The 144,179-nt window shown below is 39.6% G+C and overlaps 1 protein-coding gene across 6 annotated transcripts; it reads right to left on the reverse strand.

The window, feature by feature from the left end:
- Positions 1 to 1,698: 1,698 nt before the first annotated feature.
- TP63 (tumor protein p63) lies at positions 1,699 to 105,047 on the reverse strand. Of its 6 annotated transcripts, XM_077754385.1 has the most exons (13): positions 104,881 to 105,047; positions 104,408 to 104,462; positions 85,695 to 85,949; positions 34,797 to 34,983; positions 32,180 to 32,295; positions 31,116 to 31,225; positions 30,310 to 30,446; positions 28,346 to 28,428; positions 25,712 to 25,848; positions 11,618 to 11,775; positions 9,254 to 9,398; positions 7,838 to 7,931; positions 1,699 to 4,861 (listed from the first exon to the last, which is right to left on the reverse strand). In XM_077754385.1, exons 3-13 carry the CDS (start codon positions 85,914 to 85,916, stop codon positions 4,565 to 4,567), a joined length of 1,686 nt encoding a protein of 561 aa, XP_077610511.1. In that variant the 5' UTR covers positions 85,917 to 85,949; positions 104,408 to 104,462; positions 104,881 to 105,047; the 3' UTR covers positions 1,699 to 4,564. The 6 variants fall into 6 exon arrangements, with proteins under 6 accessions (XP_077610511.1, XP_077610510.1, XP_077610509.1 ...); XM_077754384.1 differs by lacking the exon at positions 104,408 to 104,462 and having other exon boundaries at positions 30,322 to 30,446; XM_077754383.1 differs by lacking the exon at positions 104,408 to 104,462.
- Between the last annotated feature and the right edge of the window lie 39,132 nt (positions 105,048 to 144,179).

The raw sequence follows: 144,179 nt of genomic DNA on the forward strand, positions 1-144,179 counted from the left end.
TTGCTGATGGGAAAGCAAAATGGTACAGCCACTTTGGAAGACAGTTTGGCAGTTTCTTACAAAACTAAACATATTCTTACCATGCAGTCCACCTATCATACTGCTTGGGATTACCCAAACGAGTTGAAAACTTATGCCCACGCAGAAACTTGCACACTAGATGTGTATAGAGGCTTTACTCACAATTGCCCAAACTTGGAAGTTAACCAAGATGTCCTCCAGAAAGTGAAAGGACAAAAAACCTGGTACATCCAGACAATGGAGTATTATTCAGCCCTAAAAAGAAATGAGCTATTAAGCCATGAAAAAGCATGGAGAAAATTTAAACACCTATGACGAAGTGAAAGAAGAAGTCCATCTGAAAAGACTCCATGCTATTGGATTCTAGCTATATGACACTCTGGGAGAGGCAAAACCATGCAGACTGCAAAAGGATCACCAGACAGTAAGAGTGGTTGCCAGGAGTTTAGGGGTAGGAGGAATTTCAGGGAAGTGAAATTACTTTGTATGATCCTATAATGGTGGACACATGTCACTGCATATTTGTCCAAACCCATAGCAAATCAGCACCGAGTGTGAACCCTAGTGGAACCCATGGACTTTGGGTGATTACCTTGGGTCAATGCAGGTTCCTCATTGTAACACATGAACCGCTCTGGTGGTGGTAAGGAGGGAGGCTGTCCATGTGTGAGGTCAGAGGCTACAAGGGAAAGCTATGCTATCCTCTCAATTTTACTATGAAGCTAAAACTACCCTAAAAATGTCTTAAAGTGTTTCTATAAAGTTTTGTTTTGCACTTCAGAAGACCTCTAAGAGACAATAAAAGGCATGAAGTAGAAGTCCACATGAACGGCTAGAACTCCTCAAAAAAGTAAACAACAGTTGATTCCAAGGTGCTTTAATGGCATATCAAGAATTAACCATTTTCTTAGCTTTTTATTAGAACATTATATCATCAATCATTTCATTTGGGGGGCTCTATCACCTAGATTTTAAGGAATAAGAATTTTTTACCTTTTGATACCCCTAATTTAAGCTGAATCTGCTTTGCCTATATGAATGTACATATAAGTAATGTGATTCTCTAAGCAGGAAAACAAATCGATATTTTTAAGTACTATATATTATATACAATGTTATTCCATAGTCATTTATAAATCTAAGGTATTAAATTGTGTTCATGCCATCTAATGTTAGCCCATAAAAGAACACAATTTATTTCTTTAGTAACAATCATTAAACCATTTTGATAGTAGATATTTTATTAGCTGAATCAATGTATATAATTGAAAGGTGATATTAGCACAGAGTTTAAAGGGGAACATGCCCAGAGCCCACCACCTGCAGTGCTGTTGCCACATACAACCAGGTAATTTGCGCTTGAGGTCATTGCCATGGGAAAGTCACTAAATAGACATTAGAAATATATCTACAGTTCTTGTTCCAAAGCAAACTCGTTCTGATTTCAACCAAAGTATTAAACCTATGAGTATATCATCATATACCAAGTGAGGATATCTTCCTGGTCTTCTCTACCTCATAGATTGGCACAAATAAGAAAAAAATAACAACAACTATTTGGTCTCAGATGAGAAACATCAATATTTGAACCTCTGTACTGTTTCTTTCAGTGTCTCCTTCCTCTTCCTCAATGATAAAAATAAAGCCAAAGGACAGACAGACACACACACTATCAACACCATTTCTCGATGCATTTTTATTTATTTTTTAATTTTATTGCATGTCCTGGCAAACAGGTGGCTTGTAGATTTGCCTCTGGCTCACCAAAAGCCCGTTACACAAAATACCAAAAGACAAGCAACCACAGCTTAAAAAAAAAAGTATCATCACATCTATAAGAAAGAAACTTTCGAAAACATTAATAAAGCATATAAAACATTTGACATTTAATTTTTGTACAATTATAAAAATAATAAAAAAAAACACAACCTTTAACATTCAACATCCCACATACTGTATTTTAGGAGAATATCAAGAAAACAAGAGGTGAATGGATTTAATGAAGAAAACTCTATTCTGCTTTTCTGTTTCTAATCCCCTCCAAACGAAAACCTATCAATCATCTACTCCTCAGCTAACTGCTTTGAGCTGAGGCCACCCGAACTCCATTAAGCCCACTGCCACTTGTCTGTCCCTAATACTCTTTCACCCCTTATCCTAGCTACTCATGCACTCAAAGAGCGGAAGTTGCCACCAGGACATGAGGCCAGTATTTGTGTTTAGCCTTGGCTAGTGCCAAACACATGATACAGTACAGGGATCTCTGAGTCCTTAGTGCTACCTGAACAGTGCTGAAATAGCTCAGAAGTCGTCCTCGGTTTGTTCAAACACTCAGGACAGTAGAGGAAGCTATTTCCCTGCTAGCATTGCCAATGCACAGCTTTTATTCTTCCCCTTAGTAGGTTTTCAAAGCTGCATACTTATTCCACAAACTAACAGTGCCCATATGCCCATAACCGTTTAAGCACAATAAAACTTTGAAATCAAGGACTTGCTCTTTAACATACAAAATAAAAATAATAATAAAAAACAACTTTCCCATCCCCCTATATTACAGTTATGACATTGATTTTCTTATTTTACCTTGCCGTCTTACTGAGTGGTATTTCCATGAAAATATAAAAACAATAATAATAATAAAAAGTTTCAACTGTGGTTCTGGAAAACCCACTATCCCAAGAAGAAAATAAAAATCGAAACACAAAGTATGCAATATCACACACAAAACATATATATACTTTTCAGATGAAACTCATACATATTTTTGAGCCAGGTTAGCCCTTTTGCACTTTAAAACAAAAATGGAAGCTTGTGTGCACTCATGGCCCTTTACTAGAATGCACAGAAGGATTTTAGAGCTCATTAGCATATGTACAAAATTTTGGTTTTAGAGTTTGAAGAAAAAAAGCATCTTTCTGAAAGATCTACAGGCATATTTCATTTACACATTTTCCCAAAGTCTGAAGACAATTGTGTGTTTACGTGGTTCAAGCAACACCTCCCTTGGAAGGCTTATCCCCACATCTGTGGGGATGTTTTTATGTCTATGACAGTCCAGAAGAGAGATGGACAGGAAATTGGATTCTCAGTTATTTTCAAAGAAAGTCAAACGCTTAGTGATCAAAAATGAAAAGTTAGTTATATCGTGATGTAACTGATGCCACAGGAAAGCTGAGCTCATAATTTTATGGTTTCCAAATCACTACTGTTTTAATCCTTGGAGAAAGAAAGATAAACAAGCCTTTGCTTGCAGAATTTTACATAACTGGAGGAGTTCCAAAAGAAACCTTTACCAAATAATATTATCTGTGTTTCAAAAGGTCTTCTAAGAATTTCAAATCATGGCTCACTGATTGCTTACCATTTAGTGGAGATTCAGTATTTCCGTATGATTCTGGTTTTTGCTGGATATGCTTAATAGACAATATGACTTCAGTGTAAGAGATAGATGGCATTCATTCCAATCGAATCAAACTTAATTCTAACAATGGTAGCAAATGTGTAATTAACTTACTTAGTCAACCTAGTACTGAAACTTACTTAGTTTTAAGGCTTCTCTAATGGCCACAAATGTTTTCCCAATAAATACTAAGAGATAAGGCATCTAGTATTAAATGTAAGTGGGTTGCTGATATACCCAGATACATATCAGCTCTTTTTGAACTGGTTGCCATAGACCTTTTATGAATTTTAGCCATGACCTACATTCCCAACCAACAGCAAGAGAGGATATTTCCTTTCTTCAAGTGTCACACTTCTGTGACAGTGCGAACACGGATTTTTTTTTTCTTGTACTTGGACTAAATAACTCCAAAGTGAACTACCATCACTAGTAGCAATGCCAGTAACATAAAGTAAAGTACTCCAACACAGAGAACTGTGTATGTATGTATACAGTCTCACCCATATAATAAGCAATGGTAAATACAACTGGATCCATCCAAAGGTTTGATGTGGCAATTGTTTAACATCAAAATAAGCAAAGGGACATTTTTGTCACTCACATGTACCGTCAAGCTCTAGATATCTATTACCATACGTGACACCCCTTGAAATAAAGGGTATAGATAGTCCATCCAAACAAGTAAATTAAAAAAATAAGTTGATAAGTGCAACTCAATTTCCTTTCCTTTAAATTACATTTAAACAAAACTCAATGTCCCCCACCCAAAAATATATACTGTATATTTATATATTTATATATATAGTCTTAGACTATAAGGGTGAAAATGCTTTATAAAAGTCAATGAGAAATCTTTGCAGCTTAAGGAGACACCCACTGCTCTTTTGCTCACTTCCACCTAGCCATGATAACTTCAGTCCTGCAAGCAATAGATTTGAAGGCTTAAAGCCAGAATTAGAATCAGATGCCAGGTTGGACATTAACTCAAAGGGAGCCTCTTACTTCTTCTTCCTTTAAGAAACCAGACTGAGAAGAGGAAGGAGAAGAGCTAGGGAGAACGCTTTGAAGGTCAAGCACTAGTGCCTTGTAGGGCGGCAGACACACATGGGGAGAGGATGGGAAGAGTTCACAGGGTGATGCTCACTCCCCCTCTTCTTTGATGCGCTGTTGCTTGTTGCGGCGAGCATCCATGTCGAAGTTGAAGTCATTCCACTCATCGCGGGGCGGGAAGGAGATGGTCTGGCGCAGGGTAAAGCGGACGGCGTCAATAACGCGCTCGCCCCGGGTCTCACTGGAGCCCACGCTGACGGTAGAGGCACCGCTTGGGGTCCTCAGGAGGTGGGGAGGGGAGGAGAAGTCGTGGAGCTGCCGGTGATCCAGGATGCCCTTCCAGATGGCGTGTCTGAATTGCTCAGGGATTTTTAGACTTGCCAAATCCTGTGCAATAGGGAAGGGAAGCGAAGCAGGGAGACTTAGGACCACTGGGAAGCACTGACAAGTTAGTCCGCATCACTTAATCATTCCCCAGTGTTCTGAGGTAACTGTCCTGAATTCATTGATCTCTAAATTGGAAAATCAAATTAACTCTCCGACAACCTTTGCCATTATTTGTAACTAAGCAAAAGGCACAGCCTTGAGGTGCCATTTCTGCTTGTGGATAAACCCCCACTTGCTCTCTACTATTCTGTTTTTTTTTTTTTTTTTACTGGTAAAGTAGGGACAGTTAGATCAGAGGGCAAAAATGCTAAAAAACATGAGACAAAGGTACTGTCCAATGATTAAATCTACCTGCTAGACACTAGAAGAAGAAATATCAATGGAACATCACCACTGCTCAAATGAGTAGATGAGAAGAAAAGTTTACTAATAGGTAATGAAGATTCTCTATATACCAGGCACTGAACTAATTATTTTACATACGTGATCTCATTTAATGTTCACATTAGTGGCAGATAGTATTGTACCTGCCTTATAGGTCGCAAAGCGGAAGATCAGAGAGGTTAAGTCTGAAGTTACACAGCTAAGTAAATGAAATGGGGACTCAGGACAGCTTCCAACCCTAAAACTGCCCTAATGGCCAGAAGGTCTCTTGGTGTTTGGATAAACCAGGGTATCCAAAATGCAGAGTATGCATCCATGCTCTATGAATGGGGGTAGATACGCTCAAGCTTAACTATCTATCTGTGTTGACATTTCTTACATTTATCTGCATGATCTCTTCATTAGCTTGTTTCAGTGATGGCTCATGTTTTTGTTTTTTGTCTGTCTGTTTTACAGAACCGCATGGTATGTAGAAAGAGCACTTTGGAGTAAGAAGACCTTGACAGAGGTTCTTATTCTGTCACTGAATGGCTCTAGACCTTCATCAAGTCACTTTTTCCCTACTGGCCTCAGTTTCTTCATTGGTAAAATGGGATCAAACTCCTTTTTACATCAACACACGTTGTGGGCTCATGTGTGATTATGGATGTGAAAGTGCTTGGCCAATTATAAGGAACACTATCTAAATCTTAACTATTTGCATTATTGCCATACTATTATTAACCCATCTCGGCATCTTAGAGGGGATACTTATGAAAACTCCCAAATGGAACCACATTCTTTTTCCAGGAAGAGATGCCAAATGACTCAGACAGGTATTGAGAGACAAGCTGGAAAAGAAGTTTCTACTTCCAGTAATGAGATGGAAGAAGCTGAGGCAAGGATGCAGAAATGAGATAGCTTCCCAACTACTTCCCAGTTTGGAAGTTTCCAGTATGGGCACTCTGATTTCTCATTCTGGCAGAAGACTACACCATAAAGAAGGCAATCCACATGGAGATGAGTAAGTCTAACTCTTTATGCTTCTGGAGCTCTCAACAAGTCCCGAACTTTATAAACTGGACTCCCTCAATTTCCATGATTCTCCAGGTAGGTTTTAACTTATGACAGGTGAGGAAGTTGTGGTCCAGAGACTGGCACAAGACCTAGCCAACACCAGCAGAGATGGACTTGTGGAGAACATATGCAGATCATAATAGCCAAGGGAGAGTCTTGACATACTTCCCAAGGGGGACAGGGAGCAAGTGGATGGCATAACTTTAAAAAAAAAAAATGGGGAAGGGACAAACTCCCTGTTCTATCATGTAGGACTGTCCAAGACAGGGCAACCCTCTTCTCCTCAATGGATGGGCTTCATTGTAAAGTTACCCGAAACCTGTTGAAACTCACTACTAAAGCTTTATAGTTTGCACTTATAACATATTCCATCAGGGAGCAGCAGCCAGAGTGACGTGTGGGGTGGAGAGGGGTGGGCACATGGGGCAGTGCAGCATACACCTGTCATCACAAGGGCTGGGGCATTCTCATGCTGCAAGGGCATCTCTGGCATCGGTGCTCAAGGAGGGGAAAGAAGAGATCCCAACTACACAAGCAGCAGCAGAGGCAGAGAGTTTCTTCTTCCACTAATCCAGAAGGCCCTTTGGAAGCTGGAAGAGAGGACAGTAAACCCCAAAGAGAGCGGCATGAAGAGAAGCCTGGAAGGAAAATCAGATTGCTGTAAGCCAGAACAATGCAAGCTCCCATGTGAGCAGTCCAAGAGGTGGTGTAGGAAGCACGTGCACAAACACACGTCCTCTTCCATCAGCTTGCTCCAAAAGACAAAGAGTATCAAGGCCAAGGGGAGTGATTTTGAACCCAGTTTAATAAACTGAGGCTCAGAGAGGCAAAGTGTTAACCCAAAGTCTCATTATTCCTAAAAAGCACGGATGGTACTTGAACCATGACCAGTGATTTTTCTCAATCATCAGGGATGGCTTGGCCCTATTTTAATAGAATTGAAAATGAGAGAACATATGGTTCTAAGTAAGAGGAACGGATGAAGCCTCCTTAAGGTCCTACTTTAAGGGAAGGCAGAAGAAGCCAGTTAACAGAGTTAAAGACCAGAAGCTTCCACCTTAGGACTCTATCCCTAGTTCTGTCATCAGCTCATCATACAAATGATTATAGTGTTGTCTCTCCATGATTTAAAGCGAGGATAATATCACCTGATTCCTGCTAGCTTCCCTGGGGTCTCATACTGATGATTAATAAAAATATATAAAAAGTTCTGAGTTCTTTTGAGATTATAAATTTCTTGGAGGTGGGAATTAGATCTCCTCTTTCCCACTATGAATGAATATCGTATGTGTGCAATAGACAATTACTGGCTGATCTGACAAGTTGAGGAAGACTGATTGATTGCTAAACTTGTCATGTATGTAGGCTGAGGCCTGGGAATCTTTCTAATATGGTAATTTGGCTTCCACCAAATTTGGGGATTGAGGGTATGATAACAAATTTTAAAACCAGGGGGAACTGAACTACAAGGTGGCTGTCACCAAAGGGAGGAAATGAAGAAATAAAACTCGAGAGAAAAGTCTAACAGTTACTTACATCCATGGAGTAATGCTCAATCTGATAGATGGTGGTCAGCCCCTGGGTCGTGAAATAGTCCAGACATGATGAACAGCCCAACCTCGCTAAGAAACTGCAGAGGGAGGAGGGAAGAGGAAGGAGGAAACAGAAACAGAAAGTTCACCCCAACTGCATTGGCGAGATAAAGGAAAACCCAACATCATTGCCCTGGGATGCCCTCCAGGAGAGACTAGGGGCAGATGAAACCTACGGAGGCCTTGGATTTGAGGGTTGGGGATGGTTAGTGGCTTGAGCTTTAGGTCTACAGAAGTTAAAATCAACTCAGAAGATTCCTGAAGAGCGGGTATTGTCAAAAGGTGATTGGGGGGATTCTAGGGGTTCACTGTAGATAAGTGTCTTATGAGCCATTGCAGGGGGTGAAAGGAAGGAGCCCAGTGGTCAGGTTCCCAGTGCTGTTGCCTCCTGCCTCTTCACCTCAAAAAGAGCCTCTGTACTTGAATTGCTTTAAGTTTTCAGAGAATGGGTCACGTGGCTGAGAAAAAACGGAGGCTACTCACTAGGAAGTCTTTCATGCTTTCTGATTTTTGTCCTACTCAGAATACAGACCCCTCCTTTCTGGTGCTGGACTCAGAATGGTGAGGACACCATCACAGAGCCACAGGCGGGGTGGCATGAGCCACACGCCTTGCCATCTTTCTGACACCGCTCAGGACTGGCCGCATCAATCACATGGTGGTCAACACACATTGTTCCAGCAGCCAAATGAGAGTCCTTCTGCACATGAAGCAGGGGCAGATGATGTGCACTAGGCGTGGATTGGCACCCACTCTCGCCTCGGTGGGAAAAGATCTTTCAGGCTTCATACATTTCTTTCTTCTGGCTATCAGAACCCCCTTGGCTCGAGTGAGCCTGCTTTGCATATAGCAAAGGAGTAGTGGCCATCGGCCTCTTGAAAGTCCCTGTCGTCTTTGCGTTTAAACATTACAACTTTTTTATGAACATCCCACTCCGACATAACGAGACCATGGTGGCTGAGAGCTAAGAGTCCTGGAGAATGGGAAAGGGAGCGAGATAGCAAGTTTCCTGCCCTTCTTGGATCCCCAGCCCTGAGCACCACTTTGAAGGCCACAGCTGACCGTATAAAACTGTGAGGGAGGAGGAAGCGGGTAAGTGAAGATGCGGGGAAACAGGCATGGAAAGTGATATGCCTAGAAGCTCACATTTTCATTTTCCCCCGTACGGATTAGAGTGCTTTTCCTTAGAGAAACACTGCTGACCACTCCACAGATCAGAGATGACAGGGCTGACCGTCCACCATAGGAAGGGCTGCTTGCTTTTTCCCCCAGCTGTGTAATGAACTCTGAGAGTGTCCGCCCTCCACCACCCAGAGTTACTGAGGACAGGCCCCCCGGGGGGCACATGCCATGGACTCACCTGACAAGGCTGCAATCTGTGGGGTACGGAGGTGGGGGAGTGCAGTGGGAGGTGGATGGCATGGAGAGTGGGGGAGGGAGGGCCTGGGTGGGGCTGAGTCCATTCATGTCTCCAGCCATTGGCATGTGGGTGCCCATCATAGGAACTGAACAGAAGCAGGAGGAACAGAGAGGGTTACTGCCGTCATCAGTATCAGCTTCTCAGTGGTCCATCTTGCCTGGTGTGCTGTTACCAAGGGCCTAGTCCACCTGCCTGCCTTTTCAGTCTTCTCTCTCACCGCACCCCTTAAGCACCCTATGCCTCATCCAACAGAACGAAACGTTCACCAAACTCCAAATTAATTACCTACTTCTTGACCTCTGCACGTTCGCACGTCCTCTTAGGACAATCTCCCCCCCACTTCTTTCTCTACTTCTAATGCTCTGTCCAGCTGCACATTACTCCTGAGGTTAATATAGTCCTCTCTGTATTGGCCTTCATGGGTTATATTTCTGTCTCCCTCATTAGGCTAACGCCTTAAGCACGGACTTTAGACCTCGTACATGTCCTGATGCCCACAGACTCTAGCACAGTGTCCGGCCCAGATCATGTGCTCAGTAAACCAAGGTTCCGTGAACAAATGAACAGAGCTGTGAAGGAGAATGACCTCTGGAATGCTGGTTTGGGGACCGGAGGATTTATTGGAGTATTTGGGAACCATAAGCCTATTAAGCAAGAATGAAATGAAAGGTTCCAGCTCTTTCTCATGGTCCATTTCCGGATTGTATTCAGGGACACCGGCCCCACTGATGGGTTCTTTACTAACCTACAAACTGCAAACATCCACCTACAGAGAAGAAAAGCTTACTATGGACAATATTTACGAATCAAATTTTGTCTTAGGTCAAAAAAGAGAGGAATATATCTACAAAAAGATTAACACAATTCGCTTTTCTTTTAGTGAAGAGCAATAGCCCCAAAAGCAAAGGCCTCTGCCACGAACTAGCTCCCTAAAGAGCATAGGCTTATTATATTCTATCAACTTCTCCTCTGACGTTGCTGACGATAGCAAAGAAAAATTGTGAAGGATAAAGAAAAAGCACGCAAACTATAAATTACACAAACATAAAGGGACAAACAGACTCTAAGAGGTCACAGAGAGAAAATAAAGTAAAAAAAAAAAAAGTCACATTTTCTTTTCACCATCAGGGTAGCAGACCTGTTAGCAGGTGAGGTTTGGAGCCTTAGGATGAATTTATGACCAGTGAGACAGCAGGTTAGCTCTGAAGTCTTTGTTACCAAACCAGGCAACCATACCACATACACCTCGATCTCATTTAAATCTGAATGTGTGCTATCAGACCACAGACAGTCACAACTGTAGCTTCTCCTAACTTTACAAAACAAAAACCAAACCAAACCAAACCCAAAAACCCCCAAACCACAAAAACCCTAGTCTCTTCAAGGTCATACTGAAATGCAGATTTAAAGGCTTGCTCAGAATAATGAAGGATTTCAAAGGACAGACTGAGGCATTATTTTATGAGGGGCATTATAGGATACATGCATAGCATTTAGGCTTCTGCGTCCTTATTATACATCCTTCTGCATTTTTATCATCCTTTTGATTTTCTCTGGTTTGGATATCCACTTTGCTAAATATAGTTCTGGTGGATAATTCTATTTACAGCAAAGCTATATAGCAATCATCATTCATTTGGAGGCCCAACTTCCACATTGCCTCTCACAGTTATACTTAGTTGATGTGAATAATCTGTGCGTGAATAAGTAAAAGCGAGACTCCTTTCTCTATGTCAGTTCCTTAATGACTGTATATAGGATGGAGCAGACAAAACGAGAAAGCCAAGATCACAGGGACACACAATCATAGGACATTAAATGTGCAGAGATACTTTTACGAACGGAAACGGAGCATCAGAGCAGAGAGGTGACCTGTCCATAGTTGCACAGCTAGTACCGCCATAGAGCCCAGAGGGCAATCTATTTCTCTAGACTTGCAGGCTACCACACCATGCTACTTCCCACATGTTGGATATACTTCCTTTTTACTACCTCAGAGGATGTAGGAGGTGGCTCCCCAACCAGGTTGGCGGGAAGTGCACGGTGGTTTTTCCAGAGATCCTTTTCCCTACTGAAGGGACAGCCTCCTCTGTCTCTACCAATGTGCTTTGTAAAGAACCATACACTCTGAGAGCGATGGAAAGTTCACCATGAAGAACTCAAGCCATTAGGCTGTGATCTGTTCGGTCCCACTGTGCCTTTCCTCAGCTTGAGAGCAAGCCTCTCCCCTCACCCCAGAGTGCAGTCTTCCCCGACACCAGCCCTGTGGACCCCTAAGGTGCAGCTAAACGGAGATGCTCTTACTGTTGGCTCCCATGCCGTCAGGGATGGTGGTAGGAGTGAGGGCGTTGCGCTGCTGAGGGTTGATAAGCTGGCTCACGGAAGGCAGCTTGTTCATGCTGTTCATTTTGTTGAGGGGTGGAGAGCTGTTACCATACGAAGACTGAGACTGCATCGAGGTCCTGGGAACACAAACAGAGCAATGACCGTGAGCGGGTGCTAATGAACAGGGCGAACTGGTCAGATCCCACAGGTCTCAGACTGAAATGTGGCCTCGAACTACACAGTTGTAAAAATATTCCTCCAGGACCTATTGCAAGAAGTTATTTGTTGCCATCTGAGAACTTTTTCTTTTTTTTTTTAGACTAGGGAGAGATTGCAAAGCTGTCATCAAGTCCTATTTCTTCTGAATTTATAGACCGCGGAGCTGCATATCTCCCTAAAGAATCTCTTTTGTGAGAGGGAAAATAATTGCATCTTCCTTTTACCTCTATTATCTTTTTTTTCTCCATCCCCTTCCACTCTCTGGGCCTTCAATTCAAACAAGTTTGAAAATCAATAAAGGAAAAGAAGTCAGTGAAGACCCATGGCTTAGGAAAGACATGAAGACGCCAATTTCAAATTGCAGCGGAGTCCCGTGGTGGGTAGCTTCCTAGGCCAGTTGGGAGATACAGAAAATAACTACAAAGACCATCAAAGCAGGAATTTGGCAGCACCACCTGCTGTCCGGCAGAGACCCCAACGTGGAAATGTGCTTTCTCAGCTTAGGTGTTCATGGGTCATGAGAACCCATGGGGGTGCCAACAGCCTCTCTACACAGGAGAAGCCTGGAGCCCAGACAATCCTTCTGTTGATTTTTGACAGGTCTCCTAGGAGACGAAGACCAACACAAAATTCCACTTAGCAAAACTTCAATTTGGAAATCTACTGGGACTGGCTTGTCATCCAATGCATCTTATTACATATGATATTCCCTATCCAGCTGTCATTCCTCACTCTTTCTCTGATGGTAGCACTAGTGATATCTGTGACCATCAGAGCAGGATATAGCATCGGAAAACCAAAGTTTAAGACTTCCTCTAGCATATGCGAGAATCTATAGGTCCCTGTGTGGGCCACTCAACATGTTGGCTTTTGTTTTCTCACAAGAAAACTATGCAAATTGAATACAGACACACTTGCTCAAACTGGATGTTAGAGGTAGAAAAATAGTAAGAAACAGTCCCATCTGTGAGAAGCTTAGACAGTAGTGGATACATGAGGATAATAATCAAACCTACCTTATGAGGCTGTGGTGGGAACTGGAAAAGATAAGAGGAGGAAGAACTTTACAGGCTGTATGGCATTAACAGTGAGTAATTATTATGACCACAGAATGAAGTTTGGGCTTAAGCATGTTTCGAAACTATGGTGGAAAAACGCCCCTTTTACAATCTTCAAGCAAAGTGCATTATTTTTCCTGTATGTCTCCTTCCTGCAGCCATATTTATTATAGTAGAGAAGGAAATAAAAGTTTCTCTATATTTTACTATATATGTACATATAATTCTCTCTATATATGTATTTATATATTTATAAAAGCATTATATATATATATATATATANCCTTTAGGAAACACACACACACACACACACACACGCACACACACACACAATTTTGAAGGCTCTACAAATGTACCCAACTTCCAAACAAACATATACAATAATGTTTGAAAGAGTAATGAAAGGTGGCTCTAGCACCTGAGTGCTATAGTAGTCCTACACTTGGTATTTGAAGCCACCACTCTGCATTCTCCATAATTCCACAAACAGGGGAGGCTCCATTCCTCATCTGTGAAGAGGCACAGCTAGAGGAATTCAAATAGCAGGCTGTATGCATGTTTGCATACATAAGTATGACAATTGCTGCACAATTAACACTTCAGCTGTGTTCTACAATTACTGACTTTATGGTAGGAGGGCACTGTTTGTTTTTCTCTCTAGAGCTTTTCAAGAACTCACAGTTATAGGTCCATGTTGTATAAACAGGTGTTTATATAACAAACCCACCCAACTGCAAGGCACTTCAGGTTACTAAGCTCTCCTTTATCCATTTTCTGAATGATTTTCACATCCCTCTGGGGGAGAACATGGTCTGGCAGGGCAGGGATGGGCAGAACTTACTATGCTTATTTTACATATGTATAATACAAGGTTCTAAGAATAAAAGGGCACAAGGCACACATTACCAAATGGTGAGCTGAGAGGTCTCCTGCTTCCTAGTCCAAGAGTTTCTTTTTTTTATTCTGTGGTAACTTACCAGAAATAAGACAGTAGTCTGCAAGGGATATAGCAAAGCCAGTCCCCACAACTATCATCGTATCCATTCCATCCCTGTGTGGAAGCCTTGCATTAAGAGTTAGCCCTTTGGATATACTTAGGAATGTTTGTAAATCCGTAACAAAGTGCAGAAAGGCACAGGGCAAAGTAGCCCAAGAGATCCTTTGCCAGGTGCTTTTTCTATTTTTTCCCACAACAAAGTACTTAAGAGTGTTCAGACTCCAGAGGTAGGTTGGGCTTCTGTAGCCTAAAGAGATCTCTCTCTCTCTCTCTCTCTCTCAATGCCCCCAAATAAGTCAAATGCCAAGCAAGAGCTAATGGAGGCATTGCCTGAACCATTAATGTCCACGTTTAGGATGATAAAAATATTTTTCAAAGCTTTGCATTTTTTCCTGGACGTTCTAGTATAATAAATTCCTTCTTACAAACCTTATTACATTTCCCTTCTCTATTTCTTTTTGAGGTCTTTATGTTTGAGCATTGTATTAGGTCACTTATTATGAGCAGCCTAAACTATTTTAGGAAGGTAGCTCAAAAACCATAGACGAACAAGGAAGGAACATGAATTTTGGAATCAACCAAAACATCTAAGTTTATCTTATAGATCTGACAAATTAATTGATTTTGGATGTTATGCAGCTCTCTTGAGTCTTATTTTCTTTATCTGTAGAACAGGCATTATACTCATTCTAGAAGAGCTGCTATGAAGACTAACATGGAATAATATGGAAACAACCTAAGAGTCCATCGATATACAAGCGGATAAAGATTTGGCATATATACAGACATAAAAAAGAATGAGATCTTGCCATTTGTGACAACATGAATGGACCTAGAGGGTATTATGCTGAGTGAAATAAGTCAGATAGGAAAATAAAATGTATGATCTTACTTATATGTGGAATCCAGAAGTGAAATAAATGAAAAAACAAACCAAACCAGACTCTTAAGTCCAGAGAACAAACTGGTAGTTGCCAGAGGGGACAAGGATTGGAGGAATGAGCTAAGTAGGTATAGGGGGTTAAAAGGTACTAACTTCCAGTTGTAAGATTAATGTCACATGGATGCAAAGTACAGCATAGGGAACACAATCAATAATACTGTAATAACTTTGTATAGTGACAGATGGTAACTACACTTAATGTATATAAGTGTCAAGTCACTATGTTATACCCTGAAACTAGTATAATATGTCAACTATACTTTGATTTATAAAATAACAGAGGGGCGCCAGAGTGGCAGAGTGATTCAGTCGGTTGAGCATCTGACTCATGATTTTGGCTCAGGTCATGATCCCAGAATGTCAGGATTGAGTCCCTCATGGGGCTCTTCCCTGAGGGTGGAGTCTGCTTAAGACTCTCTCTCGATCTCTTGATCTCTCTCTCTCTCTCTCTCTCTCTTTCTGTCTCTCTCTCTCCCCCACCCCGACTCCTTTCCCTCTCTCATGCATTCTCTCTCTTTATCAAACAATAAAAATAATAATAGGTTTGTTTCTTTTAAGTTTATTTATTTATTTTGAGAGAGAGAGAGTGAGCCCATGCATGCAAGAGGGGAGGGGCAGAGAGAGAGGGAGGGAGAGAATTTCAAGCAGGCTCCACACTGTCAGTGCAGAGCCCGACACAGTGCTCAAGTCCATGAACCCTGCCAAAATCAAGTGTTAGACCCTTCACCAACTGAGCCATCCAGATGCCCCAGTAATAACAGATTTGCAAAAATAATTTAAAAAATAAAATAGAATAATAAAATCTATTATATTCTTTTAAAAAGATTAAATTAGATTATGTAAGAGCCCTGGACACTGTAGAGTGCTCAAGAAACTTTGGTTCTTTTTGCTCTTACCCTCAGGACCAAATGTTTAATACCCTAGGGCTTGGTCAAGGGAATGACCAGTTTAAGAATTAACAGGAGGAAATGGCAAGGATTGTTACTTGAACAAATCCAGGAATTAGAGTGAGTGGATACATGGGGATAAGAGAGTGTGAAAGTCCAAAATTCTGATTCCCTCTCGTTTACTGTGGAAGAGAGTGTTAAAGCCACAGAGAGCAAGGTCACAGCAGTCTGTTTATTAATAAGTTTTCAATGTGTGACATACAATGAAATACAAAGAATATTCTGACAAGCTCTATGTGCTGTGGAAAAGGGAAAAAGGCTGAATAAATTTGTGACCAATTTAAAGGCCTTGAAGAACTATCTCCACCCCCACCACCCCCACCGACCTTTACACATTATGATGTCACAGTCACTGAGTGGAAAGTCCCAAGAATTATTGAGGAATCTGAAGAGATGGAAAAAGTTTACAAGGACAATGGGATCGGTGACATGATGGGTTTCTTACCCTCCCCCATCTCCCCAACACATGCGCGCGCGCACGCGCACACACACACACACACACACACACACACACACACACCCCAAAACACAAAAAAGCGAGAATGTAGCAATCCTCAGGAAAACAACCAGGCATAAGTCTCAAGCTGTTTTCTCTATATTTCTCTAGATTTTTGCAGGAATCCAACATAACAGATATAGAAAGGCATGTTTCACATAATTCTCGTTTTGAGGAGAAATTCTGGAAAAGTCAAGTCCTAGTCCTTAACTTTAAGAACTCAGGCTTCTCTGTACATTGCTAAGAATACAATTCAGTACCTCAGAGCTGTTAAGTGACTTTAAATCATCCAGGATGAAAAACACAGGTTTCCTGAGTACAAGCCTAGTGCCTATGTCGATGGCAGAGTCCAAAATCGTCTTCTCCATCTTGATGGAAATACCTAGAATTCCACCAAATGATTCCTTTTTTTTTTTTTTGCCCTAAATCTTTCACTGTTGGTTAAAAAGCAACTCTCCAGTAGAATTTGGTGAGGGTAAATTTAGTTGAGCAAACCATTTCTGGAGTGCAGAGTTTGAAAAGGGAAAGAAATGGTGAAGATAAAACAAAACACCCCCTATCTGAGGAAGTCAACAAAAGGGAAGTCATGTAACATCAGAAAAGGAAGTGTTCGTCCTTGAAAATCTGCCCACCAGCCCCCTGCCTGGAAACTTACCCTCCAGCTGGGTAATCCTGCTTCTAAAGATAAAAGGTAGCATTGATGCTCTAGACAGAGCAACTGGAATTGCACCATATTTTCCATTAGTTCAAATGTATAAATTTATATAAATATGTAAGTAGATGTAAATTCATATAAATTTATATACATGCATTAAAAACTTGCATAAAAATGGAGTGGAAATAAACTTGTGAAAGAAAAAGCAAATGTAAAAATAAAAAACTAAACATACTCGTTAGCCCTTTCAGGGATTTGTGAACCCCTTAAAAGGGGACTGGAAAGTTATTTGAAAAGACCTGCCAACTAATATGCTCATCTGATTTTACTAATATACTTTTGTCTCAAATATAATTTTTTTCTTAAGTATGTTTTAAGTGACTAGATTACTTATTTGTATTCAGAACAAGGGTTTTTGAAGCTTTTAAAACGAATTATTCAGAGATTAGAACATAGTGTAACTAAAAAGAATCGGACAACTGATTCCACTACAGACTTCCGGATGGAGATTTGCTAATGCCCATGTCACAGAAGCCAAATTATTTAACAGATTGGGATTTGAATCTGGTTTAAGTTTGGCGATTTCAGATATAGCTCAAGAGCTGTTCAGAGAGGCAGACAAATGATATTACAGTACTTGACTCCTTATGGTGAAATTAAACACCCACAGGGCTAAAATGTATTTCAAGTTGGTTTTGACATTGAAATTTGTTTGTAGGACTGTTGCCCTTAGTTCAGATCATCTTAAATAAAAACTCCACATACTGACAGACATGGAGACAAACCAAAGAGACTATTCTATTATTCTTGTTCTTTAAACCCACACATGGAACTTCAAGCACGTGTGTGAAGATGTTCTAGGAGTAAGGAGTCAAGAAGCAAGAGAGACAGAAAAGAAAAACTGCCAGATGAACCAAGATGCAAAAGTTTATTGAAAATTAAAATCACACATCCATAAAGCAACAGCCTCAATAACAAGAAATCATTGCTGTGATAACACAGACGAAAGGGCTGGTGACCTGGTATGGGGAGAAGTGGGGGGAGATTTTTCAAGTCTTTTTACTCTTCTTTTAAAACACATTTGTAAAATGGAAAAGAATAGAGCCTCTAAACGCTTTGAGCCAAAAAAAAAAAAAAAAAAAGGCATCTACTCTTTCTATCTTTAAGTTTCAGGCCGGGAGTGCTGATTTTCACATTGTCTACTTGGACATCATTTAAATAAAATGTAAGTGTCCTGGACAAAGGAGTTTGAACAGGATTAGCAACATGGCTAGTTTTAGGGAAGGACAGAGAGGTAGGGGCTCCAATGAACAAATTAGTCATAGATTTGGTGAGAGGACTTTGAACTTCATTTTGTCCATCGAAATATGGTCTTTAACTGCCTGGAATAGTATTACTGAGGTGGTTTTACCCTCCTATTAAAATGACGTGATAGGTTTCTCTGCCTTGGGATCTTAACAACAGCTTTGGGGGTAGGGCCCCAGGGTGTCCATGAGCAAGGAAGACTGTCAGATCAGATGCCAACAAGGTGGCAGAGGTAGAATCTGACACAGTGTTAATGAACTTCCTATCTACATACTGAGGGGAGGGTAGTCATGATGCAAACTCTCAAACAGAAGAAAAGAACACCCCCCACATCGGCTACTTACAGTAATTACTATCTCTCTGCCCAGCAGTACACTTGACACCTTAGTGTGTTCCTATTTGCAATATTATTGCATGACCAGCATTAAAAGGGCCTGAGGCATTCAGTCACCTACAATTTTCTTAGGCACAGACAATAACAACTTTTTTCTCCTTTTCTGAAAAAGACGTCTTAAGTTTGAGACCTGCTCAAAAGCTTCTTTATGAGTTTCAGAAACACAACAGAAGGTAACAAAAGGGTTCCAATAAACATCTTAATGCCCCTCTTTCCAACCTGAGCCCCTCCCTTCTAAGAAAAACACAAAGCTCACAGACAAACACAGGGGTTCCTGACTGCCCAGTGCTAGATCTAAGGATGCAGAATCTGCGGAGAATGACCTTTCTTGGAAAGTTTTGAGTCCCTTCAAAAGATTTTCTCACTAGTGGCTGTATGCCTTTGAGCAGTTGGGTCTCTGAGCCAGTGTCTTCAAGTCCTGCTTATGGGGGGCTGGGCGCACGCGCGCGCGCACACACACACACGCACACACACACACACACACAGGTACATGGAAACACACGCTCAAAATACAGATACAGGGGGAGGGGTCTATGGGTACACTGATCGGTTTGGAGGGCTGGAATGTCTAAAGAAGACGTCAGACTGTTTCGGGGTTTCTCTCCGGGGCTCCCCAAGCTCATTCCTGAAGCAGGCTGAAAGGAGACTGCAGAGAGGAACCAGAGAAAAGAAGAAGTGAAGGCTTAGGACTTCATGTATTCACAGCAACTGAACACAGAAATACCCTCCTACCTTCATGACCACAGTAAGGCAGAACAGAATGGCCTACAAAACTATTTTTGCTCCTTCCTCCTTATCCCCCTCTAAACTTTCTCAGAGGTGACTTCTCAAGATTTTTTCTTAATGTTTTTATTTGTTTCTGAGAGAGAGAGACAGCATGAGCAGGGGAGGGGCAAAGAGAGAGGGAGACACAGAATCTGAAGCAGGCTCCAAGCTGTCAGCACAGAGTCCAACGCGGGGCTCGAACCCACAAACTATGAGATCATGACCTGAGCCGAAGTCAGACGCTCAACTGACTGAGCCACCCGGGCACCCCTCAAGATTTTTGTGAAGAAATGAGATAAAGCAGTGGTGGTTGGCCAGAATTATGAGAATCACCTGTAGAACTTTAAAAAAACAAAGAAACAAAAAAAACACAATTTCCCAGATCCCTCAGAGACCAGGCTGGAGCCCAGACATATATATTTTTAAGAAGTTCTGCAAATGATTCAGCTCAGGACTAAGATGTCAGGGTAGATCCAGGTACTTAGCACAGTGCTTGGCCCACGGACTCGATGAATTGAAAAAGGGAACAGAGATAAGAATTCACGTTAACCTTTTATAAAGTGTCATTGGCCCAATTATGATACCTCATTTTTGTTCTTGTGTAGCCTAACTATGAAGGATGGAGAAATACGATCTTATCAGTCTGGGGACTGCATCGCATGTATTTGTAAAGAACTATTAATGAGCATTTTGTATGTGCTCAGATTGAAGTGGATAAATATCTTAATCCTCTCAGTCATAAACTTGGCCTACAAATGCACGTATCAAACTCATGAAAGCAACTTTTACATAATTAAGAAATCAATTATGCCACAAGGATGCCAGGAACAAATCCTTTTACTTTGCTCAAGATTGTGCAACCCTATGAACTGTTTGGGAATTATTTCCCAGATGGCTTTGAGTCACATTTGGTTATTCCTTACAAAGGAACAAAGCCATTTTTATTTGGTTAGGGCCGGGATTCAGTAAACCATCTCGCCAGCAAGAATTGAGATCATCTTAAAGAATATGCCAGAATATGAATTAGGAGGGATGTAATGTACTCCCAATAAAGAACTGTAACTGCCTTCTTGTTAGGAGATTCCATTTTGGGGCTTCTCTTGGATCAAGGACTGAATAGGACAACATGCAGGAATCGTGTTTTAGTTATGATAAGAGTATATGGACCACGGAGGTTCAAAGTTTGAGATCTAGAACCGAGATTAGTGGTGCAATGAATTGTGAGAACTCAGAAAAGTGATTTAATCTATCTGAATTTAATTAGGCAGAGTTTTTTCCTCATTACCAGTTCAGGGATAATAAATCTCTGTCCTGACAACTTTCTAACAGAACTGTGAAGTTCAAAAAGTAACCCTGTGTAAACTGTAAAGGCTGTGCAGTTCCTTAACCTAGAAGGTGGAACCAAATGAAATTGTCAATATCCACCCGTTTTTTTTTTCTCTATAAGACTAGCAATTGCAAACAAATATTCTGAACGTGTGAAGGATTTCTAAATCAAACTTAGAAATATGGTCTAAATCACGCCTATCAACGAGACAGATTTGTGTATTCTCCTCTCTCCTATATTGATAACACTGAAAATATTGCTTGCTTCTCCCTCAGCTATGTAATCTGAGGAAAAATTATCAATACGCTTGGAGAAAGCAACAGCCAAATGAGCTTAAAGACGTAAGGCTTCACACTGAAACCACAAGGATACATACCAACTGACTGGTACAGAGATATAAAAGTGGGCACAGATGTTTATTTTAGTTTAATTATTATAACTTTCTTAACCAATGAAGCAGACAAAACACTTCAAAGAGTTGTGTCTTCCAAATCTGATTCTCATCTTACCTTGATTACGAACTGGCTATAAAATCACAGGCACAGTTCATTGGGCCTCAGTTTCCCCAACTATGGTAGGGCGAGATTAGAACCATGACCTTCAAGATCCCACTAGGCTCCACTATTCTCTGACCTGTATTGTTGATAATCTATAATCGTCAAGGGATCATCAAGGCATTCCGCAGGATGCCACATATTTTTATTACAATTAAAATAAATCCATCCTGTAGAACCTCAAAAATAAATTCCCAGGAGAAAACAAGAGTAAGGCTAAGTACAATTTTAACAAAATGATGTTGGTCTGAGATCAGGATAGAAGCCAAGATGGAGGATAAACTACAGAAAAATAATGAAAAAAGCTATACTACTGGTCTGAAGCGCACACATCAAAAGATTGCTAAAAAGGTCTCAAGCAGGTTCTGCAAAGCTGTCTGAAGAGTTCATGTCCCTTGAAGTGCCTGAGTGGCTCAGATGGTGAAGTGTCTGACTCTTGATCTCAGCTCAGGTCATAATCTCACAGTTCCTGAGATCGAGCCCCATGCCGGGCCCCACACTAACAGCGCGAAGCCTGCTTGAGGTTCTCTTTCTCCCTCACTCTCTCTCTCTCTGCACCTCCCAGCTCATGCTCTTTCTTTCTCTCTCTCTCTCTCTCAAATAAATAAATAAACTTTAAAAAAGAACCATAGTTTCTTTGTTAAAAAAAAAAAAAAACAGTTAAGAAAATAGGAAGGCAGAGTCCAGTGTCAAGAATGGGTCCAATCTGTCCTCCAATGAGATTCTGGTTTCCATAAACATAACCCCAGAATGTTTATTTCAATGTGAACAAATCAACTGAAATCAAATTTCTTTGCAAATGCGTATAAAGCCTAGTTATATCTATAACAATCTGATTCACAGAAACTCAATGTAAAATTTATCTTCCATAAAGCCTATGATCATGAAGGTAACTATGAAGGAATTTTTGAAAAAAAAAAACATGCACAAATGAAACGCAAGCAGAGTAAAAACATACAGTCATACACTAACAGAAGTAATTCAGCTGAAAATATTTTATTGCCACTTAGTGGAAACTGTGTATCTTCTTTCCACTAATTTTCCCTCTGCTAAAAAGAAAAGCACAAAATTGATCCCTTACCAGCATAAAATTGCTACTGTATTTTTGGAAAGGAAATCACAGGCTATTATAGGCATTTTCCAAGCAGATTTTTTCTTTTCAAATGATTGCCAGGGAATCAGATTTCCATTTTTCTTTGTCTAGTCATTCATACTCTTTCTTGGAGATTTGCACGTAAACAAGAATGCTGAGAGAAACCCAGTGGAAAAACAGAGCAACTGGAGGATTTATACAGATGGATATTACTCATTGGAGACCCATGTATATATAATACAATAAAGGCAAAATGAGACCGAACATCTGTATTGCAAAGATTTCATTTGCAGTCTGATATACTTCCATGCAAAAGGCACCACACTGTGGTTAGCTCTTACACACCGTGAGATAGTAACTCAAAAACATGCAATGATGTTTTTAAATGGACACCCCAGGGAATGGGGAGGCTACTATTTCCTCACTATTTATCTCTGCCCACACATGCAACAAAGGGATGATATGATTTTAATGTCTTCTGGGCTTTTAAAAATGACACAATTTTAATACGCATTTTCTCTTTGGTGAAATAGATTGCTTTATGAAATAGGAGTTAAAAAATAATTTCCCTTCAGAGCAATGCCAGCCAGTCAGGCACAGGCACTGGATAACTCATCACGTGGAAACACAGGGTTATGCACGCTCATGTACACCATGTAAACAAACACAAACTGCCTATGCCCCCAGCTGGCTAAGCTGACACTATTTCTTTTCTATTGTCCAATCTAGAGAAGCTGTTTAAAATTGTCCTATGAACTTACACAATGTTCAGCATAAATTCCTAGAGCTTTCTTATGATTCAAACGGTGATCTGGTTAGGAATTCACCACTAACTTGTAAACTATGGGAAGGTGGGAACTTTCTCCTCTGTCCTTCAAGCTTTCCCATAACAGATCTTCAATGAACGTCTATTACATGAATCAACTCAACTGTTCCAGTCTTAGCTGATGATAAGGTTACAACATTAACCACATTTTGTGTCTGGATGGGCATCACTAACTTTCTCAGACAAAAGAGATCTCTGTTAGAGGCTGTCGTTTTGAATAGATACCGAAATAGCACTTTAAAAAATCACTGGAGGCTTTCCTAAAATGTTTTTTCATACCTCTCTACTTTAGGATACACGTATTATCTTCCAAATATATCCAGCAAAAAAATCTGAGCCTTGAGAGGCAAGGAAGGAAGATCCCACTCATTTATCTAGAACAAGAACGGGAAAACTATAGTGGATGGACCAAATCTGGGCCATAGGCTAAGAATGGTTTTTACATTGTTAAAAGGTGTGAAAACTCAAAAGAAGAAGAATTATATCATGATCTGAAAATTGTATGGAATTCAAGCTTCAGTGTCCGTAAAAATTACACTCTCATTCATTGATACAATGTCTGTGGTTGCTTTCATGCTACAGAGAGAACTGGTAGCTAGCTGCAAGAGACCATATGGGCCAGAAAGCTGAAGATGTTTACTATTGGTGTTTTGCAGAAAAACAAAAAACAAAAAACAAAAAACATTAGCCAACCTCTGTGCTAGATGGTCAGGCTTTTTAAAACCACATTATTTAATAAGTATCAATGTGGCCTGACAGTACTTTTCCTGTTAACTGGAAAAAAAGACAGGAAAGACAATCACAGAGTAACTAGCTCAGCATGATGTGCTACTATGTAATTTTTCTGAGGCGGTTTTGGCTGAGCCAAACATTACCAGAGTGAACTGGAGGCAATTTGGGAGGGTGCTTTTTTTTTTTTTAATTACGATGGCATGCATATTTGGCATAAGGTACTTCGCCTCTCTGGGTCTGTAAATGATGTTATGGGTCTGTCTCTGATCCTTGCTCTATGATTTAACATGAACTAAATGGGTTTTTCACTTGAACATATTAACATATATTTTCTTCGGATATCCTAAAGAATATATAAGATTGGCAATGGGAGTTCTGTCAGCAGCCCTGATTTCTCATTCTCCTTTGGACTATTCTGTGTCCCCAAGAAAACTCCTGATTAGACTTCCCACTCAGCCTTACTATAAAACTTTATGATTGGCAAAACTTTCATGCTCAAAGTAAATGGTGAGATCCCTTCTAGGCAAAAAAGGTCTTAAATGCTCAACAAGCCTGAAGTCTTTTAAGAGAGAGCACATTTCTTTTCTGCTTCTCTGCTGCCCACATCACACGCCATAGGCAGGGCCGCTCAGAGAATGGCTTCTGACCATCCCAGATGCAGCCCGACTCCACAGCTGCATTTATGTTGATTTAAAAAAAAGAAGAATGAGAGCTCTCTTTCTTACATTTCCCATAGCTCTCTATAGCAGCTAATAATATATCAGAAAGTAACTATTATTTATTGTTCATTTACTGTAAAAGACAAAACTTGCCTGAGGCAAGATGGTTTTGGCTTCATTTCTTTTTGTCTGAAGAGTAAAGTCAAATGTCTGCATTACTTAAATAGGCCCCAAATGGAGACATTCTACATTACCTACAGAGACTCTGGCAATATTTTCAGAATAGAAAACTGAAGCTAACAAGTGATTATTCTTAACCACAGAAGGGTAAGAAGTATCAACAGGGTCTTGATCTGACCACTTGCCTTTCTCCCATAAGAGCTATTCTATTCTGATTAGTCATCAAACAACAGTGTCATTAAAAGATCCAAGAGTCAAGGTAAAAAATAACATAAAAGTAGGCTGCATGTGTATTCTAATATGGTTGCAAAAGCTGGCCCATTTTATGTAACACTGTATTGCTGGAAGACAACCTAGAACAGAAATGCTGAAACATAAGATGCTACTTTGCCCTTCTGCATCCAGACAGTTTCCCAATGAGCATGCGCTAAGTCTCAGAATCCTCAAAGTGTTCAAAGAAGTCACTCAGAGTAAAACCTACGTGCTAACCCCAGTCTACAATGGTTTTCCCAAAAGCGGATTGTTTGCATCCCAGGGAAGATAAAGGACAATCCCCCGAGATAAGGGAAGATTACATATTTTAAAATATACACGTTGTTACTAGAATAGAGCGTATACTCAAAATTCTCCTATTGATAGAGGTATATGGTTGAGGGGTAGAGAGAACAAACGCTCTCTGTATAAGTCTCTGTAACTCACTTGAAATGGTTTAGCTTTACTTCAGAAGCTGGGTGGAACTTCTAAAGGTAGGGCAAGAAACTCTGAAGGTTGTTGAAACTAAAAAGGGGGCCCTGTACCAGCTCATGCAAACCTGTTATGTTCTGCTGTCTCACGGCCTCTTCTATACCCATTGCCCTATTTCTGACCCAAACAAAGAGCCACTTCTACTCACACCTCTTAAAATGACATGACAACACACTCACTGTTTCTGAAGTAAATGTTGGTGCTGCTGCTGCTGCTGCTGCCTGTACGTCTCGATTGTGTGCTGAGGAAGGTACTGCATGAGTTCCAGGGACTCTTTGATCTTCAACAGCATTTCATAGGTCTCACGGCCCCTCACCTACATGAAGGACACAGGAAAGAGAAGGGCCCGTGAAGAAGTCTAGAACAATTAACAGCACGGTCAATCCTTATCTGTGGATTCTGCACTGACGACTTTGCCTGCTCGCTAACATTCACATGTGACGGGAACATCACTACTGGCAGTGCCCTGTGGTCGTTCATGGACATGTGCAGAGTGACACACTTCGGTTGCTCAGGCGTGTCCCCAGCTCAGGTGGACAAGGGCATGCTCCGCCATCTTGTTTCAGCATTCATGCTGCAAACAAGTATCCTTTCCATGGTCTCTTTAGCGCCACATTTCTGTAGGTGTTGTTGGGGAACCCGTTCTCTAAAGTGGTCCCCAAGGGTAGTGCTGAAGTGCTGTCTAATATTCCAGGTGCCAGAAGGCTGTGGTGGGCCTTAGGGAGAAAACCTGTTAGATCAGCTTCCTCCAGCCATGAGTTAAGTGCTGTTGGTCATGAGTTCAGTGTTAATGAATCAAGAGGTATATATTAAATAAGGTGTCTTTAAGCAGAAACACATACCAAACCAGGTTATGTACTGATTGGCTGCTGAAAATGTTGTGACCAGAGGCTCATGGGAACTTAATCCTGTACTTCCCCAGGAGCGATGACTCGTATTTGTCAGGACGGCATTTGCAGTGATTTTAGAAGACACAACTACCCAAAATAATGGGAATTAGCTGTAATTAAATATCTCTGGAAGGACATTCAGCTGAGGCAAAATAGGCTTCTCTTTAAGGGAGTCTCTGAAAAGTGTTTAAAAGTATAAGCAGGACCAAGATGGAGCAAGGCAAGCAGAGCACGTGAGCACTTGCAGGGCCCTGAGAGCAAGCGCTTATTTAAATTCTGCACCCTAGGCATTTCACTTACCTCACCCCAGGCCCCTCCCTGAGTGAGAGAGGCAGGGTTTGTCAGAAGTCAGAAATGGGAAGGTTTCCTCTACCTTAACTCCTACTTGCCCCAGCTCTGTGATCACCTCTGTGAAGCTCCCCCCCACCTCAGTCTTTTGATGAGAGCTCTGTCCTTTCTTTGTGTTCCTTCAGCATCATGCCAAACTCTACTGAGGCAATTATTTCATTATATTACAACTGTATTCTTGCTAGAAGGCAAGCTCTTTGAAGGTAAGTGTATTCTACTGACTTCTAAATTCATGTGAAATTAAAGGTTTCCTTTTTTCTTTAATTCACACAATCCACTCTAGTTAATTCTTCACTACACATTCAAGATGTAATTGAATGTGTACAGTTCAGTACAAACTGAAATTTCATTAAAAACAGCTTCTCAAGTGGTTCCCATCTCAGCAACTGAAAACACATTAGGTCTTTTGGGATATGTGGTATGTCAGGATAATGTTAAACTTAAGGTTCACAAGTCAGTTTCCATATGTAGCCTGAGAAACAAGACACCGAGAATCTTGGCTAACTCACTGTCTGATTGTTTTACAGCAAGCAGTCTATTGCCCTGAAGGTCAGGGCCCAAAGAAGGTAGGGAAGCAGGTGTGGCACACCCAAACCTGTTGGTTTGCTTTAGCTTCCATACCAGGGCGGCAGCTCCCAGTCAGATCTCGTGGTCCTCCTTGCCTGGTTCTCAGGCCAGTTAAGATGGCGTCAAGGGCTATACTGGTTACCATGACTTGGCTGCCACTCTAGATGGCCAAAACCTAAGGTGATAAGAATCCAACAAACCACAACCATAGTCTAAGACAGGGAGCCTCAGTGACCTTGAGAAGACTCATGTTCCTTGTAGGAATGAACAGTGCTATTCCACAGCAACTGGGCTGAGTCTTGTGGTCATTCACATGTAACTGAGGATTCTCTCTTGATTGGCCTTCTTTATAGTACTTCCTAAAAGAAATCGCAGTCAAGTCTGGAATTGTTGTACTGTCAAATCTGTGAACTCTATCTGGCAAAATTTCAGTCTTGGCGATCATACGGTATGACCATGCTGTCTAGGGTAATCTTATGATTCTTTGTTTTTTTTTTTTTAAAACTTTGATGTTTATTTATTTTTGAGAGAGACACACACAGAGTATGAGTGGGGGAGGGGCAGAGAGCGAGAGAGAGGGAGACACAGAATCTGAAACAGGGTCCAGGTCCTGAGCTATCACCACAGAGCCCGACGTGGGGCTCAAACTCACAGACTGTGAGATCATGACCTGAGCCAAAGTCAGATGCCCAACCCACTGAGCCACCCAGACACCCTGGTAATCTGAGATTCTTAAATAATAAACTGTAAATTAATTTTAAGTATTTGGGTAAGAAAAATTATATTAGAACAGTAGCTTTGTCCGGATGAGTATCAGGTAGAGGAGCCTGTGCTATTGACATATTTCAACACTGGGGAAGAAAGGGATCATTTCCTGATTTTTCAAACAATAGCTTCTCCCTGTTTTATCTCCCCAGTCACCACCACCCCTTTCTCATTGTCACAGAGGAAAAGCTCATTCAGAGAAGGTAAATAGAAGCAATCATGAATACTCAAAAGGAGACTCACTGGTAAATATAACAGCTCATCATCCGGGGATCTCCGTTTTTTGATGGATGTCATCTGGATGCCGTGTGTGTTCTGACGAAAAGCTAGTGGAGGGAAAATGCAAGTTTCATCCTGGGAACATTTCCGAAGCACTAATACATTTATTAAACAGACAGTAGTCTCCGCAAGACCTGTGAGCTTTGAGTTGCCACTCTTACGCCTCCATCTACTTGGTGATCATCGCATTTACATTAAGGGTGCACCTTACAATAATGAGGTGGGGGAGGGGAATAAGAAGAAGGAAGACATAGGTGGCTTGAGTCATGCTGCAGGAATCCCTGTGTCTTGCTGGCATGCGTCTGTGAACAGCTGTTAAGGAAAGGAAGATAAATTGGTTTGGTGCTTTATGTTTCAGATCATTTGTCTTCCAAGGAGGGAAATGTGTGTGGTAGAAGCAGTCCTGGCCATGCGTTCGGTTGGTATGTTCAGCCCTCTCATGGTAGCGCATACATCACGGAACTTCAGACATGTGGTCTCGTTTCCAGGACTGTTTTCCCTTTGGTAAAGTGAGTGAATGCAGCTCGTAAATCCCTAAGGTTTCCAAAATTAGAAACTACACCTGGGATCCAGGATATAGAGATGATCCTTTTACCAAAGTGCAGATCATCTATTACTAAAACTTATTAAGTTGTAGGTAACTGAGGTGCTCGGGGAAGCATATAGAAGCTATACCACAAGACAGACTCAAGAGAAAATTAGGCTGCGGATATGACTATCTACATGTCATATATGTGTGTATCACATACATATTTTTACTTTATACACACACACACACACACACACACACATATACTTTTATAAGGAATACTCAGGGAGAGAAGGAGCTTAACAAAAGGACAAATAGTACCATATACAAGTATATGCATATACACACACACACTATTTTGAGCAATAATCAGGGAAATAAGGAACATAACAGGAAGGCAAATCATACTGAACAGTTAGAAGTTGACGATGAGTAGCTGTTATAACACAGTGCAATTTATATTTCTTCTGAATACTAATCCATAATAAGGTTAAAACATTTTTTCATGATATAAGTCATAGTGCGGTGTATTTTAAAATACTTGCTGTAGTGATAACAGGCTTACGTGGGGCACCTCCCTAGAATCAACATCACAGTCAGATGGGCGTGTGGATCAGTGGTTTGCACACTTTGCTACCCAGAGGTCTGGGCCCCTCTGGGGCTGTATTGCATGGACAAGGAGTGGTTATGAACCGAGCATGGAGCCACAGACCACCCTCTACTCCTGCCCCCTTCTTTAGAGTCACTCTGCTTTAATCTATATGCATTATAGGCTTTTTGAAATATTTCATTTACAAAAAGCTTTTAATGATTAACAAAAGAAGTTTGAAAACAACAGACCGAAATCATTAGCCTCACTATAAATGAGGTAACTAAGGCCCCAAGAGGGTCATACATGTCAAAATTCAATGAAACCCAGATCTTCATATTCCCCAGACTGTGCTTTGTGAAAGACAGTCTTAAATCTCACTATTCCCAGTAATTCATAAGGTAGGTAGATGCTATTTTCAGCCCTGATGCTCAATTACAGAAAGGTCAACTGGTATCAGTAGCTCACATGCAGGGTTTCTGATTCATTAAGTCTGGGAACTAAGAATTTACAGTCTACCCAGTTTCAAGATCATGCTGATGCTACTGGTCTGAGAGTCACAGTTTTAGGATCCCTGGACTAAGAAATCCTCACAATGACAATTTCCTTTTGCAAAGCTGTGGTGCACAGCTGGAGTCCATTTCAGCACCCCCATTAATGGGACAGCAGTTTGAACCGGCTGTGGGGCCTCAAGTCATACTTGTCCCTGAAGCCTTGTGGTCTTCCTCTGCAGCTTCCCAAATATCGCTCCTAGCTCCCATATCTGGAGAAATTTTAGCCCTGCCCCATTTGGCTACTACAGCTACTTACGGCGCTTCGTACCGTCACCGTTCTTTGCGCTGTCCGAGACTTGCTGCTTCCTGATGCTGTCTTCATCCGCCTTCCTGTCTCTCCCTGGGCAAGCACAGATCCGGGCCTCAAAGCAGCGTCGGCCCAGGACTTGCCCACTAGGAATCAGAGAAGAGGGAGAGAAAGGGTGAAATTGAAAAGAATCTTAAAAGTCCCTTAAATTCTCTCATTTCCATTTCTGATGCCAGCCATCACCCATCCACCATGACCACCAGCTCACTCGTGGCTGCTCTGAGGGTGGACCCAGAAGCACTTGGCAGAACACAAAAGTGCTTGCATGCCCCAAACAATATTAGCAAATATCATTCCATTTGTCCTGCAAAGAACCCCCAAGCCATTAACTGAACAGCTGTATTTAGCTACAGATTTTGAAGGACAGTTGAGTTAAGCTTGTGGATGTCTCTGGATAAAACCCCCTTAGGCAGCCCAGACTTACTCAAAGAAACTGTTAGCTGCCTTGGGAGCCACTTGGAAACAAACACTGTCTAATCAGAAACTAGTGTAGTCAAATGTCAAGAATTCAGGTATAAAGTGACTTGGATGCCTTCCTGGTTCTTTTCTCCCCTCTACCTTAACGCACCCTGTTCTGTCTCCACCTTCTTAGATCTTTTATGTCAGTGTTTGCAGCTAGGATTTAAAGCACAAAGCACAAAATCAAGGCTAGCTCTTTGCTGTACATGGGAAGTTAATGACAGAACAAACACAATTTCACTTTGCCCTCTGCCCACGGTGTTTTCTAGAACGACAATTCTGCAGATGCCACTTACTCTCTGGTTTCCAGAGTAACAATGATTAAAATTGGACGGCGGTTCATCCCTCCAACACAACTGCTGTTACACATGAAATTGTACAGGACTGTCGTGAATTCAGTGCCAACCTGGACATAGGAAGAAAAAGAATCCGGGTTAACGATGTTCTTCCTTCTCAGTTCTTCTATTTAACCAACTCACTCCTGATGAGGTGATATTCTTTCCTCTAGGGAGAAAAGCTCTAAAACCCAATCTAGATTCCTTTTTGCCTTGCCCTTTGTGAAGCTTAAAGCTAATGTTTGCAACAATGGACACTACACTAGGTGAAATAGGCTTTTAAAAATAATACTTTTTGATCCTATTCATTTGTAAGATAATCCCTATCACCCAATTCAAACAGGGGGAGATATGAAAAAACTATCAAAAATAGCAGCAACACCCCAGGGGTATTTCCCCTATGTGGATAAAACAGTGCCACACAGATTTAACTGTATACTTCCATCAATAACACTCTGGAGCTGAAAAGGTCCTCAGGATTGAAAATCATCTAGTCAAAGTGGTCATTTATGGGTGAGTCAACTGAAGTTTAGAGAGAGAAAGTCCCAGGCTAAAGGTCCACACAGCAAGCCAGCAAACCAATGACTCTGGTTTCACTGCTCCAGTGTTCTTCCCACAGAACCGGTCTGCTTTTCTAATCTGCCATCTGTTCATTCAAACTTAAGCTAAGAGGTCCTTCTTAGAGTCTCCCATTTGCAGGCTAGCATGAGTGTACTTGGCATTCAGTGCACATTCACCACCAGTTCAATTGCCAGTTAGATTCCCTAGATGAGACAAGGTCATGTATTTACCCCATTGCAAGTTCAATTATTATCAGACTTTAAGATGGCAACATGGGCACATAGCAATGTTACCAAGTTACCTTAGTACAAATTTAGGAGTTCTGAAGGAGATAGGCACTCTACAATAAAGTGGAAGAGGAGAAACACAAAAACTTTTGTATTTGATGAGAAAGACTACAGCCGAAGTAGACGTTCAAAACACCCTAATGCTCTCCTAAGTTAGCCCAGGACTTATCTTTTTACCTGGGGTGGTTCATAAGGTACCAACACACTCTGTCTTCCTGTGATGGGGTCTTCAACATACTGGGCATGGCTGTTCCCTTCTACTCGAATCAAATGACTAGGAGGAGCAATCTGTCCTGCAGAACAGAGAAAGACAAAATAGTTAGTTATTTGGCTTCAAACTTAAAAAAAATGAAGCTGCATGGACAGCTAAAACTAAAATAGTTTGTTTAATAGAGAAAATACACATCCTTGAAAAAGGGAACAGATTTCATTGCCAGATATCTAATAAGTGAAGGTGTACCTTTCGAGCAATAGAAATGGCTGGAATGCTCATCTATATTTAAAGACATAGTCCTTTGTTCCTAGTGCTTAAGGTAAATGATTCAAACTTTCATGGTACTCCATGACTATGTCTCTGCCCTGATCCATAGAGAGGATTCTGTTAACTTCTATGGGAAATGGAAGAAAAAGGAATAATTGAAAAAAAGACAACTCAGCTTGAGAAAAGATGCTTTCCTCAAACTGACTAGCAAAAATATTAAATAAGGATGTACATTTCATTGTCTATTCTTTCCTCTGGTACAAATTCTCAATCTTTACACCTGCCTTTTCTCCCCCTCTTCTTTTCTTTCTTTCTTTTTTAAAGATCTATACTCAACGCAGGGCTTGAACTCATGATCCTGAGACTAACAGTTGCATACCCTACTGATTGAACCAACCAGACATGCCTGGTTTTACACTTGCTTTGGACATAAAGATGAGAAACTCATTGGCTTTGTGGTGCTGAAAAGAGCTGCAGGTAGGAGAATTAGAAGAGGGAAGCATGCTTTTAAAGGAGTATAGGCCAGGGGCCCTTGGGTGGCTCAGTCAGTTAAGCAGCCAACTTTTGATTTTGGCTCAAGTCATGATCGTACAGTTTGTCGGATCAAGCCCGGCATCAGACTCTTTGCAGACAGTGTGAAGCCTTCTTGGGATTCTCTCTCTCCCATTCTCTCTTCCCCTCCCCCATTAATGCTCCCTCTCCCCCCTCCCCCTCCCTTCCTCTTAAAATTTAAAAAAAAAAAAAAGAGAATAAGCCAGATTTCACAAAATTAAGATACCTGACAGAGCTGCAAGGAAAGAAACTGATATGAGAATTGTGAGCCATAAGGGTGTTCGTAACCTTTGGGTACCTGTTACCATTCTATAAAAATTCATACTCAATAAATGTCAGACATTAAGTATGAAAATGCTCTCTGAGGAATCATCTATTTGGCAAAAACAGTTATCATGTCAAACAATGAGAAAGCAAAATGAAACATAGTTGTATCATCTTGATGGATCAAGGGCAGTTATAGAAACCTATAATGGAGTCCAGCTATAAGGAATAATCTTTAAGGCATATTGTTAAGTGAAAGATAAGATAAAAAGGTATTGAGGGGAGCCTGGGTGGCTGAGTCTGTTAAGCCTCTGACTCTCGATTATGGCTTCGGTCATGATCTTATGGCGTGTGAGATCTAACCCTGCTTGGAATATTCATTCATTCTCTCTCTCTCTCTCTCTCTGCTTCTCCCCCACTGGCATACATGTGCATGTACTCTCTCCCTCTCTCAAAATAAATACTTCTTTTTTTTTAAAGAAAGGCATTGAAAATGAGGCCATGTAGACAAGGACTGGAAATTCATTTGTAAAAAGTAGTTAAGGTGGGAGGGTTTTAATTTTCTCTTTTGAAATTTCTACCTACTCTCTTTCTTCCTCCACTAACTTTTCTCTACTATCTATCCCTATATTCACACTAGATACCTATCAATATTCCTATTTTTAAAATATTTTCTATATAAAGTGTCCTAACTTGCAAGCCTCTGCCCCCAGATCACTCTTTGATGAATACTTACGTGTTCTCTTGCCTTCCTTTCCACTTTCCTCTGCTCCTTACTTAGCCTTTCATAGAACCATAGAATATCCAATGTAAAAGAACCCATGGAAATAGTGACTTCCTTTATAAAGCCCTTATTGGATCTGAGGTTCAGAATATGGTGCCTGACATATCTATGGACACAAAACTTAAAGGAGACCCCAAGATACCTGCTCTGTGACTCATAGTCCTTTACTTTGCTATTCTCCCTCCCAGCTTACATCCTATCTTCTATTTACTCCTCTTATCTATTATTCATCTTCATTCTCTTTTCTTCTTACCCACTTTCCTCTTCTGGTTTTTTTTTTTTTTTTCTCACCTTTTATGCTCCCCCAACTTACCCTTCCTGCTCTCAATTGGTATAGACTTGATCATCACTCTAGCAAAGGCACTAAAGCCGAGGGTTACTATTGCCTGGGCCAAAGAAACCCTATGTCAGGTTGTCCCTTCTACACCCTCTCATTTAAAGAAAAAAAAAAAAAAGAAAAAGGAAGGAAGCAGTAGGGACTGGAGAGACAAGTCCAGGTCACCTCGTAATTACCAATAGGAAACAGTCCAATTATTATGAAAGCCACAAATTTATTTATCATTATTCTCAAACACTCCATTAGACAAAAGGTAGACTGAGCTGCCATCAGATTGCACAGACTGTAACCAGGCTGATGGTCGCCAGAGAAAAATCTTCACAGGACCTCTATTTTCAAAGAGCTTAGCTGACCAGCCACTGCTCCTAATTCTTACCCTCATTGAATTCACGGCTCAGTTCGTGGTTGGGGCACCGTTTCACCACCTCGGTGACATGTTCAGCCTTCTTGTAGACAGGCATGGCACGGATGACAGCGCCCTGCGGAGGTGGGGTCATCACCTTGATCTGGATGGGACATGTCTTGGCAATTTGGCAGTAGAGTTTCTTCAGTTCGGTGGAATACTGCTTAGAGATGGGCCGGTGGTGGCGGGAGGGAAAGAGCCAACAGAAGATACCATTACTTTTCAAATCAGAATCAGGACAGCATGTCCGCTTTGTGTAGATGCATGTTTACGATTACCTACTACATACATGACAGCGAGCAATCGTGGTTTATCGATACCATGGAATACTACATGGCAATGAGAAGGAATGAAATCTGGCCATGTGTAGCAACATGGATGGACCTTGAGGGTGTTATGCTGAGCGAAATAAGTCAGGCAGAGAAGGACAGATACCGTATGTTTGCACGTATAGGAGGATTAGGAGGAACTTAACGCAGGACCGTGGGGGAGATGAAGGGCGGAAATGGTGGGGGAGAGGGAGAGAGGCAAACCATGAGAGACTCTTGAATGCTGAGAACAAACTGAGGACTGATGGATGTGAGGGGGAGGGGGGAGATGGGCATGGAGGAGGGCACTTGTGGGGATGAGCACTGGGTGTTATATGGAAACCAACTTGACAATAAACTATTTGTAAAAAAAAAAAAAAAAAAGAAGTTGTATTCATTAATCAAACTAATCATTTTTCCTACTTTAAATACCGTCCTGTGTCGACAAGAGTTCACATTTGTCAAAACACATTTATGCCATGATGTTACCTTTTCTTTTGGATAAAGAAATTGAGTCTCAGAGGGGTTTAAATAATGAATACCACAAACACCTTTATAGAGTTCCAGAAACTAAATGGAAAAAAACCCAGTGTTGCCATGCACTGAGTAACATTTCACAGATTATAATTTATCCTGCCCTTACAAGACTCTAGAAAGACTCAGAGGAAATAGGATTTATGGGAAAAAATTAAGATGGAATGGAATATCTGGCAGAGAGTAAAGAGATTTAACCCAAGGTTAGCCAACTAGAAAATTGCAAAGCAAAAGTTCTACCAAACTACTGTACTTGTGTTGTCCTGCCATAGCCTGAAACCATGAGAAAGCTGACAGGGGACATTTGGTCCTAGACTCTCATGAAAAAGGACAGGCCTGTTGTAATGCCGCAAATCATGATGGCAAGAGCCATAAAGATACAGAACTCTTCCCTCGTAAGTGGCTGAGACGTTTCCTCCCCATACTTCCTTCTGCAGGGACAGGAGCTTCAGCGGTTGGCTGGTTGACTGGTTGGAGAATGGCCAAAAGAGGGAAGAAAGCATGAGACTTAGAACCAAATAGAAGAGGGGGCGCCTGGGTGGCTCATTCGGTTAGGCGTCCAACTTCGGCTCAGGTCATGATCTCATGGTTCGTGGGTTTGAGCCCCCCCTCGGGCTGTGTGCTGACAGCCAGCTCAGAGCCTGGAGCCTATTTCAGATTCTGTAACTCCCTCTCTCTCTGACCCTCCCCGCTCACGCTCTCTCTCTCTCTCTCTCTCTCTCTCAGAAATAGATAAAATGTTAAAAAATTAAAAAAAAAAGAACCAAATAGAAGGAAAAAAAGGCCCTATCCTGTGCTTCTTCCCCTCCATCTCTGAACCAACGTAGAAGTCTCCATTCTAATCCTTACATTCTATTAAACCTTAGCATCCCAATCTTCTGCGTCAATTCCCCATCAAGGCATTCCTTCTCATTCTGCTGCTGAAGTGAAACCACCCAGCACCAGAATTGCCAGCCAAGAATGGGGCACCTAGTAACACTTACCCAAACAAAGGTAAACACACACACACATTACAATCATAAGTTGGTAGCAATATTCTTCCAGGGGAAAGACACCAGAACAGCAAAACGACTTATTACTGATATGTTTCAACCCAACTCCAACTAAAGGCAAATGCCTGCTAAAAAGTACATTTAAAATAATCACTTTACCTTTTTCCTTTTGAAATATATTTTATTTAAGTAATCCTTCATTTCATCCTAAGCATTTTAGTATATGAAATTTTCAGTTAAGAATTTCCTAATGCTAGAAATGTGTTGCATAATCAGCTCTCCATGCCCACAGGTCAAGGATTAAACATGGCAAAAGGGTTTTATACAGCTTGACGAAGTGGGGAGCATGCCACAAATTGACCACAAAAATAAAATTCTACTCGGGAGACACTGAATGGAATCTAGAAGAATGTTTTTGTGCTAGTGTTTTTGAACCAATGACTTTACAAAACAAAGGCGCTGCCTTAGGACATGTTAAGAACTCACTTTTATTGAGGACTCTCAGAGAAGAGGCATAGCTGTTGTGTTTTAGTTAGGAGACATATAATCTAACCATTAGTTTCATAAGATTTACCTTAGGAAAAAGGACTGAAAAATGTTTGTCACCTGAAGGCAAATAAGATACCTATCCAAGTATGTACAGATTCCAAAAAGAAAAAAGAAGAATAGCACAGTTAAAAAAATTAGTGTGTGTGTATATACACATATATATATGGCATTTCAATAATTGATATACTATAAATAAAACTTGACAGACCAAAATGTGAAAGTACTAAAAACAAACATAGGCATCATCAGGTGTTAATCCTCCCTTGTTTTCAGGGATGGGAGAGGGAAATCTAATTTCTGAGTCTGAATAATGATAAATAATAATAGCTTTGCCTTTTCCTGAGTTCTGTTGTCAGAAAGGCAATCCTCACACAAGCCTATGAGGAAGGTATTACAGGTGGAGAATCTCTTATCTGAAACCCTTGGGGCCAGATATTTTAGAATCCAGAACCGTTCTGATTTTAGAAAGGCAGTAGAGTTCACACAGCATATATTAGAAACACCTCCAGCAGCATTTAGGTCAGCGCCCCATCATCAAATCTTAGCGTTACTTCAGAACTGATGAAAAGTCCTATCAACTGAGAAATAACTAGAAGGCCTCAGAGTTGAGGCCAGATTTCACCACCGAATGAGTCTGCCACAAACCCCATGAAATTAAAACCAAACCAAACCAACTTTGGGTTTTCAGAGCTCTTGAGATTTCAGAATTGCAGATAACAGAAAATGAAACAGATTATCCCCATTTTATAGATAAGAAAATTGAGGCATGGAGGGGACTAGCCTGAGGTCACTGAGAAGAGCTGGTCAGCAACCAGTATAGGAAGAGTCCTAGTCCTGGGCTTTGAACAACAGTTCCTTGTTTCTATTTCTCTTGGCTCAGCAGTGCCAATTCATGTACTTTTACATTTTTCTATCTCCCAGCAGCATGGCTATTGTCTGAATCAACTTAAAAGGTATACAATCTTCTCTAACACTAAAATGGTCTCAAAAGCAGTTGACTCACCATCAACCATTCCTCTTTATTTCTCAGCCCAATAACATTTGCTCATGGAACTGCAGAGAAAGGTAGCAAATGACAGAGCTGAAAAAATCCTGGGTGAAGAGGAGGCCGACCTTGGAAGCCAGTACCAGCTGTCTGTTAGCACTCCTCTCATAGCTCAGGGGACTTCATGAATGAGGCCCTGATCAGTCACATGGTTTATTAAGGTCTTTTTGTGTTCTGACCCCATCGCTCTCAGTCCCTTCCCTTATCCTTCAAACACACTCACCCTCCCACATGTTCTACTCATGCAAACATCCTAATGCGTCAAACCCACCATACGCTCATCACCCACAATTCAATCATGCCACTCTGTCTGGAACAACTCATGTTTTTCCTCCGTTCTCTACACCAAGCTAGGAGAGTTTAGATACCAGCCCTTTGCTGGGACTACATCTCGTACTAGAGACCACATTTTCCAATTTTAATGATGAAGGTTTCATATTGACTAAATCTGACTCTAAATCTAAATATCAGACCAGGGCCAAGATCCCTTTGATTACGACTTCTGGCTAAACTACCAGGCCTGCTGTTCAGTAACGAGAGGGGCAGAAGCTGAAGTGGCCTGGTATGTTCGGTTCTTTACAAGGCCAAGCTTCTGCTACTCTATTTCCTTCACTGGTGGCAAATCCAATCTGTGATGATGTTTAATATTTTTCCAGCACTAAGCTGAGGCTCCCTGGCCTATGGTGTATTCATAATTCTTTACACTGGCCCATTTCCCTTACCCTCTACCAAACAGCCCACTGTCACCAGATTTTCAGTCTTCTGCAGGACCGCAAAAAATGGGAATCTGCTCTATGCCAGGATTTTAGAATACGCAGGTAATATAAGTCGGTACACAGTGAAAACTGGAATATGTCTGGCTTCTCTTAATGTCTCTCTCTCTCTCCCTGGGACTTCTAAAATCTACCACTAAACTGCTCCCAACATTGACTTGACATTCCTGAATCCTACGGTCTAATTTCTTCTTTTGGGTAGGTATTCTTTGTTTTAATTGGCTTTGAAGTATAACTTACCACAAAGTACTCTAATTTTAAGTATACAAGTTGATGACTTTGAAAAACGGTCACAGTTGTGTAACCCCCACCCCCACACACCCCATTCATCAAGTTGATCTTTTGCCCTTTTACAGTTAATCCTCTCCCTGATCCCTTCCAAAGCAATGATGTGCTTTCTCTCTTGCACTTTGTCAGAATTTTACAGAAATGGAATGATACAGTATATAATCCCAGGTGCCTGGCTTCTTTTCACTTAGCACAATGCTTTTGAGGCTCATCTACGTTTTTGCATGCATCAGCATTTCATATTTAATGGAATTCCATCATTTACCAATTCATCATTTATTTCCATTTTGTATTTACCATGAATAAAACTCTTACAAACATTCATATACAAATCTTGGTAAGGACACATGTTCTCATTTCTCTGGATAGGGACGTAGACTATGATTGCTCAGTACGTGTATGATTAACTTTATAAGAAACCACCAAACTGTTTTACAAAGAGACCGAGACACTTTACATTGCCACCAGCAATGTATGAAGGTGTCATATCCTTGTCAGCGCTTGTTATTGTCTGTTTTAATGCCATTCTAGCAGGTAGATATGGTTCTCATTGTGGTTTAAAGTCACATTTCCCTGATGATTAGTGATGTTGAGTATCTTTTCATATATTTATTTCATGTACTTCATTTATATTTTTATATAATAAAAATTTTAAATATAGATAGTTTATATAAAGAAATGAAAGTATAAATTGAAAATATAAATATGTTCATATTTATTTTATACTATTTCATATACTTATTTACTATTCTTTTTTAAAGTGTTTGTTTAAAATCTTTCATACTTCTCAATTTTAATTTTTTTAAGTTTATTTATTTATTTTGAGAGAGAGAGAGAGAGAGAGAGTGCAAGTGGGGAAGGGGTAGAGAGAGAAGTAGAGAGAGAATCCCAAGCAGGCTCCATTGTGTGCAGAGCCTGACACGGGGCTTGAGCTCACTGTGAGAATATGACCTAACCTGAAATCAGGGGTCGACACTTAACCATTTTAGCCATCCGGCATCCCTTAAATTTTAATTGTTTAATTGGGTTGCTTGTGTTCTTAATTTAAGTTGAAAAAGTTATTTACATATTCTGGATACAAGTCCTTTATCAGATATGTTTTTAAAATATGTTTTCTCCCAGTCTGTAGCTTCTCTCTCTTTTCTGACCCATTTTGTGTCCTTTTCCAAACACAGTTAATTTTGAGGAATTATCAATACTTTGCCTTTAAAACTCATTTCCCTTTGTGTCCTAAGAAATTTTGGCCCAGCCCAACGTTGAGAAGGATTTTGTATGTTTGCATGTAGAGGATGTATAGTCTTAGCTGTTGTATGTGGTCCTATATCTATGTTCAGTCAATTCTCCCCTCTTCCTCTTCTTCTTTTTAATAACTCTCTAATTGCTTCAGAAACACTCTGGAGCTCTATTCAATAGCCTTGGCATCTTTTTGGAAAATTAGCTGACCAATTGCATTCACATTTTTATCTGACAGTGCTCGTCTCTATTGATCTATGTGTCTATTCATACATCACTGTCACACTCTTTGGATTATTCTAACTTTATAGGAAGTCATGAAATCAGGTAATCTGCATCCTCCAATTTTGTTCTTTTTCAAAATTGTTTTGGCTGTTTTAGGCCCTCTGAATTTCCATTTAAAATTCACAGGCAATTTAACTGCCCAGCTAGCTCAGTTGGTAGAGCATGAGACTCTTAAAATTCAGAAGCAACTCTGTCGATTATCACAAAACTACCTGGTAAAATTTTGGACAAAATTGTTTCTAATATATAGGTCATCTTGAAAGAAGTCATATATTAGTAACATTATTTTAATCTATGAACATGGTACATATATCCATAGTTTCTTTCAGAAATGTTCCATCATTTTCAGTATGCAAATCTTGCATATATTTATTAGACAGCTCCTTTGGTATTTTTTAAAATTGTTTAAATGGCACTTTAAAAATTTGAATTTCTAATTTTATTTTTTAAGTATATGAAAACATAGTTGATCTTTGCATACTGACTATGTATTCTGTGGCCTTGCTAGATTTATTACTTCTAGTAATTTTTTATAGCTATCTTATGATTTTCTACAAAGATGATTATATTAGCTGTGAGTAAAGACAGTTTAACTCTTTTGCAATATGCATGACTTTTAATTTTCATTCTTGCCTAGTTACAAGAATTGAACCATGGTCCAATTTGCTATTGTCTTATTTTTCTTTTTTAAATTTGATATCTTAGACCATTGATTTTAGACTTAGTTCTCTAATATAAGCATTTAATTCTACAAAGGTCTGTCTAAAGCACCCCTTCAGCTATATCTATAACATTTTGATATATTCTTAATATGGAGGAATATATAAGCATTTCTTTTGGAGGTTGGATTATCCAATATAATTTGATATCCAATTATAATTTCTTTTGGAGTCGTCATATCCAATATAATAAAGGACCATACTTACATTCCTGAGAAAAATAATTCTTTCTCTAAGACTCCTGTTTATTTAGTGGGTTCTGTTTCTGGCTTTAACCTATTTCCCCTTTGCACCACTTTTTTATCATTCCAAATGGGTTTTTTTCATTGCTGTTCTAAGGTTATTTTTATCTCTAGCTAGTATTTTCTACATACAGGTATCAAAGGAAGAACCCAGTTGAATCTATATCTGAAAAGAGAGTCTCCTGTATCTAAGAACTTCCTTGGTGATGCAAGTCCATTGCACTGAATCTCCAGTAGCTTTTTGCGTAGATATCAAACATTTCAACTTTTATGTTTAAAGGTATAACATATCTCTCCCCACAGTGCTGTCGCTGTTAGAAGCAGTTATGAAGGATTAAAGACTTATAAATTTCTCAACTTCTCTTTTTCCATAAATGTGTCTGTTTTATCATAACTATAACGTGCACACAGAAATTCTGAAAGCCAGAAATATATGGCATATTTCCCCTACCGAGAGATACACACCATTAACATGTTAGGCTTTTTCCTATTCATATAAACACATACATATACACAAATACTCTTTCACAAACACATATACCCTTTTACAAACTGGAATGCACCCTAAAAAAATTGGTATCTTTATTTAACATATCACAAATGTGTTCTAATTTAAAAATATATTTTAATATTATATTATATAATATATATTTATATATAATATAAAATTAAAATATAATTTTAAGGTTTTCTAATTATAGTATTAAAAAGAGACAAACCATGATTTATTTAATCATGCCTTTCTTACAGAATATGAATTTTGTTATAATTCAAAAATAAAAATAATGCTGCTGCACACAATTAAAAAAGTTTGTTTATTTATTTATTTCTGAGAGAGACAGAGGTGGTGTGAATGGGGGAGGGGCAGAAAGACAGGGAGAGAGGGAATCCCAAGCAGGTTCCATGCTGTCAGTGCAGAGCCTGATGTAGGACTTCAACTCACAAAACTGAGAGTCAGATGCTTAGCCAACAGAGCCACCCAGGTGCCCCATGCTGTGCACATTTTTAATTCACAAATTATTTGTACATGAATTAGTTGTAGTTGGATCTCTTAGAAACAGATAATCGAGTCAATGCACATGTTGGTATTGTAGAGAAGTCTAAGGTCAATTTGAATTTCCTTCCTTTAAATTAAGTAGGCTGCTTGTTTTCCCCTAGATCCTTGCAGGATTTTGTTTCCTTCCTTATTTTTATTTTCTTTTAAGTGAGAATGTTTCTAATATTTTTTTTCTTGAAGTTATTTGGGAATTGGTGAGCTCTTTCAACTTATGTACTATAACTCAATATAATTTACTTCTCTTGTTTTACTTATTACATATTTCTACTCATTAACTTTCAGAAACATGGAAGTCTTATTTTGGATCCGCATTTCCTATCTATCATACATTTTATATACTCAAACATGAATTGTTAGCATCTTTTCCTTTGTTCTGCATTCAGAGAAAGTTTGTCAAAGTCGTGTTTCAGACCGTGTGTAGGGTTTTCTAGGGCTAGTTCCATTCAGTTTTACTACAAGGAATTGTAAATCTCCTATTACATTTAAATGTTGTTCCTTACCTTGCTTAATCTCCTTTTTTACCTTATACAGTCATCTTTCCATCACAGTATGTTGTTCTAGGTATGTTATTTTCTTCACCAATTTATAGTACTTATGTTTTATTGCTTTGCACTGAAGCAATCTTCTATTTTTTTTTTTTTTTCGTTGCTAGGATGCTTTTGCTTCCTTTGGTTCATTAACATACTCTTCCCTTATACTTAAAGTTCTTTTACTTCTTCCTCCCCACTCCTTCTTTCCCTCCCCTTCCATCTCCTCCGCCTCCTTTTACTTCCTGGCCTTTTTTTGATATAGGTTTCTAATTGCTTTTATAGTTATCTGTGAACATAATAAGATATAACTAGAGCTAGTATTTGCATCCCTCATGTCTCTGGCAATTTTCAATTTGTTTATATAAGTCTTTTAAAAAATAAAAATTATTGCAGTACTATCAATAGCATGAGTGTCCAATTTAGTTGGCCTTTTTCTTATAATTCATAATATTTTAGTGGAAATATTCTATATAGGAATCTGCTAATCAACTGCCACTGTAAGCTAGGCATGAGATCTATTTACTATCATTCAATAATTACCAAACATTTACTAAGCACATACTACATAAGGTGAGGTACTTTGTTCTGTACAAGGAACATAGAGAAATAAGATGAAAACTCTGGAATGCAGGAACTTCTGAATTCTTGCTGTGTAGACAGTCTTTGAAACATAAAATAAATGGAAAGAAAAGCTTTCAGTCTTACCTCAAGTTGATCACAGTTTAGAGGCAGAGTGAAACACAATCCACTGAGCAGAGCAGAGGTATATAGAACGTATTATGGAATTACAGAGGAGAGGGCAATAACCTACTTGTTAATAAATTTGCTATTTATTTATTTAGTACTATATTCAAGGCTCTGTTTTAGGTCTGGAATTTTAGCGATAAACAAAAGCAAAGTCCATACTCTAAAGGTGTCAATATTCTAGAATAAACAAATAAATACTACGTCAGATGGTGATATGTGCTATAAAGAAAATAAAGTCAGGGTAAAATTAAACGTGATAGACAGTCAAGAGCCAAGAGTTGGGGAGTATGGTGTGAGGGGGATATTATTTTATCAGGGAAGAATTCTTTGATCTATTGATATGTAAAGACAGATCTGAAGGAAACACACTGTCGTGAGCCATGCATACATCCAAGGAAATTATATTTCATTTCCTGGAAATAGCAAATGCTAAGGTCTGTCAAGGAGACTGATGAGCAAAGGCTACAGTGGTAAGTGATAAGATCTGAATCAGACAGAATTTGGGACCCAGGTCGCGTAAGGTGTTACAGGCCAGGGAATGACTTCAACTTGATGTGAGCTAGGAAGTCATTGGAGAGGTCTGAGAAGGTGACATGATATATTTTCCACTTGAATAGTATTTTGGCTGTTATGTGAAAAACAGACTTTACAGGTGGAACAGAGAGATCAGTAAAGAAGCTACTGCAAATAATTCAAGTAAAAAAACACAGTGGCTTAGACCAGAAGTAGAGTTGGTGAGAAGCAGCTGCTTTTTGGAAATATTTTAACCAGATTTGCTGACAGATTAGTTGGAGATAAGAGAGAAATAGACAAGTAAATGTATTCTACTGGAAAGGAACAATTTCGTGGTCGTAGAGATATTTAAACTAGGTCATAGAAGGCAAGTTATTCACCAACTATGGGGTGTACCCAGGAATGCAAGGATGGGAGATCCAAGAGACAGAGAGCAGGCTTTCCATGGAGAGAGAATATCATGGATATAAGCAGAGAGATATTAACTATGGCTGAACTATAGATGGGGGCAGCCAGGAGGGGTGGGTCAGGAGGCAGAGGGGCAGAGCAGAAAGTAATAAGGCTAAGCCAGGAAGGCAGTTACCAGACTCTGAGGATCCCTGGATGTCAGGGGAAACAGCTGGACTCTACCAGCAGGCAAAGAAGAGTCACTAAGGATTGCATCTCAAGGGAAGGACCCAACCAGTTCTATGTATTAAATAAAGCAAAGAAGTAGGAGCAAGATTGGAACAAGTAAGAGGAAGGAGACCTGTCAGGAGGTAGTCAGGCAAGAAAGGAGGAGGGCCCAAACCAGGGTAGTAGAAATGGCTAAAAACGTGGCGAGACAGAGGACAATCTTAGGACTTACTAAAATTCAGTCTTCTAGTTTTCATCATGACAGCACCAAAACAGACTGAGAACTGCTTTTCATTGGAACAAAAGACGCGTGCAAAACTAATACCAGTTATTTGCTTATCCCTTTTCTAAAATCAAAAACTGAATGAGAGTTAGTTTAGGGCTACCAGCAGTCAGTAGTAAAATAAGGCCTGGCTTAGTCAATGGACTCTTCAAGAAATAGAGAAAACAAAAGATAATTAGTTTGAATTCTGGACAAAGAAAATAAAATAACATGAGGTAACACTGGAATTCATAGGCCAATTTTGTTGTGAAAGAAGTAAGGGCTTAGTTCTCAAAGCCAAGAGCATTAGGGAAGGACTCTTACCCAACCCCATCAATGTAAGCAACAGTCACAGAGCTAGGGGTCAAGAGCCAAGATTTAAAACTTCTGCCTCCTCTACTCATTCCCTGGGTCTTTATGCAATCACTTCACTTCTCACCAACATAAAATTTAAATACACATATATTTAATATATACATATTAAACTTATAATTTATAGACCTTAGGGTGGAGGGGGAAATCATGGATGGATATGAGAAGCCTTAGTCAACTGCAAAGACCAACATAAAAGTTGTGAGTTATGATTATTACTGAAGCCTCATATTTCTAAGGTCTTCCGCATAAAGTGTTTAATGTAGCTTAAGTAATTTGGGGAGCATTGTAAAAACATTGCTTCAACCCAGTGAGGGGATAATAAAAATAGTGCTGTCAGGTAATAAAAATCCGTTAAAGTTTGAATATTGACCGCTTACAATGAAATCACACAATTAATATTTACCTGGTAGTAATCATTAAGTTCTAAACAATGTCAAGTTACTGGGTTCATGTGTTTAAGAAGATTAATAAATTTGGTTTATCTGCTTCCATACACTCTTAAATACACATGTATAGATTCATAAGTACAATATAATTTTATGTGACCTTAAAATTTACTTAAGCTGCATTGACCAAAATTTAATCTCAGCGATCTGTTTTCATTTCTCTTGTTTTCAACATTTATCTATGTTCTTACATACAGACATGTTCATTCACTTTAATAGATGGAAGAAGAGAGGGTAATGAGATAGATTAGGGGAGACCTTCTGGCTTCATCTGTAATATTTTATTTAAAAATAATATTTGAGGGGAGCCTGGGTGGCTCAGTTGGTTAGGCATCCGACTTCAGCTTGGGTCATGATCTTGTGGTACGTGAGTTTGAGCCCTGTGTTGGGCTCTGTGCTGACAGCTCACAGCCTGGAATCTGCTTCAGATTCTGTGTCTCCTCTCTCTGCCCCTCCCCCACTTATGCCTCTTTCTCTTTCTCTCAAAAGTAAATAAACATTAAAAAAAAATTTTTAAAACAGTATTTGAAGCAATACGAATTTTTTAGTATTTTGGTAGATACTCAGGTATCTAAATTTATTTGCTGTTTTTGTAGTCTTGAAATATTTCCTAATAAAAACTTTAATAAATAAATTTAATATGGGCAGTCCCTGAAAATCTGTTACAGACTTATACTTTTAGAAGACAGAGAATATAGAAATAAGATGTTAAAACCCAGAAGGAACATTATAGCATGTCTTGTCCAAACTTTACTCTCCCCTTAATTTTCAGATATAAAACTCAGTGAAGTTGGTTCATTAATTTAACAAATATTTATTGGACACCTACTTCATGGCAGGCTCTCTCCTGAATTCCAGGGAACTGGCAGTATCCCTTGCCCTAATGGAGATAGCTTAGAGGAAGAAGAACTGAGATTAAAGAAATTATCTCTAAAAGTGTGATCTGTGTTCTAAAGAAAAAGCAGAGGGACACAAGGCAAAATGTGAAGCTCTATATAGTTTGGAGAGTCAGGAGGGAATCCCTGAAGAAATGATTTCTAAAGGTTGTACTAAATCTAGGCAATGTGGGGATGAACTCAGATATCCTTACTTCTGGAAAACTAATACTTTTAAAACTACATTATACCCTGATGACTGAGTTTCCATATAAAACCCAACTGACACTGTAAGCCAAGGACTTGGTTTTCTGTTCCTGTTATCAAACCACTTGTTTCAAGACAGTTTTAGTTTACAATACCATGGCTAAGCTTTTCTTACAAAGTTAGATCAGGAAAAGCTTAGAGATGATTTGGCTCAGCCACTTTAGTTACAGAGGAAGGATCCAAGAGGAAACGAGACTTGCCCAAACATACTCAGCAACAAGGACCATTTTACACACAGGCCCCTGTCCCTTCCCATGCACCACGCAGTCTAACACGAGTGGTGTGGGGCCCAAGTGGAACCCGTGTATTTCATACCAGAGTTAATTTACATAGACATTCAATATGATTAGAAAAACAAGTATAAAGCTCAGAGTTCATCTAAAAAATAAAATATGATCACCACTTCCCTGCAAAATTACAAGGATATTCCATACTCCTATTGGGCTCAATATCACATGCTTTTTAGTTTAGTAAATAAGTTTGTCTAGGAATTGCAATTTTCTTCCCTAAAATGTAAGTGTACTTTCAGAATGGGATCTTGAACGTAAGAATAACAGGAAATGCCCACCAACTGTTACAAGAACCCATTCTACCGCATCTGCTCTTAGATTTAATAAGTCAGCAGTGGATTGTATTAATCTTTTTATAGACCGTATTTGGGGAAAATGCCACATGAACTTGTAGCTCTTAAAATTAGGCAAATCTTAGTGTCAAATTAGAAAATAAAATATTGTGATAGAGAAAAAGAAAAAAAAAAAACAAGGGAAAAAAAGCAGGCCTATGTGAAAGGGTTTCTTCCAAAGATAAAGTAATTGATCTCTCAAAGAAAGTCATACATAGCCTTTGGCCACTCAGTCACTGAGGAATTTCAGGCAACTCACAGGATCTCCCTGAACACTAAGCTAATAATCACCCATAGGGGGAAAACGAGGGAACTTCATGAGATGATTTGTGTTTCTTTTGTTTTGAGTATTTTATGATCTGAGGCAATTCTGTCAGAGAATCCAGTCCACACTGGCAAGGTACCTCTTTAAAAAGAATCTGGAAAGCAGAGTGTTGATAATCTTTCTGATCAGAAATCCATTAGAAGAGAAGGAATCAATGTGTATGCTGATGTAGATGTATGCAGATCCAACTGTGTGTTTATTCCTCGGGATTACTAGCCTATGAGTAAGAATGAAGAGCCACATTTTTTGTTGGGCCTCAACCCAATTTCCTCTCTCACAGTCCTGAACATCCACATGAACTAAGTATTTCTGCAGTGTCATGGAACAGAGGTGCCTCAAAACTGACAAGTGAACTAACTTCTTTCTTGCTATACAATATCCCTGACAAAATGGGAAAGCAAGCTTTGCCTAAGCTTTGTTTTGCTTTGTGAAGGAGGAGGGGGAGGCTTGGCATATTGAGGAGTGAACTCCACAAAGCCAAATATCATGTTCAAATAAAATAACTCCAGGGGATTTTGGAAAACAAGAGTAAATTCAGCTCCTTTACTAATAATATGTTGCAAAGAGAAGTGGGGAGAAAAGCATTCCAGTAACTACGACCCCACCATCACCACCTGCCTCAGTAGACATACTAGATTACATGCCCTCGGCTGCCAGACTGGTAATTCAGTATCACAACGCAGTGAGATGCCAGCTAATATCAGCACACACCTGCATAATTTTTCAACAGCTCCCTTGCCTAAAGGTGCAACACAGATCCTCCCTCCCCACTCCAGCAAAAAGCAAAACAAAACAAAACACTTTATTCTTTCAACCTCTCCCAGAAGAAATACCGCACCATATGAAAATCCCAAATCGCAAGGCTAACTTCACCTACAAAACTCCAAGAATATGGAAGGAATAAACGTCATTGGAATAGACAGATCAATAATCACATAACCCAGCCCATTACTTCATCCATCCTCAAGCGAAGCAGCAGTATAGGACAGTGTCAAAGCCATGCTGATGCTATGGTGCCAGCTTGCAGATAAATCCACATCTGGCAAGCTACTGTGCTAAAAGAGAATGTCTTAATTTTTTTTCTAATTTATTTTTTTAAAGTTTTATTTATTTTGAGAGACAGAGAGAATAGAGGAGGGGCAGAGAGAATCCCAGGCAGGCTCTGTGCTACCCGCACGGAGCACTACGCGGGGCTCAAACTCACAAACCCTGAGTATATGACCTGAGCCGAAACCAAGAATTGGACGCTTAACTGACTGAGTCACCCAGATGCCCCTTTTGCTAATTTAATACTATGTGAATTAAAATACATAGGGCTTAAATGTATGGGGCTCAGCTGATTGAGGGTCTGAGTCTTGATTTCAGCTCAGGTCATGATCTCACAGTTCATGAGATGGAGCTCTTCATCAGGCTCGGTGCTAACAGTGCAGAGCCTGGTTTGGATTCTCTCTCTCCCTGTCTCTCTGCCCCTCTACCCAATTATATTCTCTCTCTCTCTCTCTTTCTCTCTCTCAAAATAAATAAACATTTTTTCAAAAAAAGAAATGTGAGTTTTGAAAATAAGAATGTAACGGTCAAAACATAATTTTCAATCAAGAGGCTTTGGAAAATGAAATACAACTATCTAATTCACTAAAATGCAAAAACAGCCTTAGCTAGAAAGACCCAGACATAGCTCCGGTATGATCTGCTTGAAAGCGATTCAATAATCTTTTCCACATATAATTGTATGGGGTAATTATATACTATATCCCAGGTCTCTCCCCTATGAATAAACTCACTTGAGAAATACTATAAATTTCACATTTAGGAAGAGAGGTTCGTACATTTTTTAATAATTAAAAGGTGATCACTTTAAAGGTTTTAGTTAAGTAAATACATTCTGAACAAACATCAGGTGAATGTCTTGTCATGGCAATGATGAATTATGGATCCAAATACCAAAAGCAAAACCAGCAAGTGAATGCATGTATATCATTTAGGGGCAGGTTCGGGTATTTTCGTGAGAAACTGACTTTAAAAGATTTGGTGAAAAACCAAAATACCATTCAATAACCAACTGATTATTTTCCTGGGACTTCATCACAGTTTTCTCACTTCATTTCTAAACTGCACAGGTACAACGGGGTGGTAAATATTGCCCAAAGACTCAAGGAAGGCAGAAGGGCAAGACTCTAGTTATCCACGTGGCCACGGACTTCCTGCATCATCTTGGGGAAATCATTTCCCCTTCCGGGCTTCAACTTCTCCATTCACAACGAAGCCATCCCACTTAGGACCGCATCGACTTCAGAGGAAGGGGAAATCTGCAAAGCGAGCTTGCCAACCCATCCCGGGCCACCATCTCCTACTGAATCTAGCATCATGATCGGGCAGGAAGAGATCCCCAAATGGGCCCCCTCGTCCTCTGGCAAGGCAGTCGACTTCTCCATGTCTCCCTTCCTGCCACAGTCGTCTATCTGCCAGACATGTATGAATTGTGTGCTTGATAGTTAAAAAAAAAAAAAAAAAAAATTCCTTCCTCCAAGCACTTTTCCCGATGGCCCCAGCCAAAGGACCGCCTGTTGCCACCTGTCAGTTGTGGGGATTAATTACCTGAGCCCAGGCTGGGAGCGGCACATTCTTCTCAGGGCCGCGCCCACAGATGTTGACATCAAGCAGGTGGGCTGTCTGCTACCTGCTTACCGTGAAGACCAGCCGGGAGCCCACCGGGCCTGGCAGGTGGAGGGGGGTGGGCCATTCAGACTGCACCACAGAGCAGCAAAGCCATGGCAGGGAGGGATGCACCCTGATCCCTCTCTTTTGGAAGCCCCAGGCGGCTCTGTGGCTAGCCCTGGGCACTGGCCTGGCTGGGAAACAGCTGCAGCCTCCCTTTCTGGAGGACAGCGGGTTGGCACAGGCCTTGGGAAGGGGTGGGGGTGGAGCCCGCCAGCCGGGTTCCAGATGCCTGAGGGTATGATTTTGGAAAGCCAGTTTAAAAAGATGTGACAGACCTGATTGGTAATTTTGCAACTCTATCTCCCCAGGAGGGTAAAATGACCTTTCATGTAGAGTCCCCTGTTGGGGCCACCCCTGCCAGCCCAGCCTGACCAGTAATACCATCTGCAGCTACCTTCCCAAGGCAGACACCGGAGGGCATTCGTCAGAGGGACTAGTATACAGCAGGTGCTCAAAAAATGGTAGCTTACCTTCAGTGTTTCCTGAGGTCACAACAACCCTGAGAACTCTCAAGGGGTGAGGTGACTCTCCTGTTTTACAGGTGCAGAAATGGGGGCTCAAATGCTTAAAGCCACACTCCAATAAATGCTAGAGCTGAGCATGGAATTTGAGGTGATTTGTCTTCTTCACAGTGCTGATTAAATGCCTGCAAACAACCCTCGTGACTACGCATCATGCATACTGCATGGGCCCTCCGTAAAACAAACCTGGACATTCCCTAGCAATATGGGATGATACAATTATCTGTGGAGTAAAACTTCTACCAATGAGAACGCAGGTAAGCAGAAACGCTGGGGGACAGGGCACCCCATCGGACAATACCTCGTTTAACCTCCCAGTGTCTAAATAAGAGAATGAACTCAGGGAAGAAGGCACCGCAAGTGTCAGCGATAGGACAGGATTAGAACCTATGACTCCCAACTTCCAACCCCGTGATCTTTTCACTGTAAAACTTCCCCATACCACTTCCCTCAGAAAAGGTGTTATCTTGCGGCGGGGGGGCATGTTGGTGGGTAGATCGGGGGAGCTTCCTGGGGGTGCACACACACTCTGGACAAGAAACGATCTATGCCAACTGTCGCTTCCCCTTCACTGCAGCAGGAGCATGTCTGGCTAACCAGGCTGCCCTCCAGGGCAGTGCTCTGCATTTTAGCCCTTATTTGCCCTTAAGGGAGAGAGAATGTCTTCCTCTCCCCTCAGGGTGACTCACTGTTCCTGGCACCCAGGAAAGCCCTGGAATCCTATACCTGTTATTTCTCTCAACCTCAGGGTCCAAACCTAATGCCCCCCCCCCCTTCCTTACCCCTTACATTAGCATATGGAGAAGGCAGCCTCAGGTCACAACGATGCTAGTCTTGTTCAGAGATCAAGTCACTGCCTACCAAGAATGTCCCCTGTCCCTGGTCCAGGGCAATGCTTCATGCTGTGGCCCTCAAACCGGCAGGAATCCATTCCAGGGCTATTCTTCTCCAACCCCTGGATGCTAGAGCTGAAGGTCACTGTCTACACTTCCACGGACTCTTGTGCTCTCATTCAAAATGACACCCAAGAGTATACAGTTCCTAAACCTCTAGTCCTCGCTGAAGACTACGTCTTTCCAGCAAAGAAAAACACACTTAGAAACTTGTCATTGCCGGACACACTCACAGTCCTAAACCTATATAATGGCCCAGGTACCCTTTGCAAGATAATGCCAAGCCTATCAGTTCCCTTTCATTAGATTCACGGCTTGTTGTGAAGTTTCATCTGCATATTAACCTTAAAAGTAAACTCTCTATTCCAAGTGTGGTAACTTGTTTGGATCTGAACGATACTCTTTTTACTTGAAGGCTAGGTGGGCCGGGCTTATGAGAAGAGATGTGGGGCTGTATCTTGACAGTGTGGAGGGTAAGAGCATCTATTGATTTCCAGAAATGACACTGTCACTCACCATCTCTGGAGTTGTTAACTGTTTACAGAGCATTTTCATACATGCTACTCATTTAATTTTCAGCTAACTCTGTGAGTAAATCATTCTTCTCCACTTTTTGTTAATGAAGCATCAGGGGCTCAAGTAAATGAACTAGTTTGCCCAAAACAAAAACAGGGGTAGAAGACAAGGTCAAGCTCTAATCTAGGTTTAAACTTCAAATCCAGGACACCTACTGTACACGCATACACACCACCTGATACATTGTATGATATCTCCCTGTGCACTGATGGGATCCTTGCTGTGTTCAAGTCACAGTTCTACATGTTAGGACACGAAGGGGTGGGGATCAAGGCCCTACTCTCCAGAAACTTGTCATTTAGGAAAGATTAATATAAGTAAATAATGCCGACAAACAATAGGCTATAAAATGGAGACACAAATGTAATGAAACATGAGTACCAAAGTGCTTTCTGGCTTCAAAGTCCCAGAAAGTTATTGAGCCTCTGAAAAATTGTTACCGTCTCTCAAGAATGGAGGCTTGTAAACGCTGCAACAAATATTCTCTAACCCCTTAATATATGGGCTCACAATCTCTCACTTCTCTCTCCCTCCCTTTCTCCAACACACACACACACACACACACACACACACACACACACGAGTTAAGCTCTCTTTAAAACAAAAGAGGTTAGCAGTTTTTCTTTTCCGAAGGAAAAAAAAAAGACAACTCAGTTCATTCCTAAAATATTTGTATAGCTTCCAAACTCAGGTTTCAATCAGTAGACTGAATTATGAATAGATATCTACAGTTCTGAGGATGACTGCATGATAAAGAAAACCATTTAGAATCTGTACCTTTCAATGAACCCCAGCGTTTGCCATCCCTAATTTCCTAATGCATGCTCAAATATTCAAATAGCTGAATATTCTGGTGATACAGTTGTACAAAGTAGGACTCACACTTGCTGTAATTTAAACACACACACACACACACACACACACACACACACAAATACTTATTGAGCATGATTTAATCTAGATGCTTTGCTAAACTCTTGTGTCTTAATATAGTCTTCACAGTAGCCTGTGAAGTAGATACTATGACTCTCCTTTGCCAGATAAGTGAACTGAGACTTAGAAAGATTTAATACATTGCCCCATCTTTCACAGCTACTAAGCAGGGGGGCCAGATTCAACTCTAAGCCCCCCTGATGGCAGCTCCTAAGCCCCTTGCTCCCGGCTGCAGGGCGCAGCTCAGGGTGCCAGGGGAGAAACAGTCCGACCCGCTTCCAATCCTTATGTGACTTTACAGGGTGTTTAGCCTGCTGGAGCTGCAGATACCTCATCTCCAAGACAGATAATACCACTAACCTCCTTGAACTTGTTGTGAGGGTTGAATGGATGGGGAAACCAGGCAGTGTTTACCATCCACTGGTGGATCCGGGTAAGCGCGTGAAGAACCGCAACTCTCATCATGGTACCAGCATGTTCAGCCTCAATACTTGTTTCCACTGGGCATGCTTATTGCTAGGCCAGCGGCCGGCAACATCATTCTAGTGACACAAAATATTTTCAAAACAAACTTCCAAAGATTACTCTTTGACTCACGGTACGTTTCTGGGGTGAATCAGGAAACAGAGAAGAAAAAGTAAAGACAGGAAGAAAGGCTATTGGAAGGCTAGTTTTACCACTGTGACTGACATCTAGGCAACTGTATTCTTAACTCTCTTTCTGAGGTTCTTAATAATGCATCTTGTTTTATGATTTTCTCTGTATGGCAGAGGCGCGGTACTTCTGTGTACTTCTGCCTACAATATCTACACTGTAATCCGAATGCACTGTCCTTCTGACAGAAACTCAGTTTAGCAAAGAGTTTTAGGTCTGTCCATGAAAGAGTACCAGCAATGGTGGAGAATCGTTATTATTTCTGATATTTTATATCCTTCATCCCTTTTGCCACAGGGAAGTAGATACCTGGTGTAAATATAATGGGCCTAAAAAATAAGGGAGACGGATAGCAAATGGATTTCAAAACATAAACAGAGGTCATACTTGCTGATCTCCTTCGACTCACTCCATTTTTGTTTATTACACTTAAGAAACCAGGGGCTTTTAAGTGTGCTACCGTGAATTTGTGAAAATTTTAACAGACTTGCAGGTTGCTTCAGCTACAGGGCTCCCTACGATTCCAAGTGAACAACGACAAGATGAATTTCTTCCACTACACCATCATATAAGCAAGCCGTGGAGTCTCCTTACAACAGATAAGTACAGGAAATCACCACGTGGAAACACTGAGATCCTAGGAGCACTGCTAAGAGACTGCCAAGCAAAGGTGTAACTCAATAAATTAGATCAGATTTGTTGCTTAATACCTTTAAGCCAAGTCTTAAACTTTTGGTCTCCATCCCCTTTTTAAATAAATCCGTAAGAACTAAAATAATTTTGAGACGTCTATTTCCATGGTTGATAATTAGGGACTGTGTGGCCAACTAATTCACATGTGTCTGTGTTTGCTGGGGACGGGGAAGGAGGCAGAGGGAGTGGAGAGACGTAAACAAACCCTTTCCTCTACCTGCAACACCTCTTAAAAGCTTATCATAATGTTACTTCCTATTTCTTTACAGTTCATTTGTTTAAGATGAAAACATGCCTCATCTTGCTGGGGGGTTTTTTATTCTTTTTTTTTTTTTTCATTCTTTATAAACTTAACATTCTAAGTAGCCCCAATGGGGAAAAGAATGCTGTGCAACAGTCTTAGTGATGCTACGGAGTTAGAGTAGACCTATTACAAAGTTTTCGCAGTAATAAGAAAAAGAATCAAGCCAACGTGGTAAGAACAGTTGTCTTTGCTAATAAACTTGAAAGAGTATCAGGAAGGGAAAGAGGAAGGGAAACAGATATGACACAAAAGAAAAAAGAGGAAAGGGAGGGTAGGAGGCCCCAAAGCTATGGAAGAGAAGAGTGCTAGGTTAGCATGTGTTTAAAAGCCCGTGCAAACTTTTTGTCACCTCACAAATGCTGAATTTGCTATCACGAGAGGAATGAACAATTCACTTGTGCTTAAAGAGCTATTGTTTGAGTGAGAAATAGGATTGCCAGATACACCCAGTTAAAATTTAATCTCACAACCAACGATTTGTTTGTTAGCGTAAGTATACTCCATGCACTTATGGGATGTACTTATGCTAAAATTTTTGTTGTTTACCTGAAATTCCTATTTAACTGGATATCTTGGATCTTTTTGCTAAGTCTGACAGCCCCCACTGGAAAAGACATACAGAAATTTACTTAATTTCTGTTACTGACATTTTCAAATTTATCAAACCCCACACGCCCACCACCTATCATCAACAGTTATTAACATCTTGCTAATCTTACTTCAGGATAGAGGGGAGTCTGACAGGTAGGAATGAGAAGATAGATAGGGCAATATTTTGGACAGAGGGGTTAGCAGGAGACCAGGCACAGGGGTGAGGAAACAAAACCAAAATCGTCTTCTGATGACTGTGAAATATCACTCCTGGCGGCCGGGCAGAGTATATTTTTGGAATCACAGCATGCTGTGAGGCGGCACAGTACTCACAGAGGCGGAAGGCTCGCTTCCCTACGCACCAAATTGGTGTCAAATCTCTAGAAAAGTTACATAACTCTCCATGTGAGAACTGAGGGTAATAACTGCCAACGTGACAGGTTTGTTATAAGGATTAAACATGATAGTATATACGTGTGTGGGTTGAAAAATATAAGACATTTTACAAACAGAATGAGATTATTGTTATTAGTGGGAGTTTGGGCCAAAAAGGAACACTTTGATCAGAGCATGATGTGCTCGGAGGTCAGTGTGCAGTCACGGACAACGGGCATCAATGATCCTCGATCTGAGGTGTGTGTTAGAGTGATCCCTTCACCTGACACTGAAGAGGGAAGAGTGAGGGAGATGGGGGGTAGAGCCAATTGCACCAGCTGACCCAGAGGTGTAGGGGCTCCCGGTAGAACAGGGATGATAAGCAGAGGTAGGAGATGCTGCTGAAACCAAATTAGCAGGGTGCCTCTGAGTCCAGGTTTCTAGGGGGCCACGCCATGAGATGGTGACATCATTTGAGTGATCAATGTCATTATTTCTACAGGCATGAGGCAAAACCTTTTTGGTTTGCTGAACCCCAGAAGAGGTCTACTTTCCAACTGTCTACTAGTCTTAATGCTAGCAAGTACCTTCCTACATAATTCCATTCTCCTTAGGTAGGACTACCATTAATAAATGTTGATGATTCTTGTAAACCTCCAACACTTCGGGCTCATTCAGTTTCATACCATGTGCCAACTGAAAGAACAAAATCTACTCTCAGAAGAGGGATTCCTTGACATTCTAAGTTGTACATGTGTATTTGACTTATCTCCTTAGAAGATCCAAGTTAAAAAAAAATCTTCTCCAAACACTGACATTTTCTTGAATGTGGATTATGGATAGAACCAAAAATGAAATCTCTCAAAAACAGCAAATACTCATGGAAAAAAACCACTATCCAGTCAATCAAAGGAATGCGCGTTCTGAGCACCTGCTTCAAAGACAGACATGCTGATGATAACACCTGACTAGTAAGTCAAATCTCCCCTAACCCACTTCTATGGACCATCTCATCGTGGCCTGAACTTAGGTTGCCACTGGCTACAGACAAATGGCTGCAAACAGAACAGGGATTAAGCATGCAGAATGAATGCACTGCCATACCTTCCTTATGCTCTTTATATCTGAGACATCAGGAGGCTGGTATACACACATCACAGTCAGTATTTCCACTCATTTACCTGACTGGCCACCTGATTCACTTCTACTTAGGACTTAGATTTAAAAAAAAAAGATACTCAAGGTATTCCTGATCAGAAAACTCAGGAGAGAGCTGGCAAAGGTCTCTTATTTTAAAGGCCTCATAACCTATAATTTATCCTTCCCTCCTTCAGTCTCTTAGCAGTAGGAGTTGAAGTTTATCAACATTAACCATCCCTCTGCAAGTCACCCTGTGTGTAGCTTCATAAGCTATACAGAATCTGAGAAACAAAGCCCCAAGGGATTTAATTCTCAAACCCTGTGTGTGTGGGATCCTAATCTGGGCACAAGACGGGACTTCACCGAGGCCACAGGGAATCAGGGACATATCAGATTAAGGCTCTTTTCATGGGACCAGACCACCCAACTCAATCACAATCAAGATTAAAATACTTAGAAATGAATGATCCAGCTGTCAGTCCTCAAACTTCAGAAGTGTGTGTCCTTTAACAATTTAGAAAACCACCAGAAATGAAAAACAAATTTATGAAATTCACATCTAATGACTCTATCTGAACAAAGTATCAAAATATACACGTTCCCTTGCCAAACCGACCTCTTCAAAGCACAGATTCAGGTGCAGACATTTAGGAATTGTGTTCTGGATGGGGAAAAAAAAGGTGTGTGTGTGTGTGTGTGTGCGCGCGCGCGCTCTTTGGTGCAGTAAACTCTCTCATCAAACCAGCTGGATTATGGTCTTAATCACCATCATAGATGAAAGCAACCTGCAAGTTTGGGAACCTACAGCCCAAGTGCTAGGAGAAATCTGTTCTGTGGGAACAGCAGCAGAGTGACTGGGGAGACACATGCACAGAAAGTATATAGAACCGACGGTCATGTATTTTTGTTGATTTTCGGCAGAAATCCCTAATGGAAACTCCCTGATTTAGACATTATTGGGAGAAGAAGCAACCTCATGAAATCTGAATGGCACAAAGCCCACTTTTTCTCTCCCTCGCCAACATGCTTAAGAATCTGTGTTTTCCAAATAGAATATTAATAAATTCCCCCAAGTCTCTCATCTCCAAAACTTAAAAAAAAAAAAAAAAAAAAAAAAAANGTCAGTGCCAGTAAAACACATCATTAAGGTGAGTAATTTTCCTGTTTACTTCAAACACTTTTTTTCCCAAACTCGAACCTGGGCAGGTCTGATCAGGTAAGGCTTTGGAACGAGTAAAAGCGTCCCCAATTTCTACATAAACGCTGCAGGCCATGGGGCAAAGACAAGTCCCAACCAGCACTCCACAGTAGTCCAGCTTCTCGGCGCCTCTGGTCTTGTCTCCTCATATCTTACAAGTATCGTCATGTCTCCTAGCCCTCAAATTCTATTTTATCTGCAACACACACATACACACATTTGCACACACATCCATGTGTCTTATTCCTTTTACCTGTAGTTAATATACACACATATTTGGGACAAACCGTATAACTATTCTTTCTTTCCTGTGCACCTTTCAAAATAAAATATTTTCCACTCTGAATTCATGGGCTCTTCATGTGCAGACAAATGGCAAAATGCAAAAGAATAAGCTTTCCTAACTGTTAAAACTGCTCTAGTTTTTAAGTGCGGTGGAGCAGAGATCTGCCTTCTCTCTCTTTCTCTCTCTTTTAGGGAAATAGGTATTTATTGTCTTCATAAAACAATATTTTTAAGGCCTACCCTGTATGCAACTATAACTACTTTGTAATTTGTGTTTCCCTTCTTAAAAAAACAAATGATATTAGAGAAAACTGCTATCTTTGTCGTCAGAGGAATCTTTCAGTGTGGTCTACTTCTTTTTTTTTAATGTTTTATTTATTTTTAGGAGAGAGAGAGAGACAGCGTGAGCAGGGGAGGGTCAGAGAGAGAGGGAGTCACAGGCTGAAACAGGCTTCAGGCTCTGAGCTGGCAGTCAGCACAGAGCCCGACGCGGGGCTCGAACCCACAAACCACGAGATCATGACCCAAGCGAAAGTCGGACGCTTAACCGACTAAGCCACCCAGGCGCCCCCAGTGTGGTCTACTTCTGAGGAGACAGGAAGTTGGAATTCAAGTTTAGTCCTAGATCTCCCTGGTCTATATATGAACAGATCAGTGCATCTTCTGAGCTGACTTCCCAGGCTACGAAATAGGGCATTAAAAAAAAAAAAAAGGTCCTAAATCACAGGGGTGTTGTGAGTCCTACTGTCTGCAAAACACTTTGCATTCTTTGGGTGAGAGGTGCTGCCCTTGTTATGAAGACACTGCACTTACATAATCCAAAACATGCTCACAAATTGGGAAGGCAGTCCTCAAGCCAAAAGTATAGTTTTGTTCTGGGGGTTTTGTTTTCTTTGTACACTAGAGATGAACTTATATGCATACTCCTCTGAAGTTATCTGTTTGCCCCTATCATTTACCCTGTTCCCTCCCTGATGCCATCACTGCCATCACTTCTGCCTCCCCCACTATACTTACTTTGTTTTAGGCAGAACAGGGAAATGAAAAGGAAATTAAACAATGAGCGAGATAGAGCTGAACCTGAGTGGAAGCTCATATTATGTCCCTGCCCTTGGGGCAGGGACGTGGGAGCCAAGTAAAGGAGCCAGGAGTGAGGGGAGGGGCCTCAGCAAATCTGGTCCTATTTATTGCTTGCCGACCGGAAACAAGAGAGGACCCAGCTCACCTCTGCCCTGGCTTTCTTGATCTCATTAGAAGAACTTACATTTGAGCAGGCAAAAGGGTGACAGACACAGAAGAGTGAAAGTCCAGATACCAGTAAAAAGGGCCTTTCATTCAAGGGTCATCCATTCCTGAATTTATGAGGATAGCTTGGCTATTTATTTGCTAGGCGACTTTAAGCCTAGAGAGGCAAGTAGCTCTGTATCCGTAAACCGCGAGTCTTAATTACTTACCTTGAAGAATTGTTGCATGAATCAGTTACCGTAATATGACCTGTCTTGTGGAGTTCTCGGCCTGATGCTCAATAAATGGTAACTACCAATTTCATCCCCATCATCTAAATCTTGAAGTTGGTCATCAGATGCCAAACTCTGACACCATAATGCCATATACAGAAGAACAAGGATAATTAACTCTACCGCCAGAGGCAAAATGTAAGTCAAACATATTTTATTAGAAAATAAAGGAAGGGGCAAAAAGAGCTTTTTATTTTAGCCTTCCTTGCTAAATCATTACTTCTGGCTTTAGCTGGAAAGCGTTGTCCGGCTCTGACTGTTGGACCTGAGTCAGACCAGAGCTACGGGACCTGAGCTCTACCCTCTGGAAAGCTGGGCCTGAGCAACCTCCTTAGATTCGGGATGTTGACGCTAATAGCTGTCCATCTGCTAGTCCCTGGGGTTGATGACAATAAAAATAGTTTAGGCCATCAAGCCCTTTGCAGAGAAGTCAAAGCTGACGTTCGTTAGCTAACCACTTAGTAAAACCCAATGACAAGAAGAAATATGAACCTTCATATTGTCTGAGGACTTATATCCCCTAATGAGACCATGATAACGTGCAGGGCACACCAAGTTCCGGGGCCCAAATTAAAACGCCAGACCTATATGTTGTAACTTGAAACCTACCATGTAGAGGCTAAATGCCTGCTTCTTTAATTACAGTGTTCCTGTAATAAAAAAATAAGATTAGGAAGGGGGAGGGGGCTCAAACAGTGCAGACAAGGAGGGCCTAACATCGCTATTGTAAACTGAGGACATGACCATATCAAAGTCCTAACTCCACCATCTGGCCGCCTACAGATTCAGGCTCCTCACTGCATCTGCAAACTTCTGTGCCCCGATCCTCAACAAGAAGTTGAACCCCGATGCTGAACCCGGATGCTGTTGTGAGGCCCCAATGATATCATGGAAATGAAAATGACCTGCACATTCCGAGTGAACAGATAAAACCATTACTTAAATAATGTAAGAAATACCCTCGAAAAGAACTTTCTGGAAAGTGTGGAACTCTCTGACTACTTAGACTGCTTTCTGTGCCAGTTTTATATTTAAAAAATACAATCAATTCAAGTTGAAATATTTAATAGGCACAGAAAGAAGTCAGGAGCCAAGGAATCTGAAACAGCAGATTTAAATAACCATCCTCCACTTGGAAATTATAAGGGTTTTGTTGTGGTCGTCGTCACGGAGGGCACAAGCCTGTTCTCACCTAACTAGGCTCCGGAGCCCCTATCGGTTTTCATTTCAGGGCAAGTTGGCAGCATTGGCATTGGGCAAGGAAACCACGGAGAAAACACAAGGGCAGGCTGTTCCTCTGACAGAGCACTTCTGGCCCACCTCATCCAGGAAAAGCGGGTGCAGAAACTGCGAGTTTCCTTCCATTTCGCTAGTACTTTCATAGAACAATCACACACGATGTTTTAACCCTTACAGAGTTCTACATGAATGTTTTGTGTTTCAGCTGTGCCGGATCTCATAAGCCATGCCCATCCCACTTTTACACACTTACTCCTTTATCCTGACAGTATTTACTGATTGTCCATAGCCTCCTTACTCCTTCAAAGCCCAGAGAAAAATGGATCTTTATTTTTTCTTGTGACACATACTAATTTGTCTTTTGTTATAATTATAGGTCTTCATTTGTCTTCCTGGCCAGAAGACTCTGAACTTCTAGACAGAGACCTTACCTTATGCCTCTTTCACTCAGGTGGTAAGCATAAGCAAACCAGAACAAAACTGCATGCTATGTAAGGGAAATTACACATGTAAAACAAGTAAAAAAAAAAAAAACTCATTTGAGATGAAGAACTGTATCACTGAGTTCTGAGATACAGACTCACTATTATGAAAAGGAATGATGCTCATGATTTTTCAATCCCAACTACTAAACTGAAGTTTCTCGCTCTAGCAAAATAAATGCTGATATCCAATTTCCAGAGGAGTTCAGAATATTTTTTTAATGAGATGAAATGAACTTTGTCTCTAACCCTTGCCATGAAAATGGGAGGTACTATAAATCAAACTGAAAGGTACATAGTTTTTTGTTTTGTTTTGTTTCTCAAAGCCACATGTTATCAATCTTTTGTATCAAGAACTGTGACAGACTATTAAAGGGGCAGCTCTTCACTATAGTCTGTAAAGTGTCTAGCTTTCTTTAGCACCCAGATTCTCTTTGTCAGATCTGAAATCTGAACCCTAGATAGGCCAAACTATCTTTGTGTCAATAATAGTTTGATACTCGCTCATCAACATCCCCATCCCAGTCTAATCAGACTGAATAGCCATTTGCCTTTCTTTCCAGAGTCCAAGAAAATGAAGCCTGACAATGCAGCTGATACTTAATCAGTATTAACAATTCCCAAATTGTATAAAGGGAGATTGTAGATCAGGTGAGGTATGCCTGTGAAATGAATATAAATTTACCCCGGAAAAAAAATAGTGTATTTGGTTGAAAAAAGTGAAGGTTACACTTTGGCTTATTAACTAAAGGAAAGAAAGGGCAAATATTTGAAGAAAACTGTGAGAGAAGTGTGGGAGTCACTGACACTGAAGTTAGCTGAGAAGTGAGATGAACTAATTTTCAAAGAAGCTACTCCAAAGACTGTCTAGTTATACCTTTAAAATAATACATGAGCTCTTCCATTCCCTCCATTAATATCTGGAAGCAGGCCCGAAAGGAGAAGGAAGCATGTAACTGATTTCCCGACGATTCTTTTCAGATGCTTGGGTCTCCAGGCAGGTGATTTACAAAATCTCTCCTGGTCCAATTTCTATAGCTAGACTTAGAAATATGGTACCTGTAAAGAATTTTGAATCCTTTTTTGGTGGGGGGTTCCAGTAAAAATAAAAATTAAAAAATGTCATAAAATGTATGATCTCTAACATTCCATACAAAGAATGAAGGGACTTTATAACTCAATTCACTGAGCACTCATTGAGGGCCAGCCATGGGTCAAAACACAAATATATTTTTCTAGTGACTGTGTGAAGTAACATTGCTATTTTTAATAGCATATTTTTCCCTATCATGCCCAAAATGGAAGTAAAAGATGCTACCGTTTTCTTTGCACTACTATTAAATATACTATTTTTACCCAGTAAAAGGCCAATGGTGTTATTTATTGTATCTAGCATAGGAAACAGGAATAAGGCTTAAATTTTTTATCTAGCATCTACATTTCTTTCGCAGATAAGAAAATTGAAGCCCAAAATAGCAAAATGGCCCGGCCAAGGCCATCAAGTCAGTGAATGAATCCCCGACCAGAGCGCTTCCTTCTTCAGTCTATGAAACTTCCTCCTGTCTATCTCCAATGCAAGGCAGAAGCAGAGTGAACACACAGCGTTTCTTCATCCAGCCACTACACACATGTAGGTAACTTCTCACACACACAAAGCAGTAGGATAAACAGCCAAGAGGAGTCCTAAGAGGAAAACAGTAAAGCAGAGCACCAAAAACTTCCCAAATGCGTGAGGAATAAATCATTGACTTCGTTATCATAGTCCTGATTAAAATAAAATAAAAAAAAAAGCTCTAAAACAACTGTGTGCAGAAAATGCGGCGTTAGGAGTCAAAAACAACCCCAATTGTGGAGAGCGTGTTTCTGTCTCTGGAATATATACTGCAAATCCTCTCCAACCCCCACACTGACCTGAGGTTCCCCCATGTACTTATCTCTTATCTGATTATTGCAACAGCTTCCCAATCAGTGTCTCTGCCTTCAGTCTTCCAGCCTCTATACTGCTGCCAGTTACCTTCTTCCGAAAGACTTTAACGTCATCTCCCCCACTCACAGTCCTTCGATATCTACTCAATGCCTGCAAGACTGAAGCCAAACTCCAAAAGATGATTCAGAGCCCCCCTCTATGTGGCTATGCGGACTCTTCTCCAGCCTCCATTTTCTGCTCCTCCCTTACCCCCCTCCAGCCCATGGCTCTTCCAAACATCGCATGGTCCAGGTATACCAGACTACTCCCTCCTCTGAGACTTACAGAGCATGTTCATCCCCATGCTTTGACTCACCTGGAGCCTCCTCTATCCGGCATGTCCTTTCTCTCTTTCTCTACAGCAAGACCCTGCACCTCTTTAGAGAGCCAACTTTAAGTGTTAAGTCCTCTGTGAAGCTGGGCAAATTAGTTTGTTTTCTGTGCTGTATCACATTTTGTTCAGACAAGAAATACGATCAGGCCTGTATCTGTTGAGAGCCATTATATGTGCCAGCACTAGGATACAGAGACCAAAAGAAAAAGATAGCGCCTCTGAGTTCACATGATCATCGCGAGGCAGACATACCCTACATTGGGATTTTGAATATGTGTACAAAGTGTGATGAACGTAAGAGAAGAAAATCCCGAGTGAGGGAGTGTCAGTGTGAGCGTGTGTGTGTGTGTGTGTGTGTGCGCGCGCGCGCGTGTGGTGTCAGGGGGAGGGACAGGGCAAGGAAAGGCTTCATCTACAATTACAGCTTTCAGTGAATTTTAAAGGATGAGCAGGAGTCTGCCTGGCAGACAAAGAGGGTGGTGGGTAGGGGGACATTCCAGACAGATTATAGCACCTGTCACACTGAATTACAGTTAGGTTTATCAGTTTGCCTGGCAGACGGTGGGCTCTTTGAAGAAGGCTAACTCACCTATCTATTAATCAGCTAGATGCTGATTACCCTACAGCATCTAGCTTTAATAATAAAAAGGCTGATTTATCAAGGGCCTGCTCAGTGCCAGGTACCGCACCACGGGCTTCACACGCTGCATTCTCAACAACGGGCAAGCAAGGTCATTTACACTCCAAAGAGGAAGGCTCTGGTAACTAGCTTCATCCCCCCTACTAAACTGTGGAGTATGTATGTTTTTCTTCAGAGCGTACCTTCTGGTGCTCAGGAAATGCACCTTACAACCAACGGTGTGGTTAGTGAATTGGAACGACGGAGACCTATTGATAAGGGACCTTCGATGTAGCTTCAACAAAAGTACTTGGGGACATGAGTGCACATGCATACAGTAGAAAATGTATGAAGCATAAGATGCAGAATGCTCTAAGTGTGTGGTTGGTCATCCCAGGCTGGGTGAGTAATTACTCTGAAGCTTCTGATAACACTGTATATATTGCAAGAAAATAAATCAACACTGCGTTTTTCACATAATTACTGAGCTGCCCACATAGCTGGTGTTTCTTAAAACTTACTGATTAAAAAAATCCTCTTTATCTTTTTACTTGGGGGCATTTCACTCAGATCCTTACTTCTCTATAGGTCCTTCACATTGTATTTTATTAATATTTCCCCTCAAAATAAAACCATGTCTTGATATACCAAGAAAAGTAAACAATAGAAAAAGGACACAATACTGAGGGAAAAAATTATGTAGTTTCATTTCTTAGAGAAACTCACTGTTAACATTTTGATGTACAAAACCATCATTTTAAAAGTATGTATGAACAGAAGAGAAATTAAGTGTCTGGATGTGAAATAATGCCTTTTCCAAGAAACAGATCAAACATAATTGAAATTGAAGTGACAGAAGTGAAGCATTTTGCCCCTTAGAAAGTTCTAAGACAGAGGGCCACACCTGTCCTTCATGCATACAGTATTTATAGATGCCTCAAAAAGTATGAAAAAATTCAGTTTTGTGGGTAAGAAAACTTTCATTACACAAATTTCCCTTTTGGAAACTAAAAATATTCATCTAACTAAAAAGAACCACTACACTTCACCTGTGGGCACTTTCCTTACTCTTTTTCTTCCTGCTCCCTTTCTTTTTCTTGCTTTCTTTGCCCTTTTCTCCATGTAGCTCATTTCCTTGACAGGATAAAAAAAAGTGAACCAGAAGGAAAACACGGGAAAATAGGAGGGCCTGCCAGACTCATGGGGAAGAGCCGTCTTTCTTATGAATTCGGAGTATTTAAGAAATGACGGTACATACCCCAACCTTCTTCCCAAAAGGTGTCAAGAAGCAGATCACCGTCACAAAATGTCATTCCTTTTTAAAGGTACACAATACGCATTAAACAAAACAAAAAAGCAAGTAGGCTTCTCGCTCAGTCTCTCAAAAGGTATTATTTATTTATACATACACATACAACACACACACACATACATACATACACATACAACACACACAGTAACACACATATGTATGTATGTGTGTATGCACACACATATATGTGTACACACATACATAAACACATATATGTGATAAAGACAAACCATGGAGACAGGTAAAGACAATTAAAAATCGTGTTGTTTAATTGATATTGATAGCATTTAACCTTATTCCCCCTGCGCCCACCGGCTCCATCTCCCCACTTCTGTTATTTTCTTTTTCATTGAGTTTTGAGCAATACATCTGAGTACTTGGAGCAAAAATATCCAGCTATTTCTCTTATTATGTTTTGCACAGAATCTCTATCATAACCATTAAAAAATTTGGAAAGCCTAATTCCTTTGTGCCTATTGCTAGCTTAATAGGTAGGTTCATAAGCGAGTCCTGACATTCCTAATATTTTTATATCCACTTCATGCTGGCAACTATTTTTACACCACTCAGCTCCATGTTGGCACTGCCTACACACCACATTTTAACCACCAGGCTATTAATGCACGTACTTGTTCCATGAAGAAATGATATTTTGCGGAGAATCCTCTAAAACTTTATAAATCTTGTAAAAACTCGACATGTTTGAACAGGCACTAAAGCACAAACAAGCCTTGGCCCTGCCTCATGCAGAATGGGTTGGTTACAGATGTTCTCTTGCAAGCTATATCTTGCCTAGTACAAGAACGTTCATCTCCCAAACACATCATTTCACCTACGTTGCCTAAAGCAAAACAAAACGCACACAAAAATCAGAGGATTTCTGAAATAGAACCATTAACTCTTAAAGTCTTTGGCTGATTTATGTGCTCGCAGAGAAGACTGAATATCTGATTTCCAAGATGCCATCGTACGACGACTGCCTGCTGTCCACATGCAAACTAATGGCAAGAGGGGCGTCTCGGTTGGCATGTTCATTTTTCTGACCTACAAAACTGATGCCTGGGCCAGCAGTGACTCATAAAGCTGGAGACATTAGCTCATGGCAATGATTCAGTCATGAGAATTCTGACGAGGGCCTCTCCCCTCACTGGTGCTTCAAGGGGGAAGTCGGTCCCTGGAAGGTACGGCTTAGGACCTAGGCACAAATGTTAATGTATCTGTGGTCAAGCACCCCGAGGAGAAGCAAGGCTTTCTGTGTGACAGCAGCCGCCCTAGGGAGAAAATAACTCCATAAGCTAACGCCTGCAGCACACTCCAGTTGGAAGAGCCTTACAAAGATGTTCTTAAACCCCACAGCCAGCCATTTCAATCAGCCCAAGAGAGCAGTGTGAATTCTATTCTAGAGACTACTTGGCTTTCTCCTCATGGAGAGAGGGAAGGCATTGGGTCAAGTGTCTGGAGGCTAGTAGGCTTTGGCTTTTATTACTAGGGGTGACAGAGAACATGGTAGGAAGTTTTGAAATAGGCTGGATAATAATCATCTCATTCAAGCAGAGCCTTCAGCTTGGACATCAGTAAAAGGATGCGAATATTAATTTTGCAAGACAGGAAGCTGTAAGCCTTACCTGCTGTCTCCATCTCAAGGTAGCAGTGACAGTTTGCACGAGGAGAGACTTCCAAGTTTTCAAACCACTGGCACCTCGCTACCTCACTTGACCCTCAGAGCAACCCTGGAGAGTAGGTGCCGGTATCCTTGTTCAAAAGAGGAGAAAACTAAGGCACTAAGGAGGTTAAGTGATTTGCTAAGGCCCCAGCTAGAAAATGGCTGCCAATCCTTTCCGAACATCTCTCTCCTGGTAAGACAGTTAATCATTTCAGCTCCTTCTTTGGCTCCCCATTCCTCCTCCCTTCCTTCCTATGTAGTCCCTGGAAGCAGTCACAGCCACGGCTGACTCTTGTGCTCTCTCAACACCTGCCCTTCCCATCTCAAGTGCACCGTATCAGTGAGTGAGTGGTAGGCCCCACCATCAAGTGTCCGCACAACTGTAGCGTTTTTCACACCGTTTCCCTCATTTCAGTCTCTCTTCAATCACCCTCCATACACTGCTGTGTTAATGGGCTTTCCATATGGATCAGAGCATGATACTTCCTACGCTCAAAAAAGTATTCCTATGCCTATGGGATGGAGTCCAAATGCCCTGATCTTCATAGGCTGGCCTCATTCTACCTTTCAAGGCTTAACTTTCACAGTTTCCCACACGTGACCCCAGCTTCAGGCAGAAGAGAGGAACCACCGTCCTGGAAAGGGCACAGCAGTCTTGCCTCTGTGTCTCTACTCCAGCGCCTGTCTGTAAAGTCCACTCTCTTCCCCACCTAATCAAAACCTGGCACAGAATAGGTCATCCATTGCTGTATTCCTCTTTCCTTCCAGCCACAAAAGCCTTCTCTGGATGCATAGAATTTTTAATTCAAAGTAACTTCAGAGGCCCCTTAATTGATTCTCTCATCTAAAACTTGAGTCGAGGGTCTCATCTGTTTTTACACACTGTGGTAGCTGAGCTCGCTACCACTGGAGGCAGTGCATTCCATCCGTATGGAATCCGGACCATTCTTCACTTTGAGCTGGAATCTGCAGCCCAGTGACTTCCTCTCTTTGGTGGAAATGGGGCCCTCTGTGGCCACCCAAACAGGCATAGAAAGTGGCTAGTTCCAGGAAAGCTGACAGTAAGAAAGAGCTCAGTGCGACTGGTTAAAAATATCCCTCTTTCATAGCATGGGTCTTAGTTCTTTTTGGGTTGAGGCTGACCCCCCTTTCACAGTATGGGACTTAGTTCTTTTTGGGTTGAAGCTGTAAAAATAATTCCTCCTCAGTGCTCTCTTTCAGAGTACATTAACCATTAATTTATCTCAAAACGGTTCTTATTGAATAATTGTTCAAGGGACTTCCACATCAGAAACATACATGTCAGTGTGTCTGGGTGTAACTGAAAGCCATAAATAAATAAATGTTATTCACATTCCTGGAGCTTCAATTTTAAAGATTTTTTTTTTTAGATAAGGAGAAGAAATACTTATTTTAAAGTTATATTCATATTAAAAATTTTAAAATGAAACGTTTTACAGAAACAAAACAAAACAAAAACCCAGAAAGTATATGTCTTCTAAGAATCAGGACCAACTTAGATTATATCCTCAGGATGCCCAAGATGGAGATTCATTTTTCTCTCCTCCTAATTGTGATGAAAGTTTTAAAGTATTGTTGTAGTATCATCTCCACCACAAGGTGGAAGAAGTTAGAGGTACCCCTAGAGAGGATTCCCGATTATAGTTCCCAAGGCGGCTTAGTCTAAATTCTAATTCTAATTATCCAATTATGAGCCATCCAATTAAAATCACCAGTGACTAGCCACAGTGTTAGGCACTTTCCATTGGGTGTATTTAATCCTATCAGTAAAGTGCTACCTAAAGATGTATTATTCCCATTTTATAGATGAGGAAGCTGCCTTAGGGATAGTGTCTTGCCCAAGCCTGCACAGATAGAGGGAGGCAGAATTCAACTCCAGGTCTATCAACTTACAGAGACTGAATACTTTCCACTCAACACTTTGACTCCTTAGGTACTGCGGTTTATCTTCACTTTAGCAAAAGAGCCACAGTCCTTGTTTTCAGGAAGAGGTGAAGATGTGCTAGATATCTACTAGGATGGTCACAGTACTTGTAACCATGAGATAACTAAAAATGATATTCTGTAAGCCCTCTTCCATATCTTGTAGGATTACATGTGTCATATCACATCTCATTGTAAGGTAGCAGTTGACAGAGCATTTTCATCTTAAATTGAGAATTTACAGAAAAGAGATAATCCCCTATTCTGTTTAAATGTTTCAAAGTATTACATTTTCTGCTTCTGAAGTCTAAATTCTGATGTCAAACAAATTCAGAATGCAATAAATTAGGAGCTAATCTATGCCCCACAACCATATGTCCAAGTGACAGCTTCAAAACAAATTTTCATACCATTTAAAAAAAGAAAATCTGTTAGTTTGGGAACGCTGGTAAGCAAGTTTTAGAAGGATGTAACCTCTCATGCTGCTCATATAACAGCGTGGGCAGTACCCAGGCAAAATATATCCATTCTAATCTGCTCCACTTCTAATTTATTTTGTCGTGATGCTTTATCCATGTGGTGAGCACAACTGACCCACTATTGAGACCAGTGACGAAAGATATCCAACATTTCTGGTCATTGAATATGTGGATACTCACTAGGAGCCCCAAAGGCAGATACTATGAAGGTCAGATTCAAATTAAGCTCTGTGAAGTTAGGTTGTGTTTCTGAAGGAAAGCATAATTTTAATAGTAATTATAATAAAAGAATATTTCTAACATGTAGAAAGAATATATAAAATTTTTAAAAATGCATCTAAGTTAAAATATTGCTTCAGTTACATCATGGCAGGAACTAGACTGAAGCATCACAACTACCAAAGTCAAACCGTCACTACTGCACACAGAAAATGGGACTTAAAATTGTATTGCTTGTCTTTGTTTCAATAAATTACCAGCAAATTATAATGGAGACCTTCCTTTCTGGAAATTTCAAAGCATTTAGAGAAGCATATGGAATGACATATTTACCGTATTCATTGACTAAGACCACCAACTCTTAGGTATAAAATGCATATTTCTCAAAAAGGAACTACACTTGCTAGGTAAAAGAAAATAAGTCCCATTTCCTCACCTTTCCTCAAATAGCTCAGTCAACTAAGAAGAAAACAGAAGGAAATAAAGGGTATGTTCCTATAGTTTGAAGCAACATCCAATAGATTACATGGAATGCATTCATCAAGGACGTCAAGATTTTAGATTAAATTTCAACATTCAATTTCAATTCCTTTGGCTTTCTCCTCATTTTAGAAATCCAGATTATGAAAATGTACCATAAAAGCATCTTAGAAAACATTCAATCAACACACTTAAAGGGTACACACCATACTTTTACAGAAGTACCGACTTTCTATTTTCTAACAAACCGTTCTCCCTTCTGCTCTCTGCTCTTCTTCCTTTTGATTAGCCTTTCTCCTCCCTGCTCCCAATCCCAAAATATCCAAGATGATGATTACACTTGGGTAGAGGCTGAAAGGAGATGCTATAAACACAAAAAATGTAATAAAAATTTCTCAGCACAATTTTTACACACATGTCTACACTACTGTGTGAAGAGAAGCATTATAACAGAGAACCATGGGGCGCTAGGCAAGACATGGATTCTGAAATATGAGTACATTACAGAAACTTCTACAAATGACTATCAATTTAATGCTTCTTGAGTAGAAAAGAGGTCTACATTTCCTTCTAGTTCTGCTCAGTGAAGCATTGTCTTTTCTCTAAACCTCAAGTGCCCCATCATTTGCCACTGTAGCTTTTACACCAAAAAAGTACATAGATGTGTCACGGCTTGTTAAATTATGTGATGACTTTCAGATGTAAAATATAAATATCTGCAAAATATGCCTTTCTGGGGCGCCTGGGTGGATTAGTCAATTACGTGTCTACTCTTGTTTTAGGCTCAGATCATGATCTCACGGTTGTGAGATGGAGCGCAACACTGGGCATGGAGCCTGCTTGGAATTCTCTCTTTCTCTCTCTCTCTCAGTCTCTCTCTCTCTGCCCCTCCCCTATACTCTCTCTCTCTCTCTCTCAAAGTGAATAAACATTTAAAAAGTATGCTTTTGTTACACCTATATACCAAAGTGTAAGCTATAGTCTTTGAAGATAGACATGAGATATGATCCATTATCAGTGAATATAATGCAAGAACAATATAAGCCTAAAGAAGGAGTTATCTATGGCAACCCTGNCTCTGCCCCTCCCCTATACTCCCTCTCTCTCTCTCTCAAAGTGAATAAACATTTAAAAAGTATGCTTTTGTTACACCTATATACCAAAGTGTAAGCTATAGTCTTTGAAGATAGACATGAGATATGATCCATTATCAGTGAATATAATGCAAGAACAATATAAGCCTAAAGAAGGAGTTATCTATGGCAACCCTGAGAGATTGATGATATAGTTTTCAAAGATGGATTAAAATAGTTATTTTTCAAGTTGCCTATCTTTTTTTAAATGCTTATTTACTTTAGGGGGAGGGAGGGGGGGAGAGAGAGAGAGAGAGAGAGAGAGAGAGAGAGAGAGAGAGAGAGAGAAATCTGAAGTAGGTTCCAGGCTCTCAGCTGTTAGCACAGGGCCTCAAACTCCCGAACCATGAGATCCAAACCTGAACCAAAATGGAACACTTAACCAACTGAGCCACCCAGGCACCTCTGTCAAGTACCTTTCTAAACTCAAAGGGAATAAACTTAAACTAAATCGTTTTAAAAGAGTGTGCATTGATTTACACTTGTATAACTTCAGTACATTCTAAGTATGAGAATAAGCAAAGGAGAAAGAGGTTATTTATCTAAGGGAGTTAGTTCAAAAAACTTTTTAACTATCATGTTAGGTTACATTTTCTACACGTCTATTCTAACTGTGAAAATATAAAAAAAGTTATTCCAAATTTCTGTTATGAAAACACTTTCTAACGCACCTACTGATTAACATGCTTTATTTAATTATCAAACACTATTTTCCAAAGGCCAGGCCTACAAATTACATGGTTTATTATGGAAAGGTTAAAAGAGTGAATGTAGGTGATAAATTTGAACAGAAAGCATTTATTTATTTATTTGTTGGTTGGTTGGTTTATTTTTAATTTGAGAGAGAGAGATCACAAGCCGGAGAGAGGAACAGAGGGAGAGAATTTTTTTGTTGTTGTTTTGTCTTGTTTTGTTTTTGAGAGAGAGAGAGAATGAATGAATGAATGAATGAATGAATGAATGAATGAATGAATATGTTAAGCGGGCTCCATGCCCAATGTAGAACCTGACATGGGGCTCAATCCCATGACCCTGGAATCATGACCTGAGCCAAAATTAAGAGTTGCACCCTCAACTCCTCAACTGACCACCCAGGTGCCCCAAAGAGACATTTATTTTTGTTTGTTTGTTTATTTTTGAGAGACAGAGAGAGACAGAGCATGAGTGAGGGAGGGGCAGAGAGAGAGGGAGACACAGAATCCAAAGCAGCTCCACGCTCTGAGTTGTCGGCACAGAGCCCAATGTGAGGCTTGAACCCACAAACCATGAGATCATGACCCGAGCTGAAGTCGGACATTTAACCAACTGATCCACCCAGGTGCCCCCAAAGAGACAGGATTTAAAATTAGATCCTGGATCCAACATACAACTGTGTCCTCAAAGGTATCCATGATAAATTACTCAGGCAAAGGAAGAGAGCTCTGTCCATTAGCACTCAGAGCCTTTCTCATAAACACTTACTTTTTTACTTCAAGACCGTTCTACTTTAGAGATTGTGGTGATGGTCAGGGATAGTAGACACACACACAAACTATTGAGATTTTCAAACTCCATAAGTTCCAGGTTTTTCTTTTTCCTTTTTCCTTACAAGCAAAATCTTCATACCTTTAAAATTTTATTCAAATCCTGAAAATGAAGAATGGTCTCCACTACAGAATTCTTTTTTGAATAGAATTCTTAGCAACAGGAAGATGTTTTTTAAGTATCCACTATAATTTTCCCCAGAAAAATTTTGAGCAACACAGGCATCTCAGATTACTATATGTCAAATGTTTCAAAATTCTGGCATTAAGAAGTTAATTAAAATGGTTATTATAATAGCATACCAGTTTTAGAGAAATCAATTCAAAAATAACTTAAAAATATATGCTATAAGTAAACTTAATATACATGTCAGGTCATTCAAGATATTTAAGCAAATTTTATAGGATTATGAGAAGTATTTTGCTATTTTAAACTATTATAGTGGTTCACAGTAGTCAGAATTTTGCTTATATGACATACAGTTAATCATGACTTACTTGTTGACAAGTCCTTGGTCAGAGATATAAGCCATAATAACAATGTTGTTCTTATTGGAAAATGAGATTTGCTTTCCCAAGAATACAAAATAGTAAAATGAAAAAAGTCTTAACATAGGGAATAAGGAAAAGCAAGGAAACAAGGGCAAGGGAGAGAGAAGAAAGGAATATGTTTCAAGTCCAAAGTATAATTCTTGTGATTTAACTCTTTTGTTACTCAACTAGAGTATATTTATATATACTTATGTATATTTATGTATAAATATGTATATTTATATAAGTATGCATATTTATTTTTGTATTTTCAACAAAAAGAGAATGTTTTCTTCTTTTGCTGACCCCATAAAATAATCATAATTTAAAACTATTTTATTGGTTCTGCTAAAATGTAACCAGTACAACAGTAAGAAAAAAGTAACTGATTAACAGTTGTGGGACTGAATTAAATATGTTTTAAGAAGAAATTATATTAGAAAAATCTGCATATATACATGCGATATTATCTAGAGAGTATATTTTCATCCCACTTTTATCTCTAGGGATTTATATATCTGTACTGTTTCATCCATCTCTGCTTGTGAATGGAAAACTGATGAAACTGTAAGCATTCAAGCAGGCACATCTAAAAACAAAAATCCACGATAAGCTAACATATCATGTTTTGAGAACTTGATCTCTCAGCTTCCCAACAAGTTTCACAAACTTTAATTCGGCCTCACAACAATCCAGCCAAGTAAGTATCGTAAGACCCATTGAACAGATGGGCAGAATCAAACCAAGGTGCCCCAGATCACAAGACTTGTTAGTACCCAAAAGTCTCCCTCTGAGTCCTGGGTTCTACCTGGGCACACTCTTCTGTGCCGGTCAGATGACTTCTCAGATTCAAATGAGAACCCTAACGCTAAGTAACCATTGTTCTGCCTATCTAATGTAACATGGAAACCATTCAAATAAAAAGAAGACTATTTTGAAATGGAGTACTCCTCTTCATTCTCTTTTTCCCTGATAGTAGATGATATTGGTTAAACAGCATAGAAAGTAGAAATAAAAACTGAATAACTGACCCATGAAGGAACGACTGACTGATGAACTTGAAAATTCACTGGTCCTCATATCACAATTAGAAATCTGTCGACCTTGGGAATACAATAAGATGGCAAATTATATCGGCTTTTAATTTTTTGTTTCCACTAAGAAATTTTGAGTTTTCATGATCAGATTCAACGTGAAATGAGAATCTTCCTTCTATGTGTAAAGTGAGAATCTCTCCCTGATTTACCTCACAATAAATGTGATCTAGGATCTCTGGCTACTATCAGATTTTCTTTTAAATCTCACCTGAGGGGAGCCTGATGATGGGGCCATCATCATTATTAAAAACCGCAGAAGAGACTGCTGCTAAGATCATTAGCTTTAGACCTCCGTGCATTTAATTATAGGACCCCTTGTTTTAAAAGCCTTTCCATGTCTACAGACCGTCTGCAGGGCTTCAAAGAGTCTAAGACTTTCCCTTACAATAAACTCTCCTTTAATCTTTTTTTTTTTAATGTTTTATTTATTTCTGAGAGAGAGAGAGGCAGCGTGAGCAAGGAAGGGTCAGAGAGAGAGGGAGATACAGAATCAGAAGCAGGCTCCAGGCTCTGAGCTGTCAGCACAGATCCCCATGCGGGGCTTGAACCCACTAACTGCGAGATCATGACCTGAGCTAAAGTTGGACGCTTAGCCAACTGAGCCACCCAGGTGCCCCAACTCTCCTTTAATCTTAAAGAATTGGAAATGGGTGGGCAGAAAGCCCACGTCAAGTGGCCTTCCAGTTCCGGTGACCCGAGGAGTAGATGTAGTAATTGCTGTTGATAGAAAACTATGAGGATTTACTTTACACACAGTTGCTTTTACTCATGATATGGCAGCTGATTGCTAATCCCCTTTCCTGAGAAAAATGCATGCTCCTTTCTCCATCAGAGGGGGTGGGAACCATTCATGACTTGGTCATACCACAGAAATGGCTAATATTGGGGATACAAGTGGGAGAGGGTACAGAGCTCATATAGGAGAAGGCAACGTTCCCTCAATAAATGGTATACATCATTCTGGACTGGTTTTAAGGAATCTTTATCAAGTTTAATGATATACTGCATTTCTTTTGAGTTATTAAAAATTTCATATGATATTATTCTCTGTTTAGACCTCAGTTTTCAGGTGATTTTAGTTCCGGCACACTCTCTACGTGCCAATGAAAAATAAGCTATCAGTTAGTGAGCTGAGAAGATTTATGTAAAACTCTTTAAATCTCACTGCCCTTTTATGATTACAATTTTGGCCAAGTTTGAGTTCTGCAAATTCTCTAATGATAAAAACTAAAAGCATACAGTAAGCTTTTCCTTAGATAAAAATCTAAAAATAAGTACTATTTTTATAAAATACAATTTTAATTTTAGAAATTTAGCTTTCATTTTTCATTTATTGCATGAAAAATACTGAGAAAATTCTGCAGTGACAATGTGTTGCTTAGTTTATTATAGAAAGGGATTAATCTATACAGGTTTTTAACGTGATAGAGAATTATTTCTGAATGAAATATATTTACTTGCAATCTTTCCCTTAGTTGCTTGCTCGAGATTCCAGTTATATTATTAAACTCCACACCATCTTCCCTTGTCACTATTTAATATATCCCAAGGATAACATTCAGCAAGTCAACTGTTTTGTCTATAGTGTATTATAACTTATTAAAAAATAAAATCATTACTGTCACTTAAAGATCTGGAGATATTCCACACAAACTCAGGTTTCTAGCTGTTCTTAAAAAAACTATTCTTTTAACGCCAGGTCTGCTTTCCCCCATGACAACAAGCTGGGGTTCCAAAGCACTTACCACTGTATGTGATTTCGTCTCACCGCCATCCTTGTTCTCATCATTTGATTCTGGCTGATATTTGGGTACACCACCTCTAAGGTAGCCCATTTCTAGTCAAAATGATTTGTTAAACCAAAAGGGCCTGTTGATCGGATTCCCATTCTTTTATTTTATTTTGTTTTTTTAAGCTTACTTATTTTTAATTTAAAAAAATTTTTTTTAATGTTTTATTTATTTCTAGGGGAGAGAGAGAGAGAGAGAGACAGAGACAGAGACAGCGTGAGCAGGGGAGGGTCAGAGAGAGAGGGAGTCACAGACTGAAACAGCCTCCAGGCTCTGAGCTGGCAGTCAGCACAGAGCCTGACGCGGGGCTCGAACCCACGAACTGCGAGATCATGACCTAAGCGAAAGTCGGACGCTTAACCGACTAAGCCACCCAGGCGCCCCTAAGCTTACTTATTTATTTTGAGACAGAAAGAGGCAGGGAAGACAGAGGGATAGAGAGAGAATCCGAAGCAGGCTCCATGCGGTCAGTGCAGAGCAGGACACGGGACTGAAACCCACTAACTGAGATGATGATCTGAGCAGAAATCAAGAATCAGACACTTCCCTGACTGAGTCACCCAGGCAGCCCTCGCTTCCCATGCTTGATGAAAAGGTTCATCAAGGTTGATTTATATCATGATCTTCCCAATATTAATCTACCACCCCTGGAAAGCAAAGCTACAGTGAACAAACAAGGTACTGAGTGGCCAGTAATACTTACAAAACCAAAAGAGAAACTCATCACTACTGACGATAACATAGTAAAGGAGGAGGACAAAGAGAAGAAGGGAAGGGGGGGGGAGGGAGGGATGAAGACAAGAAACAGAAGAAAAAGAAAACTTTGTCGTAGAAAAAGAAATGCCAGCTGATTTAAGTTTGCTATTTGTTTCTTTTTAATGCGTGGTGAGTTCTCATCATATTAGATATAATAAATCAGTATCAAATTTTCATTTTTAAATAAAAACCCTATAGTGCATTCAACAAATCTCTCAGAATACTGGGGGGGGAGGGGGCATAAACATTAGATTAGGTGAAACTGGCCTATCACAAATACGTTGGCCTAGAGTCAATCTAAACAAAACAGGATAAACATGCTGATTAGGTTCCTCTGCTCTGCACTGCGAACAATACCTTTTCAGCATGTCTTGCAATGGAAATTCATTTTAAAATCCAATCTAGAGTTAAGTAAGTAACACAAACCATCACCAAGAATCCTCAAGTCCTTTATTCAGTAGATTCTTCCTCAATACTTGGGGAACTAAGGAATAGCTGGTTAGCAGGTGAGTATGATCAATGTTATTATTTTCTTCACCATGAGAGAGGCACAAAAAGGCACTCCTCTGTGCATCTCTGGAGACTGGCAGGGCAGCTATGTCAAGAAGTGTAAATAACCTTGTTATGGGTAACAAATGTAACACAGGCAGGAGCCAAGTCTAGTGCTTTCGATCCCTCAGCAATAAAGCCTAACACCCACGCAATTATGAGATCAGCGCAAGCCCCCATTAAAGCTCAAACTTTGAAGACAAAAGTGTTTCCTTTGTGAAAAGAAGTTGATAAATCATATTCACCACGAAAAATTTTGTCTGTACATCATGTCCTTTGATGGGCTATTCTTAAGAGTCCCAAGATTCCAGAGGGCCATGCAATGGGCTGGCTTGCATTAGATTTCTGCAGAGTTGGCAGCCTTATTCTGGAAGTCTTACATTACAGGTAACCTGATGACAGGGAGGGTGGGCCACAGGCATGCATCTCAGCTCGCCAGTGAAGCCAAGGGGAGAGAGCTTTGCAAGACTGATATGCTGGGATCAATGAAACTCTCCAGGGAACTGGCTGTTCCCCTTTCAAATGCCACCTCCCTAATCTCTCCACTTGCTCAAGTCAGATTCTTAAAAGCTCTGAACAGGACATGAGGCTGGCATGATTAGGAAAGGCAAAGGAAGAATGCTCTCTATAAATCATGGGTGGAGGGAAAAAGCATCAAATTTACAGTTAACAATCAAGGTCAGATCTGGGGTATACTGCTTGGAACTATAATTGCTTCCTTTAACCATGAAGAGAAAACAAAGTCTCTTAATATTTATTAAGGGCCTACTGTACGCTAGACAGTGTGCTGGGTACCAGGTCAGGATGCCTGCCCGCTAAGACCTTGAAATCTATTCAGGGAGAAAGTCACAATAGCAAAAAAGGATTGTACGTCCAAAGGCCAGGTCATTATCTCACAAGCACAACAAAAACCACTCACCTGAGGTTTTCACAGTGTTTGCCCACAGATAATACTGTGTGTCATGGGTTATGAGAAAACAGCTCTCAAATTGACAAAGGTTTATAATCGAGACAGACTGACTTATATTCACAAAGAGGCCTGGTGACTAGAGTTCAGTGAAAGAAAACACTCTGCCCCCCAGAAGTGGGGTTCTTACCAGACCTCTCTGTTCTCAGGTACCACTGAAAGCCGATCTCTTCCCCACCAATAATTCCAAAAGCGATCCAGGTCAGGACATATGATTCTTTCTAATGGCCACAGAGTGATTCTTTATATGGATTTGCCCCAAATTATTGAAAGTACCACAGTGGCGAGCGTGTAGGCTCTCCCCAGTACTCTGCCATTGCGAATCAATGTGTTGGCCCATTTCACATAAGTGAAATCTACAGTTTTCCTCTATTTAACATGATGACTAAAAACGGCATCCCCATTAATGTAGTGGCAGGTTAACAATGAAAAATAAATGCTGAAGTCAACAGGTTCTGAAAATATGGAGAGGGCCTTGCCTTGTGCAGGCAAGGAGCCTGCATCGGCTTGGGCAGGCTTAGGAAAATAGCACAGCCACCCTGCCTGTGTATGGGCCAGCCTGTTATCATTCTATAGCATCTATTCATATATTTGGATAGTGGATAATATCACAGTCCCCTAGAGCTAGAGTATGCATGTTAATAGCCTGAAAGCACTAAGAAAAGCAAGAAAAGTAGAAACATTCTGCTCTGCGTTCCTTTATCTTATTACTTGTTGTACCAGTGAACCCTCACAAAACTGTAATAAGCTCATGAAACAAAGGGATCAAAATTCAGATTCATAAACATTATATGCCCATGGCAAGTCGGGTGCTGATTAGTGCCCTATACAGGTCGTGCAATCCTCATAATAAGGAATGGATGAACATGCCCACTTGTAGGCATGAAAAAGTGAGGTTCAAAGAGATTGGATTCTTTGGGTAGGTCCCTTATGCCACTAGGAAATTTCAGAATTGCAGTCTGTACCTGAGTTTCCTGCCAATTCTACAATACCATTCTGTCAACTCTCTTATGGCTAATGGTTCCTAGCTACCATACTGGAGTAGCACCTTAATATAATAAGTAGTAAGTCTCTCCTAACAGGAGCAATTATATTGTAGAAACAAGCAGAGACTGAAAGTAAATCCTAAATTCAGTGTTGGTTTGGGTTTGCACGTGTATGTGTGTGTGTCCGTGAATAGAGAATATGGAAAAATGAAATCACGCTTCATTTTATTTTATTGGAGAAGTTTAAAATCAATACCCTATTTTTATGGAAACACAACCGTATTTGTTCTATAAAAAATAGAGGCGTGCCTGGGTGACTCAATCAGTTAAGCGTCCAACTTTGGCTCAGGTCACGATCTCATGGTTTGTGAGTTCGAGACCTGTGTTGGGCTCGGTGCTGACAGCTCAGGGCCTGGAGTCTGCTTCTGATTCTGTGTCTCCCTGTCTCTCTGCTCCTCCTCCACTCACATTCTGTCTCTGTCTCTCTTTTTTTCTTTCTCTCAAAAATAAACATTAAAAAATAAATAAAAAATAGAGAAAGCAAAGGGAAGATGCCTACATACTTTAAGTATATTAATTATGTTTTGGCAGTAATTCTGCATAAAACCAGAATTAAAAGGGAAAACACGAAAGGACAATGACAAGTGATAAAATGGTACTAAAACGGTTTTTATTACAGAATTCCCAGAATGCTGTGCAGTAAGTGTAGCTCTTCCTACTGACAGCTGCTTCTGCTGCTTCCCGTTTGCACGCAGTTTTAAATTATAGTGTCTGGGGCCCCTGGGTGGCTCAGTCAGTTGAGCATCCAACTTCAGCTCAGGTCATGATCTCACGGTTCGTGGGTTCGAGCCCCGCGTCGGGTTCTGTGCTGACAGCTCAGAGCCTGGAGCCTGCTTTGGATTCTGTGTCTCCCTCTCTCTCTGACACTCCCCTGCTCATGCTGCCTCTCTCATTCTCTCAGAAATAAATAAAATATTAAATTATAGTGTTTAATTTTGAAAAGTTGCTTTAAAATGTACAGACTGCCTAAGAAATAGGTGTTGTGTAATATGACATTTAAAAAGCCTTCTATTGGCTAGGCTTTAGCCCCATACTACACAGGGCCCGTGGGTCCCTGTATATCTCCTTCTATCAGGGGGAAAGACAGTCTAGACAGGATGGCAGACAGACTTGAACTGGTAGTGAGGGACCCTGGGTTCCTCTCCCTTCTCGACGGGTGGTCAGCTTTGTAACCTTGACTTCTCTAGGTTTCCTCATTTATAAAAGTGGGGCTAACAGCCTCAGCTGTGAGGCTCAGCCCAAATAAAAGTATGGGACAATACTTTTAAAAATGTGAGGTCTATGGGGGCACCTGGGTGGCTCAGACCGTAAGCGCCCAACTCTTGGTTTTGGCTCAGGTCAGAATCTCACAGCTTATGACAGCTCTGCTGTCATGCTGACGGTGCTGAGCCTGCTTGGCATTCTCTATCTCACTCTCTGCCCCTCCCTCCCACACTCATGCATGTGCTGGTGCTAGCTCGCTCTCTCTCTCTCTCTCTCTCCCCCCATCAAATTAAATAATCTTTGAAAAACAAACAAAAACAGTGAGGTCTGTGTCTAAGTGGGGGGATATATAATTTGGCTTAGAGAATTAGATGCTGCTCTATACCAGATACCAGTGTCCATGGCTAGATCCGAGGTCTTTTCAGGTGATTTCAATTGCTACTCAGATAAGGGTTCAAGTGTCCTAAGTTAGAAGAAATGCAACTGAGCCTAAAGTAAAACTGACGCTGAACAAGAAAGGACTACTTAGGAAAACTCTAGACACCACACGCTACACTAGAAGGAGAGAATGGACATCTAATCCAACCTATTCTATAAAATCTGTAAAATTCTATAGGATTCTGTAAAATATGTAGGGTAGACTGTAGAGAGCTGGTTTGAAATCCAAGAAAGACAAAACAGCTTAACCCAGGCCACTCATTAAATGGCAGGCAAAACACCTAACAAGAACTTATGTCCTTCTAAAAGTGGCCTATGCTGATTTTTAATACTAGCACACCAGAAGAAAGGAAAATAGATTTCACCGGACTCAGCCCTTTCCTCATCAAAGACACAGACAGAACTCGAGCAAGACCAAGTGGACTTGGCTACAGTCACAAAGATGATCATGTCTAGAATCCAGGTTTTCTGTCCCACAAACAGTGGCCCTTCCCCTAACACCAGTGCCTACCCCCTGGATTCAGGGCACTGACCTCAAGGTTGTCCCATGTATGGAAATTTTACCAGAAAGACTCCACAAGACATTTCCTCTTCTTTTTAACCTATCACTTAGGTATATATCCCCAGCCGTGTGTGTGTGTGTGTGTGTGTGTCCCAATTTACTTCTCCTAGAGAGGTGGCTTTGATGGTTCAGAATTGTGTTCAATATGGAAAAACATAAACATTAAGATTTCTGTATGAGGAGGGGCGCCTGGGTGGCTCAGTCGGCTAAGCGTCCGACTTCAGCTCAGGTCATGATCTCACAGTTCGTGGGTTCGAGTCCTGTGTCGGGCTCTGTGCTGATAGCCAGCTCAGAGCCTGGAGCCTGCTTCAGATTCTGTGTCTCCCTCTCTCTCTGACCCTCCCCTGCTCACACTGTCTCTATCTCTCTCTCAAAAATAAATAAAAAACATTAAAAAAAAGATTTATGTATGAGGAGGTGATGGGGGAGGCAAAGGAGGCTGATTTAAGGTTGCATTTGCAACAAGATCTATCACCATGGTTCTTACACCATTTTAGAAGGGAAGTGAGCAGTCATTTAGTGGCCTCCATATGTCCATCAACCCTTCAGATGTGCTTATTCCTAACACAGTGGAGCTCGGTCTGGGTACACAAATGAAAGACTGTTAGCCTGGAAGATCAGGGATCCGGAACATCCAATCGGCGACCCCTATCCTAAAGCACATTGTGCTCCATTTATAAAATGGTTAGTCGAGAAGATTTTCAGCAAAGTATTACTTAGACTGATCAACCAATATTTATTAAGGCCTATGAGCTTTAAGTTTACTTCCCTTTAGTGTCCATCTCCAGGATTATTCATATAAAAGACACTCAAGATTATGATACAATTGATAAATCACACAGGGAAAAAAGATCAAACTGTAGGCTCATAGTTAGGCTTTTAGGTCTGAAATGTGAACCACGACAGAACTACTTTTCACACTGTGATAACAAAGCACTAAAACAGAATTTTAGGCAAATTTTGAACATCCCGATGTGGAATGGTAGAAAAAGAAAGAAAGAGGGGTGCCTGGGTGGCTCGGCTGGTTAAGCGTCCAACTTCAGCTCAGGTCATGATCTCAGAGTTCCTGAGTTCAACTCGAATCGGGCTCTGTGCTGACAGCTCAGATCCTGGAGCCTGCTTCGGATTCTGTGTGTGTCTCTCTCTCTCTGTCCCTTTCCAACTCATGTTCTCTGTCTCTGTCTCTTTCTCTCTCTCTCAAAAAAAATGAATAAACATTTAAAAAAAACTTTTCTTAATTAAAAAGAAAAGAAAAAGAAAGAAAGAACACAATCTGGCGGGGAGGCCAGAATCAGAAATAGGTCCTGCTGCACAAAAGCTTCTGTCCATTTAGGGATGTCGTTAAACCTCTACATTCTTAGCTTTCCTCACTAGTCAAACGGGAAGTATACAGCTCATCCTACCTAGCACACAAAGAAGTGAAGACAAAATGAGGGAACACATGTGAAATGACATTGGGAGGTAGTGACATAAATGTTGATTGTTTTGTGAACCAGATACAGCTGGACTAAAGCAATAGTGAACTAGATGCTATAACGTAAAAGTAAAACACTTTCCCAAGAAACCTATTTGCCAAAGAGGGGGAAAAAACCGTGAAAGCAATTCTAAAGCTACCTGTCAATAAGAGGACGATATTTGGAAGCGCTTTTGGAATCTATGCAAATATTAAGTTGTTTGAAAAATATGCACGCCACTTTGGTTTGGGCATTCTTTGATCAAACAATTAAAGCAAGCCTTGTATATCTCCTCCCTTATATATAAGCTTTATTTATAATACCTTACAATATGAACTTTGAAACAGAATAAGCATTCTTGCACCTTTTTAAGTTTTGAAAATATTTCCGTATTTTCTTGGAAAAGTTATATATGTAAAGTTCTTTTTTCCAACATTTCTCATCAGAATGTCTTTGGACTAATTCAGGACTCTGGGGTGCAGTTTTAGAAGCTTCTTTGGTGGGGGGGAATTCTAAATATAATGAATCCATTTGTATCAGTAAATTACTATTCGTGTTTTAGAACCTACACGTATAAACAAATTTAGCCCTTCCTTAATAAGTGAGATTTACATTTATTACTCCATGTCTGTGATTTTATTTTTTAGTCACGTATTAATATGGCATTTACTTCTTTAAAATAATGAGGCTGGTAAGTAACCCACATTCTGGAAAATGCAAATACGTATCCTATGACTATGATGTTTCTTGTTGGCATAATGCTTTATAGCTTTGCAAAAACTTTCACACCAAGGACCCCTGACAGCAGGAATGGAGAGAACAGATCTGCTGAAATCGCTAGAAGCCATTCAGAATACAGGGCTTTGGTTCCCAGATCGGCACTTTGGCCACGTGATGGCACTTTTTCTTTCTCTGGTTCAATGTTAAACATTCGAAACCAAAATATCCTTGGAGGGCAGGGAGAAACTGTGTGAAATGAACCTCTCAGCTTTGACAGGGTTGAGAAGTCCCCAGGGGGGCAAGGAAAGACCACCCTCCGAGGCAAGGGTCAGGTTTAAGGGCACGCAGGTGCCCAGGGCTCTTACCGTCCAGGTGGCCGACTTGGCGGTGCTAGATTGCTGGAAAGACACGTCGAAGCTGTGCGGGCCCGGGTAGTCGGTGTTGGAGGGGATGGCGGGGGACGGCGAGAGGGCATCGAAGGTGGAGCTGGGCTGCGCATAGGGCGACGGTGCCGTGACGCTGTTCTGCGCGTGGTCTGTATTGTAGGGGCTGGTGGACGAGGAGCCGTTCTGAATCTGCTGGTCCATGCTGTTCAGGAGCCCCAGGTTTGTGTACTGTGGCTGCAGGGCACCCAGAAACCCCAGAGTTAGCTATTTCAGCTGCACAACATTGCTCCAAAAAGGCATCATTTGGTGCATGCATTGTACAGAAATCCAACTTGGGTCTATGAAACTTCACATTTCAAGTAAAAGGATCCATTTGTGATACACATAAACGTCAAGGGAAGTTTGAGACCCCTGTGTGCCTTATAAGGACCTGCACAGATCACATAGCTTAATGTGCAGCCTTCGGAGACTGTGTTTTCCTGAAGACCAACTGAAAGTAGAATATATCAATGATACTGAGGTAGCGTTGTATGGTGACAGACAGTGGCTGCATGTGTGGTGAGCATCGCATCGGGTATAGACTTGGCATCAGTATATTATACCTCTAAAACTAATGTAACATTGTGTGTCAGCTATAAAGTTTTAAAAATGTATGCTCATTAACAAACTGGACAAAAAAGTCCAGTGTTTAGTAGGTGTATAGAAGGTCTTCCAAATAAATGAAGACCATCTGCTACTTTTTTTCTCCCTTCCTGCCATGATATTCAGAATGAGAAAGATCACTGGATAGATATGTTCTAAAAGGGATGTGAGCATCAAATCATTGTAGATGGAGCAAAAGCAGATGTTCTCCAAATTTCCTTGTAGTCTTATTATCTAAATTCCGTCCCAAGGTACCAAGAAGGCCCCCCAACCCCCTGACCAAGGACTCATTTCATCAAGCCTGGTGAAGCATCAGTAGCAAGGTCAGGGAGAGTCCCCTATATATTTTTAAAAGTCACATGTTTGCATGTCATCCAAACACAGCCTCATTTTGCTTCTGCTCTTTCGTTTTCTTTGTGGCAGTTTAATCTTTGCTAGAGTAGAACATGTGTAAGAGAAATATCACTTAGTTATCATCAGCATTCTATATTTGATATAATTGAGAAGTACATTAGCTCGTGTCACTCTCTGCCAGATGCTTTATGTCTTCTGTGCAAACAGTTACAGAGTAGGCACTCTGGCCAAGGGGTACGGAAAGAATGAGTTAACTTTTCGTTTAATCTGCCAAAAAAATACACAACTATCAGAGAGGGGGAGCGATCTGCATAAGCATCAGCTAATAAGCAAAGAGTGGGAATTTTGAAACCAAATCTTCTGACTCCAAGTCCAGGGCCTGCCCAACACCATGACACCTGTCAGCCTGAGGAGATAATTCAAGTCATTCCTAAACTTGAGTCAAACTGGACACGTTTCTGGAAGGGGCACCCACCCCATGGTACAGGTTTGCTTGTCCACGTCAATCTCATCGTTTCCTCAAGTGAGTGAAGGGGAAACCAGGCAAAAGCAAGAAGAGAAAAAGCAATTTTGCAGGCACCTGCTTTAGAAAGGAAAGGAGCCTGGCCCCTCACTGGAAAAAAGAACTCTGATGGCCCCAGACCCCCCCGTAAAACGATGGAGGAGAACAAACTTACAGAGGCACTAGAAGCTTGACAAAAATGTTAATTAAACCAAGTTATTTAACTAAACTTTCGGTATTTCACATGGGGAGGAGAGACGAAGAACTCCCCCATTCCATTCAGTCCAGAGAGCATCTGTCTAAATGTTAAAGGCCACATGCCCATTCCATTACATTTATACTTTCGCATTCCACTGGCGAATGCCACGTCCCCATTTGCTCTTCAAATGACTATTAATCTCCTGACACTTATCCCCCTGCTGACAAGAGCAGCTGTTTGTCTTGCCCCTGCTCCCCTCTGACTTCTGCAGCAACTATTCCCTGCCTTGTCCTTCATCTTCAACTATGCCCTCTTGATAGGTGAGGCAGGCTTGCAGGTGAGCCGACTCGGGTAGAGGGGAACCGAACCCGAGGCTCCACAAAGTGCCCACACCCCACCCCAGGTCCGAGTTCAAGTCCTCAGGCATCTAGGCCTGAAGCAGCAGCGGAGGAATGGGATTGAAAAGATATTATTTGTGTTCAAGTTAAGGGTCAGCATGCAAAGCCCTCCTGAACATCCCTTAGGAATCAGATAATGCTCCCAGAGGCACGTGCTTCCCTACAGCAGTACAATTAGGGAAGCGGCCGGCCCTGACATAAAGGACAAAGAAACTCGGCCGAGCACTTTCTCACAGGCAGTAAAATGCCTGTTGAGCCACCCCTTTCCTGGCCCTTCCAGCTACGCAGAATGGAACTTCGGCTAATTGTGGGCTTGGATGAGAACAAAGAAACAGAGCCCTTTGAAATTTTTTTTTTCAATATATGTCAAGAGAAAAGTTTTTGGGACCAGCTTTAAAAGCCAGTGAGCAAACACTCAGCGCTTCTCGAAGGACTTAAGAGAAATGGAAAATGCATTTACCTCAGAGGCACATAGGGGACCCCCTAGAATAGCAGGCAGGAAGGCTGAACGCAGTGGGTGGTTCTAAAGAAGCAGAAACCTTATTCCGAGTTTAATAGCACTGCGGGTGCTGATGGCTGGGCTTTTAAATGCCATCATGTGTAATTCCAACCAGTTTAGGTGAAATATTTTACTTCATAACAACAGAGTATGCTTCCAATATCTCAGTTTATGTAGGCATCGTAAAGCTGGAATTCTCAGGTTTAGACAAAGAGCTGCTTACCATCCAAGATAAAAATGGAAGAACACATTTCAATTCAAACCTTTCTTAAGTTTTACTTTAAAGAAACATAAGCCAAGTAGTATACCCAATTGTCTTAAAAGAAAGTCTAAAGTATAAAACCAGTACTACTAACTTTAAATGAATTAGCCTAGGGGCCCCTGGGTGGCTCAGTCAGTTAAGCATCTGACTTCGGCCCAGGTCATGATCTCACAGTTCATGGGTTCGAGCCCCACATCGGGCTCTGTGCTGACAGCTCAGAGCCTGGAGCCTGCTTTGGATTCTGTGTCTCCCTGTCTCTCTATTCCTCTCCTGCTCATGCTCTGTTTCTTTCTCTCTCAAAAGTAAATAAACATTAAAAAAATTTTTTTAAATAATTAATTAATTAATCAGCCTAAAATACAAACAAGAACAAACCCACCAAAATAGGAATTCCATGAATGGAAGTCTACTTGGATACTTTACATAACTTTATTAAAACTCGAGGTCATAAACCTGTCATGGGAAACAGTACTTTTGAAGTTATTTTAAAAAGCATTTAGTTAACAACAACAACAGAAGTTTCTTCTGTGCTTCTTTCATTTGACACGAGAGTGGACATGTTGAGAAGCATTGGAGGCCGAGGGGCAGAACAACATTGCCAAGACCAAGTACTCCATCAGCAGAATGAGCAAAATAATTTGCGTGACCCATTACAAGATGAAAATGCAGGGCCTTCTGTTCATAAATTACTAAGTTTCAAAATGGTGGGGCACCTGGGGGGCTCAGTCGGTTAGGAGTGTGACTCTTGATTTCAGCTCAGGTCATGATCTCACGGTTCCTGAGTGCGAACCTCGCGGTCAGTGCAGAAACTGCTTGGGATTCTCTCTCTCCCTCTCTCTCTCTCCTCCCCCCACCCTACTCTCTTTATGTCTCTCTCTCTCTCTCTCTCTCAAAAAAAGGAAGGAAGGAAGGAAGGAAGGAAGGAAGGAAGGAAGATTTTTTAAAATGGTGATAGCAAAGCATCAAACAAAACACAGGATCCTTTGCTACTACACACTTCGTATGCCCATGAAGCTAGCTCTGCACCAGATTAATGAGAATAATATTTATCCCTTATTTTCCACCAAGGTGAAGCTGATGGGATGAGTAAAGCAATGCCTGTGCCCCTTTTTTACTATAATTCCATAAATATAGAGGGGAGGCATCTTGTATTATTCTTGGATGCTCATGTGACGTCTATTTACAGTGCCCAGTAAAAGGGTGTCAGAAGTTAGAACATGACAGTTTCACACTGGTCACAAAAACTACCTCTGAAAAACTGTATGGGGTTGCCTATGTCCCATGTGATCTGATGTAACAAAAACTATTAGCGTATTTGACATGAAATAGAAAGCAGATTGTCTGTTTCTAAACCACGAGGCATCTTGAATTTATAATAAACTTAACACACTCTGTAGACACTCAATGAATGAATGAATGAATGAATGAATAAAAACTGTTATATATCTACTCTATCATGTCTGAAAGAGGAGACAGCCATGTTTCCACAAAACCTGAAAGGCGTAATGAACACAATATACCTGAAGTCTACTGTACACCTGATAAAGGAAAGCAATTGATTTCCTCTGAATTCAAACAGATGCTTCATTTCCCAGAAAATAACTTTGAAACAGAAGACTCACCACCTGGACTCTAGGTTTTTTACCAGCATCTGTAGCTGGAATACATTTAGTGTAGTTGATCTGACCACAGAAAGGATGATACACACCTTGGTCACAGAGACTTATACTCCTGCAATCAAAGAACAGCTTGGGGGTGTTCTGGAACATGGAGCTGCCATGATAAGCGTAGGGATACCCAGGGGCTGAAACTCAAACTGCTTGCTTCTACCATTAGGAAAGAGTAAGTTTAGGTAAGTACTATTCCCAAATACAGCTAAGAGTATTTTCTTGTTTTTCTCCTCTCTTACACCCTTTACGTTCTCATAGTCACCTATAGGCTCTGATTTGTTTCTTCACTAAACTTCAGTTTGGATTGATGATTAGAATTAAAATACAGAAGATTAGGTTTTTTTTTCCTGAGTGGACACTGTAGTAAGAGTGTCATATAAATGCAATTCCTATTTAGTTGCATCTATTTTTCTTTCCTGAATGACAGTGTTAAATGATCTTCCACTCTGAACATAACATGAACCTAAATTTTCTTCTCACCTGTTCAGCAATATTGCGTCAGTATGTATCCTTGTAAACAAAACTCAATATCGAATACATGGGTTTATACATAAAGTTGACAATGTAAATGCTTTCCTATAAAAGAATTTAAGATAAAAAAATAAGGATCCCCATCAAGTCATTTGACCAGTGCAAAGGAAAGAGGGACTTAGACATAATTTGTGTTTCTGAAAATCTTTCTCCTCCAATTAATCTTATAAGAGAAATGTTAGAGGTTCTATTTACTAGATGTTAATATCCATAATAGCTCATTTACGGCAGCATGGCATAAAGAACCAACAGTCTATCAAGAGGTTAATAAAAAAAAAATACTAAGAATAAGAGCCAAATCAGGAATAGGAGAGGTTGCTGTCAGGATATGTAATTGAAATTTATTTACTTCCATTTAGGAGCACCTGGGTGGCTCAGTCAGCTAAGCATCCAACGTCAGCTCAGGTCATGGTCTTACAGTTCACAGGTTCGAGCCCCATGTCGGGCTCTGTGCTGACAGCTCAGAGTCTGGAGCCTGCTTTGGATTCTGTGTCTTCCTTTTTCTCTGCCCCGCCCCTGCCCCCCCCTTCTCTCTATCGAAAAAATAAATAAACATTAAACAAATTTGTAAAGGTTCCCTTGTAACAGGAAATAATAAGTTGCCCAAATTTCATTTGGGGAAAATTCTATTTATAATCTTTGAAATTATATTTATAATCTTTGATTAGTAGACAGGCTAGGGAATTGAATACTCTTTAGCACTTAACGTTCCCGAATAGATCCTAGTAATGCAACAGAACTCTGAACTTAGACTTGGTGATGTAGGGTCTAAGTCCCAACACTGCCACTAATGTGCTGAAAACCTGGTGGAAGGTACATGAACCACCTGGACCTTAGTTTCCTACAATGAGACTGAATCTCATGATCGAACATAAAAGGTGTCTCAATCCTAGCATTCGGATGGATGGCCACGCTCCTCCGCAAAGCTATTTTAAAGTGCCATGAAATTACTTTCAAAAAATGAGATAACCTGCTTTTTATTTATCCAGATTTACCAACCCAAGCCTAGAAATCCACAGCATGTATACACTTTCCCCAGCTGACTGAACCTTTCACCTCGGGTTTCCTGAAGGAGCGCTTGTGAACATTCTGAAGCCCCTCCTGGGAACAGAAAGCAGTGTTCCTCATGACCCTGACTTTACAGAGCATTCATTCGAATATGCTCTGGTAGACGGTACTACGCTTTCATCCCCAAATATCAGCAGGATGGTGACTTTTCAACAAGCACTGCCTTAGGGAGAAATGCTTGTCATTTTTTAGTTTTCTATCGCCTGCCTCACCTGAAAGAATGATGGCTTGTTTTATGCTAGAATTGAACACAAATGAGTTAAAATGCTCCATTCGCGGCCAAGAAGATATTTGTATTATGTCAAGTTGAAGTACCATCTTTCAACCTTAAGAATATATTTAGCATCAGGTTTTTCTCAAGACCAGATTTTGTTCCTTGTAAAATATTTCACTTCTTTTATCTTCCAAATGATCCCCCAAAGCACATGCTTGGAGGTAAAGTGTACTCCTATCTTACAACAAATAGCCTGTAAGAAGAAAGCACCTAAGCGCACAGGAACCTCTGGCAGCAGGCAGAGAGTTTACTAGAATGTTTTATGTTCTGACACAAAGTGCCGAGATTCCTTTGAGGCCCGAGATTCCATAACGCAGGAAAGAGCTCCCTAAAAGCCAACACCAGCCAACCTCAGGTGAAGTGAATAAATACACAGTAAGCTGATCAGATGGACAGCAATGTGAACAGATACTGGACGATAGCATTTGCAAATCCAGACGGTGGAACGTGTTGAGGTTAAAACTCAGCCTAAATTTACCAAATTCACACTGTGTAGATAGAGCTCAACTAAGAAGAAATAAACTTCAAGTTCTTATTTCGGTCGGTAATGATAAATGAGCAAAATTATAATCATGAGCATCTAAATTCCGCAAAGAGTTGTCGTCACCATCCACATACCAAGGCAGCATTGGGCTTAGCAGAAAGCAGAAGGTATAATTCTAATATTCAATACTTCCAGATACAGAAGGAAAAATATACAGAGTTTCAATTTCTTCAACGTTGGAAAAGCATGTTTGAGGACATTTTCAACCTCTCACAAGAACTATTTTGATGGCTTTATTTAGCAGAAATGGTAACGTGCAAGGAAGGCAGTACGTAGTAATGAAAACTTTTAGTGACGGTTAGGCCACCTATATGGAAAGCATACCATGGTGATTTTAGAAGACCATCAGTCAGGTTTCATTGGTTTTTAAAGTGGGTTTAAAATATTTTAAAAATAATTTTTATAACGTATCTGTCTAGGCCATATCAGAAATTATGACTTAAATTAGTTGGCGTGATTAAATGCGATTAACATTGTATCACAGGGGATAGCTTTGTTTATCATGACGTGGAACCGCAGACATAGCCATTTCAATAGATAATGACCATTAAAATGTTTTAAAAGTCGGAAATGTATGTTACATCCATATCCAATCCTCTCTATGTAAAGAATATTAACTGTTACTACTACTATTACTTTTACGAATAATCTGAGTCCCTATCTATGTTTTTTATAGTCTCCAAGTCCTATTCATTCATTGAATCCTCATGACCTAGGTGGCATTATTATCCCATGTTTTACATATAACTTATAGATGAGGAAACCAAAGCGCCACAAGATTAAGTAACTTGCTCAAGGTAGTAAGCGACATAGCCCGAACGAGAAACCAGTAAATCTGGCTTGAGAACCCGCTGGCTTACTTCTCTTTCATTCCGACTGCATGTAAATCTGAGTCACTCAGATTTCGGCCTGGAATTTGTATCTAAAAATTACATTCAATGAAAGCATACCGATTTTATATCTTCAAAAAAATTCCATATTAAGGACAGGCTATAAAACTAACCACTCTTAGATGGTGTGTGACTGCAAACAGGGAGAGACCCAGCTCCTCGGAGCTACCACCAGAAGGCTCAGGACAGCTGAGATCGAGTCTCTCTCAAGCTTGAAGACCCTGAGCAGCTCCCTATTGTCTTAGTTAGAGTAAAGGCCCCAATCTTCCAAGTGGCTTATGCGGCCCTATTTGAAACTCTCTCGTTTGCACAGTAAACAACCTGCAAACAGGCACTCCTCAAGTTTTTCAAAGGCAAACGCTGTCAGTCCGCAGTCCCCTCACATTGGTGGGCTGTATCTTAGTTCATTGAGCAGCTTTTAGCTCATGCCATCCCCCAGCAGAAGCCCTCTTCACCCAGGTAGGCATTCTCCTTTGTTTCACATGGTCTTACTCCTCCGACTTTCCCTTGGCATCACAGCATTATAGCTGAAATGAATTCACATGTACAAATACAATTTTTCTTAAATATTGGTCTTTTCTGCTAGACCGTAAATCTAGGAGAGATTATATCTCATTCATTACCGGGTCTTGTGTCTGCAACAGCGTCTGAGCCGCAGAGGCTGCTCGGGAAATATTTATTGAAATAATGAATGCCAAACATTTTCCAATAAAAAGCACTTTCAGAAGATAATTTTTTATTCTAATGCAACTAACTGTTGATTTTAATGCTGAAGGAAGCCTGCCTTCTCATCGGCTTCATGTCTTTACACACTAGTGACGACTGAATATTATGGTGTATCTCCAAATAATCTCTATGACCTTTTCTCTGTGTTCTGCTTTGTTTTGGTAGGTGGGATTGGGCTTTTCACTTCAGCTTTTATGGGAACTAGTAGCAGAATAGCCTGTCCTGTCACTCATAAGGGAGTGAGTAATACTTGGTAGCTCACACCTAGCTGAAAAGTTTATTAATGAGCCTCTACTTCCTTAAAACAAACACATACACGTTTTCACGGCAGGGCACTATTTCTTCCCTAATGGCCTAGAGTTTGTTTCTAATGCATATAGATCAGCGGTAAGAATCCAAACCTTTGTGGTCATATAATTATTCACTTCCTACATATGGTGCTTGTGGCCGAATGCAGATTTCTTTGGAGAGAAACCACCCAGAAACAAGCTTAGAGTAAGACATTAGTTTCTGGTGGATAGGCCACAAAATTTGTCCCTCCCTCTCTAATTTCCATGATTTTCTGCCCTGATAGCCAGAAGTCAGTTTAGAATAATGCCATAATTAAGGGCTTACAGTATATGTTTTGAGGAACTGAGATTGTACCTTATGCACCATTTTCTTGCAAATGGTCTAAGCTCATGACTTCATTTCCCAGACTTTATACTACACACAGAGAGGTTGAAACACTAGCCTCTCTTTGTAGATAGAAAAGTAAAGCATGAAGAAGGAGTGCACTACTCAGTTTTGCTCTTCTATTCAAATGAGAAACACTGTTTCATCCGTTCCTCTTGCTCGTCAAGTTCTTTGCTGATTGCTACATTTCTCATTGTGTTTGAGATGAAAGTTTTTAGTGATTTACTACGCTTTGTAATTAGACACGGTGACTTATATAACATTGGAGTGCTCCTTTAAGCTGTCACTTTTAACTGCAAAATAAAACTGAAGTTTCCAGCTATGCAGAAGACATGCCTCACTCTCAAAAGACAGCCATCTATTCATTTCATCCTATTTACTCATTCATGAAAGTAACAATCAATCAGTTTAATAATTACAACAGCTCGTGGTGTCTTATTTGAACATAAGAAACCAAACAAACAAAAAACTAGGACACCATGTTTAAGAACAAAATGACTTAGAGATTTCTCAGGCATCCTTTAGTAATAATAACACCATTAAAAATAAAACAGAAAAGTGTTTGCAAATCATCAGGCTTATTCACCCAGAGCAACGCCCCCAAGTCTCTTGTGATGATTAAGGGACATGCAGGGGACAAAACTAATCAGTGTGGAAGCAAGTAAACACTTTTAAGGAGTGACTGCAAAGCAAGATAAAAATCTCATCTATTCAGTTTTTTAAAAAATCAAACACATTCTCTGTCCTCATGGGTAATCCATTAAATGAAAGCAGCACACACTTTACACTGTTTACCTCTGTCAGAGTACAAGGCATTTCTTACTCAGGAAACTTCCCTGTGTTTTAAAAACTTTCTTGCCACTTAAGGTATAATGGAAATAAATACCAGGTTCATAAAAAGAGAGAGAGAGAGAGAGAGAGACTTGTAAGATGTCAAGGAAAACCATACGATTCAGAACATACAGGTGGAGGCAAGGTGTGTACAATGTGTGCAAACACTTTGCTTTTTGCATAGGTTATAAAGAGCCATTCCTGTAAAAGTATGTATTATATGCCACATTTTTATTTGAAGATACACCTCATGCAACAGCAGCAGAGCATGCCTCCATCACACTCAGGGACATCACTTGGTGACCCCGGAGAGGATACAGAGATCAGTACCACACGTGCCCTACCCATCAGCAGTCTTCCGTCTAGGATTGAGGAGAAGGCATTGGGTCCTCCCAGAAAGCAATGACGGATGAACAGAGAAGTGTAAAAGATCTCAGAGGAAGGGGAGGTTATTCTGAATTGGGGGAAGGGAGCAGATCTGAGAAAACTTTAAGGGTGAGGTAGCCTCTCAGCAGGGCCTTAAACACTAGAAACAATTTGATAAATATCTGGGGGCTGGTGTTGGGGGCTAGAAAAAAGTTAGGAAAAGTACCTTCTCTGGAAACTTACTATTCTGCTTTTTAGCCTTTCAGATACTTTGGGACTGGCTATTGAAATAACTTCCCAGCGCGAGGCTTATTCTGGGCTTTCTACTTCACCCGCGGTCCCCATTTCTCTCTGTGTGTATGCCCACAGAGTCCCCAACCTTAGTCTGGTGACAGAGTCTCATGTGGTCCATTTAAAAGTAATCAAGCCAATTCCCAAAACATCTGATGTTGCCCGTTGGTTGAGAGGGTAATGGTTTTTCTTTTATTTCTGATTCCATCAATAGAGTGACACTAATCCAGACTGATTTGAGTAAACAGGGCATATTCTCCATTGTCTCCGTGATCTGAGAGAGAATAAACTTGAGAAAGCTCACTGCCTGGATTGGAAATGGCCCCTTTGGGTGTTTTTGTGTAAGCTTGAAAGGAAAAAGAAAATGCCTGTACAGAGTTCTTTCCAAGGCAAGCTGACTTTGGGGGTGGTAATTCTCACAGTGGTATTATACTAAACTGCACCTATTAGTGGCTTTAGCACCAATAAGAAAGTAGAACTATTTCTTTTGTAGTGTTTCCAGAAGAGCTGACGAGAGTGTTTCATAAATTTCCGCCTCTGGCAACACACCACAGCTTGACTCAAAATTCCCTCTTTCAGCTTTTATAATTTTTTTTTTTTTTTTTTTTTTTTTTTTTTTTTTTNTTTTTTTTTTTTTTTTTTTTTTTTTTTTTTTTTTTACCATTTAAGAAACTCGGACAAGATGTACTTCAGATCACACATTTTGCATGAGATATCAATTTACACTCTACCCACATCCACTAACATTCCAAAAATGTTTTCTTCTTGCCAATATTCCCTCACCTAGAACCAACATATGCTTTATCTTAATACCAGTTTCTGAACTTCAAATTGACAAGTAAGTATTACCTGGCAAAGCCATCTCAGAATGGACATGACAGCCTGATTTTACTTTGTCTTTGAAAAAACAAACTTGAGCAGAGTGTATACACTTAGTCATTATCAAGTAAGAAATACATTTAGAAATGAGAGCTTCCCAAGATGTATGTTTTTTTCCACAGGATGAAAAGGTATGCCTTTTGAATGGGATAGGTGTGCTCTATTATCAGACCAAGTAAGAAAATAAATACAGGGAAGTATAAAGAAGAGACTTTATTTTATTTCATTTAACTACTTAGTTCTGCAAAGGAGGTTGCAAGCAATGTGGTAGTTTATGCAACTTCGCGGTTTCCCCCTGATGTATGCACGAAGATGAAATCAGCACAATCACATTTCGATATGGGATATTTTAAAAATCCACTTTCTGTTAGTGGAGGACTAGGTTTGTAAGGAGGAGAAAGGAATGGGATGCAAGCTCGGACTCCCCCCACTTACCACTGAGGCCAGTGCTCCCTCCTACCCACTCTCTTTACACTGAAATCAAGTCACTGAGTCACCTCCCCCCTGAACCCACCCTCTCCTATCCCTCCATTATCTCTGTAATTGGCTACATTTTCCTCCTGCCTGAGATGGAAGTGATGAAGGAGGTTGTAGAAGAAAGGATATGGATACGGATGAAGATGAAGACATGTCTTCCCCCAATATTTCCATTCAAATCTCAAATGCAAATGTGTCTCCTCAACCAAAATAAAATTTGAAAAATTTACGGCAAAGTATTTTTAATTTGAGATACCAAAATCTTGATTTTTTTATTCCTGCTCTTTGTTTAATGGGGGGGGGGGAGGCATTTGTTTCTTAAATGGGACATTCATATTTGCTTCTGCTCTATTATTTCCTAGCTGGGATTCTCATCTTGAACAAATATCATACTTGGTATATTCTCTCACACTTACCTCCGGGATTACTATTTGCATTTTGAGCAGTGACCAGAAAAATGGTTTTCTCATCCTGATTCTAAGAGGACTATTTAATAAAGTTAATCCTATTTAACAGAAAGAATCAGTCTGGATTTTGTTCTAACGTTGATTAATTTCAACATGTAATTACTGGAGTGCCCGGGTGGCTCAGTCTGTTGAGTGTCTGTCTGACTTTGGCTCAGGTCATGATCTTGTGGTTTGTGAGTTCAAGCCCCACATCGGGCTCTTGGCTGACAGCTCAGAGCCTGGAGCCTGCCTCAGATTCTGTGTCTTCCCCCCTCTCTCTACCCCTCACCCACTTGTGCTCTGTGTCTCTTTGTCTCTCAAAAATGAATACATGTTAAGCATTTTTTAAAAATAAGAATAAAAATGTAATTACTGAGTTCCTGTAAGGGTAAGATAACTTCTCTGTCTCTGGAGAGTCTAAGGAATGGGATCAGGAAACCCTCAACTTCACCTGGCCCAAGCAAACATGTGGGCTATTTTTTCTCCTTCCCTGCAGGATTACACCTGCCACTCCGAAAGCACGTAGACAAAGTTTGGAATCTCAGGTTCTGAACCTTGTCCATGCCTTCAAAATATTCATAGGTTCTAGTTCTCAGAAGGTAGAAGTCCCTACCATATTTTGTTGCTGTTTCTACAACAACTTTCCATTTTGACATAAATGCGAAATACAGATCTGTGTTTAAATCAACATTCTCTTCTCAAGTCAATATATCATGTTGGTATATCAGTATCTGGTCATCTGGTCCTATGAGGTTTTTCCTTGTATTTTTATTAATTTTTCACTCTACCTAGAATGACCTTCCTTCCATAACTTGGCTAAATTCTAGTCCTCAAACTACATGAAATATTACCTTCAACATGAGCAGTTTGAAACCCTTTCATTGTCTTTGAGTGTCTTTAGTGCCTCCTCCCAGATTCTGCTTCATACTGAAGTCATTCATGATACCTTACGTGCACCTAGAATTGTGAATTCTCAGACACAAGTGGCTGCAACTATTCACTTCTGCTTTCCTTACACTGCCTAGCAATGTGACTGTACTTAATTAGCTCCTAGTAAATGTTGGGTTGTAAGGAAATGCTTCTTTCGTGGTGGAAATAATCAAAGTGGTTTGTGAATAGGAAATCAAAACTACTGTATCTGTTTACCAACACACTTATACTACTTTCTCATTTTGGGGTGGAGGTGGGGGAAATAATGAAATAAAGAGTGAGTCTTCATTTGTAGGGTGACCATATACTTTGTATTCTAAGTGGAACACTTTTGAAAGAGAAAGTGGTGCTATTCATAATTACATTTGAATAGCAGGCATAAATTAGGACAACCAAAACCAATTGTTTCCAACTTATCCATGGCAGAGACCATAGCCATTAAAGAGAGCAATGCACAGAGAATGTATAACTTGTATAAGACTTTAGACATGATCCGTTTCTACCCTTCGAAAGTTCCCAGAGAAGTGATGAATATTCTTGCAAGATGGCCACTGTGTCACACAGAGAAATGCATTTTTATTCTTCTGGGCAGTCTTGAGCAAAGCCATTTATCTTCCCCATGTGTGCCCCTAGTACAGCTCCAATTATACCACTCTTCTGTTCAAAGTCCTTCCATGATCCATCACCGCCACAATATTAAATGTGATTTGGCCTTCCACGACACACTCTATCTTACATGTCTAACTTTATTTCCTAATTTTTTTCATTTTTTCACTTCCATCTGAGCTATTTGACACTGCTGGGTACACCAGCATTCACCCCAGCTCTGTGCCTCTCCTGATGTGCGTTTCTTCACCCCGAATCCTCCTTCCCGCTCATATTTCAAGGACTTAGAAATTTCTATCTGACCTTACAAGTGCAGCTGCATTTTACTTACACATATAGATTTTCTTGATCCTCCTGTTTCAAGGTACTCTTTCTCTTTGATCCTTTATATATCTTGCCCATACTTCTCATATGACAGTGATGATCTGCCCTGTATTATAACTGTGTGTGTTCATTTCCTCTCTGAACTGTAAAGTTCTCAGCACAGGAACTGTTTCCTCCCCTCCTACATACCATCGTATATATAACGGATGCTCAGGAAACGTTTCTGTAAAAAGAGCAAGGTGGTCCTCCAACCAAAGCTTCCCTCCTCCCAATACTAGCATTCTTGAATATTGACAAAATTCAAAATCGTTAAAAGCTATCAGTGAAAATTAGAAGAGGTTTAGAGAGGCAGTGCATTAATAATCTATATTTTACTATTTTCTTGTGCCTCCAAATTGCATTCTTAAGAGAAGATGGGGAATCAAATTCATAGCCTAATGTTTGGATTGACTGTTTAACCTTGACACTTCAATCCATTTTCCTTCAGAAGGAAAGAATTCACTACTCTACTGGATGTCCTGCATCAGCAACTCAGTCCACCACATTGGTACTGAATAATAATGCTACATCAGACATCTCAATTTTTTCATCATACATTCAAAAGAGAATTCTGAGTCCATTGGATTTGGAAAACTTTTCATCTTCGAAATACTAAGACCACAGATGGGTCTTCTGGTGTCTGTGTTCATTGTTTCTTATTTATTGACATAAACTGATTCAAAGAATAAATAGTGTATTCAACGGGGGGAAAAGTTTAATTTTAAGATATTACTATGAAGGTAGGACTTGTGCTTATACTCCTCTATCCCACAAGTTCACGTCTCACTCAAAGCTATCATATGCACCTCAAGGAAAGTTGGGAATGTTTGAAGCAGCATATTTCTTAACTGTTTGACCCAAAGCCTTCCTTAATATAGCATCTCCTAACTTCAGACAGATACCCCCTTAATGGGAAGACTATAGAATCCAAATCCGTATTACTCATCATCTAAGAAAAAGTTAGTAACTTTGCATTCAGAGGATGTATGTGGCATAGTGCAAAAGCAACCAATATTTTTTTGGTTGGCATAGCTAACCAGACATTCATTCATGTTTCTCAGTGTACTCTACACACCCCAGTTGAGGATTAGTGCTCTCCTAAAAAAAAAAAAAAAAAAAAAAAAAAAAAAAAAAACAAAAAAACAAACCAAACCAAACATGCTTTTTCCTTATCTAGGTAAAGGATAAGTGATATATTATCACCACTCATTTTTCCAATAGTAGCAAAAGAAGGTATGATCTATAATCTGTGATCTAAGATCTCTTTCTCCCAGTCCCCTCTGGGCTCGAGGGCCACCAGTTGTAAAAGAAGCAATGCAGTCAAAGACCACAGCTTGGAGTGAGGAACACAGCCTGGCTGACAGCTGAATTAAATCTGCAGCTTCTGCTTCTGACCTACGATACTTTGGGCGCTAAACATCAGAAAGCTTAAGAAAATACATTTATTAACTATTAGGAGAAAAAAATCACTCCCATGGGAAACATGTCTCTTGGAGACAGTATTAGGGTAAGAAAGACTTTTTCCCTTGACCATGCGGGCCTAGATGTCAATTAAATGGCAATGTCCTGAACTCTGAGATCATCTACTGCTGCCTTCAAACTTTTCTCTTCTTCCTCTCCAGTAGATTTGCACATCAGTTCTTTAAGGAATTTTTTTTTTTTTTTGGCGCATTTACTATGAATCACAAAAGCTCTTTTCAGAATACATTCTCTCTCTCTCTGTATGAAAGAGAAAAAGGTTAAATGAAGTCAACAGGACTCACTTATCTACCTATACCTCTCTCTACTTCAGAGAGGGAGAGATCTTTAGTCTTGATTTATAAAATCGGGTGTTTCTGTATAGGAGCCTTGAAGTCCCGTTTACTTCTAGAATATTGGAACCTATTCACTAAAGTACGTTTCCACCTTCACACAGGAACCCAGGTAGACATTTTTAATAAAAATGCCCTAAATGTCCTTCTAAGGAGGAGTTTGGAAGTCTCTGTTTCTCTTTCTTGCTCTCTCTGCACACACATGCATGCACACACACACAGCCCAGTTTTTTGGGGGTTTTTTTTGGTTTTTTTTTTTTTTTTTGGTTTTGTTTTGTTTTTGTCTTGGGGGGGACCGGAAAGTTGACCTAAACTTAATTTGTGAAGAATTTCCTTCTTTTGAGGCTAAGACTGAGACCAGTCCCAGAGGCTGGGTCATTCTACACCTGACACATTGGGGTGATGTTTCCTTGAAGCCTCTTTCCCCTGTAACCCAAGGGTGGAAACTTCAGTTCTGACTGTTACTTCCTGCCCACGTTCTCCCTCCCTTCCGGACCCTTTCCTGTTCACTAACAGTTTCCCAAAGTCTAGCTCTGCTTGGAGGGATAATATTGGGAAGCTGTGAAAAAGGGGACAGAGGAAGAACTGTGCTCTTACCTTGTTTTTATCAAACCAAAGAAGCTACTAGCAAATCAATTTTAAAAACTATTTGAAGTCAGAGAATGGGTTATAGTTTCAAAGTAATCTTCATTCTCATGGGGAGCTAGATGCCTTTTCATCTTAATCTACCCAAGTTTTAACAATTTTTGTGTTTTACTAGATCACTCTTTCTGTATCAAGAGTTACTAAGGAATATTGTCTTAAGATAAATTATAAAATGTTACAACTTTTATATTAAATTCCCTGATTCTCAGGGCCATGCGGTCCCAGATAGTTTGTAGAGTCAGTTATAGAACTGCATTTTTACAGAGGACTAGATATGAAAACGTTACACTATATAGCAAAGAAAGCTGTGCTTAAGCAGTAGAGTGAAAATCAAGCTATAAAAATTATGCATAATATACGCTTTAGTGGAAGGATATAAAACTCACAATGGCAATATACAAAAAGAGGTGGGAAGTTAGAGAAATTCAGCCATATTTTTTTCGTAGATATCCTCTATACACATTAAAAGCATTCTAAGAGAAAACAGACAACTTGGGTACATAACTATACACATTCGAATACCTCAAGTTTTGAAAAACGCAAACCCATGGAACAGTATTTTCTTTCATAATAAGGGTGCTATACCCTCACCTATGACATGACTCTTTTGCCTCCATAAAAGACAATCATTCCTACAGGTTATCTTCTGCGCACAACATTTACGCAGTTTTTTCCTCCACGAGAAATAATCATTACTTTCCACTTTGCATCTTCATACTTTTTTTATAGATATATTCTCAACCACCTTTTCTTTCTGTCCCTTTCTACTTGGACCCAAAGTCAGATCCCAGCCTGCTTATAAATATATGTGTGAAATAGCTCGTTAAGCAACACAAAGTCAGATACGATATGCCCGGCAGACCACTTATTTCGTGATGAAAACTCACCAACGTGGTATCAGATGGAAACAAGGTAATCTTTAAAGTCACCTCCATTTTTTTGTTAACTGTTGGTAACATTTTAAGCTAACTTTCAATGTTGAAGCCAAACAAGAAACTCAAGTTTCTCCACTGAGGACGAGCAAGCCTGCTTGAATGTTTTAAAGGAAAATAGGCACTTCCTTTTCCTTCTGTAGATAACTCGATATTTCCCCTGCTATATTTACACAGTTCAGGTGTCTAGACAATACCGTGGTCAATATGACAACGCAGGCCCTGCTTTGCTGCCCTTTGCACGGATCTTCCTTTCGCCGTGCACACTCGAGTCCTATGCACTTTGTTTTGATTTTTAAGGAGCTCAGTTTGAGTACTCCAGTCTACTTTTCCAAGCAATCGCCTGCAAGCATTTTCATCTGAAACACTGAACTCACTCTCACCACCCACCCCCCCCACCCCAATCTGATTAGTGTCAACACAGCTGCCCTATTCTGAGGAATGTAAACTAATATTGTTGTTAGACCTCCCTCAACCTTAGGAAACTTCCTCAAAGCCTTACAGTCTCTTCAGGAGTTTTTTGTTTTTGTCCCCCCCCCCCCCCCCTNTTTTTGTTTTTGTCCCCCCCCCCCAACCCTTTATCCATTTGTCCAGTGATTTAAATCCCTGAGACAAGTTTGAGGAGAGATCAGAGAGGCCAAGCATCAATTCCAATCAATTCCTTACATAAAATCCTAAATGCTATGAGACACGTTTGCCATGTATGCATGTATAAATATTTAATCAGGCATCGCCCCCCAAATAACTTAGCCATTACACAGTGAAAGTCTTAAGTCAATCACCAGACAAGAGGAACATTAGTGAAGTCCCCTGAAGATTTTAGATGGGTCTCTGGATTGATAGAGTTCAAAATGAAGATGGCTTAAAAAAAAAAATCTCACCTGGATTATTTTGAAAAAGCTTCATTTGCTTTTAGGATGAAGTCTGGAGACAGAACTGAGAACTTAACTGAGTTAAGACACAGTCAACTAATTTATCTCACTGGTACGTGAGCACACGACAGAGGAGTCATTTCAAGGTATCTAGCAGAATGTGAGCTGCTCTCCCAGTCTGTTCTTCCAAAAAGGGATTTTTTAAAAACTCCTGAATATTGGGTTTCCTCAAATATATAACGTCACCCAGAAATTTCTTTTATGTCTTTTCTCTGATTATTTCATCTCCCACTTAAAGGAAAAAAAAAACACCTTACAGTCACCACAGAAAACATTCACCAAGAAAAGGAGATACCTATACATGATTTGCAAAACCATTACATTGGGTGACCAAGAACCACAAATATGTAAGCTTTTGTTTAAAAATAAAAAAAATGAAAAAAAGCATCTCTAAATGGAGTGCTAAAATCTAAAATCCTTACCTCACTAAATTGAGTCTGGGCATTGTTTTCCAGGTACAACATGTTAGCAGTAAGATTGATCAATGCCGCTGTCCTCTCTTCTGGCTCCAGGATTTTGCCAGCCCCCCCACCCCCTCTGAGACCCTGACAATAGGAATCTACTAAGAAGATAACAGAACTCAAGTCCCTCTTCCTCTTTCTCTCTCTGTACATAATTTTAGGTTCCCTAATATATACCCAACTATAGGCATGAGGGGGCGGGACTCTTGTCTTTACCTGTCCAATCCATCAACTTCCACCTGGAGTCCTCACTCCAATGGAGTGAGGCCTCTCCCATCTCATTAAGTGGTTAGAATTCCTTATCACCAATCTTTAAAAGAAAAAGAAAGAAAGAAGGAAAAAAAAAACACAGGAGAGAGACAGGTAAAACTTTCCCTTGTCTCTTTCATAAGAAAGTGCACTCTCTCCTGAAAACAAAACAAAATCTCCCCAAACAAACCACAAACCCGTACCACCCCAGGACTTAGAGAAGGCATTTCAGAAGGTTATTTTACACTTTGCAACTGAAAAGTAAAACTTCAGGGAAAGCTTTTGGAAGGCTTTTTTTTTTTTCTTTAACTAGATGCGGAGTTTTAAGAATGACTACACAAAGTCAGGAATTAGGAAGAAGTCCTTCAATCTATGGTTATATTTCCTCAAGATAAAAATTAAAATCTACTGCCTGATAGCTAGAAAGTTTTCAACTTATTCTCCACAGAGAAATGGTTTAATATAAAGTTATGCCAACATAAGCCATTGGAGTTTTCAGAGTATAGTTAAAGAACAATTTAAACCGTTTGGTCCCGTTAACTTGTAAAAAACAAACATCCATATTATGTACAGGAAATAGAAATCCTGGGAAAAGTGCCCATTTTTTTTTTTAAGCTCTTAAGAGAAAAAAAACCCACGGCTCCTTTGTATCATTATTCTTGGGACATGGAATCGATGCAATTGTTTATCTATTTGAATGTTTATTTTGTCTATTGTATCTAGTTTTCATTAATGCTCAAAGATAATATTTTTTCTATAATCAGTTAATAACTTATAAATAGAAAAGAGTAAAGCTTAAAGTGTGAGAAACCAGTTAGGTTTGCCTTAAAGTATATTTACATAAATACATGAAAACAGTATTGTATGATCTGGCCTAACCTTGGTTACCATAATACAGTGAGGAGGAAATGTACCCTGATGATTACTGTCTGATTCACTAGAATATTCTTGCTGCTGAGTATTCTATGTAATTCAGTTAGATTTATATCAAAATGCCACTCCCCTCCCCCACCCCCAACTTGGAAAGCCATGTCCCTCTGTATCCTGCCTGAACGCTACAACTGGCAAGACAGCTAGAAGTGGATATTGAGATTGTTTTCTAAAATTTAGGGGTGGCTGAGTTCCTCAGTAAGTTAAGCAGGTCATGATCTCAGGGCTTGTGAGTTCGAGACCGGCCTCCCGCTCTGTGCTGATAGTGCAGAACCTGCTTGGGATTCTCTCACTCTCCCTCTCTCTCTGCCCCTCTCCTGCTCATGCTCACACTCTCTCGCTCACACACAACACACTCTCTCTCAAAAATAAACAAACATTAAACAAATAAAATTTAAGAGATAAAAAGACTAGCAGAAAATCAGAAGCCAAGCTACGTCAGTATATAAAGTTTAGAAATACAGCTTGCTAGTATATTCATGACCTTAGATTTGCCTCCTTTTTACTTATTTTGCACCCACTAAATGCATGCACATAAAGGATGATGTGATTGCTGGCACACTTGTTTTAAGGTCCCTAAGTCACTAGTAAGAATGCTTTTTTCAATAACGTCATGTGATCTCAAGCGTCCAAGAATATGACAACACTGTGATGCTACAGATTTATGTCAGACATAGTGCTCATTTTTTTTCTCTGAAATCTTGGGACAAATGACTTCTTGCTACCTGCAATTAACCACATGAGTTCTGGGTACAAGGCAAGAGAGAGAGAGAGAGAGAGAGAGAGAGAGAGAAGAAATTACTTCCAAAAATGCAATTAAAATTATTTGTGCCGTGTATTTATATTCTACACCCACTGACAGCTTCAGGGTCAACAGTGAAGAGCAGATTGTGGCTTCTTTAATCTGTGCTCTATTCCAGTGGTTAAAAAAAAAAAAAAAACACAAAAACTTTGGTGACCCTGAGAACCATCCAGAGGNCCAATGGTTAAAAAAAAAAAAAACACACAAAAACTTGGGTGACCCTGAGAACCATCCAGAGTGCTTCTTAAAAACAGATTTGTGGACCTGGTCCCAGAGCTACTGAATCTCTGCAGGGATGTGGCCTCTGCAGCTGTACTCTGTGCAGCTCATGAGACATTTCTGAATGAGTCAGCCTTGGCAATCGATGCTCTAAAGTAAATGCCATTAAGGATAACTGCTCCGAAAGTCAATATTGGATCATTTTTTACAATAATAGGGCAGCGTAACTATTTGAACCCTACATCTAGGGCTCACCGACTCAAATGTTGAGGATATTCTATCTAAATGTAAACAAATGTCATCTTTTACAAAGTCAAAAGATTCCCAGCAGGATTTGATGGGCTGAAATGCCAAATTCTTTCTATTGACCACCTCAGCCGGCAGCATAATCAAGTCTGAGGGGGATGGTCTGCATCGAACAGAGCTACAAAGATTCTGGACAAAATCTAAGACAGGTGTATCTTATCTCTCTATCTATTGCTGCTATTTGGGTGCTTTGGGCAGCTCAGGGGAAAGAGCACAGGACTAGGGGTTACAGGAGTCACGAGGAGATACAGGTTGTAATCCCAGCCCTGTCTTTAGTTAGTTCTGTGCCTTTGGGGCAGGTCACTTAACCACCCTGGATTCAGGTCCCTCATTTGTGAAATGAGGGGCAGAACGAAATGATTTCTAAAGACCATTACAAAGATAAGAGTCTCTGTCTAGAATCCAAGGAAGTGATTTGGAGGATTATTTGCATTCTTCTTATTTTACTTGGATATTTTATACAACAACCTGCCCATCTCCAAACTGTTTAACTGAAGCAGTCAAGTCGTGCAGATACTAAGATGCTTAATGACCTAAAGAAAAAGGTATGATGTATTGTGGGGGGAAATAGATGTCTTTAGCTTTAAGTAGCCTCATGATAAAAAAAAAAATTAGCTAATAGTTACCAGTTCATCTAAATTTGAACTTAGCACAAGCATTTCCATAAAAGAGTTAACTAAAGTGCATCTGATGTTTGATTTCAGAATTGATATATAAATATCAGGCATTTCCTTACGCAGGAGGTTACAGAGAAGCAATTCCCTGCACACCCCACGCAACAGTGCTTATCCTTGGATCTCAAAGGTTTAGTAATGTGCATTAATTTTCCTAATGACTTAGTGATGCATGTAAGCATTATTATCCCCATTTTGCAGATAAATAAACAAACTCAAAGGTTTGAAGTGGGTTCCCAAGTCCTCAGGAATCAGAACAACTGTATTTAGATCGCACAGCTTTCCATTATCAGTGCTTTCACTTACATTCTTCAAAAATTCATAACCTCAAAATGAGGGGTGAGTACTGTTCTTCGGTGAAAAGGTCACTGCTTTAAATCCAATGCATTGGGAAGAGAGGTCACACAAGATGTGGGATCAACACGTATGCCTTCCTGAAATAGTACTGTTAACATATTGTTGACGATACTCCTTAACAGTTATTCTTCTAGGAGCTCTTTGTATATTACAGATAATAACCCTTTATCATCAACACCGGAAATACTTTCCTGCTGTGTGTTGGTGTGTGACTGGTCTTGCAAACTTACATGTGTTTTTATGGGTTGCTTTCTTGTATAGAGGAATCCTAATTTTTCTACAATCAGATTTATCAGTTTTCCCTTATGACTTACTATTTTTCAAACAGAGCTTGAGAGGCTTTTCGCAGTCCGACATTATAAACTTCTACAGCCATATTATCTCATATTATTATGGCTTTTGATACGTTTTACACATGCAAATCTTTTAACACTTTGGAATTTCTATTGGTACGAGAGACAAACGAAGATCCTCTCCCTCCCAGAATAGATAACTTATCTTTATCATTTTATCCAATGCTTTTTCTTTCTGATTTGACATGTAATCTTTACAATATGCCAAATAGCAGTGGCTCTATTTTATATCTCTATGGAAGCGACTGTATAAATCCTTGACACCCTTGAAACATTTGTTTGAAGTTCTTTTTTTTCCTAATATTTTTTATTTATTTCTAGGAGAGAGAGAGAGAGAGAGAGAGACAGCGTGAGCAGGGGAGGCTCAGAGAGAGAGGGAGACACAGACTCTGAAATAGGCTCCAGGCTCTGAGCTGGCAGTCAGCACAGAGCCCGATGCGGGGCTCGAACCCACGAACCGCGAGATCATGATCCAAGTGAAAGTCGGACGCTTAACCGACTAAGCCACCCAGGCGCCCCTTGTTTGAAGTTCTTAATCCATTCTGTGTGAAGCTGAGTAGGGAATAACAGCGTACCTATAACATTCTAAAGAGTAAAAATAAATAAGTAAATAAAAGGAGCAATTTTGTGTTCCTAGATTTATGTCTGCCCCCAATGGTTGGAGGTAGGTGTAGAGGTTAGGGAAATACTTAGGTTTCAAGTGGCCACAGAGTGGAGATTGGTGCTGTAGTGGGTTCCTTCATGAAGACCTCATTTCTATTGAATAGAGACAAAAGAGAAGGTAAAGAGGAGTGGGCAAATTTGGCCAGGATTAGGTAGACATTTATTAAAGTAAACACAGATTGAGGACTCATTTTTATAGCAGCAGCTGAGACTCCAAGAAAAAAATATTCTAAATTTTCTGATTTTAAACATCAAGCTTTTTATGCTTTAACGACAAATCAACCTGAAGTAGAAACATGAATATCTAGCAAAGTCCCTACTTTGCCTTTCCCTTTAGAGCCCCCCTCCCATTCACTCTCTCTTTCCTAACTTCTCAGGATGCTCCTATGCCAATGGGACAAAACAAACTGCAATTGAACCTTGAACATGGGTTTGAACTACACAGGTGCACTTATTTGCAGATTTTTTACAGTATACTATACTAAATGTACTTTCTCTTCCTTATGATTTAAAAAATGTTTTATATTTTATTTATTATTGAGACAGAGAGAAACAGAGCATGAGCAGGGGAGGGTCAGAGAGGGAGGGAGACACAGAATGCCAAGCAGGCTCCAGGTTCCCAGCTGTCAGCACAGAGCCCGATGCGGGGCTGGAACTCATGAACCGGGAGATGGTGACCTGAGCCGAAGTCAGTCGCTTAACCGACTGAGCCACCCAGGTGCTCCCCCCCACTTATGATTTTCTTAATAACATTTTATTTTCTGTAGCTTACTTTATTATAAGAATATGGTGTGTAATACATATAACATACAAAATATGTGTTAATCGACTGTTGTTATCAGTAAGGCTTCCAGTCAACTGGAGGTTGTTAGTTAAGTTTTAAGGAAGCCAAAAGTTATATGTAGATTTCCAACAATTGAGGGCCCAGCGCCTCTCACACTCACGTATTCGAGGGTCAACTGTACTTCCGCAAACACTCAGGGCCCTTCACAGTCGGCTCCAAGTGATCCTCTTAGTCTCCCTTTCCATATAATCCACTCTGCTTGCCACGTGCTGGTCCCAGCGGACCATTCTGCCCCTCTGAGCAGTCTGGCTCCTCAGTCAGGAATGCCTTCATTTCTTTACCTGATCAATTAATACATTTTCATCTTCCTTGAAGGCCACTTTCATGATGAATTCTCCAATTCCCTAGCTGAAGTTACATCTTCTCTTATTTTATAAGAGTATGTATTAAAATGGTAATAAAATACTATCTTACAATGCAAAAATTTGCATACTTGTCTCTCTCCCACAGTGGGTGTGAACTCTCAGGTTGGAAAACACTTTTTTTTCATCATATTCTCTGAAAAGTCTAAAAGCTTGATGAATATAAGTTCAATTGAACAGTTTAATTCCATAAGAAAGAACTAGAAGAATAAACAGTAGATTCTGTTATTCAAGGTATTTATTAGGACACAGAGGCATTTCTTGTGGGAGTCAATACACAGTATCTAATTAAAATTGAAAAGAGAAAAAAAATGATGCTTTCCATCCAAGCATAGTACCTCAGGTTCTTAATAATTATTTGTCAAAGGGAAAATTGTCAAAATAATAAAACTGCAATAGCTAAAAAAGATTGGGGTTTTGTGGAGCATGTGTGAAAGCTAAGAAATGTTGGGACTTTCCAAGCTGCCACAGAACAAAATCAATTAGATCATTTCAACGCCAGGCTCCATGAAGGATGGCCAACACAGAACACCTCAAGTCACTTCCAGTGACCTTATCCTTCCCAAGTGACTTTAGTCTCCTCCTGCTCTGATAGGTGAGAAGAATTAGCATGTGAATAAGTTATTGAAAATCACTTAAATAATTCACCAAGTCAATGTTCTCTTTATTCTTCGGCTAAATTCCAAAGCAAGATATAAGATCACATCCATTTTAGGGTCACTAGCTAGACTCTGAAAAATGAGTCTTCCAGGCATAGAAAGGAAGCCAAGTTCTTTCCTAAATCTTACAGATGTACTCAGGCTATAATGCTTTATTTTTGTAAACTGTCAAGTAGAAGGTAAAATAGTGACATTGTACTCTCTGTACTTTTAATGGGGCAGGTAGTCTTCAAAGCACTTTATATATGTCAAACTTGTTTAATTCTCATACAAAATTATCATTTAAGGACTGTTATCATTGCTATCTCACAGATGAAGATGAAGACACTGAAATACAGAAAAATACTAACTGATGAAATCAAGATTAGAACCTGTATACTCTGGCCCCCAAATCCACGCAAACCCTGTGCTGTTTGAGATTACATCTTCGTACCTCCTCCCACCCCAATATTTATCCCTCTTTCAATGTCATGTCCAGAGATCCTTTACCAGATGAGCCATTCTATGATTATAATAATAACAGCACTGTTAACCACTTCCCTCAATTTTGATAGTGCCTTACTTTGGAAGGGTTCCAAAAACAGTTCAGGTAAATAGATGTACAAATGCACAGAGATAAGATCCTCTCTCCTAGCACTGTCTTTAATTTGTATGAACCTTTTGAGATTACAAAAATAATGTGATATTTAGAAGTAAAAAAATGAAAAATAAAAAGTAAATTTAAATGCCATCTGTAAGCATACTTCTCAGAGAGATTTATTAAGAGTTTCCATGACCACCTTTCTCTGCTTATATATGTATTCTATAAAAAAAAAGTTAGAATCATATATAGACTATATACAGAGAGCACATATATAGAATACCTATATAGAATATACATATTATATATATTAGTCATCACAGGACTATGACCATTTTCCCACATTAAATATTTCTAAAATTAAAAGTATTGTTTGGGGCACCTGGGCGGCTCAGTTAGTTAAACATGTGACTCTTGATTCTGGAACAGGTTGATCTCACAGTTTGTGAGTTCCAGCCCCACATTGGAATCTGCACTAACAGCATACAACCTGCTTGGGACTCTCTCTCCCTCTCTCTCTCTCTCTGCCCCTCTCCCGCTCTCTCTCTCTCTCAAAATAAATCAATAAACTTTAAAAATAAGTACTGTGTCAAAGGTTATGAACTTAAGTCCCTTGATGGGTATAGAATCACACCGTTTTCCAAAAAGGTGGCATTTGTATGACGATAAGGACCACAGTACTGAGGATTATCTTTTCCAATTTTACAAATAAAAAAAGAACTGCTTACTTATTTTAATACCACGCCTTTAGTTTGTTTGTTTTTTAATTTTTTTAATGTTTTTATTTATTTCTAGGAGAGAGAGAGAGAGACAGCATGAGCAGAGGAGGGTCAGAGAGAGAGGGAGGGACAGACTGAAACAGGCTCCAGGCTCGGAGCTGGCAGTCAGCACAGAGCCCGACGCAGGGCTCGAACCCACGAACCGCGAGATCATGACCTAAGCGAAAGTCGGACGCTTAACCGAGTAAGCCACCCAGGCGCCCCAGTTTGGTATTAAAATATATTTCAATACATTTATTAGTCCTTTGCATTTCTTCTTTAAATGATGTGTTAACATCCTTTGCCTTCCCTCCAAGCCCTACCCCGCTGGAGGACTAGTGTTTTCCTTATTAACTCCTTAACAATTTTTGGTCATATGTTTTCCAAGTTTGTTTGCTGCTTTAGTATTATACATATTAAAATAAGAACTTTGGTTATTTTAGTACATAACAATTACTTCTTTTATGTCATTAATCCCAGAATTTAGAGGTAACCACTGTTAAAAGTTTGGTATAGTCTCTTCTATAGATACGAATACTCCATACAACTCTGTACATATGATAGTATACATTAAAGGTATATTTGGTAAGTATGCATATATGTGTCTGTGTAAACATATGTGTCTGCCTATTTTTAGAAGTTAACTTGTCAATATGAATGAATACTCAAGTCATCACATGTATTTTTTATAGACGGTTTTAAAATTGTTGCATAGTCTTGTTGAATGAATTTCGCCATTTCACATTAATTGGACATTCATTTGCTTCTGTTTTACTTTAACACTATAAAGCAAAAAGTAGGACACTATGAATTAAGATTCATTATTACAAGCTGAATTATTCAATGAAAAAGACATTCAATGTTTTAAGGGCCAATAGATACTACTACATTGATTTCTGGACATTATACCAGTTTATCTCTATACCAAGTATATAAAAACAGAGTTACCCTGTTACAATGTCAGTCTCATTAGCAACTACTATTATTTAAACTTCTTTAGTAAGTTAGAGCAAAAATACAAAAAACAAAATTAACGTCCTTCTATTGCTATTATACTTATTCGTTAAAATGAACATATTCATCTCCATCCCCATTGATTGCTCTGCTTTGGAGAGTGCAAGTCTTCAAATCAAACTAAGTTGTACTTGAATACTGGTGTGTTTACTTAGGCTTTCTTGAACCTTCATCTATAAAATCAAAATATCATGCCATATTATAACATTTAACTTCCTAACCAATTCTATAGCAGCAATTCGTTTACAATAGGGTCTAAATAGGCTTCAGTACCATTTTATTCTTTTATTTGTTCATATCTGTAGTTCTGGATATGGCTACTAAACATCCTTTACATATTCTTATTTCCATACATACTAGATTTCTTAGTGTTTCAATAGATCATTTTAATCAGACTTTCTTTCATTCTTTTCCTGTCATAGTCTCCAAATGGGTGCTGCCAGAATGACTGGTCTATAGTCAACTGATAGCTTGAAAAGTGGAAAAGGCCTGGAATCATCAGCAGAAGCCTGGGATTTAAGTCCCACCTCTATGATTTTAAGTGAGTCCTTTTTGAATGGATATATTATGAACAAATATTCATTCAAGCCAATTGCATATCACCTTTCTTTCTGGTTCAATACTGAGATATATTCCCACACAATACCAGCTTTTAAATAATTTACCCTACCTAAAACCCTAGAAAGGCAGCCCGTCTTGCCTTAAGAATCATGCATGAAAGGGTATTATCCCAAGAGTCATGGATGTTAAGTTCTGGCTGTGACAGTAGATTGATTATATTATATAAAACAAGTCATTTCCCTGTCCATTTTGCAGTTTCCGATCTGTTCACTGGACTTAGTTTTGTTATATTTGGCATCCTATATTATTATGATTCTAGTTTCCTTTGTGTGTGTCTATTTAACCATAATCTGAATTTTACTATTGATGAAGACAGACAACTTCCCTATCAGCTTTATATCTCACATCTTTTCCTTGTGGCATTTCCTTCCTAAGAAGCCAGTGAGGCAGTTGATTCTATAGACCAGTTGATTTCTCTCAACTTTCTAGCCATAGAGATTTTAGGCTTCACTTTTAGTTCCTCTATTTTTCTCTCCTCAGCAGGAATATTAGGTTGGGCGGTGGATGCCTCATTCTCCCTGAAGGCTGTCCTTTGAGGCAACTCAGCTCTCATTATTACGTAAATTCTCTCCACCCTTTCCAGGAAAAAAAAAATCCCTAGGCAAAGTAAAAATGGGGTGTATTTATTTGGAGTCCTAGATGAATTCCAGGGAGTAATCACATTTTGCCTACTTTAATTCAGATTCTCCGAGAATTCCGATGTCCTTTTAGAGTTTCAACTCAGTGGTCTGCACTCACCATTAGTTACAAGACAATGTGTGCAACTGGTAAACTCAGTACAGCTCCAGGGAACAGGATGGGGAAGTCACCAGTTTGTTACTTTGGGAAAATATCCATGATCCCATCCATTAATCTCTTTCCATAGTATCTACATCACCTTTACTTCAGAGACTGTGGTGGGTGAACTGAACATTCCTGGAGCCCTGTTTCCACTCATTCTCCCTTCTACATTATTCATACTTGCACTATGTCTACATCCAAAGTACAAACAAATGAGGTATGTAAATGTGACTCATATATATTTTAAAGTTTCACTTTATGCACCCTGTGACTTGCTATGTGACCTTGAAGCCTCTCTGTTTCTCAGTCCCCTGGAAGTACAATAAAGGGCTGACCAATTCCAATGGGATTTCTAAAGTCCCTTCTTGGCCTGACATTCTCAGATTCTCCGTAGGCTCCTAAGGGACACTAACTACTCTCTTACTATTCAACTTAGAGAAGGTCTGCTTGGACAGAAAACAGCTCTTTATCATAAAATGAAACAAAGAAAGCTACTTCTAAAAAATAAGTCAGAATGATGGCGACAGAGATGAAAAAAGAAAAGAAAAGAAAAGAAGACTGAAGACCTAGCTGGACACAGGATCACTGTCTCTGCCACCTCCAGGAGAGGGGCGGAGACCATGTAGGTATGATAAACCATGGTGTTTCTCAGAACTGGCAAAGCAGCATGTATTGGTCGCTCTCCCAGGCACCAAAGCCACGAGACTGCTGTAATCTTTACTCTGTGACAATAGGCCATGGGAGAAAACGTACTTGTCTCTGGAAACCATTTGCACTCATTCTACATGTAGGGTGTAGGAGGCCCCAACCTAAAAATAATAATAATAATAAAGATATAAGAAGAAAAAATAATATAGTCGGAAACATGATTCCTGGTACCATTTTTGTCCCAGGCACCCTGAGTGGAGAAGAAAGTGAAACATTCACAGAATTGGAAGGCAGGGCCTAGTAAATAAGGTCTGGAGGTGAACCCTGGGCATTGTCTACCAGAATGGAGAACCAAATCCAACTTGAAGAGTACCTAAAGAGTGCCTGGGTGGCTTGGTTGGTTAAGTACCCAACTCTTGGTTTCGACTCAGGCCATGATCTCATAGTTCATGAGTTCAAGCCCTGTGATGGGGTCTGTGCTGATGGTGTAGAGCCTGCTTGGGATTCTCTCTCCCCCCTCTCTCTGCACCTTCCCCACTCATGTGCATGCATGCACGTGTGCTCTCTCTCTCTCAAAATAAACAAACTTAAAAAAAAAAAGAGTACTGAAAAATGTTGTGGTATGTACCCCATGATAAATTCTGGCATTAAAACAGTCTTTCTATCTAGGATAGTCCTAATTGAGTACTTTTATTGACAGTCTTATTTATGGGCTAAGAAGGACGCAATAGTTTGGAGTTTTGTAGTAAGAACATTAGGTAGTAGTATGCTTTGCATGTAGATCTTATATTTCACAACTTTGCAGCTCAGTGTTCCCTTGCTCCTCCACTCTTTCCAACAGGCAAAGTCAAGTGAGGTCTTCAACACCCACATAACTTGTTTCCTCCATTCTATTCAACACTTGAGTGTCTGCTGTATACCCAGCATCACACTGGCATCTGTGGGTCACTTGTCTACTCTAGGCATCCACGGATTTCAACTCTAAATGACCCAATTCTGGCAATACCTGCATTATTGTAGATCCCGTCTCATTAGTATTTGTTGTTTTCATGAATCTCACACTAAAATATGAGCTCAAGGGCAAGGGTGATGTCCAATTTAGTTCTGTACTCCATGTAGCTTAGACAGTGTGTGTAATAGGTATTCATAAATTCTGTTCGCCAGGTTACTCTTCTGGTTTGATCCTTGAGCTCCATCTGTGAAGCAATTTATGATGTCCAGGTCTCACAGGTGGAAGCCAGGTTACAGAGGGGTTAAATGCTATATTCAAGTTGACACATAAACTATACTTAAGGCTGCATGCGCTCCTGTGTCATAGAAGAGACTACCCTCACACACGCAGGCCCCAAGAAGAGGGAGGAATCTAGTCTCAGAGCAAATCAATCTGTCTGCATGCTCTGCAGGAGAAAAAGAAAGATGCCTGTGGCCAGAAATGACTCCCAGAGATACACTTTCTCACTTAGCAACTCTTTTCCCCTTAATGTTGATCTCTGAGCTTCCTACTGTCACAGACACAATAAACTGACTCCGTTCCACCTTCCCAAGCCTGATTCACAACTCGATTAAAAAGTGGTGCAACCAAGTAGGTGTGCCTTTGTGACCCGGGTGGTTGAGCCAGATCTTCTGGCCTACAGAGGCCGCTGGTTTGATTTTGTAAGAAAACAGTACCTGCATCGATCATTAACTGGATCACTCTGCAGCAGTTGTCACAAAGAGATTAAAAAAAAAAAAAAAGACCCAGGGGTACTGCATCTAAAAATTATAGATAATTTCCAGCAAAGACAGGAATTTACTTTAGGATTAAAATATATGTTGTTTAAAAGTAAAGAAAAACAAAGTAGTAGTAACCTCCTAATAGTAATGCAGAAATGATTTCTTCAGATGGAAATTGGTACGGTCCAAACTGTTGAGTTGAAATCACAGAAAGAAACATGTGGCAAAGTCAGGTTCCAATATGAATAATCTGAACACTTGCATGTGTGCAAACACACACACACACACACACACACACGCAAACACACACACACAAGCTACAGAGCAGCCCCAGTAAAATAAAAATAAAGGTGGGGCACCTGGGTGGCTCAGTTGGTTGTGTCTGACTCTTGATTTTGGCTCAGGTCACAATCTCATGGTTTGTGAGTTTGAGCCCTGCATAGGGCTCTGCACTGATAGTGCAGAGTTTGCTTGGGATTCTCTCTCTCCTTCTCTCTCTGTTCCCCACCTCTGCTCACACCTACTGTTTCTCTCAAATAAAATAAACCTTAAACATTTTTAAATAAAAAGTAAAAATAAAAATAAAGCTATGGAATTTTTTGTAACTCACTTGCTAAATGAATGAAATGGGTAGACTAGTCTCATCTTAATCAAAACCTTATCTCTCTTCTTTTAATTATTCCTTTTTATTCACTGGGTTTTATAATTTGGATAGATTTTCTTCACGGTAAGGGGTTAAGCTAGTGTTGAAGGGCTGAATCAATGGCAGTGTAAGTGGTGTGTCCTGAATCTATGAGGGAGATTATGACCAAATGAGGACCCTAATGCTTCAGTCTGAGCATCTCTTTATTTTTTAAAAAATTTTTAAAGTTTTATATATTTCTGAGAGAGAGAGAGAGAGAGAGAGACGGCGTGAAGAGGGGTGGGTCAGAGAGAGAGGGAGACACAGAATCTGAAGCAGGCTCCAGGCTCTGAGCTAGCTGTCAACACAGAACCCGATGCGGGGCTCGAACCGACAAACTGTGAGATCATGGCCTGAGCTCAAGTCGGATGCTCAACTGACTGGGCCTCCCAGGCACCCCAGAGCATCTCTTTAAAAGACAGTTTCAGCATCTTCTCTCCCAACTGATTCCTCATTGGCCCATATTATTTCAATTTCTGTTTAGCAACGATAGTAAATCCTTAGTTGCTGTCAATAGCTAGAGGACTGTGTAGGTAGATTAAAATTCATGCATGATCCTCAAACATCAGACTACCTCCTCTCTATGTCTCCACTGTTACTCTAGAGGGAAACAGGTCAAAGATACTTATTGGTTCACATCACTGGGAAAATTGTCAAACTGGAGTTTTACCCCCTCTCCCTTCCCAACTGGGCACTCTAAACAGAAAAATAAGAGTCAAGGCTTTTTAAACTTAAATAAACATTAGTTGATTTAATTATATTCTAAGATTAAGTCATAGATTCATTTAGGGTATATTAATGCTAAAAGGGAGTTAGAGATCATCTGCAGAGACCATTTCATTGCTTCTCACACACATCTGCATATATACACATTTCGTTTCTAGTATCAACTGAATATTTCATTGCCCACGGTCTTACGATAAAACCAAAGAGGATGAACACTCAGTGTCTGTCCTCAGACATCAGGATAGAATGGAAGAGATGCCTCTAAACAACAGCAACAAACTAATAAAGTTTATAAAGTCAGGATGAAATGTATTGCTAATTGTAAAATAGCAATTAAAATAAATGCTAAGTGTTAAGTTACAAGTGACAGTTCTATGCAAGCAAGGGAGAAGGAGGGAAATTCCCTGTGAGGAGAGAAGGGGTTTAGTTTCATTACAGTTGGGCAGGATTTGGAAGGAAGACAAAGAGAAATAAGACATTCCTGAATTAAAACAACAGCATGTGACAAAAGACAGAAACGTGAAATTACGTCTTCAGAATAATAAAATGGAGTTAGGTGAGCATGGGGAGAGTGCTTGGGAGATGGAAGGAAGAGGAGGAAACATATTAGAATAAAACTACGGTGGGCTTGCATCATCTCCATCTTTCTCATACTTAAGGTAACTAAGCCATTATGACACGATTTATGAATTAACTTCCCTGAAAATACGGTATGGGCGAGATCACCTCTTGTTTCCTATGACTCTATTTTTCTAACTCCTTGGATTGAAAAGGGAAAATCTTAATGTGAATAGAAAGAATATCAAAAAGATTCTAGAATTAGAGGGAACGGTCTTCTGCCATTGTGATCACCAAAGATTAACTTCAACCACTCCTCTCTGTCTCATCCCCTCCAGAGAAGCATGCCTGCCATGTCCACCCAACTGTCACAACAGCATTTGCCCTCTGACCTTCAGCAAACAATGCACAGAATGCCTTTTTAGACTGTTAGATGCTACACACTTGTTTCTTTAAAGACTGACCTGCAAGGCTAATTAGAGAGTGCAATGTTCTGCCCATGTGGAGCCAACATTTACATTTAGAACTGAAGAGCAAAACTAGTGCTCCTCATAGGTACTCAGCCTTCGAGAACTCTAACCCAGCAAGGGCTAGCCTGTGTTCTCAAGATAATTTAGGGATTCCAACGTAAGGACCCATGTTTTTCATCATACTCTTTTATAAGTCTTATCAATCTCAGTAGTTAGCAGTCAATCAGTCATTTGCTCATAAATTCTTTTCCCATTATTTTCTAGGCCTGGAAGTGGACACACCCATAATAAGTTCCATTTTCTCTTTTTGTGCCTCAGCAACAGCACAAAGGAGATAGAGCTCTGCCATTTTCTCTGGGAGGGAAATGTGGTATTCCAAAGATAAGGGATGAAAGAGAAACCCTGGCTTACAGTGGTGATAGTATGAGTGGTAATTCTAAGCACTGGTAAAAACAGAACAAAAAACACCTTACATGACTGAGAGACTCTAGAAATCATACAACCAAACCTTTCTCATTTTAGAGGGGGACTAAATAAAACCCTAAAATGGAACATAAAGGTCTCAATGTTTGGCAACAATTTTGTGAACATGAAATGTTTCTCCCCATTCTCAGTCCTGCATTCCTTTTGGGAGGAATTACATTACCCACTGCATTTAACTAAGAGAAATACATGTTTACATATGTCACCATGTCTTACATTCTGGGGGGTACCAGAATCGCCTCTTACAGCACCACTGAGGTGCCTCCCATTCTGCCTTGAAATCAGTTAAGTTTTGGTCACAAGGACACCTTTTCTAATAAATACATTAAACTATTAATAAACGTTAACCTCTGCTTCTCTCTGGTAAAACACTTTTTTCAGATTTAGGTTCAGACCTTTTAAAAGATAAAAGAAATACGTAACTTAAATGAGAAAGGAGAGGCGCCTGGGTGTCTCAGTCGGTGAAGTGGCCAACTTCAGCTCAGGTCATGGTCTCGCAGTTCACAAGTTCAAGCCCTGTGTTGGGCTCTGTACTGACAGCTCAGAGCCTGGAGCCCACTTTGGATTCTGTGTCTCCCTTTCTTTCTGCCCCTCCCCTGCTTGTGCTCTGTCTCTCTCCCAAAAATAAATAATAAAACATTTTTTTAATGAGAAAGGAGAAGTTATATAGCAGTAAAATCTGAAGACAAGATGCATGCGACATGCGGAAAGGTGGGAGAGGTGCCTGAGTGTACTGGATGTCACTTCACAAAAGTCTGGATGCAAAGAGCGCACTCAAACAAATGGAAAGACACAATTAAACAGAGACAAGGAGAGGAAAAAAGGGACGTTGGATTTAGGTCATTGTGCAGAAGGTAGTCTCCACTCTGCACTAGAAGGACAGAACTTAGAATCTAGCAAGAATAACAGTATCCTCTGGGTTTGAGGTGGAGAAAGCAAGCAAGCAAGCAAGGAAGAAAACTGACTTGAGGGAGAATGTGTTTGTAGTTATAATAAACTTATCTACATATTAAGCTAAATCGAGAAGATTCAGTTCACGACAAATGACTTATTTATACAGGGTTTTTATTTCTGTTTTCTCTCTTCAGAAAGATTTGTACTCTAAATGGTCAGTTAAGTATATGGATCTTAAGGATACATTTGATGACTAACATTTTATACAGCACTTCACTGTAATAGACTAATATGCTGTGTCTGATGCTATACCTGAAAGCACTTTGAACTTGGCTTGGAGAACAATGGCTCCAAGTCAAAAGGTGGGCGACGGAGTCCTGGTTCTGATACTTGCTAAGTCTGTGGGCTTGGGGAAAGCCTGAAACTCCATTTCCACATTTATTACAGGAGGTTATCACTACCCACATTACCTAACTTACACGGTACCTGTGAGGACTGCCTAATAAGAAATAATGTTAATCCTGCCATTTGCAGCAACATGGATGGACCTTGAGGGTGTTATGCTGAGTGAAATAAGTCAGTCTGAGAAAGACAGATACCATATGTTTTCACTCCAATGTGGAACTTCAAAAACTTAACAGAAGATGATGAGAGAAGAGAAGGGGGAAAAGTAGTTACAGAGAAGGAGGGAGGCAAACCATAAGAGACTCTTAAACACAGAGAACAAAACTGAGGGTTGATAGGGTAGGGGACATGGGGGAGAGGGGAAAATGGGTGATGGGCATTCATTGGAGAGGACACTTGTTGGGAGAAACACTGGGTGTTTTATGTAAGCAATGAATCACGGGAATCCACCCCCAAATCAGGAGCACACTGTATACACTGTATGTTAGCCAACTTGACAGTAAATTATATAGATAAATAATAAACAAACAAATAAATAAATATTAAAAAAAGGAAGAAAGAAATAGTGTTGGGGCACCTGGCTCTCTCAGTTGGTAGAGCATACAACTCTTGATCTTGGGGTTGTGGGTTTGAGCCCCACACTGGGTATAGAGATCACTTAAAAAGATAAAATATAAAAAGTGTTTTATAAATTGTAACGTGGAAGGGAAACATAGCAGAGATTGGAGTTTCTAATAGTGTATTAATATTGCCAAAACAGCGATACATGCAATGTCTACATTCTCCTTATTATACTCTTTCCCCCAAACACATACACACACACAGGCTCACAGTCCCTTTCACATTTTATCTCTAAGTATCTCAACTGGGGAGTCATCAGCTCACAAGAGAATTCAGTCACAGTGAAAGATGGCTGTGAGCACTATTAAATATACATAGTTTTCTATCTTCTGCCAAGTATGAAATTTGTTTTAAAGAAAATACTATTTGTGAAAAGAAAGCAAATTTGTCCTTAGACAAACTATAAAATGTGAAACAGCCATGAGTGAAGTGGGTTGTTTTTTTTTTTCCATATCCAGTGATATTTTTTGATCTTCAGGGCACCCAGACTGGGGGGATCTGGGTCTTCTTTCCCTCCCAAGGTAATGCAGTTACTTGCATATTGTAATTATGGAACTAAGTTCTAGGCTGCTTGGGTGGGAAGATTTGATGACCTTGAAGATCTCTCCTAACCATAAGGTTTCTATGATTAAAAACAAACAAATAAACAAATAGTAAAATGTGGGGAGCCCACAACACAGTTAAACTGGGGAAAAAACTGGAGAGGATGATCCAACAATATTTCTAATGCCTGTTAGTATTTATCTGGTCATTTAATGTCTACAAAATTATTCTAGGTGCTGTTACATAAGGAGCAAAGTCACCTACAAAAGCATGCGGCAGGCAGTATTGTTCTCTAACTCTGCTAGGAACTGGCTTCTGAATTTTCAGTCATGGTCTGCTAAAAGGAAACAATTTTGGCTTGGCAACTTACCCTCTTTGTCTGAATTAACAAGATGTGTACAAAATTAATGAAGGCATACTCAAAGAGATCTCTGAGTCCATCAACCTTATTAAATACGGCTTCCCTTCACAATAGTTTCTTATAGCCATAATGGCCTGAAGCTGTCTGAAAGATTTACTGTCTAAGGACTTTGACCTAAAATAAGATTTACAAGGGAAATTTTTAAGGAGTAATATAAAAGTAAGAATGAGAATTACTCAAAGGGAGTGAGCCTGACATGATCAGAAAGGATTAAAAAAATACAGTAAATAACTTAGTTGGTACAGTAGAAGTTTCTTTTTTCAGATCCAAACATTGGAGGGGAAAGTGCATACAGAACATTGCATCAAGATCAAGATAACTTTCAGAGAGATTGCTTCATATCCTGGTGGCTTAACTTCCCAGAGAAAAGAAGAAAAAAAAAATCTTTACTACTGGTCTTCCTTAGGAAATCTTTTCACTGATTTATGGATTATAGAGGAGGCCACCAAGTAATATGAGGGACCCCTTTCTCTCTTTCTATCGAGAGGCCTTGATGTCTGAGGATACAGCTGCCTTCAGATGCTCAGATAAAAGACACTAAGTGCAAAGTAGTAGTATTATCTACTTATTACCCCCACTTATCTGCTTATTCCTTCCTTGAAGTCCTACTTCTGTCTGCAATATCAATCACTTCTCCGGCAGCTTGTCTCACTACAAAGAGAGGGTTTGATCCCCTGCTTAGCCCTCCAGAAGCAGCAGACCCATGCAAGACTAATTCATTACACCACCAGGTCTGCAGGACAAGATTATGTGGGGGGTGGGGGCAACATGCTCTTAGAGCATAATTCTTGAAAATGATGCATACATTCAATCTACCTTTCCATCAAACATGGTCATCCATGCACTAGACTTGGCATTGAGCAAGCACCAAACACGTTAGAGGAAGTCTTGATACTTTCTCCAAAAAAGTAGAAGCTGTGCTTAGGCAAAATGACAATGTGAGGGCAACTATTTAACAGTATCCAAAAATCAGACAGTCTCAAGCTGGTACATACAGATTGGTGAAATATAGAGTTCATTTCAAGAGATGGTACACAGGCACTTATTTTTTTAAAAAGATACCATCACAGCATAGTGCAAATAATCAGGAAAACTGAATGCTAGGCTGGCTTCTTCACCGACTGGCTATGCAATCCAGGGTTTATCACTTTACTTCTCTGAGCTTTGGTTCCTTTATAGGAAAAAGATATTAGCTACTAGATGATCTCTAAAGCTGATTCTGGCACTGACATTCTAAGAGAGTGCCTACAGTGTCAGGTTAGAAAGAAAAGCAAGCTGGCTTGCCATTATATTCAAAATAGATGTCGTGCTTGGGAAACAATACATAATAGTTTGGGCCAAGAACAAGAAGTAAATTAGCAGACTGTGCTGAATTCCTAGCTGACTTGAACTCCTAGATTCATTATAAAGGTTCATTTAACTGTCTTCATTAGCTGTTCTTAGTACATCAAAGGAGTATTTCCAAATCCTTACAATTAGCCATGTAAACAAAAGTATGATTTATCACTTCGCCATGCTCAGCAAACAAGGTTTTTGATACACTATCACATCCTCATTAAAATATCCTCATTAAAACCATTAAGTTGGACATACAAATATTACCAGGGTCTTGGACAGAGAAAGGTTTCGACATACTTTAAGTGAATCAATCAATAAATTTGCTGAATGTTGATGAGAACTGACCCACTGATCAACATTAGCAGACATTGCCCAGACGTTTTCTGTTTTAGTTGAATGAGAGCCAAGATCTCACTCTCTGATAACCAAGCAGTCAACCAAACAAACCTTTATTCAGTCCTAAGTGGTGCTGATACTATTGAGTATGCCCAAATATTCAACTCAGGAAGTCTAAAGAAGAATCTGTAATAAAGAGAAAGCAGTCATGAGTAACTAAAGAAAGTAAGGGTTCCTTCAAGGCCAATCGGGTGATCAATGCTGAAAATATCTTTCATGGTTAGTTTTATTATAAAAATCATGTGCAGGTAGCATATGAAACAATGTTAAAGAATATATATCTTTGGGATTCTATCCTTTCAATTTGGAGCTCCAAACAAGAGCCATGTTTTCAATTGTTTAACAGTACAAAATATTATAGGTGTCTTTTATTTACCTTTTTTCTAATCTGTAACATTTATTTATTTTTGAGAGAAAGAGACAGAGTGTGAGTGGGGGAGGGCAGAGAGAGAGAGGGACACAGAAACGGAAGTAGGCTCCAGGCTCTGAGCTGTCAGCACAGAGCACAAGGCGGGACTGGAACTCAGGAGCTGTGAGATCATGATCTCATCCTGGCCTGAGCCACTAAGGCACCCCAGGTGCCTTTTATTTAGACATAATCCTGACCTATTCATTAATGAAGTTCAATTGCTTTTAATAACATTTAATTACAAAAAAAAGAGGTAATGTACTTATAATGACATGAAATATACTTTACATGCTTTCATGAAGATCAAGAGTGATAATGAACATAAAATAACTTTTTTAAACTGTGGAATGTTATTCAAAAAGAAAATATTTTATTTATTTGTTTTTGATATAGAGGTATCATTTTCTAAATCCATACTGCAGTTAGCTTTGATTTATTCAAACCAAAACCTCTGACACAGAATATGATTTATACAGTAGAAGGGACAGACTAATTTCTAGAGACAACTTGCAACATTAAACATTTTACCCTGCCTAACCATCTTTAGAGATGACTTGGATTAGCCTCTTCAAATTCATATGAACTCAGAGAAAAAATGTTCTTCAAAGAAAAAAGAACAGCCTTCCAGGCACAATACTTTTTGATAACTCCCCAAATGCCCCAACTTCTGTTGCCTGATTCTATTGCAAATTGCTTCACTGATGCCAAAGAAGCATTTTATTTCTATTTATTTATTTTTTAAATGTTTATTTTTGAAAGAGAGAGAGAGAGAGAGAGGCAGAGCATGAACAAGGGAGGAAAAGAGAGAGAGGGAGACACAGAATCCGGAGCAGGCTCCAGGCTCTGAGCTGTCAGCAGAGCCTGACACGGTGCTTGAACTCACCAACCATGAGATCATGACCTGAGCTTAAGTCAGATGCTTAACCGACTGAGCCACCCAGACACCCTTAAAGAAGCATTTTAAATTAATATGTACACATTCCAGATGAACTCAAAGAGCAGTAGATGGCAAATGGAAATGGAAAAAAAAAAAAGTCCAGTGAGGATTCAAGATGGACAAGAAATTGTTGGAGGGACTGTGTGTAGTTTTCAAAACTTCCCTCGTGACAATGGCAGAGTTGTGCTCCGGGGAGCACTCAAAGACTCAGACTGCACTGTTTCCTTAGGGGGCTAAGAATATGGCTAAATAGGTGAGCCCACTAGCCCTGCAAACCAACAAACGTTTGCTAGGCTGAATACCGACTAAGTGGTAAAATACAAAGCAAGGATCAAACATAGTTTCCCCGTCTACTATGCACATAATCTCTAACCCAATAGATGGTAGAGCTGGTTAGTCAGACATAAATCACAGCTAAAATACAGAAACGGATCATAACATCCTTAACAATGGGTTATATCCAGTATTCTCAAAGGGACTGATGAGAGATAACACTTCTTGAAATAAAATTTTACTTTTCTTTTTACCCAGAATACACTTCTACTCTTCTATTCAACTTGATCATCACATAGAATGAAAGTTTTGGAGGATACCAGACATCATAATATAATAGCTTTAATTTAAATGTTAAAAATACACACGTGGGGTGCCTAGGTGGCTCAGTCAGCTAAGTGTTCAACTCTTGACTTCAGCTCAGGTCATGATCTCACAGTGAGTTTGAGACCCACATCAGGCTCCACACAAATAGTGTGGACCTGCTTGGGATTCTCTCTCTCTCTCTCTCTCTCTCTCTCTCTCTCTCTCTCTCTCTCTCCCTTCCCTGCTCTCTCTCTCTCTCTCAAAATAAAGAAATTAACTCAAAAAAATATACACATGTACAAATAGAAACAGAAAACAACAACAGTCAGCAGTTCTTCAGGCTAGACATGATTCTTAGTGCTTTAACTTATATGATTTTTTTATTTATGATTTTATATTCATATTAACTTATGAGGGAGGTCCCATTATAATTCACATTTTACAAATGAGGGAACGAAGCATAGAGTGATGAAATAACTTGTTGTAAGTCACATAACTGGCTAATTAGTAGACATGGGATTTGAATAGGATTTCTGCAGCCAAATGAACTCGCTTTTGTGCTGACCATGGCATGAAGCTTCTCTGGCCATCTCTGTGCACATGCTCATACTTCTTATCAATGTCACAGACTAGGAAGTTGTCCACTTGCGTGTATGTGTGTGCTTGTTTTTTTTTTCTAGGCCTGGATTTCATCCATTACCTGCACTTGGATCTACTTGAACGTCCATTATGGCATCCACATACAACTGTCAAATTACATTTCCAGTACATGCCCTTGTCACAGCCTAAAGCTGAGTCAACCATACAATGACAAAGCATCTACTGTACAGTAAGAGGTGACATTACATCATAGCTAGTTCTAATGCAGATGGTAAATTTGGGATTTGGTGCCAGAATTTGTTATTGTTTATTATAAGGAATGAAATTAATTGCTTAATAATAGTGCTTTGACTCTAACATATATATTTGCTATTTGTCTTTCTGGATTTAGGAGAAATCTGATGAATAATTATCTAGAAACTTTAAAGAAAGTTAAAAAAATAATTTGCAACTTCTTATAATCTTTGTGATTCAGATTTTTTTAAAGAAAAAAATACATAATAATAAAAGTTATACCACTACCAAAAGAAAAAAAAAGCTGGATCTTAAAACCGATAAAACATTGTAACAGCTATATAAAACCACCTCTTAAGTTGTGTTTATTTAAAACAACCCATTGTGTTTCATGATTGGCCTAATAAAAGGTAAATATTAAAAAATATTGAGCAATAGTATTGTGATAATCTCTTTCTATTTACTATCTCATTTCATTTTTGCAATAATCACATTAATCCCATGGTATAAAAGAAAAAAAAATCAACAACCCTAATGCTTAGACGGGGTTAGTTATTCAAACACCCAGAGTATTTAAACACAGAGTTCAAAGTACTTAGCCCTTGGAATAAATCTCTAACAATAAAATACTACTTGGTTTGTTTTATGTGTTGACATACTACATGAGATTTAAATTTCATGGGTTATCCTAGGAAACCTTTGATATTAAAATTTAGGTATCATGATGTCTAGATTTGAGTATCAGTTATCTATTTTGTAAGAAAATAACTGAAGCTAGAGAGTTTTCATGATGTGTGTCAGGCCATTAAGCCTGAATTTAGAATTTAGGACCAGAATTTAGGTTCCCAAACATTTATGGCAACACCTTTCTCTCTGCACAATAGCTTACTTTGAACAGACTATACAGTCTATTGCAATGTTTGAACCAAGAGTTTCTTTCTTCTTGTAATTCAGTCATAAGATAACGGCTTCGTTCTATCACCTATCAGACAATGTAGTGTCCTAGACTTTGCTTGGTAAAAGTTGAGACTCATGGTTTTCCAACCAGAAGCTACTCTTTAGCTGAATCTCGAGAGGTTAATAAGACTAGTTTCATTCTATTGCTACAGTAGAATAATTTGAAACCAAATTTCAAAGTTGTCAAACCTCAAGTGATTCTGGAAATTCCTTCAAAAACAAAACCAGAAAAAAGAAAACGGCTGTTTTTTTCTTCACCATTGAGACTTTCACCAGATAAAGCAAGAAATTGAATGCCTGTAACACTCTGAAGAGCATCCCCTTACCATGGCATAAATTAAGAGATCGGTAATCTCCCCCACACCCTCAAATGAAACTATCACAAACTATTCCTATCTACTTAAGAACTGTATACAACCAGAATAAGAAGATATTATGAGAGTCATTACCACTCAAGGTCTTTTAGTATGACCCAGATGAGCAACCGGGTCAAAAAAGAAAAAAAAAGAAAGTAAAAAAACCCACTGATACTTCAGTTATTGCCTTATATAATGAAGAAAGGTTTTGAAGTACACACTTAGACTTCTGTCATAGACTGAGACCTTTTCATATGTTGGTACGAAACCATGTTGTTGCATGGCCAAAATGTGTATCAACCCGCAGTTCATATCTTTTGCTTCACACCTTATCATTTGTTAATTTTAAAAGGCCAGCAAGGAGAACATATATTTAATATTTTCATAAAATCCCTCCCAGGCTGCAAGACAAGGGATCGACAAGGCATGAGTGTAGCAAGCAGGAAAGATTACATCAAGAGAGCTTAATTTCTGTCACCCCAAAGAACAGATGCAACCACAAGAAAAATCCTTCTCTTTAAAAGGTGCAAGGCAACTGTTTTCCTAATTATTCTTATTCTTGTTGTGTCAGGGTGGGGTGGGCAGGTTTGTTTGTGCATTTGTTAAACCAAAGAAAAGATTTTAGAGTGTAACATTTTACCACTGTGTTTCGTTGTAGTTGGGTGTGTGTGTGTGTGTGTTTAACAAGATTTATGCTTTTAGAGAGGCTCATTTTCAGAAGAAATCTGAATGAGGACACAGTGTGTAGAAAGACATTCCAATGAACTGGTTAGGCAAGTAGTTGTTTGGAAGGAACACTGCCTCCGGGCTCAGGAGGCAGATGGAGGTAGCACATTGGAGGAGGCTTGGGGGAGTAGCAGGATTTAGTCCCTTCTCCTCGCTCCAGCTCCAGACAGTGTTCATATTCATGACTAATCTTCAGGAGTACAATCCCTCACCGCCCACCCAAGCCTCCAGGAAAAGCGCTGATGGGGAAGTACTCATTTTCTCAAATATGAAAATGTTGCTTTTGTGTACTGATTTTTGCAAGATTCCCAACCCCCTTGCCCTGGAGAACAGAGGAAAGAAAGACAGTCACCAACTCTTTAGATTCCGTGCCACATAGTTATTATTTAGAACAGGTTTCGTCATGTGTTTCGACCAGGGCACAGCAGTTTATATGTGGTTTCACTAATGGTTCTGAAATATGCGTGTGCCCTGCTGTGGTCCCATCAAAGCCACACGAAGATACAAAAGAAGTCACACAGCAAGACTGAAGTCAGAAGCATGGTTCGGCAGTTTATCTATTACCTAGGATGAAGGGAGTGAGTTATCAACCGGTCCGGTTCCCTGCTTTTACACATAAGGAAAATAAGACTCCGAGGGGGACGTTGTCTGTCTATCAACAAAAAGCCAGTTAGTGACAGCGACATGAGGGCGAGAAGCCCAGACTTCTGACTTCTAGGCTAGTGCTTTCTCCCTAAACCTCCCCGCTGCTAAAGTTTGAGTGCTTTTCACAATGGAAGAGATAGTGGGGTACCTGGATGGCTCAGTCGGTTAAAGCTTCTGACTCTAGATTTCAGCTTGGGTCATGATCTCATGTTGGTGGGACTGAGCCCTGTGTTGGGCTCTGCACTGACAGCATGGAGCCTGCCTGGGAGTCTCTCTCTTTCTCTCTCTCTGTCCGTCCCCTACTTACACACGTGTTCTCTCTTTCTCTATCAAAATAAATAAACATGAAAAAAATTTTAATGGAAGAGATAGTAAATTTATAAAGTCTACATTTAAAATACTAATTTGGAGGCTCCTGGGTGGTTTCAGTTTGTTAAGCATCCAACTTTGCCTCAGGCCATGAGCTTACGGTTTGTGAGTTCAAGCCCCACATCAGGCTCTGTGCTGACAGCTCAGAGTCTGGATCTTTCTTTAGATTCTATGTCTCCCTCTCTCTTTTAAAAGCCATATTTTTATAAGGCTAAGTTCTAATTTAAATAAAATCAGGTAGTAATAGCCATTTGAATGAAGCCTACTCAATTCCAAGACAAATAATGTGGATTTTATATTTAACTCAGTTTCTGATTCACTATCCTGTATTGTGAAGGTACAAAACTGAGATGTAAAAATACTTGTTCCCTTTCTATCTCTTAAAGAGGGTGTGGTGAGAAAAGCTTTGAATAATATCCATTAAGAGCTCTTCAGCGTTCTTGAGAGGATGATAAGTAGGTACAATGAAGAACTGTGTTTTTTTAATGTACAGATGAATGATGTCTTTCCTAAACACAAAGAATAATTTTGATAGACAAAACAGACCAAAATGAACCTCACATCACTGTAAACAATATACTCTTGATAGGAGGCACCCCCACTCAGCTAACATATAGGCACAAATAAAGTGAGAGGCTTCTACTGCCCAAACTAAATCGGTAATTCTATCTGTCTGTCTGTCTCTCTAACATGCACATAAGCAAACAGACACTCACATTTAGATTTTATCTTTTACCAGATGAAGACTCCCATAACCCTCCCAATCAGAAATAATTAATCCAGCTGCTGGTTTTATCAGATTTAAAAAAACAGCAACAAAACACAACTCTATTTCAGCGTTTTATCAACATGTTTCTTATGTTCTAGTTAGTAGCATATTCACCTTTATCCCTCATGAGGTTGTAAACTAAAGGAACTCATTTTCATCTCTGTTCCTACTTTAAGAGCTGGTGCTTAGTATGTCCTGAATAAATGCTTGGGAAGAAAAAGTAGATTAGTAAATACTCTTGTAGAGAGACTCCACCTTAATCCCAACACACCTACTTACCTTGACAATAAGCACAGACTTTGGGGTCAGATTCATGTGCAGACACCTCTATATCTCTAGGCACCATCCTCTAGTTACCCCAACTCTTCACGCTATATGTGGTCTGGCAAGACCATAGGTTAGAATGTATCACTGTTTTCCTTACTCTGACTCCAACTCAACTATTTGTCTATCTCCTTACTCCTTCTCTTGCCATTTAAGTTCAAGCCAAACCAAATTGACTTTCTTCCCATTACACAGTTTACCACTTAACGCAAGGGGTTAATTCAAGGGGTCTCGAACTAACAGCTCACATACAAGTCTGGTGAAAATTAAAAAGATAGTAATAATTTGCATTACTCTCAGTAAAGGCTGATATTCTCCTGTGCTTACTTACCATCATCATTTCCTGTTCCCTTAAATTGAATTCTTCACACATTTAAGCCTGTTCCCTAGCTAACTTAGACACTTCTCATGGTCTAAAATAACTTCTCTTTCTTCTCTTTCACCTGGCCAATATATTTCCTGAGCTTTCAAATAGAAATGAGAATCAGTATTCCTGCTATATTTTATCTATATTCTACTCTGATGCTTACCAGTTTCTATCTTGATAAGAGTTCTTTGTATGTATCTCCTGTTTGGTAATAAATTGTGAGGTCCTAGGGAATAGAACATGGTTTGTTTATTCATCAAATCCTCAGATTTTTTTCAAGTACAGAAAGCAGTAAATGTTAGCTAAGTGAAGGACCACTGAATTGCTTAATGCCTAAAAGTTATCATTTCTTATAGAGTATGATGTGAATATGGTGTCCAAAGTTATAAAGCCCAGAAGTCATTGCCAATGACTAAACCGTGATCCATTATTCAGTATGTGTACCCATTTATTGTCTTATTTATCTCTCCATAGGTAAGCAAAAAATATTTTCTTTGATACAATTATTTATTTATTTATTTTTATTTTGAGAGCGAGAAGATGTGCATGCACATGTGAGGGGGGAAGGCCCGATGTGGGGTTCAAATTCAAAAAGTCTGAGATCATCAACTGAGGTGAAATCCAGAGTTGGACGCTTAAACTACTGAGCCACCCAGATGCCCCAGGTATGATGATTTAGGTCATTTATAACCTAGTTCATTAACTTCATAATCATCCCCAATACTGATTTTTAAGTTATAAGTAGTGATAGACTTAGCTCTTTTATTTAAAGTTTGTACCCTTAGCAGAGTATCTTGAACTTAGTAAATAATCAGCAAATTCTTGTTGCATTGACAAGAATATAAGCTTGAAACTTCAGTCTTTTTGCCATGGAAAAGATTCTTATTCACCTACAATTTATGAAAAGTAGGCATGAAAATTTTGCAACAACATCTTACTGATGAAGACACATGAAGCTAACCACTTAATATGCTTCATTTCTTTTTTGAAATTATGACATTCTACCTCTTTTATTTTCTTAATAGCATAACCCAGCAGAACTTTCCACATGTTTTAAGATGAGGGACAGCGAAAAATTTTTAGCTCTATTTTAAAGTAGAGACTGGCCTCGAAGTTCCTTCTTTGTCATTATGGCTCTCTGTACCCTTGTGCAAGTAACTCTCCATGCAGAGCCTGAGTTCCTCCACTTATAAAAATACATGTGTTAAACACTGGATTGCACCATGTGTCTCCAACATCAGAATCACCTAGAGGGCTTTATTGAAAGATTGTTGCCCTCCCTCTCCTGGTGTCTGTTTCAGCAGATCGGGAGCGCGCGACCCATGTTATTTGCGTTTTTTGAAGTTCTTGATGCTGCTGGCCATAGACCACATTTTGAGAACCATTGATCTAAACTGTCTAGGAGTCCATGCAGCTCTGATGTTATTATCATACTAAAACTCAAACCAAGGGATATCAGAGTATCCAATTCCAAAGCTTGTGCTCTAGAGCAGAGAACACTTTGTTATGGTAAGATTACTGAATGACACCCAAATAACTAATATAAAACAACAGTAATTAAAGTGAAAGTGTTTTCTGTGAGTTCTACAAAACCTGAATAGACACCTGAGTAGATCAGCTTATTTTTTTTATGTTTATTTATTTTTGAGAGGCAGAGACAGAGGGCAAGCGGCGGAACGGCAGAGAGAGGGAGACACAGAGTTCAAAGCAGGCTCCAGGCTCTGAGCTATCAGCACAGAGTCCAATGAGGCACTCAAACCCACCAACCCTGACATCATGAGCTGAGCTACCCAGGTGCCCCCAGCTTTTAAAAGGAATCTGCTTCAGGGGCACCTGGGTGCCTCAGTCAGTTAAGCGCCCGACTTCAGATCAGGTCATGGAGTTCAAGCCCCACGTCGGGCTCTGTGCTGACATCTCAGAGCATGGAGCTTGCTTCAGATTCTGTGTCTCCCTCTCTCTTTGCTCCTCCCTCACTCATGCTCTGTCTCTGTCTCTCAAAAATAAACATTTTAAAAAATTTTTTTAAAAAATAAAAGAAATCTGCTTCAAAATTTGATTTAATTTGAAGAAAACAACTCAAGTTTCAAATAGAAAATAAAAAGGGCTCATCAGATTTTACAGCATGCTAGTAGGTCTTCAAGTACTACCTTCTTTTTTTGAAATACAAAAATACAAAACTGTACCAATTTCACCTTTTCCTGCATCAGTAACTACTCTATTTGTGATTGATAATTTCCAGCTTCCAGATTTATCATATTCTAAAGAGGAACAGCAATGAGCATCACCACTGGGAACAGGCCACATACAAAATACTGTGTTAACTGCTTTATACATTCTATGTCAATCCTCTAAACAGCTTTTCTCTGGTGTGTCATCTGTACCATCATCCTCATTTCACAAGTGAGTTAACTGAAGCTCAGAAACATATGAGAAGTATGTTTCTGGAGGACTTCTAGCTAAAGTCCTCCAAGTAGTGGATTAGAGATCCGGATTCAAATGCAGACAGCAATCTCCCTCCAGAGCTTGACCTCACCACCACTATCTTTAAGAGTAGATGGAAAGGCAGGTCTACAAATCGAGAAAGCTAGGTTTAGTCCAGGGTCAACCGTAAACCCTAGTGGAAACCCTGAAGAAGTTCACCCAAATCAACTTGGATCTTAGTTTTCCCGTCTATTGAAGGAAGGCTGGAGTCGAACTACATATCATGTCTACAGCCCCTGAGTCTAATATTCTAGAATTTCCCAAGTTTTGTAGATTAAACCTATGTTAAATAAACTGGTCGCTGAAGGAAAGAACAGGTGACTTACGGCATGTTACTTCAGACACATCAGATTTTCTCTAAGCCAGCATGCTAAGATTTCAACCTCATCAGTTTTTAAGAGAAGGCAAGGTCAGAATCAGCTCCTGTGTTTTTGCTGAAATCCTTTTCTGTTTATCTGCCCTCTTCAACTTTGTCATTGTGAATGCACACACACTAAGCATAGTGTCTTAAGTAACATTGCTGAGGCTACACCAAAGACAGGTGTTAGGGGAGCTATTTCCCTGGGGCTATCATTTCCAACTCTCCCTCCTCAAAAACAGAGGGAGGGGATAGAAGGAAAAGGGGTTTCTTTTCAGATTAAACACAGCGACTGCAAACACCTTCCCCTAGGCAATAAATTCTCTGCCAGTGCGAGCTGCAGTTTACCCAAACACCAAAGCAAAAAGCAAACAGCCTCTTTTGTAAGGGAGGAGCTGTCACCTGTCAACTGATGTTTGTGAATTTCTAGAGGAGAAAAAAGAAAGAAAGAAAGAAAGAAAATCCTTTCCCTTATTTTATTAAGCAGACTGTTTGTTCAAGGTTTGAAATGCATACTTGTGTTTAGGGTAAAAGTCCCTGGCCTGGCAATCCTGAACAAAGTGGTATCTTCTGATTGGCTGCACGGCACAAAGAACAGAACAGGATGACAGTCTGCCATTCTGGGGACCCCTGAACTCAGTCTAAGCGGAGTGGGTATCGGGCCATCTCATAAGCCACATTAAGGGACGATAAACGCATCTTCCAGAAACTGGAGGTTTTTTTCTATGTGGGGATATATTTTGTCTGTTTCACTTGTTTTTATAGAACTAATAAAAGCTTATTTGGTACAGATTATGACTGAATAATTATTTTAATGGTATCAGCCAAGGAATAAGAGGAGTAAAGATATTAAAAGCAAGGGTTAAGAAGCACTGCATGGAAAAGGAGAACATGTTTATGTTCTCATGTTCAGGGCTAACCCTAGGGGACAGCTTGCAAATATACTGGGTACCTTTCTTCACCCTTTCTTCATACCGTCTGCATCCCAGTGAAGCCTGCCCATCCCACTCATCGGTGTTCCATTCTCCAAGATGTCTTACTCATCTCAAGTCAAAACTACCATCCCTTCCACAGATTGCAGTCAAAGGGGTTTCAACAGGGGCTGCTTCACCTCGAAGTGCAAATGACTAGAACCCCTCTCGTCACCTAGAAGTATTCAATATTTTTTAAAAGTAGTCTTCACTTGAATGCTGACAAAAACTGAGGACTGATGGATGTGGGGGGGAGGGGGGGATGAGCATAGAGGAGGACACTTGTGGGGATGAGCACTGAGTGTTATGTGGAAACTAATTTGACAATAAACTAATTGTAAAAAAAAAAAAAAAGAACTGAAAAAATAAATAAATTAATTAATTAATTAAATGCAGACTAATCTAGAAAAAAAAAAAAGACTACCCAGCTGACTGTAGATTCCTACACAATTATAAATACTGTTTAAAGCCAAAAATAAAATAAAATAAAATAAAAGTAGTCTTCATGCCCAGTGTGGAGCCCAATGTGGGGCTTGAACTCACAACCTTGAGATGAACACCTGAGCTGAGATCAAGAGTCAGACGCATAACCGAGTCGCCCAGAAGCCCCGAACCACTGGCATTTTTTTAGAAGGACGTTGTGTAACCAAAATTGATTTCAAGTTTATAGACGCTTTTGCACAGCTGTAGGAGTATAAATTGAAAAGAAAACAAACTCATGAAAAGAAATTTCATAAGTATTAGTAACATTGGTGTTCAGAAAGTCTTATTCTAAGCATCAGGCACAAGAAAACATTTTGAGATTATGTAGGTTTTGATACTTATTTCTAAAGTTCTTTTTTATTAGTAGCATTGCTTTTATACTCAATTTATTAATTTGCATTTTATTATAAAAAGTAATATATTCACTTATCTCAGAGTTCTTATGAAAAACAGCACAGACAAGTGACAAGAAAAATAATTTTTAAATGATGATAATTTTATACTCCAGGAACTTTGAATGAAAACAAATCAGATAATGAATTAAACCACTGCAATTCCCTGAGGCCAATGATAGGTATTATTGCCTATCCATAAAAATGAAGGAGAAGTTCATAGAGATTATTAAGTTCACATGGCTAAAACTGGAAAGACAGAATTCCAATCACAGTGTATCTGCCTAAAAATCTCATGTCATAATTCTAAAGTAATAAATGTATAGCCCCATTAAGTGTAATGTAGTCATCAAAGTAAAAAAACAAAAACAAAAACTCCTTAAACAATCCTTAAACAAGTCTGCCTACACTGAACTGTAGTGTTTTTCTAGAAGAGCTGACCAGGAGGAGGCGGAGATGAGGGAGAAGTGAGACACTTGGAAAGGAACGAGGGAATGCATAGGAGGTACAAAGAGAGTAACTGTGGAGATGTGAAGGTGGCTCGAGAAGCCTGAAGGAGACCAAGTAGGAAGAGAAGGGAAGGAAAATAGGGATGGCTTCCTTTAAGTGAGCTCCTGATATTGGCATCAGACTTAGGCTTGGCAGACATTATTCATGTCGGGTGCCTGGGAGATAAAGATACATAGAAAATAATTCCTATTTATTGACATATCAAGAATCATACCCTTTCCACCTTTTGAGCCAGGAGGAGGTATGTAGGGTGGGAAATTAAGACTTTTTGAGTGACTCATGCAGCAATGTTGTTAATCAGCCCCTTGCAGCCTGACTAGGCTGTTTTACTGAAAAGTACTTCGTTCACAGAGTATGTGCTTTAAAATATATATCTATCTCTCTCTATATATACATATATGTATATATACATATACATAGAGAGAGACAGAGAGAGAGACAGAGACAGAGAGAGAATGAAATTTATCAAATGATGACAAATGAATTGGCATATAAAAACCAATCTTGATACAATTCTATACAGTTAGAAAATATCTTTAGGTGTAGTTCTGTCTGTGTGTGTGTGCGCTCATGCATATATGCATATGTGTAGACACAGAGGGAGAAAATGTTGAGGGAGGTATAGAAGGAATGTTTATAAACTTTTATTCAATAAAAATTCAGCAAATTAGATGTTGGACATGGTTTAGAGTCCTGCTTGAAAAAAATATAAGTATGTATTTTTCTTTAAAAAAAAAAAATCATCCTGATGAACAAAAGGGTACATAGGATTCCCTATCCTTCCTGATAATATTTAGTCAGAAATGTAACTTTCCTATGAAAGAAGAACATCAATGATAAGTATCCTGTTCAATAAAATAGACTTATTCCCTTGAGTTCTTTAAAAATACATTTGACAGTTTTAGTGTATTGTGTTGCTTTAAAATACAGTTAGAAGTAAAACTTATAACATTTTCTGATGGAGCGGTCAATGTACCTAGATGTACATATAGATGCATATATACATATGCATATATATGATATACAGATGTATTATATGTGACAACATATATGTCATATTATATATGACAACATCACAGGGAAGGGTTATGAAACCAATGGAAACTACATTCCATTTGAAGTGGTAAAATATTGATTCTCAACAGACTGTAAAAAATCATGACTACAATCCCTAGAGAAACAATTAAAAAATATGCAAAGAAATATAGCCAAAGCCAAGATAGAACAGTTACAAGAAAATACTAAAAATCGGCCAAATGATCTAAATAGTGGCAGAAAAAAGGGAGACAAAGAGCAATGGAGAAGAAAACAAACAAAATAAAACATAAAAGGTATGTATGTATATATACACCTTGATACTGACATAAATATGCCATATGATAAAAAGTGACCCAGCTCTATGTTATCTAGAAGAAACTCACCACAAATATGAAGAAAACACAGCAGACAGACTTGAAAGGAGCAAAAGACAAATACATAATTAGAGTTGAAACTTAAATATTCATCTGTCAATAATCAATAGAAGTATGAAACTAAAAATAAACAAGAATAGAGAAAAACTTTATAATATCACAAACCAACAGAACCTAACTGACATTTTTAGATCATTCTATGCCCACAGAATAATCACCAAGATAAACCATATCTTGACTCATGAAACAAGCCTTAACAAATTTCAAAACTTCGAAATCATGTAAGAAATGTTTTCTGATCATAAGGGAATTAAACCAGAAGTCAGCAATGGAAAGGTAACAGAAAATGCCCAAATACATAAAAATTAAACAGACTTGTACCTACACATAGGTAAAAGAGAGAGTCTCAAGAGAAATCAGAGAATACTTTAAACTGAACAATATAAAAATACAACATATCAACATTTAAGGGATGTTGCCAAAGCAGTGTCTCATGGGAAATTTAAAAATATAAATACTCATTTTAGCCACTCTGACTGGTGTGAGGTGGTATCTCAGTGTGGTTTTGATTTGTATTTCCCTGATGAGGAGGGATGCTGAGCATCGTNAATACCAACATTAGAAAACAAGAAAGATCTCAACTCAGTAATATAAACTTTTAATTTAAGAAACCTGAAAAACTAGGAGAAAAACAAACCCCAAAAAGCAGAAGAAAATCTGACCAGAAATAATAAAGTTGAAAACAGAAAGACAATAGAGAAAAACAGTGAAACCGAAAAGCTGAGCTGGTTTTTCAAAAGATCAATACTATTGAATTTCTAGCAAGACTGATGTAGAAAGAGAAGACACCAGTTACCAATGTCAGAAATGAAACGAGGATATTACAGATCCCACAGGTATTAAAAAGGTAGTAAGGGAATCATCCAAACAAGTCTCTACACAAAAAAAGAAAAAAAAAAACTTGATGCAATTAACCCATTCCTTATAAACTACTATTTGTGAAAACTTACCCAAGAAAAAATAAATCATCCTATTAGCTCTGTAACAATTAATGAAACCGAACTTATAATTAAGGAGCTTTCCAAAAAGAAATATTCAGGCCCAGATGATTTTATTAGCAAATTCTTCCAAACATTTCATAAGAAATTATATCAATTCTACATAATCTTTCCCAGAATATAAAGATATATCACACAAAGCACATACTGAGGTTCATAACCAATAAAACTGGCAAGGTGAAAATGACCATGCATCATAATTATTAATACCATCTCTCAATGGTGGGCTTAACCCTCATTTGCTCTAAACTATAGTTTCTTTACTATCTATCAGAGTCCAAAAGTTTAAAGCCTACAAAATTCTATCTTGCCTTATCATTTTAGATATTATAAACAACACCACAACAAAACCTTCATTTCTGTGTGTGTGTGTACATTTGTCTGTCAGTATATAGATTTGTGTATATACTTATTTATATATTTTAAATTGTTTTGTGAAAGAAAGTCCTAGAAGTGGCACTAATGGACAAAGTGTAAGTACCTTTAAAATTTAATAAATTAGAAGAGGCAAATTGTCATCCAAATACATCAACTTATACTCCTGCCCAAAGTGAAATATTGTCTGTTTCCCAATATCATCAGTGCTGGATACTATCAATCGTTTAAATCTTTGCTGACCAGGTAGACGATTATCTATGATATAATCTATGATGATAAACAAGGAATCTTATTCTTTGAATTAATATTTTTAGTTATTATTAGAGAATTTGAATATTCAATGCGTCTGAAACATCTGTGAATTTCTTACACTCTTTGCCAAGAGCAGGGATTTTATCTTTCTCTTATTTTTATGATTTTAAAAAAAATATTTATTTATTTATTTATTTATTTAGAGAAAGAGAGGGAGAGTGCATGCATGCTTGTGAGAGAGAACATCAAAGGGGCAGAGAGAGGAGAGAGAGAATCCCAAGCAGATTCCACACTCAGCGCCAGCCTAATGCAGGGCTTGAACTCACAATCCGTGAAATCACGACCTATGCCAAAGTTGAGCCCTTAATTGACTGAGCAACCCAGGTGTCCCTCTTTCACTTATTTTTGAATATTTTGGTTGTTAGGGCTATTAAAACTTTGCCATGTGCTATACATTGTTAAATGTATATTTTGTCCTTTATTCTATAGAAACTTCTCCTTAGCTAAATGTTTAAGTCTTATCAGTTAACATTTCTGAGATTTACATTATAGTATTTTTAATAAATTGTTTTAATAACAGAAACTTGGACCTCTTTTCCTTTGCTGGTTTTGGTCAATTTGACTCATCGTTCAAGGCCTACATAAAAATCACCTTCTCTGTAACCCATTTCCAGTCTTTCTCAGGCACAATAAATCATCTCTTTTAGGTCTGTCTTTAAGAAGTATATACATAAGAGTACTTTTCATAAGTAATTTTATACACATTGGCTCATTTGTTATACTATGGTCTTCTCAAAGCTAGAGACCATAATTTATTCATCTGTATTAAAAAGAACATAGCATACAGTAAGTACTAAGGAAATGCCTGTGGCTAGAGCTGGTATATATATTTGAAATCCTATAGGAATCTTGGGGCATTTAAGAGGTAGGGCAGTATGCATAGTGTTGTAGCCTAAACCTTTCCAAAATACAAACACACTATATACTCTTTTGAAATACAGAGGTGAAGAGCTCAAGACTCTTCATGTATATCTGGGATGTTACAATAAGAATTTATAAAATGTATGGTTTTAGATAATAACCACTCAAATTGCTAGGGAAAAACCCAGTTCAATTATATAGAGCTTTTTCTAAAGCACAAAGAATTAACAGATGCAAAAATAAAATGTAGTTTCCATGAGTCATTTCAGGAGAACGTTTTAGTATTGATGCCATTATCCACCCATTGAAGACATGGCAGGCATACTGTGATAGTTTATAAATAAAGCAAGGCTGAGATGTAAAGTAATATATACTGGACATTAGAATCAGAAGCCAATAGGATCTTGGAAACAATTAGCTAAACATAGACTAATTTAAAAATTGAGAAATCTCATTTTCATTTGCTAATTCAATGTAGCTCAATCTTCAGTGACATTAAAATCATTCTAATGAAGAAGGCACATGTATTCTCTGCAATTCAGATTTCCTTTGCTAATAATCAGAGTGAAATATTATGATTCCATTTCATGACTAATTATTAAGGTAAAGGTTGTATCAAAAGTCATTAAAAATGGATGCCATTCTCAATTTCGAGATTTCTGTCCTTAATCGGACATGTTGTTTCATGTCCACAGATACAGATTTCTTGCACAGCGAGAACATGCTTGGCTGAGATCCAAAATCTTTTAAAATATTATATGCAAAATGAAAGTATTTCATGTGGAGAATTTTGGAACTACTTAGCTATTAACCTATACATAAGACAAGCAAAAATGCCAAGTAATTTAGAAAGAACTTCACACCAGTCACAGTAGCTACTTGTCTGAAGGACTAGGAATCAAGAGGATCCATGTTCTTACTTTCCAAACCAAAACACTAGTTACAGGATCCTGAGCAAGTCCACCATTTTGCCTCTTCCGTTGCTAAGGACTGTCACTTTTACGTAGTCCCATCTATGCATCATCCACATGTGGACATAGGGGGAGACTCAGCATTCAGATAATTATAACTATTAGCAATGTCTCACTTCCTTAGAGATTAAAAACAGAAGAGCCACAAAGCGGCAAGCTTTTTCATTAAGTTCCTTCTCACTCAACTTGTAGATATCATTGTTCCTAAGTGACTTATCACTGAGAACATCCCATTTCATTTTGTTTTCCAGCTTTTTCTGAATCACTTAAGTCCCTCATTTCTTGTAATTTTTCTATCTTGGGTCTTATTTCCTGATTTCTTGTTACCCTCAATTTAATCTGGTAAATAATGTCAAGCTCGAAGGTGCTAATAAGTGATGGGGCACCTGTTTTACTATTCCTAGCTACTGATGGTGACCTGTGCTTCTTTCAAGGCAGAAAAGCATGGAGATTTTACCTCATGACTATTCCATGGGGAAGGAGCGCTTTCCCCATACAGGCACCCCCCCATACTCATAGAAGAGACAGGTACTTAAGAAGAAATAGAACTCAAGTGCCTCTCCAGTACAGCACCTGAAGGAAAAATGAGAAAAGACAAGACAGTCCCGTAGCGAGGGTAAGGTACGGACATTGCTGTTGAGTACACATGTCATCTTAGAAAACTTGTTTAATCTCTTTTTCCTTTGAGTTTTTCACTTATAGAACAAGGATAATAAATTTCACCTCACAAAGTTATTTCGAAGATAAAATATCTAATATGTTAATCATCATCAACTGTTGATGCTTAAGAAAAACATCCTTTCAAAAATCTGTGATTTAGAATTGTAACAGAAACATCTGGATCAATGTTAAGTTGAATGCTTTCAGTTTCAATCAAGTCAGTCCTCCCAGAAACATTATTAAAAATCAATTTCAAAGAATTAATATCATATATATGTATACATATATACATATGTGTATATAAACATGAATAACTGACACTCAGCAAAAATGTTGAGTGCAAATAGATAATTCTTTTAAATATCAGTATTTCTTAAATACCAATCTCTCTCAACCCGTGCAGCAATGTATTCTTAGCTAGATACTTATCACAAGAGCAATGACATCTACGTAATTTCTTGCCTTTCTCCCCTTCGTTCTTCCCATTTGCTAACATCCTGTATAGCTTCCATGACTCTTTCTCATATACTCCACCAGAATTTCTCCAAAGTTTCCTTAGCTGATTTGCAAAAAAAACAATGGACTTTAAAGGACTGAAGTTTTACTCAAATAGCAAGTCTGGGTACTTTCCAACAGAACTGAGAAAAGAGTAAAAGAATAAATGACCTAAAAAGCATAACACTTTCTGCACTGCCACAACATAGCCTAAAGGGAAGGAACACAAGAGGCAGATGGGATGGGAAGCTTTGCTGATGTGAATGTTCAAGAAAACAACAGCCCCCTGGCTGGAGATATTCTAGAACTGTGCTACCCAATATAGTGCCAACTAGCCACAGGTGGTCATTTAAATCTAAATTAACTAAAGTTAAAATTAAGTTTCTCATTTGCACCAACCACATTCCAAATGCCCAAAGGATATATGTGGCTGGTGGCTACCGCAGTGAACAGTACAGAATATAGAACATTTACATCATTCAAAGAAATTTCCTTTGGACAGGACTGCTTTGTAAAAGAACTTTTTGACTTTTTAGATAACTTCCAAACCTCATTTCTTATGACTTCAAAATTTCCT

The sequence above is a fragment of the Crocuta crocuta genome, unplaced genomic scaffold (assembly GCF_008692635.1).
Source record: "Crocuta crocuta isolate KB4526 unplaced genomic scaffold, BGI_CrCroc_1.0 scaffold70, whole genome shotgun sequence".
In the NCBI taxonomy this organism is placed as follows: Eukaryota; Metazoa; Chordata; class Mammalia; order Carnivora; family Hyaenidae; genus Crocuta; species Crocuta crocuta.

Coding starts and splice junctions, on each gene's coding strand:
- TP63 (XM_077754383.1), bottom strand. CDS start 104,922: ATGTTGTACCTGGAAAACAATGCCCAGACTCAATTTAGTGAG. Junction 34,984..85,694: donor CCAAGTCGGCCACCTGGACG/GTAAGAGCCCTG, acceptor ATCTCTAAGCAG/TATTCCACCGAACTGAAGAA. Junction 32,296..34,796: donor GAGCCGTGAATTCAATGAGG/GTAAGAATTAGG, acceptor TCTGTTCTGCAG/GACAGATTGCTCCTCCTAGT.